Source organism: Panicum virgatum, chromosome 9N, assembly GCF_016808335.1.
Source record: "Panicum virgatum strain AP13 chromosome 9N, P.virgatum_v5, whole genome shotgun sequence".
Taxonomy (NCBI): Eukaryota; Viridiplantae; Streptophyta; class Magnoliopsida; order Poales; family Poaceae; genus Panicum; species Panicum virgatum.
In genome coordinates, this window is record NC_053153.1 from 67,293,794 (window position 1) to 67,433,905 (window position 140,112).

At 49.2% G+C, this 140,112-nt stretch overlaps 10 protein-coding genes, 1 long non-coding RNA gene, 1 other non-coding gene and 1 pseudogene across 16 annotated transcripts; 10 read left to right on the forward strand and 3 right to left on the reverse strand.

Moving 5' to 3' along the window:
• Nucleotides 1-7,427: 7,427 nt before the first annotated feature.
• On the forward strand, nt 7,428-10,629 carry LOC120690701 (calmodulin-binding protein 60 D-like). 2 transcript variants are annotated; one of them, XM_039973463.1, is made up of 7 exons: nt 7,428-7,676; nt 7,775-7,853; nt 7,961-8,013; nt 8,462-8,949; nt 9,072-9,232; nt 9,350-9,547; nt 9,648-10,629. In XM_039973463.1, the coding sequence occupies exons 1-7, from the start codon at nt 7,570-7,572 to the stop codon at nt 10,092-10,094; spliced, it is 1,533 nt and encodes a 510-aa protein (XP_039829397.1). In that variant the 5' UTR covers nt 7,428-7,569; the 3' UTR covers nt 10,095-10,629. The 2 variants fall into 2 exon arrangements, with proteins under 2 accessions (XP_039829397.1, XP_039829398.1); XM_039973464.1 differs by having other exon boundaries at nt 7,778-7,853.
• Nucleotides 10,630-11,036: 407 nt separating this feature from the next.
• LOC120690702 (probable protein phosphatase 2C 33) lies at nt 11,037-14,693 on the reverse strand. Its single transcript, XM_039973465.1, has 7 exons — nt 14,139-14,693; nt 13,866-14,037; nt 13,559-13,776; nt 13,330-13,437; nt 13,115-13,240; nt 12,780-13,015; nt 11,037-11,676 (listed from the first exon to the last, which is right to left on the reverse strand). The coding sequence occupies exons 1-7, from the start codon at nt 14,346-14,348 to the stop codon at nt 11,454-11,456; spliced, it is 1,293 nt and encodes a 430-aa protein (XP_039829399.1). The 5' UTR covers nt 14,349-14,693; the 3' UTR covers nt 11,037-11,453.
• A 1,301-nt stretch (nt 14,694-15,994) lies between these two features.
• Nucleotides 15,995-22,539, reverse strand: LOC120690925 (kinesin-like protein KIN-14F). 2 transcript variants are annotated; one of them, XM_039973843.1, is made up of 20 exons: nt 22,272-22,539; nt 21,979-22,145; nt 21,734-21,880; nt 21,347-21,589; nt 21,179-21,250; nt 20,984-21,052; nt 20,763-20,858; nt 20,530-20,640; nt 20,368-20,449; nt 20,174-20,269; nt 19,876-20,049; nt 19,698-19,804; nt 19,396-19,574; nt 19,136-19,297; nt 18,792-19,045; nt 18,532-18,695; nt 18,242-18,430; nt 17,557-18,053; nt 16,853-16,984; nt 15,995-16,269 (listed from the first exon to the last, which is right to left on the reverse strand). In XM_039973843.1, exons 1-20 carry the CDS (start codon nt 22,390-22,392, stop codon nt 16,149-16,151), a joined length of 3,183 nt encoding a protein of 1,060 aa, XP_039829777.1. In that variant the 5' UTR covers nt 22,393-22,539; the 3' UTR covers nt 15,995-16,148. The 2 variants fall into 2 exon arrangements, with proteins under 2 accessions (XP_039829777.1, XP_039829776.1); XM_039973842.1 differs by having other exon boundaries at nt 16,045-16,296.
• Nucleotides 22,540-43,156: 20,617 nt separating this feature from the next.
• LOC120692515 (peroxisomal membrane protein 11-3-like) lies at nt 43,157-46,181 on the forward strand. 2 transcript variants are annotated; one of them, XR_005682656.1, is made up of 3 exons: nt 43,157-43,980; nt 44,716-44,785; nt 45,335-46,181. XR_005682656.1 is itself a non-coding variant. In XM_039975847.1 (2 exons), exon 1 carries the CDS (start codon nt 43,255-43,257, stop codon nt 43,969-43,971), a length of 717 nt encoding a protein of 238 aa, XP_039831781.1. In that variant the 5' UTR covers nt 43,157-43,254; the 3' UTR covers nt 43,972-43,980; nt 44,716-46,168. The 2 variants fall into 2 exon arrangements, 1 of the variants encoding a protein (XP_039831781.1); XM_039975847.1 differs by having other exon boundaries at nt 44,716-46,168.
• A 2,265-nt stretch (nt 46,182-48,446) lies between these two features.
• LOC120687899 (ABC transporter F family member 4-like) lies at nt 48,447-52,270 on the forward strand. Its single transcript, XM_039969986.1, has 4 exons — nt 48,447-48,788; nt 48,899-50,406; nt 50,977-51,769; nt 51,880-52,270. The coding sequence occupies exons 2-3, from the start codon at nt 48,901-48,903 to the stop codon at nt 51,751-51,753; spliced, it is 2,283 nt and encodes a 760-aa protein (XP_039825920.1). The 5' UTR covers nt 48,447-48,788; nt 48,899-48,900; the 3' UTR covers nt 51,754-51,769; nt 51,880-52,270.
• A 4,515-nt stretch (nt 52,271-56,785) lies between these two features.
• On the forward strand, nt 56,786-57,998 carry LOC120693198. Its single transcript, XM_039976619.1, has 2 exons — nt 56,786-57,249; nt 57,711-57,998. Coding segments are annotated over exons 1-2 (354 nt in total). The 5' UTR covers nt 56,786-56,896; the 3' UTR covers nt 57,712-57,998.
• Nucleotides 57,999-59,262: 1,264 nt separating this feature from the next.
• Nucleotides 59,263-62,666, forward strand: LOC120691835 (anaphase-promoting complex subunit 11-like). Of its 2 annotated transcripts, XM_039975031.1 has the most exons (3): nt 59,264-59,637; nt 59,816-59,975; nt 62,072-62,666. In XM_039975031.1, the coding sequence occupies exon 3, from the start codon at nt 62,080-62,082 to the stop codon at nt 62,332-62,334; it is 255 nt and encodes an 84-aa protein (XP_039830965.1). In that variant the 5' UTR covers nt 59,264-59,637; nt 59,816-59,975; nt 62,072-62,079; the 3' UTR covers nt 62,335-62,666. The 2 variants fall into 2 exon arrangements, with proteins under 2 accessions (XP_039830966.1, XP_039830965.1); XM_039975032.1 differs by having other exon boundaries at nt 59,263-59,637; nt 59,816-62,666.
• Nucleotides 62,667-65,417: 2,751 nt separating this feature from the next.
• LOC120687341 lies at nt 65,418-66,441 on the forward strand. Its single transcript, XM_039969310.1, has one exon. The coding sequence runs from the start codon at nt 65,642-65,644 to the stop codon at nt 66,272-66,274; it is 633 nt and encodes a 210-aa protein (XP_039825244.1). The 5' UTR covers nt 65,418-65,641; the 3' UTR covers nt 66,275-66,441.
• Nucleotides 66,442-88,193: 21,752 nt separating this feature from the next.
• LOC120690202 lies at nt 88,194-92,433 on the forward strand (annotated as a pseudogene).
• A 2,021-nt stretch (nt 92,434-94,454) lies between these two features.
• LOC120692725 (skin secretory protein xP2-like) lies at nt 94,455-96,019 on the forward strand. Its single transcript, XM_039976109.1, has one exon. The coding sequence runs from the start codon at nt 94,562-94,564 to the stop codon at nt 95,606-95,608; it is 1,047 nt and encodes a 348-aa protein (XP_039832043.1). The 5' UTR covers nt 94,455-94,561; the 3' UTR covers nt 95,609-96,019.
• A 5,617-nt stretch (nt 96,020-101,636) lies between these two features.
• Nucleotides 101,637-101,775, forward strand: LOC120693668. Its single transcript, XR_005683124.1, has one exon. It is a non-coding gene; the product is annotated as a small nucleolar RNA Z247 (small nucleolar RNA).
• A 10,317-nt stretch (nt 101,776-112,092) lies between these two features.
• On the forward strand, nt 112,093-112,518 carry LOC120692525. Its single transcript, XR_005682660.1, has 2 exons — nt 112,093-112,207; nt 112,331-112,518. It is a non-coding gene; the product is annotated as an uncharacterized LOC120692525 (long non-coding RNA).
• A 19,836-nt stretch (nt 112,519-132,354) lies between these two features.
• On the reverse strand, nt 132,355-136,425 carry LOC120687491 (myb-related protein P-like). The gene is made up of 3 exons (XM_039969506.1): nt 135,990-136,425; nt 135,608-135,737; nt 132,355-133,414 (listed from the first exon to the last, which is right to left on the reverse strand). Exons 1-3 carry the CDS (start codon nt 136,120-136,122, stop codon nt 132,604-132,606), a joined length of 1,074 nt encoding a protein of 357 aa, XP_039825440.1. The 5' UTR covers nt 136,123-136,425; the 3' UTR covers nt 132,355-132,603.
• Nucleotides 136,426-140,112: the final 3,687 nt, after the last annotated feature.

The following is a 140,112-nucleotide window of genomic DNA, read 5'->3' on the forward strand; positions in this document are numbered from 1 at the left end:
TGACCCTCCTCTTGTCTTTCCACAACGATCACCGCGCTGACCACTTGGGTCGTCGCGGCCACGTATAGATAGAGGGGCTCGCCGTCCATAGGTGGTGTAAGAATGGGAGCACGGGTGAGCGATGCCTTCAGCCTTTCGAGGGCCTCTTGAGCTTCGGGGGTCCACGTGAAGCGCTCGGTTTTCCTCAAGAGTCGATACAGGGGCAAGCCTTTCTCGCCGAGACGCGAGATAAAACGGCTAAGGGACGCTAGGCATCCCATGACCCTCTGTACCCCCTTTAGGTCTCGGATCGGTCCCATCCGAGTGATGGCCGAGACTTTGTCAGGGTTGGGTTCGATGCCCCGCTGGGAGACAATGAAGCCCAAGAGCATGCCTCGAGGGACCCCGAACACGCACTTCTCGGGGTTAAGTTTTACCCCTTTGGCTCGTAGGCAATCGAATGCGATCCTGAGATCAGCAACTAGGTCGTCCGCCTTCCTGGTTTTGACAACGATGTCGTCGACATATGCCTCTACGCTCCGCCCGAGCTGGTCTTCGAAAACGTGGAGCATACACCGTTGATAGGTGGCTCCGACGTTTCTGAGGCCAAAGGGCATCGTAACGTAGCAGTACATGCCGAAAGGTGTGATAAAAGAAGTCGCGAGCTGGTCGGACTCTTTCATCTTGATTTGATGGTAACCGGAGTAAGCATCAAGAAAGGATAAGAGCTCACATCCCGCAGTAGTATCTACAATCTGATCGATTCGTGGCAAAGGAAAGGGAACCTTCGGACATGCCTTATTTAGACTAGTGTAGTCTACGCACATCCTCCAATTTCCACTCTTTTTCTTTACTAATACTGGATTAGCGAGCCACTCGGGATGGAATACCTCTTTGATGAAGCCGGCCGCCAGAAGTTTCTGCAACTCCTCGCCGATCGCCCGGCGCTTGAGCTCGTCGAAGCGTCGCAGGCGTTGCTTCACCGGCTTGGAGTTGGGTCGGACATCAAGAGAGTGCTCGGCGACCTCCCTCGGTATGCCAGGCATGTCCGAGGGGCTCCATGCAAAGATATCAGCGTTGGCGCGGAGGAAATCGACGAGCACCACTTCCTATTTGTCGTCGAGGGTGGCGCTGATCTGCAACGTATTGTTGTCGGAGTGGCTCGGGTCGAGGGGCACCTTCTTGATGCCCTCGGTGGGTTCGAAGCTCCCGGCATGTCGGTGTGTGGAATCCAAGGCCTCGCTTGCCATTTTGTCGAGGGTGGCTGCGAGGGCCTCGTCTTCCGCTTGAGCTTCCGCGCGCTCAACGCACTCGACGTCGCACTCGTAGGCGTGCTCGAACGAAGAGCCGATGGTGATGACGCCCTTTGGTCCCGGCATTTTGAGCTTGAGGTAGGTGTAGTTGGGGACGGCCATGAACTTGGCGTAGCAAGGACGACCGAGGATGGCATGGTAGGATCCTCGAAACCCCACCACCTCAAAGGTGAGTACCTCCTTGCGGAAGTTGGCTGCCGTGCCGAAGCAGACCGGCAGATCGATCTGGCCGAGGGGTTGGACCCGCTTCCCCGGCGCGACGCCGTGGAATGGCGACTTGCTGGGCGTAGCTTGTCCAATCCGATCCCCATGAGCTCCAAGGTGGGGGCGTACATGATGTTGAGGCTGCTGCCTCCGTCCATGAGCACCTTGGAGAAGCGAGTGTTGCCGATGATGGGGTCGACAACGAGCGGGTAACGTCCCGGATGCGGGACGTAGTCGGGGTGGTCCTCGCGGCCAAAGGCAATGGTGTCCTTCGACCAGTCGAGGTAGGATGGCGTGGCCTTGGTGACGGAAAAGACTTCGCGGCGCTCACGCTTGCGCTGCCGAGAAGTCATATTCGTCATCGTTCCTCCAAAGATGAAGAAGGCGTTCTCCACTGGGGGGAACTCGTCATCTCCACCTTTGTCGCCAGCATCCTTCTTCTTGTCCTCATCGCGATGCGCGACGCGGTTGTAGTATTTCTTGAGCATCTCGCACTGCTCGAGAGTATGGTTGACCGGGCCCTTGTGGTAAGGGCACGGTTTCTTAAGCATGTCGTCGAACTGGCCACCACCGCCTCGAGGGGGGCCTCGAGGCCCTTTGCGGTCCGGGGCGGCTACGAAGGCCTCCTCGGAGTCTTCTGCCTGCCCCGTCCCGCGCTGGTCCGGCGGGACCGGCTTCCTTCCCTTCCTCCCCCGCTTTTGTTTCTTGGCGGGGGCGTTGGGCTTGACGTTGCTGCCCTCCGCGGGCGCATCGTCCTTGCGCTTGCTTGATTTGTCGTCGAAGATGGCACCAACAGCCTCCTCGCCGGCGGCGAAGTTGGTGGCAGCGTCGAACAACTCGTTGGTATTAACGGGTCGGCTTCTCGCGAGCTCATGCACCAGATTCCTGCACGTCGTACCCTCGAGGGAAGCGTTAATGACCTCGACGTGGGTGACGCTGGGGAGCTCGGTGCACTGCTTGGAGAAGCGCCGCACGTAGTCACGCAGGGATTCGCGGGGCTTCTGGCGACACCCTTTGAGGTCCCAGGAGTTCCCAGGGCGCACGTACGTGCCCTGGAAATTGCCTACGAAGACATGGACCAAGTCGGCCCAGCTGTAGATCTGATCCGCAGGCAAGTGCTCGAGCCACGTTCGTGTGGCGTCAGCAAGATGAAGGGGGAGGTTGCGGATGATGACCGCGTCTTCCGTTGCGCCGCCTAGCTGGCACGCTAGGCGGTAGTCGTTCAGCCAGACTGCAGGATCAGTCTCGCCCGAGTATTTGACGAGGGTGTTGGGTTGTCGGAAGCGCGGGGGAAAAGGCGCGGTCCGGATCTCCCGACTGAACACCCGGGTGCTCGGAGGCTCCGGTGACTCACCCCTGTCGTGCTCAGGGTCGAAGCGTCCACCCCGTCGAGGGGTGTACCTCCTGCCGTTGATGACGTTGCGGGCATCGCCGTCGCCAGCGTGCCCGCGAGTGTCGCGGATTCGCTCCCTTACGGGAACTCTTCCGATGCGCTCGTGTACCGGGGGTGCCCTCGCACCGGGTGCTACGGCTGCCTTGCCCTTCCCTGCTGGGGGTGTGTGCACAGAAACCTCACGGTCCTGGTGCGCAGTCCCAGCGCACTGCTCCGGGGCCTTCGAGCGCATGCGAGACGCAGAACTCTCGGCCTGCTGCACGGCAGCTTGCTCGATGAGTTCATGTGCCTCGCGGCGCAGGTTGCGGCCCGAAGGTGTCGATGGCTCAGGCATAGCTTGAAGTAGATAAGCCGCAGCGACGAGTTTCTCGCCGGCCGTTTGCAGTTCCGGAGATTTGTCGACGTTGTCGTCAGCCAGGATGCGCTCCCGGGCCACACGTCCCGCCGTCCGGGCGTGCGCACCAGGCACGGTACGCTGCTGCTCGAGTGCGGCGCGTAGCTCCTGGGTTTGCCGACGCTGCTCGTCGAGCTTGGCTTGAAGCTCGTTGAGCTGCGCCAGCTGGGCTTGACGCGCCGCTGAACTTGACGAGGAAGGGGCTGCGGGCGGGACCACCGGTTGCTTTGCCCGTACGTCCGCCCCGCCGTCCTCGTCGTTGGCTGGAGTATTGTCGTCTTGCTCGTTCGCGAGGTCCGCCATGAAGCATTCCCTGGAAGGATCGAAATCCCCCTCGCTGGAGTCTTCGGAGCAGGTGAGGCAGTAGGCCGTCGCCAGCTGGAACGCGCGGAGAGCGTCGGGGTCGCGGACCCCGGAGTAGTCCTCGGCCTCCTCGGCCGTGAAGTTGTTCATGAAGAAGTCGACGTCGTCGGCGATCGAGCTCGCCGTCTCGGGGTAGGGTTCGTCAGGGGACGACGCGCTGAGGCTGCGGATCGGCAGAAGATGATGACCCGGCGTATCCTCATGCTCGATGAGGTCAGCGACGGTTGACAAGGCGCGGGTGGCGGCGTTGCGCATCCCGAAGGGGAAAGAAGACACCGAAGTCGGGTCCCCCCTGGGAGGCACTAGTGCTGCCGCAGGCGATGGTGCCGGCGCGTATGACGCCGAGGCACGCGATGATGAGACGGTTGCCCCACTGGCCGCGATGTTGAGTTGCGACACGCCAGCCTCGACCCACGTGGGGGAGCTGTGGCGGGCCGCACGACGCCGCTCCGTGCGTGCTTGTCGTGAACGCTGACCCGAGCGCCTGTTGCGTCGGGCTGGCGGAGTCGGAGCGATGAGGTTGCGTTCGGAGGAGAGGAGCTGCATGAGGTAACCGTTGCCGGTTGCTCTGAACTCAAGACTCCCGAACGAGACCGCGCGTCCCGCTGGAAACGGATCCGAAATGCCCATAGGGTATGGGTTGGATCTGCTCGCCATTCCGGGAGATCAAATGGGAGAAAGAGAGAAAATGTCACGCAGCGCCCCTACCTGGCGCGCCAACTGTCGGTGTCCCGACCCGGGGGCCTGGATCCCAACTAGTAAATGCTGCGTGTTTCCTCGTCCCAGATGATGGTGCAAGAGGCAATCACAATAATACACAGTTTATCCTGGTTCCGGCCGTGGGGCCGTACGTCCAGCAGAGGGGGTGTGCGAGGGCACTGTATTATCTTGCACCCGGGGTGCTTGCCGTAGGGGATACAAGCGAAGCGAGAGAGGGAGAGAAGCTCCCAAGTCTCTGCTAGAGGTGGAGTTGGTTGAGATGAGTGCTCAGTCGAACTTACTTCCAACCTTTGATTGGAGGTCGTCGATCCGCCTCAGCAAAAGGAAGCCCACCCCCTCCTTTTATAGTTGTAAGGAGGGGCGGTGTACATGAGTGTAGGGGCGTGGAATTCGTCGTTTTCCCTTGAATCGCGGGGTACAGTGGTCGAACACTGTAGAAAGTGTACTGTGGGAAGGCGGCGCGTGTCGCTGTCGTCCTGGATTTTCGTCCTTGGTCCCGTGGAGATGGCGGCGGCCGTCCTGCAGTGTACCAGTGGTAGTAATGGCGTGGGACGGTCCCGGACCCCCTGGCCGGAGTGCGGGTGTGCACATTAGAAGGTCCGGGAGCGCGTAGAAGTCCCGGACCCCACGAGGGGGAGGTCCGGGGTCGCGCCCGTGCGTGCTGAGTGCCCCTCTTGGCAGGACACGTGACATCGTCGGACCCCTTCCCCAGCGGGAGATGGGTCCGGCGATGGATGTTGGCAGAACAGTAACGGGGGCGGCGCCAACTTGCCTCGTGCCGCATTGAATGCCCACAGTACTGCTACAGCGACTGGGGTGGCAGAGCGGTGACCGGGGTCGGTGGACGGGACGCCGGTCACATCCACTGCGGGAGTGGCAGTCTGACGCCGCCTGCCCTTTGAGCCGTGGTGGAGTGGCTGGCTTTTAATGCCTTCGTACGGCGGTCGGTTGGGCGGCGGGGCCATTTGTCTCTTGTGCCGAGAGATGGCCTCGAGCGAGGCGGAGATTGGCCACCCGCTCGAGGGCAGGTCCGCTGCCCTCGAGCGAGGCGGAAATGCGATTGCGCGGTCGAGGGTCTCGAGGGGTGCCCTCGAGCGAGGCGGAGATGAGTGACCCGCCCGAGGGTATAGATCCGCTACCCTCGAGCGGGGCGGAGTTTGTTCGGTGGGCCTGAGAGGGGCCCTCGAGCGAGGCGGAGATTGGCCACCTGCCCGAGGGGGATGTGGCTGGGCCACATGCTGGACTTCTTTGAGTCCTTTCCTTTCTTCTGAGGGAGAAATAGGCCGTGGGCCTTCGTGGGCCCAGTTGCCTTAACATGTGTTTGTGTTTTTTGAAAGTGGTTTTAGTACCTCAATTAGGGTGTCCCTAATTGTGGCACCCGACACTGAGTATTAGTATACTCAGGGTTTGTTGCCACAATATTTTCAGGGCACGCAGACGTAGACTTCTGTCCCTGCTGCGCCAAGTTCATCCGCCGGGATGCAGAGGGATGGGTGGTCGTGGAGCCGGACGTTTAGTTAGGGATCTCTCTAGGGCTCACTTTTGGTAGCTGTAGGCCCCGTTCCTCTAGACGAACCAGGATTTCAGTATTATAAAGTTTGTGAATTATGTGTTTATTCAAACTCGGTTTGTAAAACTTAAGGTCAAGTTCTATGTATATTTGTTGTATATTCAAATATGTGTCGTGCTTGTACCATCTGCGCCCACCTTCGCGTGGGACTATCGGTGATGTTTCGATCGGGACGTGGGTTGAGAAAGGATCGCCAAATTAAGCCGTTAAGCTAATGAGCCCGATGTGTTCAAATGACGGTCATTACGCTTAATTAGAGTTTTAATTTGGCGGTTCCGTCACAATCAGCGCCTCTGCTACTGCTAGACTGCTAACGCCATCTGCTGCTTATCCTGGAGGGAAGGAGCAGTGCCCCTGATCTGGCACTTTCTAGGATTCCTTTTCGGGAATTAGGGGGCAATTGGAAATCCGGTTCTCTACTCACCTGTCGTATTTGCAGGCTTGTCTGGCATCTCTGCAGGTCAAGGGAATAGGTTCGATTTTCTAAGTTCAGTACTACTCCGAACCTGATTTTCTAAGATCAGGAGAAATGGTCCGATCATTTCGAGAACTCCGCACCTTTTCTCCTGCATGATGAACGGCTGGACGGACATTGGTTGACGTGCGTGCATGGGCGCTGGGCAGCTCATTCACAGCCGAATTATTCGATCAGGGAAAGATGGAAAAGGAAATGGAAAAGCACTATCATTATTTCATCTCCGCCTCTCCATGATCCAGAGGCACACAAGCTCATCATGAACTCGACGCAATGCTAGGGGGGGAGAAAGAGCGCGAGAGGGAGGAGAATCCCTTCCCCGCTTTGTTCCGCGCCGCTTTGCGCGCCCCCTTTCTTCCCCGGCTCCGAGCGCCTCCCGCGGGCGGAAAGCTCTCCTTTGTACCCATCTTTGAGCCCCCAAAAGCCTACCCGGCGAGGGAATCCGCCCACGGCGGCCCGGCCCAGCCATGGCCACGGAACCGCCGCTCCAACTCTGCTTCCTGGAAGCTTCTCCAATCCAGCCACGCACACGGCACACCCCCACGCCCGGCCCGGCGGCCCGCCTCCCGATGCGCCCCGCCGCTGCCCATTCCATCCCCATCCCCGATCGCCTCCCCCCCGGCGCACGGCCATGCATGCGCTCGCTCGCAGGTCACAGCTAGCCGGTGCATGCAGCTCCGCCCCGCCCGCCCCCCGCCTTTGCCGCTTTCCGGCCTGACAAAATCCCGCGCCCTTTCTGCAGGCGTACGTCGGCACTGAAAGAGAGGAGGAGCCGAGGAGGAGGACGGAAAAGCCGAAAGCCATCCATCCCCTCCCTCCCTCCGAATCTTGGCATTTCTAGGGATTCTGTCATCCCGGTGTGGCGAGCGGGTGGCGGCGCTTTACGGTCTTTTTGCCCGGCCGGGGAGCGTGTCCGTGACGAGACCGACCCCCACACCCGTGGAAGAAGCTTCCACGCTGCTTCCTCTGCTTTCCTGCGCCCCGGGCTATTTATAGCCGCCGGGGTCACTGCCAGGGGGTTTAAGCTAACGGTGCAGGCCGCCCCAGCCCCCAGCCCCCCAGGTGAATCCGAGTGAGCCTGCCAGGCGATACCGACCGCTCGAGGGTGCGTGTCGTTGGCCTTCGCACGTGCTTGGCCGCGGGGACGGAGCGTCCGCCATGGACCTGAAGAGGGCGCTGGACGTGGAGGAGGAGGTGGTGGACGGCGACGAGGAGGAGCTCGCCGCCGGCTGCCCCGACGCCAAGCGCCGCCGGACGTTCCTCAAGTGAGTTTTATCCGTGTTGCTGCATTGCCGCGCGGAGCGATGCTCGAGTGCTTGGGCTCTGACGCTTGTGTTCGCCTCTGTCCCTGTCCCATTTGCAGCAGCTCGATGCAGGAGGCCATTGGCGCGCAGTACATGCAGAGGCATCTGCCCAAGCTGGAGCCCTTCCTGCGCAGAGTCGTAAGCACTTCTCCTCGCAGCCATCCGAGTGCCATTGCATTTCGTTGCATTCTTTTAAAAAAAAATCTCTGGCACAATTCTGATGGTCATTTTCGTTCTGAAATCAGGTGCAGGAAGAGGTGCATAATGTTCTTATCCGACACATCGATTCCGCACAGAGGTTAGCCTCTAGACACCTGATTATTGAACTGCTGCATTAGTATTTATAAGCTCAGACTGCCTAGTTCTTCTGGAGTACTAGTACACACCATGCTAGTAGCAGCTAGTTTCTCGATATTGACGTGCTACAAACATGATGAACAACAGTACTGACAATGGCTGGAGCAGTATAAGTCTGTCTATTTTCAACCCATGCGTTTGCATTTTGTGCACTTCGAATATTTGTCGAGGGGACATCCTGCTCTAATTTGCTACTTGTGATGCTGTTAGCAGGATTCATCTGAATAATTACTTTTAGTTGTTTCAGAAATTATGCTGTCAGTGCCGTGTTAGGCTTTAACTCCTTTTACTTTTACTGTCAAATCTACTTTACCCCCAACTGCCAATACACCTCTTTTCGTTTTCAGTTGGTGCATGCCATGACTGAACTTGTGTTCTGCATTGTTCAGGCTCCCACTGCAACTAAAAACAAGCAGCAAACGGTACAAGCTGCAGTTCCAGGGAAATCTGCCGCAGACCCTTTTCACGGGCAACAGAGTGGAGGCGGAGAGCAAGCAGCCGCTCCGGATCGTCCTGACCGACGCCGCCACCAACCAGACGGTCACCTCCGGCCCCTTGTCCTCGATGAAGGTCGAGCTCCTCGTCCTCGACGGCGACTTCAACGCCGACGAGCAGCTGGAGCACACCGAGAAGGAGTTCAGCGAGAGCGTGGTGTTCGAGAGGGAAGGCAAGAGGCCGCTCCTGTCCGGCGAGGTGATCATCGTGCTCGAGAAGGGCGTCGCCTCCATCCGCGACATATCCTTCACGGATAACTCGAGCTGGATAAGGAGCCGGAAGTTCAGGCTCGGCGCGAGGATGTCCCGGGCCAGCTCCATCGAAGAACGGGTGCAGGAAGCTGTCAGCAATCCCTTCCTGGTCAAGGATCACCGTGGAGAAGGTACTCATACGTTGCCAGTATTACCCTTTCGACTTGCCATGATTTTGTTCATAAAACATATTCATCCTTTTATTTTTTTAAAAACTAGCTAGTACTTATCAAAATCGTCTTGATGAATTCAGTGTACAAGAAGCACCATCCTCCTGCATTAGCCGACGACGTGTGGCGCCTGGAGAAGATCGGCAAAGACGGCGTTTTCCACAAGAAGCTTGCCGACTTCGGAATCCACACAGTTCAGGACTTCCTCAGGAACCTGGTGATGGATCAGTACGGACTGCGCAGTGTAAGAAACTTGCCTTATCACGTACACTGATGCAGTAGAGCTAATCCTGTTCCAGATTTACATGCTCAACGTTCTCTTCTTCAGTTCTCACCCTGTACCGTGTGTTTCTGTTCTCAGCTGCTCGGCAGCGGGATGTCGAACAAGATGTGGGAGTCGACGGTGGAGCACGCCCGGGAGTGCGTGCTGGACGACAAGCTCTACTCCTACTGCAGCGGGCACGGCATCGTCCTCCTCTTCAACTGCGTCTACGAAGTCGTCGGCGTCATCGTCGGCACCAACTGCTTCACCTTGAACTCCCTCACCCCGACGCAGAAGGTAAGCAGCAGCTGAGCGGACCAAGAGGCAGGAGGCACGACGATCATGTCACGAGCGGCACCTGACTGTACCTGTCTTGCTGGTCCTTCTCCTTCTGCAGGCGCTGGTGGTGAAGCTGCAGCAGGACGCGTACAAGTTCCCGGACCGCATCGCCGAGTTCAAGGTGCAGACGCAGGGCGCCGCGGAGCAGCCACCTGGCGCGGTGCAGGCCCCGCCGGGGCCCGTGCCGCCCGCGGCGAGCGCGCGGGTGCTCGGCCTCCCGCAGGGCGTCGTACACCTTCCTGGCGGCGCGCCGAGCCCGCACGACGGCGGCGGCCTGCTGCTGAACCCGCTTGCCCTCCAGCAGCAGAGCGAGGCCCTGGAAGACGTGCTGCAGTCGGCCGGCGCGGCGCACCACCAGCTCGGCGCCGGCGAGGCGTGGCCGTTCCCCTCGTTCGGGGTGGGGGCCGGGGCCGGCGGGTTCGACGCACGGGACCCGTTCGACGTGCAGTTCAGCGGGTCGCAGCCGTGCGGGCTGCTGCTCTCCAGCACCGGCGCCAGGTTGTGAGGGCACGACGCGAGCCGACGCGAGCGTTGGTTTTCGCTTGGGCATGGCACCGCCGCGCGGCGCGGGCTTCCGTGCGGTGTAGTGGAGGATGGCGTCACGCGGAAGGACCGGGGCAATTGGCGCCGCCCCTGCTGCCGCGGCAGCCGGCAGGGCACGGGTTGGGGTCGGGGTCGGGGTCGGGTCCGTCCGTCAAACCGTCTGCTGACGTCGACCGGCCGGTGTCGCTGTTTGCGCGAGGACGCCTGGGAGGCTGGGAGAAAGGCACAGTTGCTGCATGCAGAGAAGATAAAATAACTGGTAGTGCAATTGGTAGGATCAGATGTGATCTTTTTCCAATCTTTTGTCATTTTGGGATGTAACATGAGTCGTGAGGGGGGGGGGGGGGAATGAAAGCAGCGCTCTGGGGTGTTTTGACTTTTGACTGTTCACCAGAGTTCCTCCCCATGTGTGCAAAAGCATAAAAAAAGGTGCTCTGTTTTCTTTTTGGTAACACTGTAGTCGTAAAACTACAGTGAGATGAATGGCGGACTTTGCGGTAGATCATACATGCCGTACACATGGACATGGGTCCAGGGCATCAACACCACGCAAAATAATTCAGCATTTCAGTTCAGGCCAAGGTAGGTGGCACGAATGATGAGTTCCCAACCTTGCAGCACTACGCGGACATGCTGTACGTCTCTCGCCCTCAGACTACTGTTGTGGGGAAGAAATATATTTGTCAGTTGTACGACCGTTAGCGCAAGGACAGTTGCACACGAAAGAAACAAGGAAAATAAAACAAAAGGAGGCCAGCTTATGAGCATTCATGCCAAATGCCAAGCAACTTCATGGAACAAGTTCTTTCTTCCTGGCATGGTATGTACTCAACTAGCAGCAATATCTCGCAGAGGAATAGAGGATCACAAACAGAAATCAGAAGACAAATACAATCAAATCCACTTCAGCCACACACCAAATACTGTCCGAGATTCATTGAGATTGGATAAAACATTTGAGCGACCAGCTCCATACAAAATGCATTTGCATTCCAAATCAGCAACGAGAAGCCGTGCAATTGTTGTGAAAATCATTGTTAGGCTACTCATTTCTCTTTACATGCTAAGGTTCAATACTAAAGGCTTCAAATTTGTCAGCTATCTTCTCAGAGCAAACGGAAATGTCATCTGCACTGTTGATAGAAACCAGGCTTGTTACTACCCCCAATTTGTTCAGTTGAGGCTGGAGTGCAGTTAGTTTCACCACACAATACTTGGACCAAACAACAAACGGTTTATTCATCTCTTTTTACAAGGAGTAGAAAACCAAAACCGAAGACTAGTTGGCATGGACTCAACCAGTGATTTCCTATCAGTACTTTCACCTGCACGTTGTCGAGCGGCTCGATCTTTTACCTTCCATTGCATCCTTCTTTTTCCTACAGTCCGAACAAAGATAAGGACCACCCCATGGTGTTGATGGGGCTGAGCAGCAGCCACCTACATTGTCCATCATTAAACCTTCGAATGGCTCTTGGTCCACTTGGCAGACAGCACAGCGAAATGGGGGCAGATTTGCTTTTGACGGGAAATTTCTACCCAACCTGCAAAAGGTATAGATTACAAGTTAGCGCACAGCTGAACAGGCTCAAATGAGCAGACAGAGAAGTAACACCAGGGTGTCCTTCCTCTTCAAAGAGAGCACCTATAGGCGATAGATCTCCAACAGCCAAACAGGCAAAGTTAATCATAAGGCAGCCATGTGATCAGTATATATATTAGTTTATCCGCCTAAAGGAAATGCACTTGGTAGTTAAAAGGTTCTTCCAACTAGCACTAACTGCTCCTGGTAACCTCGACCTTCTACTGGTAAGATCAGACAACAAATTTTGTAGGAATGACAACATGCACTCAAGGATTCTAGCGAGGTTAAACAAAAGGGACTCTTGTGGCATATAACCAACTATCTGAGATTACACATTACAAAAAGATAAATGTAGTCTAGCAAAACAAGTATTCTTTTTATATTGCAGAAGTTTTGGAACTGTAAGAAGAAAAAAGGCATGCATGGTTCATCCAAATATAAGTCTACCGTAAAATCTTCGGTAACCACATCCAGGAAGTAGCAAGAAATCAGTTGGCAGAATATTACTTAAATCTTCTCTCTTCGGTCTACATTTTTAATCCTCAACAAGAAAGGTATCTATTCAAGTGATGCAACATGTCACCAAAAAATGTTCAAAAGTTTGATTCTTATCCAGTGCCAAAAAAACTAGAAAGAGTCATATAAAGTGAACAATGACATCATGAAAGAATAGGGTTGCAGCGAAAGAAAAGACTATGGAATTCCAGGGGCACCAGAACCAATGGAACATCCAAACATACCTAACCAGGAGAGAATGTACACTAGGTTTCTAGTTTCTGCTACACAGACTCTTAAATCCTGATGAAAACCATCATCCGCCAATGAATTTTTTATTTCGATAACACCAAGAGACACCAAAACATGCAACAGAATTTGTCAAGCATTTCTGTACTGTTTCTCTTACTCTACTTAACCAGAGACACTCAGCAAGCAGAGGATCGGGAACAAACCAACCACAACAGAGAATCCACATATGCTAAAAGGCTGTATGACCAAGAATGTGCATAGAAATGCAAAAAGGGTGTAGAAATACATGAACTGCAAGAGAAAACAAGAACATGCCTTTCTTCCAACATTGCAGATCCCTCCTCAAATATTTCTTCCACAGCGCCCAGTGAAACAGATTTGCTGAGCTTTCCAACAGAACTATGAGACCTCCTACCAAAAATAAGAGACTTCAACTTGTTCTGATTTTTCTTTGGCGACAATGCTGGTGGTGTTGAACAATGATCAGATGGGATGATGTCAACAACCACACATGTGGTGTCATCTTTCAACCCGCTTGTCTTCAGAGCTTGCTGAACAAGCAAGATGGATACTGATTAGATGATTGAGACAATTTAAGCATAACATAGAAAGTACAGGAGATGCAATAGCCCAGCCACATGCATACTCACCTTAACAACAAGCTTTGCAGCCAGTTCTGCAGGCAATCCCCGACAAGCTTGTGCGGCAGTCTCTGAGGACAGAGCGTCCCATATTCCATCTGAAGCAATTATTAGTCTTCCACCAGTATTTGGGAGCTACAATTACCGAAAGTAAACCACGTGTTAACAAACACATGTTAGGAAGAGTTAAATTCCTTCCGTTTGACCCAAAGTGATGATTTCACCTTCACTTTTTTGACATGTGGAATCGGCACGATGAACTCGCCGACATCAGTATCCCCAATTGACCTTGAAAGGCACAACCCACCAGGCCAGCATCGGAGAGGACCAACCTGAAAAAAGGGAACAACAATTAATAACAAAATTCACATCCAAAGTAATTCCAAAGCATGCGGATGCAATGCTGTATCCTAGAATTATTCATCGCAATCACTGATGACCAGTGACCATTACCTCTTGCCCACCACAGAGATTAAGCCGGCTGACCTCCCCTCCACTTGCTGTGACCCGCTCCCTCTCCTCTGCATTCTCCTCTAGCCGGTGATCCACAGTCAGCAACGAGACCTCGCCACCCTGTGTATCCAGAATGCACCTGGAGTCTCCCACTGAAGCCACGGTGACCGTGAACCCATCAACCACAACCAGGGTCGCCGTTGTCCCTGACGTCTCCCCTGCACCAATTCCCGAAGTTAAGCATATTTCAAACGAGGTTTGCCCAGACTCCCAATGGCATTGCAAGGATCACTCAGCGTCATTTCACCCTTGCGCTGGAAGTCAATGTCTGTCTTGACGAATCCTGCGACGAGCGCACGCGGCAGCGCCTGTAGCCAGTCCTCGCGGCTGATGCCCTGCGGCACGGCGCTCATCACGTGCTCCAGCAACTTCTCCTTGCTGAACACCGCCGCCGACACGCCATTGTGGCCGTCGAATACCTGCGAACCGTAGCTCCAAGGAACCAAAAAACAGGCAATCACATCACCGTACGCAAACGAGAGCGAGAAGGCAAGACAGCGAAGGGGAGAGCGGGCCGTACAGCGAAGACGGAGAAAGCGGAGGAAGGGTCGCCGGGGACGCGGAGGCAGTCGGGCTTGACGAGGAAGTAGTCCTCGCCGCGCTTGGCGAAGCCAGAGTGACCGTACCGCACAATCGGGCGCTCGGAGCCGTCGCCGCGGAGCTCGCGGCCGATCAGCGTGGCCAGGGGCAGCGCCGGGGAAAGCTTCCCCTCCGTGGCGGCGCCCGCCATAGAAGCCTCTCGCCGCGGTCCTACAGAAGCAGCACCCTCCCAACAAACCGCCGGAAGGGCACCATGCCTTGCGCGGAAAATGTCGAGTCCGAAGAGACGGCGGGTGAAGACGAAGAGATGGATCCGGGATCACGCGACGCGCCCTCGGATTCGGGGGCAATGGCGACGCAATGCCGCCGGCGACGAGCTGGGATTTGGGGGAATTTTGGCGAGGGGGGTGAACAGGGAAGGAAGGGACTGGAAATGGGACGGCTTCACGCGACGCGGACGACGGTGTTGTGATTTTTGTGTAAACCAAGGGGTTTCGAGTGAAACCTCCCGGCCGATGTGGTCACTGGTCAGCCCCAGCAGGCAGGGCTGCGTGTGCAACCGTGCTGGAAATAGGTGGTGGTCAATGGTGGCTTAAAGCTTTGGGATTAAGAAAACCGTGTCGACACTGGATTTTGTTGCTGTCGTCTCGTGGTCATCGTGTCTGTATCTATACTTTGAACACCAAACTGCCAGCTAAAATGGATAACTTGGACCATACATGTCGTGGTGTCAGGTGTCTATGGACCCATGTGGGCGTCCCGTGAGTCAGCATGTCCACATGCCATCCACTCAGACTCAGGAAAAAACGATATAAAATGTACAAAATATAAAAAAGGCCTATTTGGAAATTAAAAATGTACTTAAGCTTTAAGCCTATGCATGTAAAATAAACAAAAATATTTTTTTTGACTCGATCAACTGGGACACCTGTCATAGAATAACACATTACGAATTAATCCCTCCATCAATGAAAAAGAGTGTCGTTTTGGACATTAAATTGATCATAAATTACTAATGAAAAAATAGCAAAACGAAAAGGTGTTGTTAGAGGCTGATATAGCTAAAACATAGCCAAAACTCCAATCGAAATATTGAAAGGTATTCATAGTTAACCGCTACAATTGGATATGAACCTTTTTTCGGAATGGAATAAATTCCAGGCATCGGGATAAATTTTGGGTAATATAGAACTTTGGAGTCCGGGTCAAAGGACACTAGCTGCCCTAACTTTCTTAGTCTCTCCTGATTCTAGGGCGCACATGCATCCACAATTTGCCCACTATGCATTTGTCAATAATACTACACGTAGCATGTCTGTCGCAATGATTACTTGGTTAAGCTAAAAAAAAGAAAAGAATCGCTGGCAAGATCCTTTCCTTCATGGTGGAGGGCTTCAGTGAGCTTAACCGGCCCAAGTGATTGTACTGCCATTTTCCATGGGCCAAAGTTCATGGTGGCTTGGCCCATCTGTAATCGCAACTCGCAAATCCTCTTTTGGTGTTTCCTCAGTACGATTTCAGAGTGAGGTCTCTCCGTTACAAATGTTTTGCCTTCTGTTCTTCAAGTAGAGCATCACCAATTTGAGATGTTTTCATCTTATGCATACCATGCTTGTTCTTCTTTCCAGTACTGTAAATAGGTTGTGGTTCTATAATTCCTCTGTCTATGGCCTCAAAAAAAATGTAATTCCTCCGTTTCAAATTATATGTCGTTTTGACACTTCTATGTGCATAGTTTTTGTTATGCACCTAGATATACACTATATCTAAATACATAGCAAAAATTATGCATTTAGAAATGCCAAAATGATCTATAGTTTGAAATGGAGGATGTATTTGCCAATTCGCTATGCTTCAACCAAACCAAATGGAAAACGAGCACGAAGTTGCAGTTACCAAGTTACAAATTCATCACTGCACATTATATGAAAGCTCATCAATACACGAATTTCTGACCAGTTCCACTCAGAAATGGCTGAGACAACCAAGTTTACAGTGTTGCTCGAAAACAACCGGACTCCACAGTTGTAGAGCATCCATCCAGGCTCCAGCAAATGAACAGAAAATTTGCATGTCCAGGTTCATTACATCTTTTAGCAGGCACCTCAACTCTGCAGCAAAGCCATATTTCAGGTCGCCTGCATCGCCGGGCAAAATTTGATTGCAAGTAAGATTGTTGGCTGTATGTCACATTAGCTGAAAACAGACCAATGCCACCCAAACATTGCTATTGTAAACTTTATTTGTTCATTCGTGGTAGGGTAGGGTGGACCCATGGAAATCATATGTTGATTGCAAAGAACCACAACAAAAGCAAAAGCCACTCCTTAGGATGCTCAATAGCAAGAATTGAGGCACATTGCAAAGAGCCTTTATCAAAAGATAAAAAGCATTCGAGTATAGAAATTAGGCACCAGCTTTTGATCAATCAATTTCCTTTCTTTTCATTATATATTATATTATGAACAACATACAAAGAATTAGCAAGAACTCAACATAGCCTGATAGGCCAATAAGAAAAAAAAGGTTAATGGCCTCACTCACCGGTTGTGATCACAACTCACCACACTGACACAATCAATTGGGTTTATTGTCACTCATTGCTGTACTCGAGAACCACCTCGCAATCTCTCATGACAAACGCTGAGAAAAAAAAAGGCAAAAACTGCACACGATCATGGTAAGAGTCCCTACTTTGTACCAGCTTGTCTTCCATTTGATGAAAGCCTTCTGCTGTCGCTTCTGCTTAAAGGTTGCCTAACAGATCTGTTTGAACCATTTGTGGCTTTTCTCGACGCTGATGGTACTTGAGAATGAACTGGAGTCCTAATGTTCATGGAAATGCATGGAACAAAAGAATTAGTCTTCAAGCCAAATAAGCAATTAATATAATTGAAATGGTCTCGCTTAGTCTGTTTCTTGATTTTTTTTCTCTCTTTTCTGGAATATCACAAAATTAAGGGATTGTATAAGAGCAGAAGACTTTTTAGGCAAATAAAAGGTACATGCCAGTAAATGTTTTCACACTAATAGATTTTCAGACGACCATTACACTTGTGATTAATTAACCTTAGCAAACAACAATCTTGAAAGTTGAAATTACAGTGATCCGCATGTATGAATGGAATATTTCACTGCTTTCGATCCAAATTAAGCAACAGTCTAACTGTATGTTCCAATATCTCAACTTAGGATACTGTGCTATCACAGCGAAAGATTGAAGTCGTAACTAACAATGCACTGTAAACTTTCCAGAAATAGCTCAATGGTGATTTATTTTGTAGAGTAATAGTGTTTTCGTTTAATAAATTGTGTTTTTATTTTCCATGGTGACAATCAAGGTAATACACAATTTTATTTGCCGCAATATAGATGTTTTATTTATCAAAGATAGTTACCTGGAATCTGAGCCATCTCTTAGCCTTGCTTGTGGTTTCTTAACCTTTGATCCGCTCTCACTAATAGAGTTATTCATGCTTTGGACATTGAGCTGCCATAGCGCATCTGATTCTGAGGAATCACTTGTTGCCATGTCAATGTCATCAGAATCATCTGTATTTGTAGAGTAAAATCGAGGCCTTTGCTGTTCATACTCATGGTCCTCCTTTTGTCTTATGTTATTTCTCTGGTACTGCTTCTCCCTCATACCTGAATGATATCTCTGGTAAAAGAAGTCAGGTAAAGCTGCACTGTCCCCCTCCCAATCACCAATTGAGTTATTGTTGTTCACAACAACCTTATCTATCCAGTCCCCACCAACTGCTTCCCTTTCATCTCCCATCTGAAAATTCGTCCTCAAATTGCTGTCTGGCCATGAAGGAGAATCATTTGATGTTAATAAATCCTGGAGGTCAAAGCTTGGTTTCTTATGCCTCAATGTAGGATTGGCTCTAACCTAAAACATAAGAAAATAAATAATACACGATTCAGGATAAGACTAAAAGAATTGAAGAATCGTATGACAGTTGAAATAACAAGAGTTTATGGTCATAATTCCTTATGCCACGGATCTTCAATCACCTAAAAATTTGGGTTGTAAAAGGTACATGGAAGACATAAGTGAGAAGTCAAGAACATTGTTACCTCTATGTTTCCGACATCCTCCATTGGTTGTCTGAAGTTCGTTTGGCTAGACAGTAAATCACAACTACCCTGTCGCTTATTTGAAAAACCAGGCGAAGGCATCTTCATGTTAAATGCCTCAGAGTCACGACTCATTATTTGCTCTGATCCTGAGTCTTTCACAGCTAAAGCTGATTTAAGTCGAGCGATCTGAGCATGAATAGTGAACATAAAAATATTGAATAGAGCAAAGTCAGTATGAAAGATGAATAGATGATAGAGCAACATAGCAACTAGCAACAGAAACAAACCTGCTCTTTCAGCTCTCTAACTTCTCCAGATTCTTTATTTAATCGAGCAGCACCGAGTTCAACAGTTGAGACACGCTCGGCAAACTTCAAGGTGCTGATGGTTTCTCCTACAGCATCACTCTCTGGGCTTATATGAACAAACATCAAGGTTTTGGCCTGACCTCCTGTTGATACAATCAATATAGTTCGATTGAAAAATAATATTCAGTATACTCCACCGCCAGCACCAGTGTACGAAGAAATTGAAAGAGTTATCTTACCAAGTGAATCTTGAAGAAGTTGCGTTAATTTACTGTTCCTGTATGGTACATGTGCATTCTTTTGGGCAAGGGAAGCAATTACATCCCCTAAGGCCGACAATGATTTGTTTATATGCTGTGCTTCTTTTAACCTTTCTCCAGTGACCTCTGATTTGTCAACCCGTTCACTGCCCGCAAGATCAACTAAATGCATGCAACCACGAAGAGTGGTCCCTGATGTAAGATCCCTTCCCTGAACATGAACAGTTAAACAACTGCACGATTACAAGAATATTGTGTTAATTTCCATTGTAATGTTAAAATAACTTATGTGATTTCATTACACATAGAGGTTGCAAACTTACCTGTGGGAACGACTACTCCTGTCATTTAGAGCAGTGGCACCGACGGCACGATTCTTCTGCCCAACATTCATCAACTCCATGACATCCATTGTTGACGCCACACGGACAAGGCTTGCATCCGGCACATTAAGCCCATTCTGAGAGTTATTCCGAATCTCTAATGTATATATTTGTTAAGGAAATAAATTTCCTTCAGCAGCACAACATAACATAAAGAAACTGAAACTATTTGACAGAAATATGATTTGCACCAAGGATATCTTTTGTTCAGACCATCAGTGACAAGGAGATCCCTGACTTGTTCGTTGTAAATCTCGATCATTTGCACAGCAATATCATATATGAAGGTACCCCTCCTTTGCTCAGCAAGCTTAAATAGATCACCTAGTGCCCGATAGTTGACACCTTGGGTTTGCTCAGTCATGTTCTTGGGCCCACTCTACATAAAACCATTACAAATAAATATTAAGATAAACAGAGCCTCAGTACTAGTATTGTTTAGGACCTCTCTTGATTGCAACAGTTCACTCTTACTTGGCAAATATTGGTGTGTATTACTCACCATTGTGTATGTCTTCCCTGATCCTGTTTGTCCATATGCGAAGATACAAACATTGTATCCATCAAGAACTGAACGAATAAGGGGTTGGGTATCTAAGAACACCTCATCTGCACAAAAAACGATTATGTGGATCTTCTATTTCAGATAGAGAAAAGCTTAATAGAGAAAGGTAGAATACCTTGTGTTGCTGATGGGCCAAAAACCTTATTGAAGCTAAAAGTTTTCCGGCCTTCCTTTCCAGACTTTGAAGGGGTGACAATGGTTATGTTGCCCTCATCGATGGAACCCACAGTGGAAGGACTTCCTTGTCCAGGTAAAAAGGGCCGTACCCTACAGTATACTCTGATACTTCCTGTATGCACGAAACATAAAAAAAAAATAGGACTGCATATTTTTTATTTTTCTTTCAAAGCACCAAACCTTTGCCTATCCAGGTCAGAATATCCATGCTTAAATATTTAATGTAACAAGCGCACCTTTAAGATCCTGCACCTGGTTGTATAGCTTTCGATTTTCTTCAAGAACTTTGTGATAACCTGAAGCAGCATGAGCCAGGCTATACAGGTGCCTTCCTGAAATAAATTGCAAATGTGTAGTTTTGTTAGTATTTTTATGTTAAAGTAGTTAATGAATCACAATCACCAAAACTTCGAAAGCATACTCATATTACCAAGGAGGTTGATGTCCTCAGAGTATTTCATTTGCATATACTCCATACCCGCCTTAGTAGTTATCAGATCAGCCTTGAGTTCCTGGAGGCAACAAGAACCATCGACATTTAGGTAAACCATTATTAAGATGTTGAGGAAGACAAAAAAAACTGAGAAGGTACCTCAACATTCTTTGACTGTTGTTGGAGAATTGAATGTTGCTTCAGTGTCACTTCTCTTGATGTTTCTTTTTTTGTTTGTTTATTGTTACAGTAAATATCTGTTGTATCCATCTATACAAAAGAAAATTTTAGAAGTTATCCTAACACTACTTGAGATAGCAGGAGGAGTTACTTGATGAGTAAAACAAGAAACGCAATTTGAGCACATTAAATAAGAGTGATTTACAACTTGCCTTTCTCCCACTAGTATTCGGAGTAGTCTCAACCAGAACCTTTGATTTCGAAAAGGATTTTGTGCTGTCAGTACCATTTTTTAGAGCCGCTTTAACCTGCCCCAGTGTATTGAAACTTCAATTATTATATTACCAACTGCTTGCTAGCATGTTGCCATATGTCGAATGCAGAAAGATTAAAAAACAACATATAATGAATGGGCAAATAATACCAAGCATACCAATTCATTTTGGTTGTTTAGACGATTTTCGAATTCTTCAACAAGTTTACACAACATGGACTCCAAGAGCTGCATACAAACAACAGCATAAGAACTTCATGGAACTGGCAAACTCATAAGAGAAAAATATTGAACCAAATTAGCTATCTCCATTGACTGGTACGCAGCTTACAAAAGATGGGGAAATTGGCATACCTGTGGAACTTCATCCGGCCTCTTGTCGGACAAAACTGCACTAACCAACATTTTCAGCGGGCGCGACGTCGACTGCTTGGAAATACATACAAAGTGATCAACGATTCAGCCAGATTGCAACTAAATAGAGAAGCCAATGCAGCTGCAAGGTTAAAGCGTGGAGCTAACCATGTCACTGGAATCAAGATGAGAGTCGGCATTGAATCCAGCCTCCTCATAGAGCACTTCACCTTCATTCATCGACTGACTCCTACGGAACGGCTCAGAGTTCTTCCTCCCGAAGGACTTGCCGGAGGCCGTCACCTTCAGATTCCCCCCATACTTCCACGGACCGGTGCCACCGCATTGCTTCCAATCACCGTACGACTTGAGTGCGAGCACGCAGTTCACCACCCTGGCGCTCTTCCCTCCCTGCGCTCAGAAAGGAAAAAGGCACATCAAGGTCACAGCCTCCTCGAGAGAGTGTGCGCAGAAAGCAACGGTGTGGTGACAAGTTGCTGCAGCTGCAAGCAAAGCCAGGTGGTGGTGCCCCACCACCCTTGCTCCGAAACAAACCTGCTCCAAATCGGAGGCCTCGAAGCACGGCAGGCCGATCTCCTGCGCCGCCACCAGGAAGTTGCGCACGTTCTCGAAGTACTGGAACGCCGACAGCGCCGCGCCGTCGGCCTGCAGCACGGAGTCCGCCGCCGTGTTCACGACCACCTGCAGGCGCGCGCATGGCACAACGGGCACCGTCAAGACACGATGGCAGCGGCCGCGGGAACGAACGGGGCAAATTAACGAACACAAGGAGCGCTTGCCTTGGAGACGGCGCCCGGGTGGACCCGGTTGAGCGCGCCGCAGAGGATCTGGCCGTTGCGGAGGCCGAGGCGGAACTCCTCCTCGGACGGCTCCTCCGGCAGGTCGCGCGCGGCGACCGCCCCCACCGTGCGGCGCAGCCACCCCGCCGCCTCGTTCCGCCGCGCCGCTGCAGCCACCAATTAACCGAAGCAAACGAAATTCAGAACAACCCCGCTGGAGCGAACCCGCCAAAGCGGCGGCGGCGAGAAAAACGGAAACAAACACAAGCGAGACGGGGGGGCGCGAACTGCACCGGCTTCCTCGGCCCTGCGTGACGCGAGATCGCGGTCGCTGAGGCGGCACCCGTGCTGCCGCAGCACGTCCTCCACCACGGCGGCCGCGGAGAGCGAGAGGATCGCCGGCGCCTCCGCCATTCCCTCCAGCCCCAGAGGGCGCGCGCGTGCCCGCTGCGCTGTCGCGGCTCGGCTCTGCTGGTTCCGTTTGAAATGCGCGGCGGAGTTTAGGCTGTTGCGCAGTCCATTAATGGGAGCTGCTGGGTTCTGGTGCCTCGGCGTGGTGGTTTTGTGGCCTTGTGGGAAGGGGGTGGTTATAATGGAGGGGTAGCGGAGGTGGGTACTTTGTGGCCTGCTTGCTCCTCCTCTCCCTTGCTTGCTTTTCTTTCGGCTGTTTCGGGTTTTAAAATTGTCGTTAGTGAAGTGGAAATATTGCCCCCCTTTCTTCTCCATCCCTTTCTTTGTTTTCGCCGGTCGGCTCTTTTGTTTGAGTAAAGCGCACTGTGATCATGACTCCGGAGCTCCGACCTCAGGTTTTCTGGAGCTGGTTAATTACTGCTAATCACGCCAGTATGCACAACTGCTGATGATCGGCCTTGTAGATTAATAACTGCTGATCATCCACATAGTTTAGTTCTATTTATTTTCTGTTTTTATAACGTCCGTTGCTTCTTATAGTTCATCCATCGTGTATTCTTTGTGTTTGTTTTAAGGAACACGAGATATTTTGCATTTTGGAAAGTACACGAGATTTTGGCATTTATCACTGTGATCAATCCTTGAGAGAGAAAAAAAAGTTAGAGGTCTGGTAAGGAAACTGAGGCATCAATGGAGGTGCTTGCTGCAATGGCGGACAAGGGACCTATGAGGTGGTGTAGAATGGTGGTGATCAACAAGTTGCTCGCATTACCATGGTATATTGACTTAGTCAAATCCTTACTACCTCCGTCCTTAAGTATCTGTCATTTTCGTTTCTTAAGAAACAACTTTGAATAATATATATTAAAAATATATATCTATTATATTAATAAGGGAGTGTTAGAAGAAGCTAAAAGAAGCCACCACGTTCGCCGACAGGATCTAGAAATTCCCACGCTAATCTAAAAAAGAGAAGAATTTGTACAATCGGATTTTATGAAGATCTAACGGTGTTAAAAAACTCAAGAGTCCATATCAAATACGATTAATAAGTAGCTTTTGGAATTAAAAAATAAAGAAAATTAGTATATGACCGAAGAGTCCGCACCAAATATAACACATATGCAATATGGCTATGCAGACGCGGCTTGGCTTGTCACCGATATGTAGAAGCCGCAGAAGCGAGCATGCCGTCCCCTTATCTCCTGGCTCCTGCTTTGACGCGCATGCATCTCCCGTCGCTCGACAACCAACACATCAGGCCGCCAGCCGTTACGCCGCAGCCGTGGCACATATCACCACCCATGCAGCAGCAGCACCCGCCTCATGCTAGATTCATCCTCCTTCCGATTAACATCTTACAAAACTAGGATCGTTGGATCGGGTCGGATCTGCGGGAGTACTAGCTGTTACCTCAAGCTCGATCAGTGCAGGTTAGGATTGCTTGTGGTATGTGATTTTCTGTGCAATGTAGTAGTGAACAACTTGCAACACCAAACAATTACTTTATTATTTTTCTGCCGATTGTATGTATTAAAAAAAGAAATATGAACTCTATAAGAAAAATTAGGACGTGATCAAAGAGTCCATACTGAATACGATAAGTAGATAACTAAATTTAGATTTAGAAAACTAAAAAAATTAGAACTTAACCCGTTCAAAATTAAAAAAATAAGAAGCTACCATGTTCACTGAGTGGATCCAGAAATTACCAGAAAGAAGAGAAGAGTTACACTATTGGATTTTATGAAAATCCAACAGGTCTATACTTACTCAAATAGCCTATATCAAATACAACTAATAAATACACATACAAAATTGAAATTTAAATAATATTCTTTCTTTTCTTAACTTAATAGTCAACCTGGATTTCCAGGTTCCCACGTTAACTAAAAATATGACCTATACGTAGAATCTTTTTAATCATGTGATCAAGATTGAATAGTTTAATTCAGTCGCCTCATCTAGTGCACCAAAACAACAAAATAGTAAGCACATACAATATGGATGGAAAGTTGTAAGAAAAGAGGAGAGTCAGGTCGAGTTGTGATTTTAACCGATCCTTATAGCACATGTACGTGCTTCCTACAATAAAAAGGATTTAAGTACAATTGTCCTGTAGACACATCTAAGGGTATATGGTTTTTGGAATTGAATCTTAAACATTGTTAAAATTTATTGATTGCCTTAGCTTGATTTATAGATTTACCCTGCACATTAGCATGCTCACTGCATTATGGATGTGTAATGGAGAAAATAATTGCCAAGTTGGACAATGTGCACTATGAAAAAAAAATTGGAGGCATGACTACATTAGTAAGGCGGCCATAGAGAAGCACAACTTAATAACAGCAGCTTATATGGAACTATGATTAAAAGAAAATACAGAAAAAATTCATCATGGTCAGATTACAAGATGGCCGGGTAATTACTAACATGGAGAAAACTAGTATTTTGTTAGAAAAATAAATTTAGCTGCAGCATATATATAGAGAGTAATTGTACAATCGGAATATAGAAAAAAAAAATTACACTATTAAGAATCAATTTCAATCCAGAAAGCAGTGAGCTAATAAGAGTCTATAGAGAATTGAAAATCACAGTAGTAATAACAAGGGTATGAAAAAAAATAGAGCATGGCAATAATAGCACATTGGTGCAGCCACAACATAATCTCAACCCATTCACCAGGTTGAGCATTACCTTACGCAGACATTACCTTACACAGACTACATATTGTTGCTATTACAAAAGTATAGTGTCACCACTAGCGACTACGAGAAGCATTGTGATTAATTGATAACTGAGATTAAAACATTTAGGAGAGAGAAAATATGATGCAATCACGGTAGAGTGCCGATGCAAGCTAGAATAAAGCATCTAAAACATTTGATGTTTCACATGCATACAGTCTATAGCAAGCCACATGTAGGGTTCGACTAGAGGAAAAGATGTGTACCATCGGGGGTGGTGAAGCGTCCCCTCATAAGAGAAGACTTAAATGTGATACAAAACATCAGTCACAGGAGGCTGATGCCACATTTATTACATCAGATGGTTCAAAACCTTACAAACCTTGGCGGACACTCGATACAGATGATAATAATAATTAACCAGGCTACGACATAACACCAGACCGCGAACCACATAGGGTCTACTACGGGCTCAGAGTACTGCGACAGCGGAGGCATCTCAACAGGGCCGGTTCCACAGGCAAGGTTGGGTGTAGAACGATGACCCTATTCGGCGTCGTCTGGAACGAAGTCCGGGTCTTCTTCTGTAAAAAGTGAGAATGGGGTGAGTACGAACGTACTCAGCAAGTCCAACCACACCCACGGAGGGGTTAAATCAGAATAATATGCATAGGTAAATCAAGGATAAGGTTACGGTTTAATTTGCAGAAAAACAGTACTTTAAGCAGGGGTTGATTTTAAAGAAAGTCCCTTTCAGAAATCAGTTTTTGTAGCAACACGGAGTTCACGTCTTAAAACTGCTACCGGACTCCCCGTCCGTCGTAGCACAAGGCACAACTGCCGGACACAAATCCAAAACAACTCACACCAGCCCATCCCATAGAAACACTAGTTATGTGACCACACCATAACTCGCCCAATACCGTGGGCACGGACTATTCGAATAGATTCTTAACTCTGCAGAGGTGTGCAACTTTACCCACAAGTAGGATACCACAACTCGAACACCGTCGTGTCGGTGTAGATCCCAACATAGCCATTACCCACCATAGCTAAGCCTGACTAGCCATCACGGGATGTACCAAGGGGTCATCGACCGTTCACTCAGGTATAACCGGGCATAAGTCGCTCAGGGCTTATCCCTTTTCCTTAGTCACCCGTTGCTCTCAGCTCTCCTGATGGCTACCACACCAACTAGTGGGATTTATGCTACGCCGTTGCCCATACAACGGTCGAGTGGTTTGCACGATAGTGGAGTTAGGTGAGATGACACACCAACTCGGTCCTTAGACGCGACAAGATGGATATCTCCCTTCTTTGCCCTGCCACACAGGCATAAGCACACCAATCGGCACATCGCACAGAAATGCCGTCCATCTCGCCCATACTCATCTTTCGAAAATCCACGTTTTATCCCTTCCCACACGCACACATTTTCTTTATAAATCAGATAGTATTATGAGTAAAGTCCTAAGCATTCTAATATCGATTAACGTCCAAACAAAATCAGACATTAATCTAGGTGGTCAAAGAATGGTCATCACAAATCAAGGGGTGGCTATCCAACCGTGTTTTCATGCAAGTAAGACATATGCAATTTATAAAACAGGCCATTGGGTTGTGTTCATAAAAACTAGGACAGAAACATGCATCAAAGGATGGGATTGAACTTGCCGTCTTCAAAGCCTTCGGGGAAGTCCTGTCCTTCGGGCTCGGGGTCGCGGATCGGGTCATCATTCACCTGCTCACAGCTCTGCTCGTCAACGGGTTCTCCTTCGTTCACTCCGTGGTCTACAGCGCACACAAACAAACATTCAATCAAAACAAAGATTTGTCGTCGAGCTCGAAACGGGAACACATGAAATATAGAGCATAGATTGTTATTTTCGAATGGTTTCTGAATGGTATGGCCAAAACTGAGTTAGGAGAGACGGGGTAAAATTTTAGGTTAAACCGGGGTCGTTAGGCACATAAAATGATAGGTCAGGGGAGCGTTTAGGCCCTAAACAGGGGTCTAGGGACCTAGTTGTAATTAGGATTAAGTGGGCAGGGGCTTGGTTTATATTTTAGAAGTTTCTTGGGTTAATTAAAAGGGTCAGGGTTTTATTTGTAATTAGGTTTATAAGGTGGGGGTTTGTTTTGGAAATATAACAAAGGGTAAGGGTTTAATTGCAAAAGGGCTTAAAAGGGCGGGGTCTCTTTACTGATTAAAGGAAAGTTGAGGGGGTTATGGGCAAAAACGCCCTTTCTTCCTCCTCCCTCCACGCTGGAAAACAGGGGAGGGAGGCCGGTGCTCGACGGAGCTCGCGGGCCCGCGGCCTGGGGGCACGGCGGCAGCCCGGAGTAGGGGGAAAAGGGGGCGGGTGCCGTGGGAGGTCGATTCCTCCCGCTGATTCGGAAGATGGTGGCTCGTAGGAGGTGGTTCGACGGCGGCGGGCGGCGACCAACCCTGGCCGGTGTGGCGGCGGCGCCGCAAAGCGTGACGGCGGTTCGGACCCGGGGAAAAAGAAGATGGGGAGCTCGGGAATCCTAGTGCCTACCTTGGCCCGAGCTGCAGCGCTGCGGGAAGGGGGCTCCGCGGTGGCCTGCGCTAGGGGGCGGCGGCAATGGCGGGGGTGGTGCTAGGAGGTCAGAGAGGTGGCTGTGGAGCTCGGGGCTGGGGATGTGGGGCGGAGGAGCGGCGTCGGGGTCTTTTATAGGCGCGAGAGGCGGTGGGATTCGGCGGGACGCGGACAGAGGCCGGCGAGACTTGTGATGCGACTCCTCGACGGCGTTAATGGCGTGGGGGGGGGGCGGCTCAGAGCTGGGCGTCAACGGCGGCAGCGGCGAGGCGGCTACAGGTGACAAGATCATTCGGGCAGGCGCGCGTGGGCAAGGGCCGACCACTGTGTGAGCGTCAACGGCGACGGTGGCGTGCTTGCGCAGCGAATGGTGCGGCGTGCGCGGCGTGCGCGCGCGGGCGTGGCGAGGAGCCGGGCCTGGTAGGAGGGGCGTGCGGAGCTGGGCTGCGCGGGGAGGAGGACCGGCCGGGCCGGGTGTGCTGTGCGGCCGGAGCGGGGTCCAAGGTGGCGTGTCCCGGTGGAGGGCGCGGCCGGGTGGAGCAGGGGGCAGAAGGGGCCGGGCGGCGCTCGGGAGCAGAGAGGGAGGAGGGGGGCCGAGCGCGCGGGGTAGGGAGGAAGGAGAGAGGAAGGGAGAGGGAAGGAGAGAGAAAAGAAAGGAAAAGAGAAAGAAAATGGGAAAAAGAAAAGAAAAGAAAAAGGAGGGGAGAGAAAAGGGAAAAAGGAGAGAGGGAGAGATTTGCGGTGATCCCGCCGGTGGCGACAGCGACGCCGGTCGGGCACGCGCGGCTGTCGCGGCCGCGGGCCGCTGCCAGGCGTGAAGCACGGTGGAGGGGAAAAACAGGGTTCTGGATACGGGTGTCGGGTCTTTGGGGAAATCGGAAGATCTGGCGGAACAGGGAAGTTCCCGAAAAGCTGGGGTTAGGGTTTTAAGGATGGATCGAGCTCAACGACGAGAAACAAATTTTAACGCATGATTTATTTTGATCAATTTTTTTGGGATGTTACAGGTGGTGACCATGTTATAGCTATACCAAAGCTAATATGGGGGCATGCATATATGGGGTTATATCAATGGGTGATTGAAGGACAAAGAAAATAAAGTATATTGTTACTTTTAGCGGTATATATTGAACAACATACCTGAATCTTTTTTCTAAAAATTTAGGGATAAGTTATCAATGCGGATACGTGAAAGACTCGCCTCGGCCTCTGCTATATCAATGCGGACGTTCACCTACCACAATGAATGTAGTGGTAGGTGAACCTTAGTATGGAGACCAAGCGGCCTTACATTCGTGTCTGTGCTTGCAGACACGTGGCAGCTCCGGACCTCCCCGAGGCGGGGTGTCAATCCCCTCCCTTAGTGGGGGGTCCGGTTACTATACAGGGGGTCCGAGACCCTATGGGGGGTCCGGGACACCACGGGAGGTCTGCAGCCCCGGCCGTTTGGGCTGAGCGTCTGCTTCTTCCGGAACACGTGGTGCTCCCAGACCTTCCCCAGCCGGGGGACGGGTCCGGAACCGTTGTCAGGTGAACAGGGCTCCGGATCGCAGGGGTCCGGCTGTTTGGGTGTAGTTAAGGATAACCACAAGGCTCTTGTCTAGACACTGCAAGAGGGGGTACCACAGTTCTTGGGTACCGACAGCACGGTTTGTACGTTAGTCTGAAGAGAACAAAATACTAAAATATGATATATTTCCTCAAATCTCAGCCTTGAAAAGCCCAATCATAATCTATATCTTCTAAGATATACCCCCTCCGTCCCTAAGTAACTGTCGCCGTTGGTGTGCGTGCTATAAGTTTAATTTGATTTGTAGAAAATACGTGCAATATTTATATACCTAAATAAATTTATTAAAAAAACTAGATTCCAAGATCTTTCTAATGATACTAATTCTGTACCATAAGTATTAACTAGCAAGGTGGCCCGTGCAAATAGCGCGGGTACCTAGTTCTTTTTTTCCAATATTTAGAATTTTTTACTCCAAAGTAATAGATGCAAATAGTTTTGTTTAGACATGTAATTATAATAATTGACACATGTGCTATCTATGTTTTTTCTACTATCATATTCTATGATGTTTTTTACATGACTTAACAGAGAAATGAGTACCTTATATAGAATCATATCTTTTGGCTATTTACTGAAACTAACTAATTATTTTAAATATTTACTTTTTGACATGAGTATTTTCTTTCTAATTTTTACTGGAAATACACAATTTTTGTAAGTGTTTTAGTTACAATGCGTGATAACTTATCCCTAAATTTTTAGAAAAAAGATTCAGGTATGTTGTTCAATATATACCGCTAAAAGTAACAATATACTTTATTTTCTTTGTCCTTCAATCACCCATTGATATAACCCCATATATGCATGCCCCCATATTAGCTTTGGTATAGCTATAACATGGTCACCACCCCCGATGGTACACATCTTTTCCTCTAGTCGAACCTTACATGTGGCTTGCTATAGACTGTATGCATGTGAAACATCAAATGTTTTAGATGCTTTATTCTAGCTTGCATCGGCACTCTACCGTGATTGCATCATATTTTCTCTCTCCTAAATGTTTTAATCTCAGTTATCAATTAATCACAATGCTTCTCGTAGTCGCTAGTGGTGACACTATACTTTTGTAATAGCAACAATATGTAGTATGTGTAAGGTAATGTCTGCGTAAGGTAATGCTCAACCTGGTGAATGGGTTGAGATTATGTTGTGGCTGCACCAATGTGCTATCATTGCCATGCTCTATTTTTTTTCATACCCTTGTTATTACTATTGTGATTTTCAATTCTCTATAGACTCTTATTAGCTCACTGCTTTCTGGATTGAAATTGATTCTTAATAGTGTAATTCTTTTTTCTATATTCCGATTGTACAATTACTCTATATATATATATGCTGCAGCTAAATTTATTTTTCTAACAAAATACTATTTTTCTCCATGTTAGTAATTACCTGGCCATCTTGTAATCTGACCATGATGAATTTTTCTGTATTTTCTTTTAATCATAGTTCCATATAAGCTGCTGCTATTAAGTTGTGCTTCTCTATGGCCGCCTTACTAATGTAGTCATGCCTCCAATTTTTTTTTCACAGTGCACATTGTCCAACTTGGCAATTATTTTCTCCATTACACATCCATAATGCAGTGAGCATGCTAATGTGCAGGGTAAATCTATAAATCAAGCTAAGGCAATCAATAATTTTTGACAATGTTAAGATTCAATTCCAAAAACCATATACCCTTAGATGTGTCTACAGGACAATTGTACTTAAATCCTTTTTATTGTAGGAAGCACGTACGTGTGCTATAAGGATCGGTTAAAATCACAACTCGACCTGACTCTCCTCTTTTCTTACAACTTTCCAACCATATTGTATGTGCTTACTATTTTGTTGTTTTGGTGCACCAGATGAGGCGACTGAATTAAACTATTCAATCATGATAATTGAATCTTGATCACATGATTAAAAAGATTCTACGTATAGGTCATATTTTTAGTTAACGTGGGAACCTGGAAATCCAGGTTGACTATTAAGTTAAGAAAAGAAAGAATATTATTTAAATTTCAATTTTGTATGTGTATTTATTAGTTGTATTTGATATAGGCTATTTGAGTAAGTATAGACCTCTTGGATTTTCATAAAATCCAATAGTGTAACTCTTCTCTTCTTTCTGGTAATTTCTGGATCCACTCAGTGAACATGGTAGCTTCTTATTTTTTTTAATTTTGAACGGGTTAAGTTCTAATTTTTTTAGTTTTCTAAATCTAAATTTAGTTATCTACTTATCGTATTCAGTATGGACTCTTTGATCACGTCCTAATTTTCTTACTTTTTTAAATTTAGAATTATCTATTTACTAATGGTTGGATCAAGTCCTAATTTTTTTTATTTTTCATATTCTAAACTTAGCTATCTACTAATTGTATTCGTTAAATACAATTTTGTATTTTCTTAATTTTTTAAATTTAATTCTCTTATTTTTCTAATTTCAAATTTAGCTATCTACTAATTGTATACAATGCAGAATCTTTATTTTCTTCTTTAATTTTTTATTTTTTCAAATTAGCTATTTACTAATTATGTTTGATATAGACTCTTGAGTTAGTTTAGATCGTTACATCTTCATTCCTCTCTTTTTTAGATTAACATTAAAAATTTTAGACACTCTCGACGAACGCGGTGCATTATTTTAACACTCTTTTAATAATATAATAGATAGATAGATTATACTATTTCTTGAGCCATTTCCTTCCTAATTTCTTTCTTAATCGCTATACAAATTAACTACTAATTTTTTATTTTATCTAGTTGTTAGTCATACTTGATATGTACTCTTTGGCCAACTATTAAAATCTTTATATTGTTATAGGTTTACATCATGTAAATAAAAAACTAATAGAGTTCATATTTCTTTTTTTAATACATACAATTGGCAGAAAAATAATAAAGTAATTGTTTGGTGTTGCAATTGTTCACTACTACATTGCACAGAAAATCACATACCACAAGCAATCCTAACCTGCACTGATCGAGCTTGAGGTAACAGCTAGTACTCCCGCAGATCCGACCCGATCCAACGATCCTAGTTTGATCCGACCCGATCCAACGATCCTAGTTTTGTAAGATGTTAATCGGAAGGAGGATGAATCTAGCATGAGGCGGGTGCTGCTGCTGCATGGGTGGTGATATGTGCCACGGCCGCGGCGTAACGACTGGTGGCCTGATGTGTTGGTTGTCGAGCGACGGGAGATGCATGCGCGTCAAAGCAGGAGCTAGGAGAGAAGGGGACGACACGCTCGTTTCTCCGGCTTCTACATATCGGTGCCAAGCCAAGCCGCGTCTGCATAGTATCATATTGCATATGTGTTATATTTGGGGCGGACTCTTCAGTCATATACTAATTTTCTTTATTTTTTATTTCCAAAAGCTACTTATTAATCGTATTTGATATGGACTCTTGAGTTTTTAACACCGTTAGTTCTTCATAAAATCTGATGGTGTAAATTTTTCTCTTTTTTTAGATTAACATGAGAATTTTTAGATCCTGTCGGCGAAGGTTGTGGTTTTTTTAGTTTTTTCTAACACTCCCTTATTAATATTAATATAATAGATCCCCTGCTGCGACCGCGGCTCTTGATCGCCTCCCCTGCCACGGCTACGGCCCCACACGTGCTCGGGCCTGGCTAGTTAGCGCGCGCCCGCTAGGAAGGAAACTAACAAACGATTTCCGACAGCCAAAAAACTTTCCATTTTGGGAACCGTATCCGTTCTCTTTTCAGGTTCTGTGGTCGGCAGGCGTCTAACATTAAAAATTTACTGGCTCAACTAATCAGCGCGTAGGGGTCCGAGCACTCGATCTCACACCGGGAGTGATTTTATTTTCTAAGTTTCTCTCTCCACGATTCTCTTTCTAGAAAGTTGCTAATAATAGTACATATGTATAAACTATGCATGATATTTTTTCAGTTATAACTATTAGATAATAATTTTTTAGCACAACTTTTACTATACTTATAATTTATATGCATAATTTTTTCAACCAACTTTTATATAGGATACTTTTTTAACACAATGTGTACAAATTTTACGTATAACTTTTTTCAGCCTCCTTACTAAATGATAATTTTGAACATAACTAAAATTTTCACACAATTTTGATGCATAAGTTCGTCATACAACTTGTGAAAAATATAATTTGTCGAGATAACTTTTCAACACAACTCACTGGATAACTTTTTATATACAAATTCATCATACAAATTCTAAGGACAATGCTTGATATAATTTTTAGTAGATTTTTTTAAAGTCTTTTTTAAGAGAATTTCTCTAGAGAAATACATAGTAGAAAGTAAAAAGTTAAAACCTGAAAAAAGGAATAATAAATAGTAGAAAGTAAAAAGTTAAAATCTGAAAAAGAAAATAATAATAAATGCTGCCATTACATTACGGAACACAGGGAAGAAAATAGAAAAGAAAAAAAAAAGAAAATCGATACCTGCCTCCCGCCTGGCTGTCACGTGGCCACGTGGGTGGGCACTCGCTGGCTGTTCCGTCGTGCGCCACAAAGCGTTATGGCGCGCGATTGTTGTTTCGGATTTGCGGCTCTGCTCCCGTAACGGTCGCCGAAGTTTTGAACGGCTGCTCGTGTGCTCCGACCCTCCAGCCACGAGCCACCGCTGCCCGCCACAACCAGGCTCGGCTCGGGCGATCGGCTCCGATCGGCGGCGGCGGGCCGGCGGTGGAGCTTCTTCGGTGTGACGAAAGCGAGCTGGCCCACTGCGCGCCGTGCGGGGTCCGGTCTTTGGGAGGCCTGCTCCGCGGTGCCGCCACGAGGAAAAGAGAGAGGCAAAGTTGGTTGCCTTGCCGCCGGCCCATGAAAGCTACGGGGAGCGCGGGGCACGCGGGCCCAGGGCGTCAGCGGCGCGGTGGATTTTTCGTTGTCTCTGTGTAGCGACGTGTGGCGGTGGGTGGTAGCGTGCTGAGGGGGCCCGAGCAAACGCAGGAATCAAACGCCTGATAAAAGCAAAACAAATGGCAGATTCCAATTCCATTGCCTGGAAATGATTATTTCAAAAAAATGTGCCTGGAAATGGGTTTCACGACATTCTCCCAAGCTGGGTTTGGAGGATAATGCTATCGTGATTAGGATGCCAAAAACCAGGTGAATTTGGCGAGCTAGTGTTGCAGGTGTACTCCATTTTTTAAATACGCGGCGCCTCGGTTATGAAGTTATGGATTTTTTTTAACCTAGACTAGATCAAGTTCTCCTGAATGCGTCTGATATCACAATCAAAGCTAAACGGAGTATTGGAAATAGCAAAAAATTGGTATTGTGAACATTGTCTACCGCAAAAACTATGGCACATTACAAGTATAGAAATGCTGCAAACCAGGACGGTAATCATATCGGAATAGAGCCAAGCATTACAATTTTAAACTAAAAATATATAAGAATCAAGTTTATTGTCAAGAAACCACTAGAAATCATGATCCTTTACCACAACTAAGTGGTATGGTCACATTACGGTGAAAAGGCCAAGCAGTCTTAACTACACTATCCTTGAATCTTCTTCACTTACTGGTTCCCGTGATTAATTTTCTCTCTCGCCCACAAATTAAAAGTTTTTTTTTTCTGAAACACCGCCACAAATTGAAAGTAGCAGTGCGCTGCAAGCCTATGGCCATAATGTTGCTTGCTACGAATCATCCTTTTTAGCGTAGCATGATGCCTAAAAGCGCACCTGTCGCCATCCATTTTTGTTCTCAATTTCCGGCGTTAGGTGCGAATCAAGGGGTCCATTCCGTCCGGAACTCGGAGCATGTCATACGGCAGTGTACTCACCACGTCCCAAATTGCCGCCACAAAACGAATTAATGAGTGCCACGGCCAAATAATTAAATTTCGCGATTTGTACTACTTGCCCATTAATTTTTGGTTTGTTGCGGCCACTCCAAAAAAGATGAAGATCCTCCGTCACCTTCAGAAACGAAGATATGTTTTCTGTTTACAACAAAAAAAGGAAGGAGAAGGGGGACGGCCTGATCCTACTCTTCAGATTTTTTTTTAAAAAAAACTTTTTTGTGGACATATTAGTTTTTTTTTAAATGAGTGAACATATTTGTATGGGATTGGCAAATCTGCCTGTCCAAAATTAGAGTACTCCCTCCGTTCTTTTTTATATGACACCGTTGACTTTTTTCTTCAACTTTGACCAACATTATTTAATTAATTAGTTAGTTAAATGAAGTGAAATGAGTAACTTTATGTCTATTATCAAGAGTCTTTTGAATCTAACTTGAAGATTTGACTATTTGCATAAATATTTGTTGAAAAGACAAATAGTCAAACGAAGAAAAAAAGTCAATAGTGTCATATATTTAAATATTTAAGAACGGAGGGAGTAGCACGTAGGCTCCTAATTTCTACCAATGACGTAGCTTCCACTGTAATGCACTGTTGCAGCATTTCTGAGCAAGCAATATGATGGCCGTTGGTTAGCACACACAAAAACTTGCCTTCATCTGATGAGAGCGATCAATGGCATATGTGGTAAACATTTATACGTGTCCTCTCTGCATGTATGCCTGACGAATGCGACGTCAAACTACTCAACGTACAAGTATCCCCGTATCCACACGGCATGGCGATCGAGCCCTTTCGCCTTCTGAATTTCGCCGGTTTGCTTCACCTCGGCAAAGGGTGGTCCAACGGTCGCCAGGCACTGCGAGGGCACCGTATCGGCGTCGCTCCAGAAAAAGCCAAGCCGCACCGGGCCGGAGACCGGCGCGGAACCTGGCCGGCCGGGGCGCGCCGTTCCCCGCAACCGCAGAGCCGTTGCCCGCCGCCGCCGCCACGGGCCCGGCCGGTTGCGTACTTGCGTGCGTCGGGGAAAAAGGCTTCGCGTTCGCGCATCCGGTGTCGCCGCGACGACGCGGGGACGGTGGTTCAAGTGCTAAGCGCTCGCGCGACCAACCACCACCGTAGTTAAAGCAAAGACAAGCCCCATCTTTTCTCCCCTCGGCGACGCGCGGCTCTAAGGGCAGTAACAATCAGACTCTACCATGGAGTCAGTCTAAACCTTCTATTTATTGTGTTTTACTGATGTGGTAGTATATTTATGGAAGAGAGAGGGAGAAAAATTAAGATTCCAAGTCTTATTTAGATTAAGTCTTCACACAAATCAAAAATGAATGTGAGAGAGACAAGTGGTCATATAAACCAAAGTAATACACTTTGCATTGGAAACTATAACTTCTTATAATAGAGTCTTTGAGACTTATACTCTATGAGTGGAGTCGTACTAGAACTGCCCCAATGCACGGTGGAGACGGGTCGATCGACCAAAGCTTGCCGAGCAAGTGATCCCTATTGGGAAGTTCGCTCGCTGGCCGGCCGGCCGGCCGGAGCGGCGGTCGAGCTCGCTGTCCGTCGTGGTCGACGACGAGACTTGAGCGGGGCGTTTCAGTTGTTACGGCTCATGCAGCGCAACAGATGATGATTGTTGCCGATAAGCAACGGTGCTGTCACTGTCGCACACCACCAAACTGAAGGGGGGCTCGTAGTCGCAAATGGATAGGGAGGTTGGTGGGTCGCGGGCGAAGCGATCGGTGGTAGCTCGTGCGCCCTCCCTCTCGCTCGCATCGCATCGCATCGATCTTACTTGCCAACAAAAACAAGCACGCCCGACATGTCCATTGCCTATGGTCCTAGGCTTTACTGCCGCATGCGATGGCTTTACATAGGAGTATGCAACTGCTAGCTATCTCAACGGCTGCAACATCGCTCAGAGAAAGTATGAAGTCCGACACAGCACACGGCCGATCCAAGAACATTATAGTTTTCTTCCGAGTCACTTCATCACCCCCAGGTGCTACAGACACATCTTCAGAGCAAAAGAGGTTTCTGACAGGACATGGCTTTACAGTTTACACTGATGCGATGACCTAGAGGCACAGCTCTCCAGAGTTCAGATGATCGGTACGAGACACACAAAGCGGACCCAATGCCTCACTGGAACCGTCGAAAGCCTACGCCAATGCTCGCAGCGCGGCTAGCTCTAGTAGTTGCAATCCAGCGTCAGGCCGAGGGGGCGAATCATGCGGTGGCCGGAGACGCAATCATCGGCTTTGGTCCGCGCGCAACAGTGCAGAATAAAATTTCTACTGCTCAGTGGATCCGTTCGCCTCTGTTGATTGGTGATCAGGCGCTCTTCTTCCTCCCCTTGTGCGGGCCGGTACGGCCCTGCTCCTTTTTCCCTGCAGGCCAACTTGCAAATTTGATGCTGTGATCTGCCTCGCTAAAGAAAGACGTGGTCCTGCGGATTTGTGGTTGCTCTGCGCCTGCAATGGCGATCGCACTGGCCTCTCTGCATTGCATTTCCTACTGACAGAACCGGCTGTGCTGTATCCATTCCGAGCTCGTTGCTTCAACTCTTGGGGGATTTTCAGCAAGCCGGAGGAAGATCAGGTCTCGTTCTGTGCCCAAGTTTGTTGGTGTGGGGTGATTGGGTGCACAATGCCTGGTTGGCATTGTAACTAACTCCGACACTCGTTGATTTCTCCCCATGTTTTTCAGAGTGAAAAAAAGAAACATAAAAACCATGAAATCGAAAGGGAAAAAAAAGAGATGGTCCAAAGGTGCCTCCTTTTTGCTGTTAGTGGAGCTGGCTTCGTCTCAGAAGCACATGACGCAGGGCTCAAACAACACTGGGTGTGTTTAGATCCGCGAAAATCTGGTACAAAAGGTCACATCAGACATTGTAGCATACTGTAGCACTTTTCATTTGTTTGTAGTAAATATTGTCATATTATAGGCTAACTAGGCTTAAAAGATTCGTCTCGCAACATACATCAAAATTATGCAATTAATTTTTTTATTTACCTATATTTAGTACTCCATGCATGAGTCATTTACTATATTTAATATTTCGATGTGATGGAAAGTTTGGAAGAGTTTGGGGAGTGAACACAGCCAATAAAAACGAACGAATGCCAATATCTTTGATCGCTTTCCCCTCCCCTCCCCTCCCCAGTCTGACAGACTGACACGATGAGCGGCCGGGGGTCGGCCTCTCTAGCTGCCTTGTGCCCTGACCCATGGAACATTTCTGCCGTGCAATCAAGAGAGCCAGGTAGGTGCTGAGCCTTTGGGGGCACCATGCATGCCTGCCTCGCACCGTAAAGGAGGAGACTGTGACATTATTTAGATTCCAAAATGTAAAATTTTTGTAAATCGCTTGTATGGTATATTAAATGTAGTAAAAAATAAATCGCATTATACAAATGGACTGCAAATCGCGAGACGAATCTAATGAGCCTAATTATGACGTGATTAGATACTAAATTGATACAGTAATGCTACAGTAACATGCTGTAATGATGGATTAATTAGGCTTATTAGATTCGTCTCGTAGTCTACAGACGAGATCTGTAATTAATTTTATAATTAGTCTATATTTAATATTTCAAATATTAAAGATTCTCTTCCAAAAATACAAAGTGATCTAAACACACCCTGTGGCGGCTCGGCATGTGATTATCCAATTGCATCGCAAAGACGGACAACTCACGCACAGTTCACTGCAAAAGCGGCTTCAAAGACGCAGCAGCGATGCGCTGTCGCCGAGCGAGAATTTTACTAGTAATTCAGGGGGACTCTCTCGTGCCACGACTTCAGAAATGGCTTTGGAGCATCAGCATGTTTTCGCCGACACTGCAATCTTGCGTGCCTAGAGGTTTGCCATTGTTTCAGCATCCCAAACCTTCCTCATGCGATACCAGCCGTCCTTTTTTATAGTTTGTTTTGTAGTATAGACCATAACATCAATACATTATGTTCTCATGGAGATTTTTATTTATTTTTTATTTTTACTCGCGTAATAATTCATTGAGGAATCAGCCTCTGCTTCTTGCAACTGCATGTGTTCTTCGATAAGTTAGAGATTCAAAATCTAGCTGAGTTCGTGTATTCGGAAGAAAGGGCAAATGATTGACAGCTAAAGTCGCTCCCTTTTCATTTCTTTATGGATACAAAAAGAAAGATCTTTTCATTCAAGTATAAACATTTCGGGATAAACTATGATCATGCATGAATGCTGTAACCTGTAATACTACTAACTGATGCTAAGAGCATCTTTCCCTAAGACAAGTAACACAATGGAATCATTGCGGGAGCTGCCTGCGTCGCCTTTCCCGGTCTGCTGATATGGTATATGCATCCCAAAAGCAGGGGAAACTAAATGAAAAATGCAGCGCAAAGTGTTCTCCGATAGATTACTTCACTGATTGCTCCATGCTATGATGAACAGTGTTGTCTTAGCCACTAATGCAAAATTAAACATGACCATGCTACCTAATCCTCCATCGAGAGCTTCATTGCTCGATGCAAGAATCAGTGGACGACGCCATCATTGCGCAGGGTGGCGGAAATGACGTCCAGCTCACTCTCGAAGCCTGGAAGCCTGAAGGCGAGGCTTTTTCCGATTCAGCAATGAGTCGCTCGAGAAATGCATGATTTTATTTTTCACATGGTTTTTGGCGATATGATGGCCGTTCGATATTTGACTTTCCGAGGCGTGCTGTGCTTCTTGACATGGTAGTGGAGGAGGAGACATGATTGCGGCCGATGGATCAGATGCACGAATACGCTGGTGCTGAAGATTCTGAAAAAAAAAATCGGGGTGACACTGAAGCATGTTCAGCAATTTGGGCTGAAAGATGAGGTGGGCTGAAGAATTGTCAGAATCAGGCAAAAGAGCCCACCTTGATCACGGGCGGGTCTGCCACGAACATGCACAATATATTGAATTTTTTAAATTTTTATATTTTTTCCGATTTATCAAAAATATATGCCGAGATTTTTTTTTTGCAAAAATGTCATCCTGCCGCCATTTCATCCGGCGGAAGGCAGGTACCGCCGGATGAACCGGCGGTATGGTTACTGCAGCGACTTCCAGCGGCACTGTAGCGTCCTACCGCCAAATCAACCGGCGGTACTGTATCAAAACACTGTAGCACGTTTTCAAAAAATTATAACAAATCCATATGGATTCGGATGGAGATAAAATTTATACGAAAATTATAGACCTCGATGAGATCTACAACTTTGTAATTCAAACTTTTTTCATTTAGAATCATTCTGGTGTTTAAATAATCGACACAACATTTAGATCTAAACAAGTCGTGCTGCTCATCGGGAGTGCACCGGAAATCGCCGATCTAAACAACTTTGTAATTACAACAAGTCTAGCGTTGTTTAGATGAAAATTTTCCGGTGCACTCCCGATGAGCAGCACGACTTGTTTAGATCTAAATGTTGTGTCGATTATTTAAACACCAGAATGATTCTAAATGAAAAAAGTTTGAATTACAAAGTTGTAGATCTCGTCGAGGTCTATAATTTTCGTATAAATTTTATCTCCATCTGAATCCATATGGATTTGTTATAATTTTTTGAAAATGTGCTACAGTGTTTTGATACAGTACCGCCGGTTGATTTGGCGGTAGGCCGCTACAGTGCCGCTGGAAGTCGCTACAGTAACCATACCGCCGGTCCATCCGGCGGTACCTGCATTCCGCCGGATGAACTGGCGGCAGGATGACATTTTTGAAAAAAAAATCTCGGCATATATTTTTGATAAATCGGAAAAAATAATTTAAAAATTTAAAAAACTCCAATATATTCAGGTAGAAAAGTTTTGGCCCAAATAACAGACTACCTTTTCTGCACAATACATGCACAAAGAGCCCAAAGTGTTTCTCATTTGATGTGCGCACAGGAAGTGAAAAAATCCACAGGTAGACGAGTAGAATCTCACAAAAAAAGTAGTACACGAGTAGTCCGGGGCACACATAGAGAAGCGTGAACACACGACCATACGTTCCGTCATGCGTCTCTCTCTCTACCTCACCTGGTTAAGTTGATTTACGTTCGTGTGAGTCGTCTCGAAGCGAAGGAAATCTTGAACTTTCGAGCGCGAGTGTGGCAGTTCGGTGCAATGGAACCACGTTTTGTCCTCTTGTTCTTCGATATGCCTGCCTCGTGTTTGTGCCCGATGCTTGGGAAAAGATCGGAGGCCCTAGCTCCGTCGAACTCCAGCAAGCTTCTGCCTGAATGAACTCGCATGTTCCGCCACGTCCCAGAGTGGGTTCGGATCTGTGGATTTCTTCGTGCCGCCAACCGCCACGCAAAGCAGCTCTCGTGCATCGACCTGGGAAGTGGGACCCCGAGCTCCGCCCCACGCTTGCGGTATTCCTTCGATGGGGCAGTTGGGAGCTTTGCCCGGTATATGTCGCCGTCGGGACTCCAGTTTACTACTTGTGCATGTATCTTTTTTTTTAAAAAAAAGAAGAAGAAACTACTCGCGTTGGGAAATTGGGATAATCATAAGACCACAGATCGATTAGAACTAGGTACTTGTGATAGATGGATGAAACTCTCGTCACATCTCACGAAATTCTATTTTTCTCTCTTCTCATCATGTTAGCAAAATTAATAATATTTAATATCATAAAACTTAGCATAAAACCCATTAACACTGACCTAAGATTTTCTCTCGTTTTTTCTCCTCACTCATCAAAGGTTCAAGCTCTTCCGCTGACATGTGGTCCTGCTCCGTCATCCACTGATTCGTCGTCGTCCTCCCCTGGTCAATCGATTCGAACCGGGACGAGATCCCCAATCCCCTCCACGACTCCCTCCCGTCCCGCGGGTTTTTTTTACATATTTACCATAGTTACGAGAGGCACTCACTCGTTTATCACTCTTATAATGGCTCCTACATATTTAGCACTACTGTAACTGTAGCTCCTACATTTTTACCATTTTTGCCTACGTGGCAGGACACGACGGCAGGACACGCTGGCGCGCAGTCAGTATGGGCATGCGAAATGTCCTTCCTACCCCTGACCAGTTTCTCTCTTCTCCCTCTCCGACGGCTTGGTCCCGCGGCTCCTCTCACTGCCAAGGGGCCAGCCGTTAGCTTCGTCTTCCACCCCCGTACCTATCCGTCCACTTCCCTCCGCGGCTCCTATCTCTGGTTCCTAGCGCCACCGCCCCACCCCCGTATTGCAGGCCAACCCGCGCCGCCACCCCGCGTTGCCGACCGAAGCTCCTGGCGCCGCCGCCCCGTGCTGCAGGCTGCTGCTCCTCGCGCCGCCGCTCCGGGTTGCGGGCGCTCCAATCCCTGCTCCTTTTCCACGTCCTCCCCGCCCCGTGTCCACCTCGCCCCCTCCTCCCTCCTCTCCCACCAGACGCTCGCCGGCGAGCCGCTCGAGCTTACCATTGCGGGGTCCAGTCGCCTGGCCATGGCAGCTGGGCTGGGCGCGCGAATCTTGTGGGTGTTCTTGGTGGTGGTGGGAAGCAATTGCTCCCTGCTCCTCCCTTCGATTTGCTACATGCCGCACAAAATCCACCGGAGCCACCACGGTGCTGCTTGATTCAATCTCTTTCGAGTACACACATAAAAGCAGCAGTAGCACATCAACTTCATTCACAAATTCGTTGCCACATTATCCAATTGGAAATCCCACCCCTCCCCGCCGCGCCTCCCCTGCACGGTTCTACTCGAAGACGGCGGCGTGGGGGACGTGGTGGCTGCGGCCGTTGCCGAGGCCTAGCGGCTCGCGGCGAGGGGCTGGGACGGCGAGGGGCTCGTAGTCTGGGCTGAGCGCGTCAAAGGCGAGCCATACCGCTCGAGGAAGAACGGCACGTCGCGGGCCAGCAGGAGGAAGACGAAGCTGACGACTGGCCCCCTTGGCAGTGAGAGGAGCCGCGGGACCTAGTCGTCGGAGAGGGAGAAGAGAGAAACTGGTCAGGGGTAGGAAGGACATTTCGCATGCCCCTACTGACTGCGCGCCAGCGTGTCCTACCAGGCAAAAATGGTAAAAATGTAGGAGCTGCAGTTACAGTAGTGCTAAATATATAAGAGACATTATAAAAGTGATAAACGAGCTAGTGTCTCTCGTAACAATCGTAAATATGTAAAAAAAAACCCGTCCCGCACGCATCAAACACGCGATCCCGCCGCCAACTCTGTTGATGACCCCGCGCCGGCGTCGCCCCGCACTCACACGCCACCGCTAACGGCCGGCCGCCATGGCCTCATCCTCCGAGTCCGAGTCCAGCAAGCCCGCGCGCCCTCCGTCCCGCGACTTCCTCGCCCACCTCGAGGCCTACCTCGCCCGCCGCGACGGCGTCGACAAGCTCCTCAAGATCTCCCGCTACTCCGCGCGCCTCGCGCTCGCCGCGGGCCCGCCGCTACCGCCCGCCGCCGCCGCCCGCCTCAAGTCCTTCGAGTCCAGCGTCGGGCTCAGCCGCAAGGCCTTCCGCCTCGGCAAGTTCGTGCAGTCCCTCAACGCCCTCCGCGCCCACCCGCACCCGCCCCCGGTCCTCGCCATCCTCGCGTGCGGCGGCGAGGGCGTCTCCTACTTCCTCGAGCAGTTCGTCTGGCTCGCTAAGGCGGGGCTCCTGCCAGCGCACCTCCTCCCGCGCCTCCAGCGCCTCAGCGCCTGGGCCGAGCTGCTGGGCTCCGTCGGCTCCATCGCGATTAAGCTGGAAGAGGTGGCGAGGATCGAATCGTCCATCAAGAAGTGCCTTGCGGAGGGCAGCGGGGAGGAGAGCGAGGCCGTGAGGACGATGCGTGGTAAGCTGCTGCTGAAGCGGATGTCGGTGGTGCAGGACGTGGCGGACGCGGTCATGGCGCTCGGAGACGTCACTAACGGGAAGGGTTTGCTCGGGAGCTCCACGCTGATGGCATCCGCAGGCCTGCTCTCGGCGTTGATCAGCACGCACAAGAACTGGAATTCTTGTTGAATCCGGAAGGTATTTGTTATAGATGGCTCATTATATGATGATGAAATAAAGTTCTGATGAGGAGCGACCACTAAGGGCTGCTTTCCAGAAGTCTGGGTGCTCCCAAAACTGATACTGGTGCTCTGTCCTTTGATGAATGAATGAAGTCCATGCCGGTTCATTTGGTTGGACCTCAGACTTTCAGTTTTTAAAGCCATCGTGATCATTCAATTTCAGGCTTGTGCTTATTATATGTGTGTCTGCTGCACATGAGTTATTTCAGATAAGATGAGCTTGCTTTTCCCAATCTCCAGATTAATAGCTTACAAGTTAGCTTCATAGTTCCCAATCAGAAGCATTGAGGTTGAGGCGCAGCCGCGCTGCTGAAACCTTGAGCTGTCTGTCAGGGAAGAGATCTCAATAAGATTTATGTTTGTTCCCAACATATCGAGTTAGCCATTGCATTATGCCTTTCATGCACAAAAGGAGAAAAATGCATATATGAAAGCCATGCATAGACTTTCCCAGTTTTTTCTCGGTGTACCATTGCGTTACTAATACCAAAGCCCAAAGCAACAGTGGCCAAATTGGATGCCAACACTCTGGAGATAGTGTGATAAGGCCTAACACTGTAGTAACACACCGTGATTCTGAAACTGAATGCTCATGTTCCAAACTTAAGCTATGATGTAAACTTGACAAGACCAAGAGGTCCAAACTTGATTACATTGAGATGTCATTCAGTTATTGGCTCTTATTTTGCAGGCAGATACAAATTATATTTCATTTATAATGCCCTACACGTTGGCCTAACTCAATCAACCTGGGAAGAAAGGTGAGTATCTGCATTTCTATGTCTCAGAGCAAAATAGAACTTCCGGAGCAGTCTAATTGTAAGGATTCAATTACTGTAGAAAATTTTCATTACCTCCAAATTGCAACCTGACTTTGTCTTTCATATTGATAAAGGCAAATGTGCAAGTGACAGATGCAAATAGCATCGTAATATCTCTCTTCTTAGGCCCTGTTTGTTTGCCCATGAGATTATATAATCCAGCATAAAATCTGAAAAAATAATCTCACAAGGAAACAAACACTCCAGCTGATTCATCAGATTATATAATCTACACCCGTAGTAGATTATAATAATCCATAAGCTGCTGAAAACGTGCTTATTTCAGATTATAGTAATCTAGACCTCAAATAATCTATGTTGCCAAACAGCTCATAGATTATTTCAATCAAGTTTATAATAATCCAGATTATATAATCCATCACATATAAGCTAGATTATATAATCTTGCTTAACAGGGCCTTATTCATTAGCTGTTGATTCATGCAATGCCATAAATTATGTCAATCTATGTTTCATGCATTCATGCAGCTGTGGTTGCCTGGCTGGCAATAGCATGACATGAGAATCTAATATTGTGGTGCGCCCTGAAATTCGCTCAATTTTGACTCTTCTGTTAAGATGATCAGCTGAGAGGGACTTAAACAATGTTGCTGTGGTAGCGATTAGGGAGCCTTAATTGCTTCAAGGTTCTGCAGTATGGTAACAAGGTTTACCATGTTTAGTAAGGCAATGATGCAGCCACGTTTGATATGAAAATCTGTATCCTTTATTCATGGGAGCAAGATCAGATAAAGATGTTTCCCTTCGAGCAAGCTGACTAAGTTCAACTTAAGGCTGTCCTTGGTTACGCTGTTAGATTTTGGGTGTGATTTGTATTAACATATTGCTTAAGCTTTAATGCAAACCAAATTATCCTCTTTTTATTACAGCATCAAGACAATTAATTAATAAATGAGACAATAAAGAGGATTACAGCAATTAAAGGATTTAATTAGCAATGAACATATTACTATTCTTGTTGAATTTGATTTGTGTTTACTATTTTCCAAATAAGTTTAGGATTTTTTTTGTATATCTGCTTATATTGATGAGACTGTAGGGGACTCTCATTATGGCTTCACTGTTCTGACAATTTAAACATGCCCATTACTCCAGCTGCATAGTTTGGAAACTTAATAGTACTCTGTATTTGCATTTTATTGTTTACCATGTAACACATGAATTATTCATGTGCTGCTTATATAGATGAGCTATAGGAGGATTAATTTGCCTTTGCTGTTGTACCTATTGAAAGATATTTGGATGCATACATTTGACAAATCATGGCTGCAGTTATATGTCAGGGTCACAAGTTGGATTACAGTTGAGATTGAGATTATGAGCTGCTGTATCTGTTTTAACTAGAAAAGGGAACTTGTTTACTCGTCATAAATACCATGTTTAAATATTAAAGGAACTTATTTGTTCCTCTTAAAGCACAGTTAATTGCTACAAAAGATATCAATTAGAGGTCCTTTTTTTTTTGGAGAAAACTGCTGCTTGCCTGGGATAAGGTGTTGACATGTGCTATTCTATGACCAAACGTGCCCATTTTTGTGGTACTGATAATCAAACGCTTCCATCTTTGTACAATTCCTTTTTCCTTGGACCGTTTCACAATCTTGGATTCTTGGAGCCCCTCAAACTAGTTGTTGACCTTTTAAGCTGAGATATCTGTCCCAACAAGTCGATCTGAGCATCACATGCTCTATTGAACTGTCATAACTACTCATGGAAGACGCATGATATCATAAACATGTCATCTGCTGCTCACATGGCAGTGACAAGCCTATCATCCTTTTGTTTTTCAGTCCTGGATCTGGTTGAGAGATCGAGCGAGAATTATACTGAAACAGAAGGCTATGCTATGCTTGCTTGCTATCTGAACTTAAGTGTTGCTCAACCTGCTTTACGTTGGGTTAAAGCACGGAGAACACAGGAAAGCTGCTCGGGGGCCAGGCCGGTGTGTGGTGTCCATTTCCGGCACGAGCGGCCGACTGGCCGACCCCCTGAAAAGAGCAAAACCCGGGTGCCGTCAATCAGCCGCGGGCCACCGGCAAATTCCCCTTTCCCTTCCCTCCACATCAAACCTCCCTCGAGTCACGGACACGTAAGGCACACCACCATGGCACGCCACTGGGCGTCCGGGCCGACTGGTTCCGCCCGACTGGTTCCGCCGCGCGGCGACGCTCACGGACGAACCCACCCACCCCACCCAGCGGGCAGCGGCGCGCATCGGAATCGCCCGGTTGCCAAAAGCAAAAACAAGAGTAAAATACACTGTGGATACATGAACTTGCAGTGCTGTGTCAAATAGGTCCATAAACTTAGAAACCGGACATCTAGCCCCTCGAACTTGCGAATCCGTTCACCCCAGGTCCAGTCCGGTTTTGCATGGCTCGCATGGCACTGTGCACCTACGGTTTGCTACAGTAAACCCGGATTTGCCGCGGTTTTGTTTTTTCTTTTCTAATTTATTTCGGCTGAATTTTTGAAAAATCATAACTCATCGATACAACATCGGATGAAGATGATTTTTATATGAAAATTGTAGCCCTCGACGAGATCTACAACTTTCTAGTTTTGAGTTTTTTCATTTGATGAAGTTAAGTTGCCCAAAAAAATTATACAAAAGTACAACACCATAATAATCACGTACTTCTGCTTGTCGCACTAGAAAATTAATATATTTTTCTGTTTGTTGTCATATGAAGACACTTGTATACTAAAATTTTAGTACTCTAAAAGATCTATATTCTTAGAGTTTTAAGTTTTTATATTTGAAGTTGTTAAAATGTCGATAAAACAGTATAAAACAGCATATTAAGTACGCAAAAGACGTTGAGGCTTTATACTATTTTATCAACATCTTAACAACTTTAAATGTAAAAACTCAAAACTACAAGAATCTAGATCGTTAAAAGTGTTAAAATTTTAGTATACAAAGTGTCTTCATTTGACAACAAATAAAAAATATATTAATTTTCTAATGCGACAAGCAAAAGTACGCGATTATTATGGTGCTGTAATTTATATAATTTTTTTGAGCACCTTAACATCATCAAATGAAAAAATTCAAAACTAGAAAGTTGTAGATCTCATCGAGGGCTATAATTTTCATATAAAAATCATCTTCATCCGATGTTGTATCGAAGAGTTATGAATTTTCAAAGATTCAGCCGAAATAAATTAAAAAAGAAAAAACAAAACAGCGGTAACTGTAGCAAATCCGGGTTTACTGTAGCAAACCGCGGGTGCACAGTGCCATGCAAGTCATGCAAAACCGGACTGGACCTGGGGTGAACGGGTTCGCAAGTTCGAGGAGCTAGATATCCGGTTTCTAAATTTATGGAACTATTTGACACAACACTATAAATTCGTGTACTACAGTGCATTTTACTCCAAAAACAATATGCGAGAAACGGCTGGGAAGTGGGAATACCGCGGCGAGGCGCCGAGGCGGGCCAAGAGTCCGAGTCCAACTCCAAACGGTCCAACCCAACGGCCAGCCACCCCCACCCCCACCGCGGTGACCGCACCGCACCCACCACCCCCCACGCGAGAGTACGCGCTTCGTCTCGTGAGGGAGGAGAGAGAGGGCGAGGCGATAAAACCACCGCGTCCGCACCGCACCCCCGCCCGTACGCGACGCGACGATGCTTCCCCTCTCCCCCAACCCCTCGTAGCCTCCACCCGGCCCCCATCCGCGGCCTTCCCTCCCTCCCCCGTTCCCCCCTTCCGTTTCCCTTCCTCGCTCACTTCCCGATTCAGCTCGCTGCGCCGCCGCCTTCGCTGACCTCGCGCGGGCACGAGCCGATTCAAGCCCGCCGCTACAGAGATTTCGGGAGAATTTTGGGGGCTACCGGGGTGTGAACAGCGCCTGGTGCCCCCGCGGCTCCGCCTTTTGTCGCCCACTGTTTCGCGTCAATTCTCGCGCGAAAAGGCAAGTTCCTGCTGATTTGGGCAAAATTCGACGAGTCTCGGGTCGGGATCCGTCGATTTGGGTTTGGCTTGGGGGCAATTGAGTTCTGATTTACTGGATTTGGTGTGCAGGCATGGGGACGGGGGAGGGGCCGCCGCCGGCGAGGCGAGAGAACGGCGTTAGCCGGCGGCGCTGGCTGGACGGGGAGGGCGACGACGACGAGGAGTATATGTTGGAGGAGGAAGAGGAAGAGGATTATCCGGAAGAGCTCCCCGCCTCAAGCGCAGGCGAGGAGGGGGAGGGTTCTGACGCGGAATACCAGGAGGAGGAAGATGATGATGATGATGAGGAGATCGAGACGCCGCGGCCGAAGCGACCTGTAAAGGCCAGCGACCGCGGGCGGAAGGGGAAGGTGGATCTGGCTGCTGCGCGATCTCGTCGCCGGAAGTACGAGGAGGATGATGACTACGAGGAGGAGATTGAGGAAGAAGAGGATGTGGAGGAGTACCACGATGAGCTCGATGAGGATGAAGAGGCGCCTCCGCAGCCAAAGAGCCTTGCGAAATGTGGCGACCGTAACCGAAATGTGAAGCCGTCTACTGCAGCGAAGCGATCTCATCAGCAGAGGCACTTGGACGATGAGGATATGGACTTTGACCCTGAGTTGGATGAGGAGGAGGATGAGTTAGATGAGGACATCGATTTCGATCCTGAAGTGGATGACGATGATGAGGATGAATACCAAGATGAGGAGGAAGAGGAACTGGCTGCTATCCGTGCCAGAAAGGTAACTGTTAAGAAGCCGGCGAAGCGAAAGTCTGCTTCAAAGCGGCGAACGCTGAAGAAGAAGAAGAAGAAGAAAACTAAGGGATCTAAGGTTTCTGGGAGGAAATCGGCTTCGGCTAAAGCGAAGAAGTCCGCGCCCATTAGACGGCGGAGAAAGCGTTCCGTAGTTGATGAATACGAGGACGATGAAGATGATGATGATGATGATGATGATGATGACGACTTCATTGTAGAGGATGAACACCCCAGGAAGAAGGCCAGGACAAGGAATGGGAGGGAGGCACAAGTGGACCCTGAAGTATCCCCGGTTGAGGAAGAGACATGGCCAAACGTTGAGTCAGACACATCAGACTTTGAATTTGCAACATCTGATGAGGAACATAACAATGTTGAGACACAGGTGGTTGAGCAGATTTCAGTCAGAAAGGGAAGGAAGAAGAGGATATCTGGGTCTGAGTCATCCTCTGATTCTGAATTTGTTGTATCAGATAAAGAATTGGAGGATTTGAAGGAGCCTGAGCTTCCAAAGCCTGTGCCAATGCTCCCTTCTTCAATCAGAAGGATTTGTATTACAAGGCATGGAGAAGGCAAGGGAAAGGAGAAACAGGAACCAGAGGAGGCTGGGAATCCAATATGCGGGATCTGCCTCTCAGAGGAGCAGAGAGCTACTGTGCAGGGCGTCCTCAATTGTTGTTCGCACTACTTTTGTTTTGCGTGCATCATGGAATGGTCTAGAGTTGAGTCAAGGTGCCCGTTGTGTAAGCAGCGATTCACTACAATCACCAAGTCATCAAAGGTAGATCTTGGTCTTGGAGTGAGAAAGTCTGTAATCAAGGTTGAAGAGCGTGACCAGGTACGGTTTTGTTTTGCTGTGGTCTTTACTTAATTTCAGATATGATAACTGTTCTTACTTAATATTCTTACCCTTTTAGATTAATGATCAATTCAAAATAAAATTCATGAATATGTTTACTGCCTTTTTGGGTCAGTTATTTTTATTTAATAGTGTAACCAATTTATACTGCTTATTTCATTGGCAACGTACATATGCATGTTGTATCTGTTCACCAGTAGCCCAGCACAATGTAAAGGAGATAAGTGTAACAAACAAAAGTCATTATTAAGAGTAGGCAATGTGTTCTACCCTGTATAATTCTATACAATGCCAACAAAAGGATTTCACAACTGTTGTGCTTATAATAAAGTATTTTTTTTAAAAAAGAGAAAAACTCCAATCTAGAAGGAACTAAGGTTGAATATACATAAGGTACATTTTTATAAGAAGTAGTGCTGTAATTTTCTGTATTTCTATTTTCTATTGTAATTTTCTACTGTAATTGTCAGTTGGTCCTCTGACTATCAAGTCTCAAACTCTGTAGCTTTTTTGGGTCGTTATATATTCATCATCTTGCTTATCACACAGGTTTATCAGCCCACTGAAGAAGAAATAAGGCGCTGGTTAGACCCATATGAGAATGTGGTGTGTATAGAGTGCAATCGAGGTGGCGATGATAGTCTCATGCTACTATGTGATATTTGTGATTCCTCAGCACATACTTATTGTGTTGGCTTGGGAAGGGAAGTGCCGGAAGGAAATTGGTACTGTGGAGGATGTAGACTTGGTGATGAAGGACCATCCTATACTGGAATTCAGCGCACCGTGGCTAATGAAAGACAAAATTACAGAACTCAGGTTGATAATAGTTCTGTAAGTTTTGGACCGGCTGCACCAAGTGGCACATTCGAGAGATCGCCGTCAATCAACCCTCGTGGTTCTTTTCAAGGGATTGATCTAAATCTATCCCCAAGAGATTTTCCTGGGGACACCCATCCTGCTGAATCACAAGTTTCAACTGATAGCGTATCAACTCCAACTGGAAGGCGTGCAACCCTTTCAGGAAGGCGTCAAATACATCGCTATATTCGGATTTTGCTAAATAGACCAAGACAACCTAGCAGACAAGACACATACCATAATGTTGCACAGCACAGTGGTGTTGTACCAAGAACTGAACCAAATTGGCTTAACTTTCCTTCATCAGAACCAAACACATCGCACAGTCTGCCTGATGGCATTCAGAACCATCACAATGGACTTCCATTTGTTCAAGCTCACAGCAGTTTTGCTCCATGCATGTCCCTCGATGGGGATGATTTCCAGCAAATTGAAGGTGTCAAAAGCAACCTTAGGAATGTGTAGTAGAATCCCTTGTTAGGTAAAGTATTTTTTTTCCCAAGAAAATTGTGCTAGTTATACAAGTGATATCTTTAGTTTAGTCTTCGTAAAAAGTCTTACTGGAACTGACATATACTCTATTTTTTACAGAAGCGTTTCCGAGTGAAGCTTACTAAGGGAGCAACATGTGCCATTTTAATGGCTTGTGGAATTGAACATAGCAAGCACCTACCTGGTGCCTCACATTAACACCCTTCCTGGATTTTCATTCATGCTCTCATTTGTGACAGGCATTTCCTCATTGAAAATGGCTGGTGAATGTGGTTGGGCTCATTTGTGGGAGATGTGGTCAATGACATAACATACATGCTTTTTCTCAAATCCTTTGTTTAAATTTAGGTATTTTTTATTGTTATTGCCATTCTCATTCATTCGGTCATTAAACACAACATTGAAAGATCACACAGAAACAAAGGCATTTCTGAATGTCTGGATAACTTCATATTTATACACTGTAACATTGTGGGGGCCCCAATTTTCATTAGGCTGATCATTCTTTCTCTGAGGAGGCGTTCTTTTGTCCATCAAAAAGGCTGCTAGCTGTGTTGCACAAAAAAAAAAAAAGGCTGCTAGCTGTGCCTCCCAGCCTCCCATCTTCGGTAGTAATCGTGTGCGACGTGTTGGTTCAGAAATCTTTGCCTCTCTCAGACACTAGATTTGTGTTTTGTCAATGCTGGTTTATTTTGGCTATATTATTTTCTCTGGAGGGCATGGTGGATCAACCAAGAAAAGCCGTTAACAATCTTAATCCATATACGAGCTCTTGGCTTTTCTTTGCAGTATCTTGGTGTCAAGCGATAGTGACTGTACTGTGCACTTTCCGTAGGTGAGTGGTTGTTTCATATTGGCTCCAGTTTACGGTGACCCTTCATTTGGCATTCCAGCACCAGCATTCGCTGATGCTTCACCTTCAGCATCTCCATTCGGTCGTGTTTCTTTCTCACCTTCAGCATTTCCATTCGGTCGTGTTTCTTTCTTCTATGGGGCTGTTTGGCAGGGCATCCCTGAGGGGCTTCACTGTTTTACATTAGAAAAATAACTCCTCAAGCTGTTTGGAGCCGGAGCTGTTTGGCACAGTTCCTTCAAGCTAATGGAGCCGTGCCAAACACCCCCATATGTTTTTATTTCTGATCCCTCGTGCACGCCTGCCATTTATTTTGCTTGCCTGAAAGTAGTATGCTTCTATGGTGCTATGTATGCATGCGTATATGCTTTGTGGAGCTGTGGGTAGATTGTCTGGATGTATGAATAGCTTCGTGGTCCAAATATTGTTGGAGCATAAGCAACGGGAAGAGCCGAAGAGATCAGCTGGAACTGGAAGATTAGAGGGAAGAGACCTATTAGCCCCAGCAGGCTACTAGACTGTCCTCAGTTAAGATGGTCCTTGGCTATGCTTGTTCATGCTACAATGTCTGGTCCCAACTCCCAATAGCAAGTGTTTGAGGGCATGGCGATATGTCTCGTGGATCTGCAGAGCCCTTCACGGCTACTGCCAAATTAGGCGCATGCCGAAATGCGCGTCTATACCCAAGTTAAAGGTCCGCTCGATTGTTCTTCGTCTGGGCTGCGATCTCTGCTCCCCATTCTTGCCGGTTCGACCATGACCTGTCGCACCTCCAGTCTTTTTGCTCCCGGCTGGCGAACCGGATGACCTGGACTTCGGTCCTGCCTGAAAGGTAGCGCTGAAATTTCACGTAGGCTGCAGCGACTGCTTTTTAATTGACCTTGCGCCATGTGCTAGGCCAGAGAAGTACTGTAGTCATTTCTTGCCAGTATTGCCTATCGGATTGGGCGATTAGCACAGATAATGCGCTTTAGAGCATCTCCAACAGATTACTCATCCCACTCTCTAATATAAAAAAATTAATGTTTTGGTGATGGAGGTGCTCCAGCAGATTACCAATCCAATCCACATTATCTATAAGTTTTTGGTAATCATTAAAACACATCTCTCTCACCTAAATGAAGGAGATTTTCCCTCTACCCTATTCTTGATGATTGAATTTTGGTAATCTACTGCAACAATCATTACCTAAACAACAAAAGTAGCTATTGGTAATGGAGAGAGAATATTTAGGGTATGAGTAATCTGTTGTAATGCGTAATGCAGCTGATAAACACAGAGTTGCTTGGCGAGTAGCACATACCAGACCAGTAGTTACTATATTAGCTAGTGAACCCTTTTTTTTATCAAAAGATGGAGGGATTCTTACGACGAACAAGTTTAAAACCCGAATGGTGGTTGTGTCAAACAGCGGGTAAGCCAGAACGGGTCCCGGATGGGCGCGGTTACAACTGTGGGAGTCCTCGTCCAGTCATCCTCGTGCCACAATTTGCCGGGGGAATTCAGATCCCACATGCTCTGTCATCTCATCGCCATGTTTATCAGAAGTTCGCACGGCGGCCGGCGGGGACGCACATGTAAACACCAGGACAACGTGTGAACTCCGCGAGGACGGAGGGGTCGGCCAGCCGGCCAGGTCACCCTCCAGTCCTCCACAGCCACAAGGGCCGCACATGGAAGGAGGAACGAGGAAGGATCCCACCCTGCCCCTGCCCGATCCCTCATTAACTGGTGATCGAGTCTCTCGAGGACCCGAGCCGGTGGATTTGGTGGCGATCGCCGATCTGGCTCTCCTGATGGTCAAAGTGGGGAGACCTGGTCCGACAAACCAGCCACCCAGATTCCAGGGCCTGACCTGAAGTAGTTTCTATCCTTTTGTCACTCTATGCATACCAGTTAATCAGCTGCTTTCCTTTAACATGTAGGAGTACTATGTATGGTATGGCCCTTGAGCATCACCTTCTTGCATCGTGGCATCGCCAACTAAGAAAACTGTCCGGCTGCGGGCTGCCGGCGACTATTCACCATTGTTGACCGCTGAAGTAGATAGCTGCACCCGTCCCGTACTTCGCTCGCCTCGCCTCTGGTGCCAGACGTACGCAAAGCTGCGGAAAGCGGCACGCCGGGGCCATGGACAGGTCCCGTCCACTGCCGGGAAAAGAAAAGAATACGATGCGCGTGCGCTGCTCTGCGAGGACAGAGAGCGCTTTCTCGTTCGTCAAAGCGATCCGGCTAATTCCGCCACCGTAATGCACCGTCACCGTGCGAAATGAGGAGCTGGATTTTGTCCTGGTGAAGCACTGATGCGTGATTGCCTGCCTGTCGATGCTTGATGTTGGTGCTGAGGCGGCGATCATAAATCAATGGCCGCCGCCGATGCCGCTTTCCATCACCCGCCCCCTAACCACGCCGTTGCTGTGGACCGGAGCTCGTGGAGCTAGGGGTGAGGTGGTAAAGCGTTTCAAAATTAGTCTAGATAATCTAAGTGCTAGTTTAAAAAGGATGGAGTTTTTATCTTATTTAACTTTGAACTAAAAAAATATAAAATTGGCCTTGTTTGGTTCTCTAGCCCTACCTAGCGCTAGAAGAGAATCTTGCATGCATAGAGTATTAAACGAAGTTTATTTGCAAAATCTTTTCACAGATGGGTGTAACTTTTTGTGACGAATCTAATGAGCCTAATTAATTCATTATTGGTTACAGTATTGCTATAGTAACCATTATCTAATAGTGCGGTCAGAGGTCTCATTAGATTCGTCTTGCCAAGTAGCAAAGTTAGTTTTGTAAACTGTCTTTATTTAATATTCGTAACTAATGGTCAAAGTTAGCTACAGTACCTAGCGCTACTAAACCAAACATAGCCATTAGGCTGGATCGTGAAGAGATCGCTAGAATTATCATCCGTTTATCACCGCTCCGGAGTGGAGTCCGGAAAATGCTTTCGTCTTGGTGCTCCCTCGGCGGCGTTGAACGTTGAGTTTCAGGGCGATCCGTGGTGGGCAGGAGCAGGGTCTCTGCTCCCGCTTTGCTGTAGCCTGGTAGGCTTTATAGAGCGGGACAATGCTTTTTCCCGGGGCTACGGTGGGTGGAGGCCGAGTTGTTAACCTCGGGCTTTCTTTTTCTAGCCACATCTTTGCTCGGTTAGCTGGTGGTCACTGCGCTCGGAAAGAGGAGTCGTCATTTCGACTCCTGGGGATACAGGGTAGGTGCACTCGTTCGGCGCTCGTTCGTTCCGATGAGGACACGATGACACGTGCCAAGCCGTTGCAAGTTGCAAGTCTCGGACTCTTGCATGTTTGTGGCTTGCAGGCTTGGTGCATGCATTTACCTCCTGAGTTGGGCGAAAGACCTAAAGGGCCTCGCTTAAGTTGTCTCGACGAAGTGTTTTTTCACGTGCCTTTTGGCTCTGCTTCCATGTTCTGTCCTCACTAATTCACGTTATCTACTAGTTGGAATGGGAATGAAAGGAGCAAACCCACCTTGCAGTCTTACGCTAGTATGTCACAGACATGTTTTGATTTGTTTCGTATAGTAATTATTCTTTGTGCCTCCGTTGCCCATAACAAAACTCGGCCGGCAAAGTTATTTTCTCTACGATTTTCCTAGAATCCCCAAAAAGTGTTGAAATTACATCCCTGAAAGTGTCTACCTTGGTAAGAAAATGTCGGCGACTCTAACCTACTAAAACAGTGTTAGTCAATTAAGTACACTAGTATCTTTTTTGCACCACAATCCGTAAGGCACAACAACCGCACAAGCACGACACTCGCAACAAAATGGCTTACAAGGGACTCTTAAATCCTTGAAAAACGTTTAGGATGGTTTTTGTAATCCCCCCTATGCCAGTCTAACAAAATCGTTAATTCTAAGATGGGTTAATCTTACGCTTTATCGCAGGTCCGGTTCACCATTACTCACCTGTGAAAACTCCACCATTCATTTAAGAGTAGCATTGTTTCGCACAACCTCGCCATTACCTCGATCGAAACGTGGCAGACGATTCGGAACCCCAGTTCAGACATCATTAGCGTGTAAAAACACCGCAGCCCATTGAATTGATCAATCAAAGCTTAATAAAACACAAACCAAAAAATAAAAAGGGAACTCGCTCGCAACTCACCAGCCGTCCAGCCAGCCGCTGCTACATCAGCAGCGCCGGTGGAGAAAAAACAAAACGGGAAACGGGCAGCGCCGTTTCTCTGCCCCTCTTTCTCTCCACCCCGCGACGAGACTCCCACGCGGTCCGCCCCGCGTCGCCCCGCGATGGCCGCCGCCGACTACGACCGCGCGTACCGCCCCGACGCGGCCCCGGCCCCGGCCCCCGCCAACGCCGGGGAGTTCGACCGCCCCTACCGCAACGAGGTGGTGCCCTACGGCGACCGCCGCCTCGACATCGTCGTCAAGCCGCCCGCCAGGTCGCCGCCGCCGCCGCTGCCGGCGTCCGCCAGGAGCGGCGGCGGGGCGGGGTCGGCGTGGTGCTTCAGCGACCCGGAGATGAAGAGGCGGCGGCGGGTGGCGAGCTACAAGGCCTACTCGGTGGAGGGCAAGGTCAAGGCATCGCTCCGCAGGGGGTTCCGCTGGATCAAGGCCAAGTGCTCCGAGCTCATCCATGGCTGGTACGGATCGCGCCTTCTTCTTCCTTCTCTCTTTCCCCCGCTTCTCCTCCCGTCCGCTCTTCTCCCCAGTATTTTTCAGACATGAAACGGCCTTTCGTTGGTTGGGTCCGAATCACGGGACCTGCCTTTCCGCTGGGCAATGGATTCTGCTAAACGAGTTCAGTTCTTGCAGAAAGTTTTAATCCTTTTTTTTTCACTGTCTGTATGGACTATTGGTACGATTGATTGCCATTGTCCTTGCGCCTCTCCTTGTTTCCTAAAGTGGTTGGCGAACTCACTGGTACACAGGACAGATCTCTGGCAAATTTAGAAACTCACAAGCACAATATGGCCATCCTTTCCCAGTTTCCCGTCTCTTTTACGCAACCATATATAGTACCAGATCATTCATCTGACGAAGTGATGGTCTGTGATGTTCTGCCCTCTCCTCTAATTCCATTTTTTTATTCTTCTTTTTCCAGAGCTCGGGATCTCGGTGGAATTCTATTGGGATGGTGGAAGATGCTGCAACCAAGTGCGAGGCATGGGGTGTTGGGTGTATTTTGCTAATTCTCTCCCAAATGTCGAAGAAGATTTGTTCATGAGATTGCGTAGGGAACTTTTATGCTGCCCCTGGTTATATAGGAAGAAGAATCCATATGAGCTCTCCTGAATTGCTTGTTACCGCCCTGCTAATTATCCCCTAATCTGTTCAAGAATGTTTGAAGAGGAACTGAATCTTGAATAGGGAAACCCTCGGCATGATACTAGTGCTACTCTCTAATAATTCTCTCCCTCATGCTCATGTGCAATTCGGTCGCTGGTCAGGAAAATACAGATCAGCAGCAAGCTGCAGCTGTTGCTTCCTTTTCTTCGTGATAGGCAAATCCCAGAGACCTGCACTAGCAAGTTGCGCAGCCGGGCCTTTTCAAGCATTTATCTGGATGAGGAAAGGCCCAGCTTTCTTCAGCACCCTATGATAGAGACATGGACGCCAGGATCGTTGGAGGAAAAGAAACATTTCGCCAGCCCCAGGGTGGCTCTCTTTTACGTGTTCTGAATGGCGATGAGTACCTACTGACTGGTGGCTGCCGGTGTTCGATTCCAGCCATACGCTGGATAATCATACGGTCTCCAGCACAAGTGGAGTGGCCATGTTGCGGATTCGTCGGTGAACTCGTTTGCTAATTTCTTCTGCGAACTCCAGAGGTGACGCTCGATCATGTATTCATGTTACCCCCTGCGTGTCACTGTCGTGTTTGAAGCTTTCAAAGCTCTCCAGCTAAATCTCGCTAATCCATGTGTTTAAGTTTAATCCGGTGTACCCACCGAGACAACCGTGTGAACGAAGGACCCCTGATCGAGATCACCTCCATCTGAAGTCAGGTGGGGTGAGTACACACGCAAGGAACCCCTGCCGCACCACACCACGGCCTCCCCACATGGTTTCTAGCAGCAGGTGTTCGGGGTCGGCGCATGATGAGGCGGCGCGAATTCAGCGTCCGGGCAGTCCTGAAACTCGCGTCCGGGCACGTCTGGAGTGAGCTGTCCGCGCTCTGCAGGGACCTGGAGGCTGGAGTTTCTTCCGGCCATTTTCCCGCGGTCGTGCCGTGATGCTGCCTGCTGATGCTGGAAACCAGGACTTTTTTCTTTTCTTTTTGGTCTTTTCCGGATTCCGGATGAACTCAGAACTGTTGCGCGTTTGTCCATGTAAAGCTCACCATTGTAGTTCTAGACCAGGCAGGCAAAAAGGAATATGACCCAACATCACATATTATTTTTTTCAAAAGGTTTTGTAGGTATAGTATATACTAGCGTGTACAAAAAATCGAAAAAAAAACCCACACAACATAACAGGCCTGACAATCTCTCCTTCAGCCCAAACAACATACTAGCCCACTTTCCCCTCCTTACACGACGGCCCACACATGACATAGGGAGCCTCCAAGCCAGGAGCTCCGGCCCGACGTGCCCGCGCTGCTGATCCTCCCCGACGGCCCCCACATGAGATACTCCTCCGCTTCCCCAAATCAGCCACTCCCCGACGCCCGGGCCCGACTCCCACTCCCTCTACATCGTCGTTCCTCGTTCCGAAGTCCGAACCCTAGGTGGCCGCCGCCGGCAAGCACGGCGCCGGAGCTTGCGGGACAACATAGGAAGGCCCAGCAGCGCTCCACGGGGACAGCGTGTGCGCCCACAGCTACTTAGGGCGGGGTTGCAGGGGGGTCCCAGCGGCCGGCGGCGGCCGAACGCCAGCGCCGGAGCCCGGAGGTGCTCCGCGGCGGCCAGCAGGCATTGCGGCCTACGGCATCGATTCCACCCCTCTCCTCACTGCGCATTCGCCCGTTCTCCCTTCTCTGCTCCGGCCTCAGCACAGGCGCGCGGCGAGTCAGCAACTGAGTTACTGACGTGAGCAATTTGTCAATGTTTTTGTAAATTTGCGATTGCAATTTGCGAATGCTTGTGTATTTGTGACAGTGTTGTAGTGACAGTGATGCAAATTAGGATCGATTTTATGAATCTATAATTTAGGCTGTCAAATTTATCATTTCAATACCCATGCTCCAAATCCGGGCCCGCTCTGCAGGCTCCTTTGAAGCCGAAACTCCTGCCGGCCCCGTCCCACAGGAGCCCCTGAAGCCTGCGCTCTCACTTGCCGCCTTCCACGACCTGCGTTCAGCAGCCCTAGAACAACCGCCTCCCTTTTCATCTCCGACGAGGCGCCTCACTCCCAGCTGACACCCAAGGTGAGGAATCTTACCGCATCTCCTTCCTCATCTGTCGATCTATTGACATGCTTGTGATTTTTGCAATGGATGTGCTCTGTTGATCTGTTGCCTTGCTTGCATTATGGTCATTTGTTGCCTTACTTGTGGTCTCTAATCATATGATTTGGGTGTGTTTGTTACTGTATAAAGTTGCTACAGATTGTTGTCTTGTACGTACTTGTTTGCTGAACTTGTGTTCAAAGTGTCAGGCAGTGCTTTCTTGATTCAGTTGAAATATATAAATGGGATTTAGTGTCGTGATTGTACTGACAGCCAATGATTATCATTATTTTAAATAGAGAAAGTTCACGTCTTACAGTAAAATTGTTGACGCATTGTAAGGTAGATTAGCAGAAAGTAATTATATCAGAAAGTGTTAATGTCTTCAGTCCATTTTGCTGATTATTATCTCTTTTTTTGCTGATTATTATCTATTTTACTCATTGGACTAATTGCTGGTAATAATTAGGTTTACCTCATTGTTTGTGAGACAATAGATGAATGATGGTCTGGGCTATAAAGGCAATCGGGATGCATTTCATAATAGGGTGTTCTGCGAGTTATGCTCGCCTTATTTGGTATGTGGCCACCATGTAAACAGTGATGAAGCCATATTAAGTCAAGTTATAAACAGTGTTTTAAAGGCGTCGCCTAGGCGTCCAGGCAGACCCAGCTCGCCTTGGGTTACAATGCCGCCTTGTTGCCTAGGCGTCGCCTAGGTGCCACCCAGGCGTACCCAGCTCGCCTCACCTCACCTTACCGCCTTTAAAACACTGGTTATAAACCATCCAGGCACTATGAGATATGCGTAGTATTCATTTTGAAGTTGAACCAATATGTTTAAGATATATAATTTATTAGAAAAAATGACGAACATGCGGCCATGTTTAAATGTTTGACATTTGAAATAAAATTAAATGAGCACTAGAGCAGTTAGGGATACTAAAGATATTGTGCTGCAAAAGAACAATCAACCCTCCCACAATCTAGTATTCCTAACACCCTCAGCATCTGCAAGGTGCTTTTTAAATCACAAGCTTAAACAAAAATGGCCTTAGTTGCCTCATCCTTCCCCTCCCTCTTAGCATTTGATCAGTGTGGACAGTGGCAATCCATCCAGACCTGGGATTTGCGCACTCCTCTTTTATTTGTATGGAATCCTAGCTTTCTCAGGTGGATTTTCCCTCCATTTAAGAGTTGTTCATGGAGACCTCTTACCTGCTATGAGAAATGAAATCCCAGTTTCTGTCCCTTGCCATTTACTTGCTCATTTATGGATGCATGGTTCTGGTTTGGTCGTGTTGACAAGATCGACCGATCTCAGGTCATGCCGTACGACTTGGGTCTCTAGGTGGGGATATAGTTCAATTGAACACCCATAGCCAGCGCTAAGTGCCGGTGGCTCCCACATGAGTGGGTTCTGGGGAAGGGATAAACCGAGGTTGGCCTTTCCCCTACAGTAACTGCAGGGAGGCTTCGTCGAACCCGTGGCCTGGTTCTCAGTGGGTTGGCTTCGCACCATAGATATCAAAGCATAAAAAACAATGTTTCGCTATCTATTATGCATTGGGTTGTATTTAGGACGTTGTGGCCTTGCTTGATCCCTTTTCCATTCCTTTTTTTTTGACATTTGAAAGGATTACTTTGATCCCTAGATGACGTGGATATTTAGCTCCTTCTGTCCTTCCCTTTATACGAAAATGGAAATATAAAAGCTCGTCTCTATTTTATCCCCAGTCCTTCACTTGATAACATTTTGTAGTGTTCTTGCAAGAAGATAAATATTATAGAATGTCACAGATGTATAGAATTTCTTTTGCACTTCAGTCCTCAGGTAGATCAAGACTTTGAAAGGTGCGAGTAGCTTGTTTCACAAATGTTAAATCTTTGGCACCTAGAATTTAAAGATGACGGTGGAAGGTTTTCTAGAACATCTCTTGTACGTTGGGCTCCGCTTTAGTAGAAATTGTATACTAGCGTATCACTAGTTGCGTTGAGTATTGTGGCCTTTTCTTTTTATATATCTTTTGAGGTGATAGGCACTACAGTCTTTTGCCTTGCTTGTTGCACACCAGGCAGTGCAATGAAGGTTAAGATTCTTCAGTGGCATGCGATAGCTTCTTGGACGTGGGACACACAAGATGAGACATGTGGCATATGCAGGATGGCATTTGACGGTTGCTGCCCTGACTGTAAGTTCCCTGGTGATGATTGCCCGCTGATCTGGGGCGCCTGCAACCATGCTTATCATCTTCACTGCATACTGAAGTGGGTCAATTCTCAAACATCTACACCCCTTTGCCCCATGTGCCGTAGAGAGTGGCAGTTTAAGGGCTAAGGCACAATGACACATCTGGAGATGTATTATCACCAAGCGGCTTTCATTTCTCACTGGAGAATGCTGTATTGTTTGCTGAAAAAGTACAAATCCTGATTGTCAGCACCTGCTTAAGTGACCCTGTGTATGCTTCTGACTTTGTAAGGAAGCAACCAAACCACAGCTAGGCACCTGCTTAAGTGACAGTGTAATAGTGTATGCTCCCTGATTTTATCGCAAGTTTGTTTGTTCCTATTGTTTAACTTCTGAAGGATTCCAATTGTTAGCCATAGATATGCAGTTGATTGAATTCTTGTTAGCTGAAAGTAAATTTATGATATTAAGTTGTCCCTTTTCAATATAGCCCAAAGTACTCAATAGTTGTGGTATCAGCAAGCCTTGTGTTTGTGTCCCGATGATCTGGGACATCCAGACTGGATCTTGACCTTTTCAAGGTCCTTCGAACTGAATCTATTTCGTGTAGCTGCACTGCATCTTGCTGTGCTGTGCTGTCCCAGTTTGTTCGGTCTGGGCAGGGCAACCCCCCCCCCCCCCCGCCATTTCGTGGCCGCTACTTCGCCTTAGCACAAAAGCAACCTGGTGTTTCTGAATGTGCCCATTTTGGTTTGGCAACAAAACTAGCGCGCACGTTTCCTGAGAAGAGAATCTCGAATGCATGAAGTATTAAATGAAGTCTATTTGCAAAAAAAATTTTAGAGATGGGTGTAACTTTTCGCGACGAATCTAATGATGGTAATTAATCGATGATTAGCTACAGTGATGCTACAACAACTATTTTCTAATCGCGCGGTTAAAGATCTCATTAGATTCTTCAGGGTCACTAGCGCGGGGGTTTTGAAGTCGGTTTTGTAAACTGATTTTGTTTGACACTGTAATTAGTGGTCAAAATTGTTACTATTCCTAGCGCGCCAAGACCGTGTGGGGAGCAGTTTGGTAGTCCGTGAATGACAGCACTCTTCGGGTTTCCAGCTTGTGACTACTGTTTCTGGCTGTCTCAGCGGATACCATGTGAGTGTGTGGCCCCAGGGATCAGAGGCGTATAAGATATCTGTTCCTGCCTGGTGTTTATTGCTTGCATGAAATTTCTAGAGAAGCTTCCTGCTACACCTCCTTTTGTCATTATTTGCTAAGCATAGTAATGTTGGTGATTTTATGCCACGCTGTCGACCATAGTTTATCTCTGTACTTCTTATGCAGTGTTGTCTCCATTAGTCCATTTCCATGTGTCGCAATATTTTTTTTTTGAATATCATGTGTCGCAATATTATGCATCCTATAGCAGAATAAACTTCTTGTGCACATGAGCGCTCATTGGGATGCTTTTCGTTTTTCGGAAAAAAAAACACACATTGGAGTACATATATTTCGAATGTACGTACTGGTACGGTTTCAATGAAACTTCAAGTTTCTTATTTTTGCCATTAGATGTTGAGATGTTGAATCTTGAATCATTGAAGCGTTGCACATGCACAACGCTGTTTACGTTCTGCCCGGCGCCTCTTTCATTTTTTTTCCGTTCTGCTCGGCACAGGGGTTTGGTGGAGGCTGCAGCTGGTGTGTTGCCCTCGTGGTCCTGGTACAGCTCTTCACCGCGGAAATTACGCTGATAGTTGACACCGCAGCTCGCAGGTCTTCATACGCGGTTCACGTCTTAATAAAGAAACCACGTAGGCACGTAGTACTTGTGTTCCCCCCTCCACCCCTCGTCTGTACATGGTCCGGTTACAACCCAGCAAACCAGTGTAACTGGCCTTCAAATTTCTTTACAGAAAAATAACCGGCCTTCAAACTTCTTTACAGAAAAATAACCGGTCTTCAAATGAGCAGCTAGCCACCAGGATGGGGTTGCAAAATAACTTGAGAATTTGGAGCAAGGGAAATTAAGTCAAAGATTAATATAGATTTTATTGTCCTCCAAATATGGAATACCGTGCCGTTGTCGATGAGACCACGCATTCATCCGTGGGATCTCCCTCCATACTGCAGCTCAGGAAAACAGCGAGATGGATCATCTGATCACGCAAGCCGTAACGCGCCGGTCGTCTCCCGCAGCGCAGCTCAGAACCAGCTGTTCGACGAATTTACAGTGAAGCAGGCCGGAAGTAGCCTGGCAGAAATTGGGTCGGAGGCTCGGAGCATGCACTGGAGCATGGGCGCCGCCCGGTTGTACGGCGCGGGGCGAATCGAGACAAAACGAAGGATGAGATGCCGGCGGTCACACCCCGGGCGAAAAACCGTGTGTGGGGAAAACGAAAACGACTGCGAGCTCAGAAAAACCCAGGATCAGGAATCCGCTCGCCGGATCCAGCGCGCGGAGGGCGGCCGACCGCGCGGCCACGACGGGGACGCGCGTCCCCCCACGTTCGCAGTTGGCACGAGCCGCGACGCGCTGCCGCGGCCACTCCCCAATCACGCACGCCATCTCGTTCCGGTCCCGGGTCCCCGGGGGTGTCTATTCATCGCTTTGTGCGATTTACCGTTGATGCATCGCAGAAACTCCCGGCGCCGCGCCCCCGCCTTCCCCCGCCTCCCCCGGCTCCGGCGCCGCCGCCGGCGCCTCCGCCGCTGCCCTCCGCCGCCGCCGACACTAATCAGCTCGGACCCGTGCTCCCCCGCCCGGTGCCTGGCCCACCGCATGTCTCCCCGCCGCCCCCGGCCGGCGGCGTCCCCGCCGCCGACCGCCGCCGCCCACAACCCGCCTCCGCCGCCGGGCTTCCCTACCCCCTCCCCCCTCTTCTAAGGCCGCCGGAGGCCACAGGACCCGGCAACCCGGAACCCCGAAGGGCCCGAACCCTAGCCGGAGCTCGCCGGGGAAGATGAACAGGCGTTGCTCGCTTCTGCGACAGCTCCGCTGCCACCCACGCGCGCGATGAATAGCTTTCCCCGGTCCCCGGTTCCGGCTTTCCGGCTGCCGCATCCCGAAAGTGTGAACCCGCGGGTCCCATGTCCGCCTCTGCCTCCCCCGTACCGGCGCCCGGGACCCACACGCCACTCCGGGCCCAATCATGCTCACTGCCTCCAGCTTACGCCAACTGCCAAGTAGGCGGGCAGGCAGGGCAGCTGCTTGACGCGTTCGCTTCCTCCTCCCGCGCCGCGGGGACGGCAACGCAAGCAACGCACCCGAGCTCCTGCCTCCCTCCCTCCTATTTAAGCTCGCCCCGTCTCTGCCCCACTCATCTCATTTCGCCATTTCGGCATCTCGCCAACTTTCAAAACCAGCCAAAATCACCTGAGCAAGAGCAACGCAGCAGCAGGCAACATTTTTCCGACCCGGCTGGCCTCTGAGCTTTCCGGCAGCGAGCGCGCAATGGCGGCGGGGAAGGCGGCCGCGGTGAAGAGGCCGTCGTTCGGGACGCGGGCGTGGCGGCTGCTGCGCCTGGCGGTGCTCTGGGCGCGCCGGGGCGGCGCGGCGCACAGCCTGCGGCTGCTCCGCACGCTCCGGCGCCACGGGCACGGCCTCGGCGGCGGGGCGCGCGGCGACCGCCTCCGGTACGGCGAGCGCGAGTTCTCCATCGACGAGACGCCGGCGTTCCGGTTCCGCACCCCGTCCGCGCGCGTGCTCCGCCTCATCCCCTGCATCGCGCCCGCGGTGCCGGACACCCCGGGCCTCTACAGGGATGACCGCTACTTCTTCCGCGACGCCGCGTCGCGCGCGCTGGAGGAGGACGCCGCCGCGTACGGCTACGGCGGCCCGGAGAGCGAGCGGGGAATCGACGATGAGGAGGAGGAGCTGAGCTGCTACTGCGGCGGCGGTGACGAGGAGGAGCTGCTGGAGCGCGCGGTCGCGGAGTCGTGCCGCGCGAGCACGGCCGCGGAGGGCGACGCCGGGGTGGACGTGAAGGCGGACGAGTTCATCGCCAGGTTCTACGCGCAGATGAAGCTGCAGCGCCAGATCTCGTGGCTCCAGTACAACGAGATGATGCAGAGGAGCGTCAGCTAGATCCATCCCTCTGTTCATCCTGGATCACTAGTAGCAGCAGCAGCGGCAGAGTTTGAGCTTTTGTTCATCGAAAACAAACATAATATACATGCACAGCACCTGTATACAGAATCAGAGATTTTTTTTTACTACATACTATACAAAATACAAAATTTCCCCCCATTGAATCCGTGTCTGAGTTGGTTTATTTCGTTGTTACCGGCACGTTTGTTTTGCATTTTTTTAGGCAATGTGATTAGCCGCCACTAGATTGCTTGCTTGCTTGATTCCATTCCAGGGTGTTGGACTCTGGTTGTGCAGGTGTTCATGATTTGCATAGCTGATGAATGACGCGTCCTCGGATCGTACTCTCAGTTTTGTTCGTTAGTGTAGGCATACTTACTCTCCAAACGTACACCTGAACCATGATTAGTTGCAATAATGATGGGACTGTATTGTATGGCAGTCCGTGTTGATGCAAAGCTTTTTTTTAAAGTTTTTTTTTTTGCAAATAACCAAAGCCAGGCCCCGTGCCTGCTTCCAGCATCTGTATGACAATACTTTTTTTTGAGAGAGAGAAATAGGAGGGGTGCTCCCTGCGGTGCTGTTGGGTTCTCGGCTTCCTTACAACCCAATCAATCAGCATGCAAGAAGGTTAGACAAGACAAAACAATAGAGTGTCGACTTCGTATTAGCACGTGTTCAGTACAGATTGGTTGGGGGTATTTATATCCCTAACCTTTGTTACATAATGACTATAATGCCCTCACTAACCCGGAATATTCGTGGAATATTTCGGGCCAAAGGTCATTTCATACAGGTTGGAGTGTTCAAATTGTCTACCCTATCCGATTCGTATGCGGGACGCTACCCCGAAGGTATCTCAGAACCTTCGGGCTTGCAGATCACCTTCGGGTGCTTTTGGAGACCTTCGGGTGCTTCTGGGGACCTTCGGCCGATTCCGGGGACCTTCGGATGCTTCTTGATACCTTCGGGTGTCTTCAAGTTACCTTCGGCTTGCTTGGTTCTTCTGCCTCGTAGCTTTGGGCAACCTCCGACCTGCGAGACGGTGATCCCCAACAGTAGCCCCTCGCGGGCGAGGGCCGACTCCGATGGGCCGAACCCTCGAAGCATCTATCACCTACAACCAAAAAATGTCTCCTTCCGTCGGAGGTTGGGACGAGCCGAAGGTGAATTCTTTACACGTGTCGACTCTTAGTTGGGTGACTCTTGAAATTCTTCTCGATTTCACCGTTGGCATTACTGTTCACTTTTACCCCCCTATACAAGAGGGGGGTGAGGCATCACTTTCACGCCTTCTGCCTGTAGCGAAGCTCTGCCAGTTTTTTTAGCTTGCCACGTGGAGTGCTGTGATTCGCTAGGAGCCTCGAGCTTTTTGCGTCTGTGGGTTGTTGCGGAGCTTATTGGTTCGCAGTCCAGCCCGTTTTACATTTTGCTAGATATAGTACTTCTTGAGGCTGTCCGCATTCCATGAATGCGGCAGCTCATTGCCTTCGAAGTCGGCTAGATGGTACAACCCGGGCCTTTTACTGGAGACGACAAGGTATGGGCTGTCCCATTTTGGCTCTATTTTCCTACATTTTCTGTGTTTGGCCTTCGCTTGAGGACCCAGTCCCCAACGGAGATATTTTTTCTGACTACTTTCTTGTCCCTCCACTTTCTGGTTTCATTCTGGTATTTGGTCAAGTTGGAGGCTGCTTGTAAGATGTCCAGCTCTATCAGATCTAACTCATCCGAAGGTTCATTTCCTTCGGGCGCGGAGGTTACCCTTAGACTTTGGTTCGTTAGCTCTTCTGGACTCATAGCTTCGCCACCGTAAAACAGTCTGAATGGAGTGAATTTGGTGGTCCTAGTTTCGGACGTGTTGTGTGACCAGACAACCTTCTGAGTTCATCAACCCACTTTCCCTTTTTCTAATCGAAGAGGCACTTTTTAATGCTTGTGAAGATAATGCCATTGGTGCGCTCTACGGCCCCGTTGGATTAGGGGTGGTAGACTGAGGCGAACATGAGTTTGGTCCCTATGCTTCGATAGAATTCTCTGAATGGCTGTGAGTCGAACTGTTTGCCGTTGTCGACTGTCAGTTCCTTCGGTACCCGAACCTGCATATGATGTTTTGTCAAAAGAATTTTCGGACTGCTTCGGAGGTGATGTTTATAAGGGGTTTGGCTTCGACCCACTTGGTGAAGTACTCTACAGCAACCACTGCATATTTGTAATTTCCTTGGGCAGGAGGCAGGGGGCCTACCAGGTCCACTCCCCCACCGTTGAAGGGGCCAGGCGGGGGCAATCAGCTGCGAGGGTTCCGAAGTGAAAGGACCGGTAGCGCGCTCTAGCCTAAGAGGGGGGATTGAATTAGGCAAACTAAAACCTTAGACCTATGGCTCCAACTATTTGCACAAAATTAAACTAAGCATGCTATCTAGATGTGCAACTATGATTGTTCTAGTGTGAAACCCCTATTCCAAAAGAGTTTAGCAACCTATAGCCTTTCCTATCAAGAAACTACTCTATGAAAGTAAAGGCACATAAATTCCTAGTATGAAATGCGGAAGCTTAAAGAGAGGGATAGGAGAAAGCAAACTCTTGACGCGGGTATTTATCCCGTGGTTCGGTTAGCCACAAAGGCACACTTACATCCACGTTGTTGTAGCACTCAGTAAGAGTATTGCTACTCGGCCACCAAGTCTCTTTCGTGAACACAATCACGGTCACCTTGCCCCCGGGTTCCACTAAGGAGCTTCTCCACAAAGGATGGGGGTCTCCACATCCCTCGCACAAAGTTGTCGTCGCCGCTCCACACCAAGTCGGAGGGTCGATGACGTGCCGGCGAGCCTTCAAAGATCCAAGGTGCCGGTGCACCAAAATCTTCTTTTGGTTCACTCAAGAACCACAGCACAAAGGCTCAAAGCCTTGCAATCTCACTCACTAAGAGGTAATCCTTTATACAACACTCTCAAAGTGTGCTAAGGGCTAAGGATATGAGTGTTGAGCTCTTGGATGGCTTGAAGATGTTCTTGGGTGTGTTTGCGACTTCCTTGAACTCCAGCAATCTTCAAATGGCCGGAGGATGGCATATATATAGGCCTCCAAGTCAAAGTAGCAGTTTAGAGCCGTTACCCAACTTTCTGCGCACGTACCGGTGTATCCGAAGGTATAGCACCGGTGCATCTGGTCACTCTGCGCCATGGGGTAACCGTTGGGTCTCTGACAGCTGACGTGGTGTCACCGGTTAGACCGGTGCCTAGTCACCGGAGCATCCGGTGCTGCTATTCTCCTTTGCAACTGTCACGGCATTGCACTGGTGCTTCCTCTGGTGCACCACCGGTTCAACCGGTGCTGAAGAAAATCTTCTCGCCTACTTGACATGCTCTCTGGTGCATGACAATGTGCTTGCGCCGACGCCTCAAAATAGTATCACCGGTGTAACCGGTGCTACTTGGACTTCTCCCCTTTGGCTGGGCATTGCCTGGCCCATTACACCGGTGGTATAGCACCGGTGTATCCGATGCCAACCGGTTAGACCGGTGCAGTGTCACCGGTGCATCCGGTGCCACTGTTTTCTGCTGAACTCGTCCAATTCATTCTTTCTTTGAGTTCTTTCTTCGTGTTTGGTTTTGCTTGGTCTTTTTGCTTCATCCTTGGGATCTATTAATGTTCACTTGACACACTCATTAGTCTCATTGATTGCGTTATTACTCAATCACCAAAATCACAAAACAATGGCCCAATGGGGTCATTTTCCTTACAATCTCCCCCTTTTTGGTGATTGATGACAACACAATCAAAGCAAGCATAAATTTTGCAAAAATTTAAAAAATGATACCAATTAAAATCTAATTTAAACCACTTACACTTGCTTGGATGCTTACCATCATTCAATGATGACTTGGCCTCCCCCTAAATCCATCATCCCCCTTTGTTTCTCCCCATTTTTGCTACTTCTTCTTCTTTTCTCCTCCTTTTGAATCAAAGTTGCCCCCCCTTAGGAAGAGACTCATTTTCACCTTGCTTTGATCCAAATTCTCCCTTGGCTACTAACTTTTCCCTTTGAGCTATTTTGGTTTGCCAATTGAAAGGACCGGTAGCGCGCTCTAGCCTAAGAGGGGGAGGGGGTGAATTAGGCAAACTAAAACCTTAGACCTATGGCTCCAACTATTTGCACAAAATTAAACTAAGCATGCTATCTAGATGTGCAACTATGATTGTTCTAGTGTGAAACCCCTATTCCAAAAGAGTTTAGCAACCTATAGCCTTTCCTATCAAGAAACTACTCTATGAAAGTAAAGGCACATAAATTCCTAGTATGAAATACGGAAGCTTAAAGAGAGGGATAGGAGAAAGCAAAACTCTTGACGCGGGTGTTTATCTCATGGTTCGATTAACCACAAAGGCACACCTACATCCACATTGTCGTAGCACTCATTAAGAGTATTGCTACTCGGCCACCAAGTCTCTTCCGTGAACACAATCACAGTCACCTTGGCCCCGGGTTCCACTAAGGAGCTTCTCCACAAAGGATGGGGGTCTCCATGTCCCCCGCACAAAGTTGTCGTCGCCGCTCCACACCAAGTCGGAGGGTCGATGATGTGCCGGCGAGCCTTCAAAGCTCTAAGGTGCCGACGCACCAAAATCTTCTTTTGGTTCACTCAAAAACCACAGCACAAAGGCTCAAAGCCTTGTAATCTCACTCACTAAGAGCTAATCCTTTATACAACACTCTCAAAGTGTGCTAAGGGCTAAGGATATGAGTGCTGAGCTCTTGGATGGCTTGGAGATGTTCTTGGTTGTGTTTGTGACTTCTTTGAACTCCAGCGATCTTCAAATGGCCGGGGGATGGCATATATATAGGCCTTCAAATTGAAGTAGTCGTTTAGAGCCGTTACCCAACTTTCTGCGCACGCACCGGTGTATCCGAAGGTATAACACCGGTGCATCCGGTCACTCTGCGCCATGGGGTAGCCGTTGGGTCTCTGACAGCTCACGTGGTGTCACCGGTTAGAACGGTGCCTAGTCACCGGTGCATCCGGTGCTGCTATTCTCCTTTGCAACTGTCACGGCATTGCACCAGTGCTTCCTCTGGTGCACCACCGGTTCAACCGGTGCTGAAGAAAATCTTCTCGCCTACTTGACATGCTCTCTGGTGCATGACAATGTGCTTGCACCGACGCCTCAAAATAGTATCACCGGTGTAACCGGTGCTACTTGGACTTTTCCCCTTTGGCTGGGCATTGCCTGGCCCATTACACCAGTGGTATAGCACCGGTGTATCCGATGCCAACCGGTTAGACCGGTGCAGTGTCACCGGTGCATCCGGTGCCACTGTTTTCTGCTGAACTCATCCAATTCATTCTTTCTTTGAGTTCTTTCTTCGTGTTTTGTTTTGCTTGGCCTTTTTGCTTCATCCCTGGGATCTATTAACGTTCACTTGACACACTCATTAGTCTCATTGATTGTGTTGTTACTCAATCACCAAAATCACAAAACAATGGCCTAATGGGGCCATTTTCCTTACACGAAGGTTTGTTGGATTTTGGATCCAACTTTTGGCAAGCCTCGCACGTCTTGACAACTCTTTCTGCGTCTTTTAGTGCTGATGGCTAGAAAAATCCCTGCCTAAATGCTTTCGCTGCGAGAGGCCTGATTCTGATGTGAGATCCACAGATGCCGGAGTGAATCTCGTTAAGGAGTTCGACGCCTTGAGCTACTGGAATGCACTTGAGCCAAGGGGGCACTACCCTTGATTTGTATAGCTCACCTTGCGAGATGGCATAGCCTCTTTTTGACACCCTAGGTGTCTGCACAATAAAACTACATTTATTTTATGTGCTTCATGTGTGAAATTGTTTGAGTAAGGGCCTATTTTAAAATTTTAAGGACCTTTGTGTAATTATGATTTTATGCAAGGTCCACTTTATAGTTTTATTTGAATAGGTTGTGTGATTATAGCTTTTGTGGAGGGTTTATTTGAAAATTGTAGTGTAATCATTGCTTGGCAGGAAATCTTTCAATTCAGCCTAGATTTAAAGTGAATTTGCTTTGAAAAAGACAAAAGTCCTTTGAATTCAAATTCTCCTTATGTTTTCAAAAATAACTCTTTAACCTTTTATCAAATAAATTTTTGCACAACATCAAAATTGTAGATCTTGAAAAATTGAACAACTTTCATGTTGGGCACTTTTTCATTTGAGCCCTAGATTAAAAGTTATTGCTGGTTTACAGTTAGGTCCCTGGAATTTTCAGAAATTGCAAACTAGTCCTTTCTTCCACCTCCAGCCTGCCTGTCTGCTCTGCTCCTCTGGCCGCCGCCGTTGTGCAGTGCCGCCCGCCGCCGTGGAGGGCCAGCCCGGCCACCTCCTGCTTGCTGGGTAGTCCCACGCGTCGTGCTGAACCTCTCCACCGCTCGCTGCCCCTCGCGCTGGCGTTCTCCTCGCTCCGCCACGCGCCCAGTGGACCGCCGTCGGCTGCCACCTCGCCGCCGCCGTGGCCCGCGCAGCACATAGCCCCGGAGCTCTATCTCGCGCGCGCAACAGCACTACAAGAAGCCCCGCGACCCGTTCCCCTCACTCTTTCACTCTTTCCCCACTCCGACGCCCCAGAACGCCGCCGCCGCCGCACAGAGCTCCGCCGCCGCCTGTCCGCAGTGGAACTCATAGCTCCGCTCCTCCTCCGCCCGCGCTGACCCCGCCACTAGCTCCGCCTCGCCCTCGCGCAGCTAGTCGACCTCTTCTCGTCTCCTAATCCCCACCGGAGTGCCGTTCCCGTCGATCCAGTTCATCGGCGACCGCCGTGCTCTGCCGACCCGCCTCTTCCAGCCATCTCTTCGCGACCCAAGAGCACCCAAGGGTTCGCCTCGGTCCCCTTTAGCTCCTCCACCCCTATTCCTCGCCGCCGCCGACCCCTCTCGCCGGATTTGGCCGGTCAAACCACCCGCCCCTCTCTGACCACGGCTGAGGACCCCTCGGTTAGAATTCAAGAAAACCCAGGGGGTTATTTGAATAGCAGTAGACTCAAGTGAATAGTGCATTTAGGGACCCCTTTGTGATTTTTGCTGTAAACTTTGAAATTCCATAGAAATTTGTAGAAAAATCAGAAAAAGACAAATCTTGATGTTTTGGAATCCTCATGAAGAGATCTTTGCAGTAGAATCATAATATGTTTGGTGTTAGTTGAGAGTTTTTGCTGTAAAAATATATTTGTGTTACTAGTGTTTAAATGCTAGTTGTTTTTATCTTTTTCTTAACTGATGATTGAAACCATATATTACTGTGAAATTTTTATGGTGAGATGCTCATGTGACTCTAATATTATTATGAAAATTTTTGAGCTTCATAAGTATTGTGCTTTGTTCTGTAGAAGTCAATCTTCATCTAGGTGCTATCTGAATAATTGTTTTATTCTGTTTAATTGGCTGGATGTTTTGGAATGAAATTTGCAGGATAGCTCGCTCTATTTACCTTCAGTTTAATGTAATTTTTTCTGAATTTACTACTGAATGTGTGCTGAGTTAGGTAATTTTTAGCAAACCATGAATTGCAAGCTATAGGATTTCAACTACCACTTGTTTATGAAGTTAGTAAGCTTCTTTTGTGCCGTTGATCATGATGCCTTGTGTAGTTAGATATGTTAGTGATCTACTCTATAAATGATTGCTCATGTAATATGATTGTTTGCTATTTGTAGACTACAACTTTATCGTGAAATAAGTGTGATTGTAATTTCATCTATTGCATTAAATTTAGATACGACTGCTCTGTCGGACGGAACGTACGAGCTGATCCTGGATTCCGAAGGAGGTGATCTTGAAGCTCAAGTGAACACTGCTGTACTAACTGAAGCCCCGGACCAAAGTTCGGAAGAGCCCAGGGCTGAAATAGTTAGTGACTACCGAGAAGGCAAGCCCCGGACATAACCTATATTTCAAATTATTACCATTTATGTTTATTATTTACTTGTGCATTTACAGTTTTTAGGATTTGAATTGAAACCCTAGATGCATGATCCTAGGAACCTATGTACTGAACACTAGACCTGAGTTTGAATAATTGCTAAGCTTATAGGATCGGTAAAAGTCGAGTGATTGCCTGTCACTCACGAGCTCTATAGGAATTGCTTGTTTACTTTCTGTTATCAATATAAGGACGACGGACGGGGTTGTGTTCGATATCACGACCTTATATGAGACCTCGTCTGTGTTGATGAATTTGCTAAGGTCGCGGTGTGAGGTAGTGCTGGTTAAGTTTTTGAACGTACTAGCCACATGCCGTAAATATGGTACGGGGTAAGCCTAGTAGCCGATTGGACCGGGGAGTGGATATACCTCTCATTCTCTCTTAGGGATAGGTTTGATTTTTATGTTGCGCAACACTGCGGCTAGGAGGGACAAGGTTGGACCTTGGAGCCCTGTAGTCGGGGAGAGTGACTCTATCCACAAGCCGGAAAGAAAGGTAAACAGTTGTTTGGGAACGACCCGACGCTGTTCCAAACGTGTGTGTTAGGTTTGCCTGGCCAGGTTAACAAATTCGATTTGAATCGTCTACTTCCCACAGTTTGGGACTGCTTGATCTCTTTGCCACACAGAGTAATAAGAGCAACATTATTGTGATCAATCTTGATGTTTGCTTAAAGATCTACCATGGATGAATAGTAGTTGCTTACATAGAATGGTTAATCAACTAGAATCCTGAAAGCTAAAATTTGAAAGTAAGGACCTAATCTTTATTGCTTTTCAGCAAAAGGAAAACCAGAGCCTCACAGAACCCTGCATAGTCTAGTTAGGTGGGCTATGTATACCCGTTGACGGTTAAGTCTTGCTGAGTATTAGAATACTCAGCCTTGCTGTTGAAACCCTTTTTCAGGTATGAGTTTTGAGGACCAGATCGCTAGTTTGTCTTGGCCCTGCTCCTTGCCTCCTGGCTGGTCTGTAGAGTGGGATACGTCTTCGGCCGGCAATGACCCTAACGAGTGATACCATGCTTGGGCTAGCCTGGTATACTTTTGCGACGTGTTGTAGCCATCGTGTTCTTTTTCCGCTGCTTTTCAAACTCTGAACTTACAATTGTGGTTTGTATAATCTATTTTACAAGGTTTGGTTATGTAATAATGGTTTGAACTGGTTTGTAATCACTACTGAGCTTGTGTTGTAAAATATGTGGTTGTAATATCTCTGGACTCGCCTTCGTGCGGGGTATGCTTGTTCGATCCGAGAACCGGTGATTGTATCGGGACATTACCCGACAGACCAAGAATTGTTCCGGTTGAAGTGCGTTTGAACCGGTGTTGCCTTTATGGTGATGTCCTGCACACTTGAGCCGGGATAATTCAGGTGGTTCTGCCACACTCTTGCTCTTTGGGAGAGTCTTTTCTCTTCTGCTTGATCAGAAGGTTCGTAGTGGCCCTGAAGGTGCCATTATTGGCGCCCTCCAATCTTCGCTAAAGATTGCATTGATTCTGCTTTACTTTTGTGCCCTGGTTGAAGGTGTGGAGATTTCCTCAAAGAAAACATCTGGTGGGAGTTGTTGTTTCCTAGCAGCAGCTTTTGCGAGCCTGTCGGCTTCGTCGTTCTGGGCACGCGGGATGTGAGTGATGGTGAAGCCTTTGAAGTGTTTTTCGATTGCTCTTACCGTTTCCAAGTATTCGATGAGCTCGGGCTTCTTGGCCTTGGACTCTTTCTCTATGTGGTCGGTTATAACCTTAGAGTCTGTTTTGATGACGCAGTTTTGGTGTCCAAGTGCTTTCATTTTGCGAAGCCCAAGTAGGAGATCTTCATATTCAGTTGTGTTGTTTGTGGATGGTGCTGTCTGATCAAAGTTTAGACAAGCAGCGTATCTTACCTTGGCTCCCGAAGGTGACTCGAGGATTGCTGTGATGCCAACACCTTCGTTCTGCCAAGCTCTGTCACAGTGGATTGTCCATGTTTCTAAGGGCTCTTCCTCCTGAACTTCGGGGGATGTCCAATCTACTATGAAATCAGCAAGGACCTGGGATTTAATTACTATTCATTTTTCAAAATCAACTACCAGCTCTGAAAGCTCTGAAGCCCATTTGGCTATCCTTGGGGAAGCCTCTCTATTGTGAAACACGTTGTGCAGAGGTTGATTGGAGATGGCTATAATTTTGTGAGTTTTGAAATAGTGACAAAGCTTGCGGGAGGCCATGATAACTGCATAGGCTATTTTTTCAAGTTCTGAGTAATGCAACTTGGATCCTGCTAGAGCTTCGGATGCAAAGTAAACTGGTATTTGCTTGCGAGTGCCAACCATTTCTCTTTCAACAACTAATACAACACTGACGACTTTTTGAGAGGCTGATGTGTATAGCAGGAGTGTCTCCTTCGGGTCTGGAGAGGTTAGGTTAGCCATGAGCTGGAGGTATTCTTTGAGGGAGTTGAAAGCTTCTCTCTATTGATCGCCCCATTCAAATTTTTGTGAGCTTCGGAGCACCTTGAAGAAAGGCAAGCTTCGGTCTGCCAAGCGTGGGATGAATCTGTTCAGAGCAGCAATTCTTCCTGTGAGCCTTTGTACATCCCTGATTGATTGTGGCTCTTCCATGTTGCATAGAGCTGCAATTTTGTCTGGGTTTGCTTCAATGCCTTTGGTTGAGACCAAGCATCCTAAGATTTTTCCCCTATGTACCCCGAAGACACACTTTTCGGGATTAAGGCTTAGGTTCGCCTTCCATATGTTGGCGAAGGTTTCTGCCAGGTCTGCGATGTGATCTCAGCGTGCTGCACTGATGACGACAATGTCGTCAATGTAAGCTAGGATGTTTCTTTTTAACTGTGATTCCAAAACTTTTGGGGAAAATTGGATCCATACCATTGAAAGGAAAGTGGGTCATTTCAGATACCACAGTTTGGAGAATAATAAGAATTAAAACTACTACCTGCGCTAGGGGAAACGCGAAAGAAAAACCAGTTTAGATACAGATTTTAGAAAAATACCATCAAAAGATTCAGCTTTAGAAAAATAGCATTGAAAGGTTGCTCCGTTATTGATTTCTACCATTTCCGTGAGTTCAACGTTAACACCAGTTATCTGCCACCTCTCTCTCCCTATGACACCTTGGGTCCCACTCGTCATCCCTAACCTCTAGCAAGCATGGAAGGAGGGGGTTGTTTGCACTGATGGAGGCATGAACTTGACGCCTCCTAACAGGAGCAAGCAGGGAGGAGCAGAGATTCTTGGCTTGGTAGTTTAGGTGCTTCGTATGAAGAGAAGGAAGCAGGAGGTGGCGTATATAACTGCTTCCTGCTAATTTGTGTTCACGGAAAGAGAGAAATCAGTAGCTATAGACTTGGATTTTGTGAGGTATTTGCTGATTTTCTCTACTTGCTTTCGATTGAAGATGGGGTTACGGTGGACTGAATAGGGAGGAAGGGAAAAAAGGCTTGCAGCTTTTGCATCTCGGTGGGAAAAATAGAAAGGGATTGGAGGAGAGAGGAAAAGAGATTGGTGCTTGTAGGGGGATAAGCAGAGAGGAGTTTTGGTGTTGCTTGATGCTTGCTTGCTCGCCGAGAGGAGGGAGCCACCTTGGCGGACGTGCTTGGCAGGGCGACGATGCGTGGAGTTAGCCATGGTGGCTATGCTGCAAGGGAGAGAGAATTGGGCCGTGCTGCAGCCGAGTGCTCTCAGCATTTTTTTTCTTATCAACAGTTAACGACAAGTTCACGGAGATGGTACAAATCAGTAACGGAGCAACTTTCAATGCTAGTTTTCTAAAGTTGGATCTTTTGATGGTATTTTCCTAAACTCCGAATCTTTTAGTGGTATGAATCTAAATTTCCCAAACTTTTGAGGTCATCCTCGAAAATGACTGGCCTATATTTTTCAGACCTTCGGGCATTCTTACAAAACAGTATGTGCTGAAGGGAGTTAAAAAACTTGTTTTCTCTTCATCTTCCTTCCTCATCCAGATCTGGTGGTATCCTGAGAAGCAATCTAGGAGTGACATTAACTGGCTATTTGCAGCGTCGTCAACAATTTTGTCAATTCGTGGGAGAGGAAAATCATCCTTTGGACATGCTTTATTTAGATCTGTGAAATTTATACACATTCTTCACTTGCCGCTTTTCTTTTTTACAGGCACTGTGTTGGCAAGCCAAGTTGGATACTTGACTTCATGAATGACCTTCGCGTCCAGCAGGCGCTGGACCTCCGCTTTGACAGCGGCTGCCTTTTCATCGGACATTTTGCGCGGCCTTTGTTTTTTAGGTTTGGCACCGGGTCTATATCGAGGCGATGCTCAACTATATCCCTGCTAACTCCCTGAAGGTCGACTGCTGACCAAGAGAAGACATCTTTGTTCTTGTTAAAAAAATCAAGAAGTTCTTTTTCTTCTTCATTGGAAAGTGTTGCACTGATGGTCACAACTTTGTCAGGAAGGTGCTTGTCCAAGGGTACTCTCTTGACTTTGCAACCTTCTTCGAAGGCTATTATTTCTTTGTCACACTTTTCCGTGACTATGCTCCTCTCTGCTTCGAGGGCATGTACATTTCTTTGCCCTGGAGCTAAACCTCGTTCAATGTCTCGGGCAAGTTGCTGGTTGCCACATATAGTGATAATGCCCCTTGAAGCTGGCATTTTCATGCACAGATACAGTTGGTGTACTACAGCTTCGAACTTGTTGATGAGGCCTCGACCGAAGATGGTGAGGTAAGGGTAGTTCATTTCAACAACATCGAAGGTTATATGTTCTGTTCTTGGGTTGGTTGTGTCGCCAAAGGATACTGGCAATGAGATTTTTCTGAGAGCTTCGACCCTTTTTCCGCCGAATCCAATTAGAGGGATTTCAGCTGGCCGAAGAAGGTTTCTATCAATGTTCATTCTGTCGAAAGTGCTTGAGAAGATGATGTCTGCGGAGCCGCCAGTATCGACTAGTATTTTTCCCCAAACATTCTGTCGAAATGTCGTGGGCTTTTGGGGGGACCCACAGCCGGTTGGCGGAACGCACCCGCCTATTCCCCAAGGGGGAGTACTCGGGGAAGTGCTACGCTATTAGGCCGATCTAGCTTTGGGGTAAGAACGCTAGAACACACGGATTTAGAGTGGTTCGGGCCACCGGAGCGTAATACCATACATCCACTGTGTGGTGTATTGCACTAGGAATGAAATGAGTCTATCCTCTGCCCCCCAAGTCTCCCTTTGGACCTGAGAGCTTCTCTAACGGGCGTTCCCCTTTTATAGAGCAAGGAGGGCGCGTACATGGCCGTTGGACCCCGACAGGTGGGCCCAACAAGGATGTATACTATACTAAATAGACACTAATGGTGCTACAGTGATGGAGCATCTTTTGCCAGATACGCTTCATCGTCTTGTAGACTTCCTGACCGAGGGAGGTTTTCTCCTGTCCCATCGGCGAGGCGCCCGTTGAGGCAGTGTAGGTTGTGGCGTAGACTGTTGGGTCTACCGCATAGGCGTTATGATACTCCGTCGCCGAGTTGTCGTGTCTAACTGGCGTAGCAGGCTAACGCGCGTAGCGTGAGTGGTGCCAGCGGCTGTACTGTGCACCTTGGTAACACGCGACTAACAGCACAGCCTGGCAAAAGTCTCCTCGGGCTCTGCTGTGGCAGAGCGCACTTAACGCCTCCCGCATTGAATGCGGTAGCTGGGCAAGTCTTTCTGAGGGAGCTTGGTGGCCACACGCGTACCTACGCCTGCGGACACGTGGCGGCTTCGGACCCCCCAGGCGGGGTGTCTGTTCCCTCCCGGAGAGGGGTCCAGATAGTATATGGGGGTCCGGGACCCCGTGGGGGGTCCGGGGCCCCCGGTCGTTTTGGCCCTGAGCGCTTTCTTCTCCAGGACACGTGGTGACACCGGATCTATCCCGAGCGGGAAGCGGGTCCGGGGCTGTTGGTCCGGTGAGATGGAGCCGGACCCCAGAGATCCGGCTGCTCAGCTCCTTAGGGCGCAGTTACGGATAACTACACGAGTCTTGACATAGCAAGAGGGGGTACCCCAGTCCTGAGGTACCGACAGTCCAGCCTTGGATGTTGGCTTCGATCACCATTGCATCAGTGTGAGGGTAGCTGTTGAGGCTCATGTCCTCCTCTGAGAAGGTTATCGGCATGTGAGACCAAGGTGTTTTCTTTGCCGGGCCGTCAACTAGGATGCTGCTGACTTGCCTGAAGTAGTCTATGTGTTGTCTCTTGTTTTGGAACTCGAGGGTAGAGCCGCCCGTAATGGGCATGATCATGCCGAAGGATGGCAAAGCAACTGTCTGAGGAGGTTGGGAGCTTAGGGGCTCTTGCTTTGGGGGTTGCCCTGGGGGAGGTGGAGGTAATGCTTCCTGAGCCTGCTGCTGGCTCGAAGGTAGGGGAAGTGGTTTGAGATAAATTGGTGGTTGAGAGGGCCAGTTGTTTGGGTACGGGTTATAGGAAAAAGCAGGTGTGGGTTGAAAGGTTAGATTGCATAGCAGTGGTGCTGGTGGGAAGGGTGGTGCCAAAGGTCCTGACCACGCAGTGTGGCTGACCATTTTTTCCTTTTCTTCTTCTTCTATTCGTTCTAGTGTTTTCTTTTTTCAGGGCAGAAATCGGTTGTATGATCCGACTCATTTCCATGGAAATGACAAAAACTTTTTCGGACCGTGAGAAGGTCCGCGACCTTTTCCGCGACCACGTCCGCGGCCCCAGCCTCTGTGTCCTAAATGATTGTGGCCTTGGCTGTTTCGTTGATTTCCGGGGGACTTGTTTGGGGGAGTCATGAATGGGTCCTGATTGTGACACCCTAGGTGTCTGCACAGTAGTTGTGTATCTATTTTATGCATCATGTGCTTGATTTGCTTGAAAAAGGATCTTTTTGTAAATATAAAGGTTATATGTGTAATTATGATTTTATGCAAGGTCCTCTTTATAGTTTTATTTGAATAGGATGGGTGATTATAGCTTTTGTGGAGGGTGTTTTTGCAAAATATAGTGTAATCATTACTTGGCAGGAAATCTTTTATTTCAGCCTAGATTTGATGTGAAATTTCCTTGAAAAAGACAAAAGTCCATTAAATTCAAAATCTTTCCTATGTGTTCAAAATAACTCTTCAATCTTTTGTCAAATAATTTTTTGCACAATATCAAAGTTGTAGATCTTGAAAAATTGAACAACTTTCATGTTGGGCACTTTTTCATTTGAGCCCTAGATTAAAAGTTATTACTTGTTTACAGTCAGGTCCCTTGAATTTTCAGAAATTACAAACCAGCCCTTGTCTTCCACCTCATGCCTGCCTTCCTGCTTGCTCTGCCGCCGGCGCACTGCCGCGCCGCCCGCCGCTCTGGGCCGCCCCCGAGCCACCTCCTGCTTCGCGCTGGCTTCCACGCGTCAAACTCCTCTCCCCACCGCCATTTTTTCCACCCTTGCTGGCTGCTTGCGCTCGCGACACGCCGCCCGCGCAGAGCCACCTCGCTGGCCACCCACGGGAGCACGCCGTCGTCCCCGATTTTGCCTTCTCCCCGACCGAGCTCATCCCCGAGCCCTCTTCCTTGCTTATCCTTCCACTCTCGGCCTACAAATAGCTCAACAGAGCCTTGCTTCGGCATCCCACCGCCCCTTCCCTCCATTAGCGCCACCGCTCGCCAGCCGCAGTGGAGCCACCACCTCGAACCTCCACTTCCCCAGTTAGACCCTTGAATTGAACCCCTTGGTCCCCTGAGTCTCCTCGGCCCCACCCCTTCCACTCCCCCTCACCGGACCACCGCCAACGGCCACCACTCGCCGCCGGCGTGCTCTGGCCGCCGCGGACAGCCCGCTACGGGCTACCCCTACCCCCGACTTCGGGCACCTACTGGTGCGCCATGAGCTGTTCGACCCTCCGTCTGTGGTCTGCATCTGACCTGGCGTATTTTTCTGCTTCTGCATAAATGTCACTCAGTGTTCTGGTGGCTCTCTGGACAGGTGCAAAGCTAGCTGCCCGAGTAGTAAGACGGTGATGCACTTGGCGATCGCATCTCTCTCTGAGAAGTTCGGAATCAAGGCCTTTTTTTGGACGAACTTTCAAAAGTAGTCATAGAGTGGCTCTTTGTCTCCTTGCAGACATTGGAAATTTTCGATGGCGTTCGGGTCGAGTCGCCCGAAGCCTTGGAAGTCTTGCCTGAGCTTTGCCTTTAGCTGAGGCCAGCTTGAAATGGAGCCCGAGGGTAAGTAAGAGTACCAGTTAGCTACTGGATCTTCGCAGGCCATGATGAAGGATTTTGCCATGATGGGGCCATCGCCGCGTGCCGAAGCTATGGTGGCTTCGTAGGCCATGATGAACTGAGTGGGGTCCATAGAACCGTTGTACCTGGAAAGCTGTGTTGGTTTGTATCCCAGCGGCCATGGTGTGTGTTGCAAAGCTGCGGAGAGTGGCGAGCTTGGGTCGTATATGCCTGCCGAAGGTATAGTGCAGTGCTCTTGGAAGGTGTGATTGGTGTGAATGTTTTGGACCTCATTCTGATGAGAGGCCCCTATCGTAGGGTGCTGTGGGGGTTGTTCGTGATTGGTCTGAGTGCTTGCGCATTCTTGCTGCATTTTGTTAATTTCTGCTTGCATGGCTGCTACCTTGCGCTTGGCCTCGGCCAGTTGATTTGCTCGCTGCAGCGCGTTTTGTTGCGTGGCCAGCTTCTTGGCGTGGATGTCTTTTTGCTTTTCCAAGGCCAGGAGTTGGAGGCTCACGATGGTAAGCTCATCTTGGTTGGACCCCGAAGGTCCTGTGGCTTTGAGTGTGGTATTCAGTGGCTGGGTGCCCTGAGGTGGGAGCTTTGTAGATTGGCGTCCCTGGGAGCTTCACGAATCATTTTGGTTTTCCTCCGCAGGCGGATCTGTGGGCTTCCTATTTTGCAGTGCCATCGAGGGTTGATTTTCGAGCTGGGAACACGGTAGGCGCTCTTGTTGGGTTCTTGGCTTCCTTACAACCCAATCAATGAGCATACACGAAGGTTAGACAAGACAAAGTGGCAGAGTGTCGCCTTCGTATTAGCACGTGTCCAGTACAGATTGGTTGGGGGTATTTATACCCCTAACCTTTGTTACATAATGACTATAATGCCCTCACTAATCCGGAATATTCGTGGAATATTTCGGGCCAAAAGTCATTTCATACAGGTTGGAGTGTACAAATTGTCTACCCTATCCGATTCGTATGCGGGACGCTACTCCGAAGGTATCTCAGAACCTTCGGGCTTGCAGATCACCTTCGGGTCCTTTTGGAGACCTTCGGGTGCTTCTGGGACCTTCGGCCGATTCCGGGGACCTTCGGGTGCTCCTTGATACCTTCGGGTGTCTTCAAGTTACCTTCGGCTTGCTTGGTTCTTTCGCCTCGTAGTTTTGGGCAACTTCTGACTTGCGAGATGGTGATCCCGAACATGTGCTAAAATATATTGAAAAAAGAGCAAAAAGTAGAATACAGGTTAGGTTACAGAAATGCTCAAGAGGTCTGTATGACTATACTACTGCAGGGAGCTGCGTTTGCTATCTGCATTCGTAAAAGAATTAACGGGGAGAAGGAGAAATAACAGACACGGAGTCCTTGCTGTCCGATACTTACGGCTGCTGCTGATTCAGTTCAGGTGTTCCCCGGTTACCCCGTGGCTCCCGTGCGGCCGTGCCTACCGCTGTCCATGTATCATGTCCGCCGCATGAGTCGTGGCAGAGTGGATGCTTGCAAGTAGCAGCGCCCCACGCCCGACGTGCTGGCATGGCAGGAGCAGGGCGAAACAACACGTGCAGGGTTCTGGTGCGCGGTGTGGTGGATTGTGGAATGAGCGGCATAACCTACACGGGCCTCTTGATCTGCACGGTGGATGGAACCTGGGCTTTATGGGATCGCAGATCGACATGGGCTGCCCTCTCGTGTCTGCACAGTGTATCTTGTCCGATGCTACTCGTTTGATGGAGGGTGGTGGTGGCGAGGAGCTCAGGCTGATCTTCGTCATCCCTCTTTTTTTATAATACCAATCTGTATTTCTAGATAAAGAAAACATACAAGCAAACATACAAATACAGAGTCGTACGACAAGGATACAAGAACAGCTATCCCAGCCAAACTACGCTAAGGACCCGAAAGAAAATAAAAATTACACTAAAGTCCCTGGATCCAGAGCGAGCCGAAGACACTCGTCGTCCTCATCGCCGGCCGCCGCCACCGAAGAAGACGTCGGGCATCACCATGAGTAGGAAGAGTCCCATCGCCCACAGGCTTTGAAAGGAGCCGAAAAAGACACCCGTCGCGAAAGACGGGATGAAGCCATCAGCGGTCGCCCATCGACCGGGGCCGCGCCCCGACCCGTCCCACTCCTAGATCTGAACTCGCCATCGACGGAGCCCCCGCTGAGGGAAGACCGAGACAGATCCAGCCGGCCACCATCCACAACACCCGCAGCACAACCTGCATCCTTGAACCAAAAGGGCAGGAGCAACATCACCAGTAAGACGACGAAGATCCAAGCCCGGACTCCCGTACAGCAGTTCCCGACCTCGTCGGTGGCACCGGAGTGGAGCACCATCGGGACGAGGAGGAGGTGGAGCATTATTCCTCGCGACGCCGCCGTCTTCGCCTCGTCGACGCCGCCCTGGAACGCAAGCCGCAGAGGAACATCCCCCCGGCTAAACCTAGCTCTGCCGACGAGCAAACTCTAGACTTAGCTACTCTATGTCGGCGCTTCCCCCGGCCTCCACCCTCTCCGACTCCTCCCCGGCCGCGAGAGAAAAAGGAGGCCGGCGAAACCGCCGCTGGAAACGGCGGTCGTCCCCTTTTCGCGTCTCTAACTGTAGCAGAGGAAAAAGTGGAAGGGTCGAGAGACTACCCCCATCTTCGTCATCCTTCTGGTGCAAAGTCGCAAAAGTTTTCACTTCTTTCGAAACCGATACGGTGGGTGGTTGGCTTTTCATGGGAAATGGGCTACCTCCCTCTTCCACTTTTCCAGCCTATATTCTGTCCATGGCCTTGTTGCGGTGCGCACGGACCGTACCTGACATCCTTGATTCTTCGGCTTCAAAACCCAAGCTGCTAATGCTCAGGCTTACCATCGTCATCACGATTCACGCCCGACCGAATCCAAGAAACTAGAAAAGTGCCCAGATCCAATGGTACGTTAATAAGGATGGGGGTGGTGCGGTTCGATCCATTGGATCATCGAACTTATCCATGAAAATAATCCAAACGGGCTCCTAATGTAATATAGGAATTAGCTAACGGTTAGTGGATCGTGACCCATAGAACCAATGGGTCGACAGGTTCGATCCATCACGGCACCACCCCAAAGGCCACGACGCCTAGCGTGAGGCAGGCAGGTAGCGGCTGCGCCTTGCTGCGGGCTAGTCGTCGCACCCGTCTACATCTTGTCAAATGATTGAGCAGCCGGCAAGGGAGTAAGCGGCTACGAAGAGGAGTGAAGAGTGGCCACCTGCCGGAGGAGACATGAGCTCCGGAGTACATGGGACAGCCTATAGTCCATTAAGCACCAGTGCACTACGCTGTCGTAGACTCGCGATCTTCTTCGGCAAGTGAACGACCCACGTGAAGGGGCGCCGGTCGTTGCATGACATATAGTTAAGGATCGACCCACGCGATCCAATGAAGCACCGGGTCATAGCAGAAGAATATAATGGATCAGCCGGTGCTCCATGATGTCATTTGGATCGATGGATCGATTATGGTTCGCTCCACGGAGCAACCATCCCCATCTATATATGTTAAAATTGAAAAAAAAACAAGCATCTCGCATAAACAAATTTAAACGGTGCAAACACTTGAGTTATCCAACAAACATCGAGACCCTCGAGGATCCGGTGGCCTTCGAAAATCATTTACACTCAATTCAAATCTCTCTACTAGATTCAAATCTCCCTGGTGGCAATGGCTGGTGCGGATGCAATGCGACGAGCGTGGCGCGGGTCCCACTCGGCAGCCGGCACATCACATGCCTAGCAATTGAGCAAGCCAACCGGTTCTCTCCACTCCAACGGCTCAGCGCAGGCAGGCCCCACCTGTCATGGATCCACCCCCGTACGCAACGTACACCCAGCACAATCATTTTCAAACTCCTGGGGCCGGCCACCCCAGATGTCTTTGACCTGGGATCTCATCATCTCATCTCGCTCCCGCACAGGCGCACAGCACAGCGCCCCGTCGACTCCCTGGCCAAATGCCCAACCACAGGACGCCACGTCAGCGACCACAGTGTTTGCTGTTACGCGCCGTGCAGCGACAGCCTTTCTCGTACCGAGACAGCCCAACCACCGCCCCCGGCAGGACTCATCTCCTCCATCCATCTCGCGCGCAGCGGCGAAGCTAGAGCTGAATCGAGGGGGTGCCCCGTTTATAGTTGTACTACTAGCTCTATAATTTATGAAGTGAAAATTTGATGATTAACACTGAGTTTTTGTTTTGGCGTGGGTGCCCAGGCACCCCGCACACACAACCTAGCTCCGCCCCTGCTCGCGCGTCAAGATCCACGCAGCCTGTGCCCCCCTCGTGATGGATCGATCCTCCCCGGCACCCCCGCCTCGGACCGAATTTGAAATGCAGCGCTTAGACTGACTCCAATAAGCGATTGCAAAATAGGATAGTCATTCGTAGATATGCATTGTGCACGGAGGCCGACTCGGGCAGGCAAAAAGCTTCGTCTCCAATAGCAGGAAGGAAAAAGAGGCCGTCCTCGCTCTCCTCCGGTCCGCGCCGCCCCTCCCCTTCATCTCCGGCCGGAGCCTCTGCCGCTCCGCCCTACTCCTCCGCCGCCTCGACGCCGTGCTCAGAATCGCGGCGAGTGAGCTCGGATGGCCGGTAAAAAGAGGCCCAGACTGACCTCGCGGTGCCCGAGGCTGTTTCTTCCTCGGACGCCTCCCATGATGATGCTGCCGTCGCGGAGGCGCCGGCGAAGAAGAAGAAGATGGCCATGGAGAGGAAGAAGAAGATGGCCATGGAGAGAAAGAAGCAGAGGAAGGAGTCCGACGCCGCCAAGCCGCCGCGGGCGGCGCGCGGCGGCCGGTCTGCGGCGAGCTTGCACGGCGGCAGCCAAGGCGTGGAGCCAGCGAATCGGGCCGAGCGCTCACCGGAGCAACAGCACCCGCCGCAGCGTGCCGAGGAGGCGCGGCGTGCCCAGCGCTCGCCGCCGCTCCGCGCTCTCTCTTTCTCTCTCCGCGGATCCATGGCGGCCAGGCCATCCCTCTCCATGGAGGCCAGGCCGGCGGCGCCTCCCTCGCAACCACCAAGCGGCGGAGGGCGCGACCTTCTTCCCTCCCCAGCCTCCTCCACGACGAGCGGCGCGGCTACGGTGCGGCGGCGGCGGCAGCCCCCGCGGCGGGCACCTGTCTCCGCGAGCTCCAGCGGCCCGATGGCTTCCGCCCTGCTCCTTGCCCCTGGATCTGGCTGTCGAGGCGAGCCGGGGCAGTCGGCGTGCGGTGGCGAGGCCCGCGCGTGGCATTGCAGTCCGCGCCCGGCGGAGCTGCGACGAGGTGAAGCGGCGGCGGTGCGGAGCTGCAGCGAGGCGAAGCGGCGGCGCGCGCATGAGAGCAGCGACAGTGAAGGGGCGGGGGTGGCGCGGTGGAACGGCAGCAGCACGGCGCCGCCGTCGGAGCTCCGCTCCCCTCCCCTCCCGCGGCTCAAATGTCTTTGAGGAGAGAGGCGATGCAATTTGAGCAATTTGTCTCCCACGATGCTCCGTCTGTTAGAGGAGAAACCGAATATGCACAGTGACGAGTGCGAGGTAAAAAAAAGCTCGCGCTGTAAGCCTCGGTCTTAAAAAGAGCCGTTGCCTTTCCCCTCTTTCATCGTTTTCCCCACCCACCCTGCATCCACTCAGGGTTGCGCTCCGCCCACCGCCAGGCGGGCCCCGCGCCCGCTCCTGCCCCACGCGCCAGCCTCCTCTCCTGGTTGGACCGGACGGGCTCGGCGGGGCCCACCGCCGCCCCGAATTCGAAATCCACCATTTCTGGCGTGCGTTTTTAATACCACTCTCGGATCGACTCGCCCAGTAGCATAAATGCCCGGCCTTTAGTGGCCTCCCCGATCTGATGCTCCCGGTCGCCGCCGCCGCCTCTCTCTCCTCGCCGCCGCCGTCGCTGGTAGCCTCCGCGTCGTCCGCCCTGCGCGACCGCCTCGAGCTCGAGGCCACTTTGGTAAACCCGAAAGCGCCCGCTGTTCTCTCCCCCTCTCGATTAGCTTCGCGAGTAGACAAATGGTTTCGATAGGTGATGCCGTGATTTATCATAAGATTCGTGAGTTGATAGTCTGTTCCGCTCAAGCAGATTTGTTGTTTGATGCGTACCAGGCTGTATCGGTGATTTCTGTTTCTCGCGGGGATTGCCGCGGATCGAATGCTGAGGAGAGGAGCGGAGTTTTGATTGGGCGTAGAGAGTTTTAGGCCCGATGGGGTCGGAGAAGGGTGGAGCGAAGGTTATTGGCGGCGGCGGAGGTGCTGGTGGGATCTTCAACCTCTTCGATTGGAAGCGCAAGTCACGCAAGAAGCTGTTCTCCAACTCGCCAGGTAGGTGTTTGTAAGAAGGCCTCTCTCACTGAACCTTCCAGGCAGAGCTGCTGTCCCTCTGATTTATGCTTTCTTATCTTGTTCGTGTCATCTGTTCGCAGAGGGCGCCAAGCTGGTCAGGAGGAGTGAAGAAGCCTTGCCCTCCGGGCGTCTCCATTTGGTGAGTGTTATTTCTAGGTCTCGCTCGTTGCGAACGTTTCGATGATGTTGCGCTGGTGCAGGGGCTTATATTAACCTACGTTTGCTGGATATTTTAGGTTGATGACGACGAGGGGATTGGTGTCACAAGCTTCAAGGGGAGCAGCGACTACAGTTGTGCTTCTTCAGTGACAGATGAGGAAGGGCGTGAGATGAAGGCGCCTGGTGTGGTGGCCAGGCTCATGGGCTTGGACGCCCTGCCCACCTCAGGTATTCCAGAACCGTACTGCACACCATTCCGTGACACGAGATCGTTCAGGGACAGCCAAAGCCTCAAGAGGAGTCCTGAGTACTCCATGAATGACCAGTTCAGTCATGTTCCTCGAAGAGTTGATGGTTTTATGAGGAAGCCATTAGATCTCAGAGCACAGAAGATGCCAAGCAGCCCGATTGAAAGGTTCCAGATAGAAGCATTGCCACCAAGGTCCGCAAAGCCCCTACCAATGTCTCATCATAGACTGTTGTCCCCCATCAAGAATCCAGGTTTCAGTTCAGCGAGGAATGCTGCTCAGATCATGGAGGAAGCAGCCAAGATCCTTCAGCCAAGGGCTCAATCCAGTTCTAGGGAGAAAATCTGTTCATTCAGCCCAGCACGAATTCCTTTGAGGGTTTCGGAGCCAAGAGAAAGCATATCTGCTTCTCAAAGGACTGTATCGCAGAGAGCACAGTCATCTAGGAACACTCCTGAGCTGCCAGATGTCAGGTTCTCCAGAGGGCAGCAGATGAACCGGAGCTGGAACAGTGAAGAAGATATTGTCATATTCAGACCATCGATTGATTCATATGAGATTAACAATCCTAGTTGTTCAAAGATCAACAAGGGAAAGTCTATTTCTTTGGCAGTCCAAGCAAAGAACAATGTGCAGAAGAGGGAAGGTGTAAGTTCTGGGAGGAATTCAGGAGTACAGAAAGAGCATGATGACCATAGAACAAATCAACCTTTTAGGAGTCAGTCTAATCATCAGAGAAACAAGCAGCAAAAGAAGGCATCATCATCATCTGGCACTTCTTCCCCTGTCCTTCGGCAAAATAATCAGAAACAGAATTCTCTAGTGACCAGAGGCAAGGTAGCACCGAACAAATCTGTCTCAACGCAGCAAGGCAGAAAGGTGATGGCAGGAGATTCGTCTTCTGGGAAGATGAAGAATGGAAGCAAGGTATCTAAAGTAGGTGGCAGAAAAGACATCGTGGAAAGCATAAATGGCGATCGGGAAGGATCATCGTCAAACAACAAGGACTTCCCACAAAAGAAACGTTTGATTGAGAGGAACTCCACCAATGAGAAGGGTACATTTGTGCCTGAAAAACCAGTGGGTAAACTTCAGAAGCAGGTTCAACCTAATGTTGTTATGGATGGGCACATTAAGTGGGACAAGGAAAGTAAAGACACTACGGATGTTGTGTCATTTACCTTCACCTCACCCTTGGTCAAATCATCAGCAGGACCCTCCAGGTTGGCTGGTAAATGGGACTCAAGAAGCAATTTCAATCTGGATGCCGGATGTGATAAAGATGATTCAGATAGTAAGACAGAAGGGCCATCATCTGTGGGTCTGAACTTTGTAAATGGTGATGCATTGAGCCTTCTCCTAGAAAAGAAACTGAAGGAGCTAACATCAAAAATTGATCCATCCATCACCTTCACAAGGGGTGACACATTTGTGCCTGCTACTTTTACCTTGGCAGAACCACCAACCTCTTCCTGCAGCAATTGGGGCTCAGAAAGCGGAGTATTCGACTGTAGCCCTTCTGAAGTTAAACCTTCTCAATATGATTATTGCCCATCAGCCCAGTCATCAACTAAAGGCCAAATTTTTCGTGGCAGTAAATTAAAGGTAAATATCTGTTTGAGTTACCAATTATCTTTTGTAAATAACATGATTGCACAACTATAGTCCACACATATTATTTATTTCTGTAGTGGAGCTCGAAAAGTATTTTATGTCGTAATAGAATAGTATACCTCACGTACTTGCTCACTGCACATTATTTTTTTTGCAAAATGTTATTACTAAAACCTTGTAATGTCAACCTCAATTAGCTGGAATTAGATTTCATCAACATGTTGTGTTTGACATAATCATGACATGGCACCAAGCTTCATGAATTTTAAGTTCCTGTTATGTTGCACTTTCTGATGGTTGGGATAGTATAATCTTTTTTTTTTTGTGACTCTTATGTTTTAGCTTCTGTGAACAATGTTTATAAGAAATATGCATGAGATGCCCTCTGTTGATTCCAGCAACGAGGAAAGAATAATATGTGAAATGATAAAAATGGCAGGGAGCCCTCAGTTTACTTTCTTTTATGGTTGGACATGCTAAAGGTTTCTTGGTAACATTGGACTTGTACTGTGGCAAGTAATCAGTTTTAGCGTTCTCTTAGTAGCATGACTCCTCATGTGCCACATTCCAGCGTAGTTGCTGTTCTAATGCAGATTTCCCTTCGATTTAGGTGGAGGAAGCAGAAGGATACAGCAGCATAAGTGATGCAAGGAAGGAACAGGAGCATGAAGATCTGAGTCCCCTCTCCGTGCTTGAGCCTACCTTTCTAAGCGAGAGTTGCTGGTCTTCCGAGTGTTCAGGCAGCAGCGATGGTAATACTTTACCCCAGCATGAAATTCTGCAATTTCTAATTGAACTGTTGACATTTATTTACCCCTGAGTATTCATATTTTCGCTACAGGGAGTAAGGTGGCGTATTCATCTTCTTCTGAAGTTAAGACTATCCCAGGAAATTTCTTGATGAATCCACCATCAGTTGACATTGAGGCAAAGACTACAGACTCAGCCTCTTCCGCATCGGTTGATACTTCAGATATCTCAGATGTCACCCAATGTTCGAAGCAATCAAGACAAACAGAGCTGGAATATGTTGAAGATGTGCTAAGCAATGTCAACTTGACAACAGATGAACTAGGGTCACTCTTTATCAATCAGGACAGAGCAGCTTTGGACCCACTCCTCTTTGAGAAATTGGAGAATATGCATGTATATACACAAGGGAAAGAGCATTTGGGCCGTCGAGGCTACCGGCGGCTGTTGTTCGACTGCGTAAATGAGTGCCTGGAGGCAAGACGCAGCACCTTCTTCCGGGCAGGATATGCAGCATGGAGCAAAGGGGTTGCAGCGCTGAGCAAGGGCGTAGAGACCGAAGTCTGCAAGGAGATCACCAGCTGGAAGAGCATGGGGGAATGGGTGGAGGATGAGCTTGTCGACAAGGACATGAGCAGCGGGCTGGGCACGTGGGTCGATTTCCGCGTGGAGGCGTTTGAGGCCGGCGAGGAGGTGGAGAGCGAGATACTGAGCTCCCTGCTTGACGAGGTGATCGGCGGCATGGTGGTGAGACAACGGCAGGAGTGTAAATTTGTAATTTGAGATGGTGTAGCTTTTACCCTGTAATTTTGTTTCGTTCAGTTGTTACATATCCCCTCCCCCCATTTATTCTGTCAACCCAGACCCTGTTGTTCAAATCAGTGATAAATGTTATTATTTACCCTGTTGCATAGGCAGTTCGTGGATTGCATTCAGCTCGATTACTGAATGTGCTTGCCCTGCTTGGCATGGCTTCTGAAGATTTTTACTCTGTCATCCGTAACTCCGTGACCATTTCGCCGGCGTATGCTGCAACCATTGCGCCTCCCACGGTGTGGCGCATTGCGGTGGAGGTGTAGGTGTCAGAATAATGTGGCCTGCATAACTTGGGCGTTGCATTATAGCGAGATGAGATCTTTCATGGGTTCGCCGACAGTTCGGGCTGGAGGCGTCCGAGTGAGGCCGGGGTCTACGGGGTCTAGTAGCCGCTGGAAGCCATCATGTATCGCCCTGCATTATTTTTGCTCGGACTCCCAGGATCCGTGCATTATTTGATGATACGAGTGTTCTTGACAAGTGATACACTATTACATGCGTGGCCTCTTACCTTGTTTCAGACGTCTTAAACAGTTGGCACCTGTGGAGCTGCGTATACGGTCGACGTGTACCGTCCCAGGCCATGAGGACGTGCTTCTTACAGGCACCAGAGTAACTAACTGTTCGCGAGTCAGAGTAGCGCGATGGAAACACGTTGGCTTCTCCGGTGAGCTGGCGTCGTAGTGCATGTACAAAGGCCGGCCGGCACCGGCATGATTGTTCAGCATAACCAGGATCCCGGTTCTACGAGGGCGACACAATGATTGGTCTCGCATACGATCGACCCAACTTCTCGGTGCATTGCAACTCAATGTCTGAATGCCATCAGCGCCAGTCCCCCAGCCACACTGTGCTATCCCTGTCGTAATTGGTCTAAGACCGTCCACAGCGATAGGAGGAAATGGAGGAGTAAATCTACTGTTTGACACTGTAGATGTACTGTTTGGCACTGTAGACAGAGAGGGCGTGGGAAACGAGGCAAGAGCAAATTTGCTCTTGCTCTTGCCATTGTGGACAGCCTAATGGATGATCCTCCCAGCTTCTGAGTTCTGACGCATCGCCACTCAATCCGGCCAAGCATTTGCGCACCGTTCCAAAATTACCGGATGAGTGGTGCTGGGGAGATTTCAGACACCTCTTGAGGCATTTCAGACTCTTCCTAAATGCCGAGCCCTGATGAGCAAATTTCGACTGAGGCCGTGTTTGGATCCTAACTTTTTTCAGAAGTCCCTATCACATCAAAAGGAATCTTACTATTTTATAGTATTAAATAAAATCTGTTTATAAATGTTTTTTGACAACTGAGTGTTTTTTTGCGAGACGAATCTAATGAGCCTAATTAATTCATAATTTGCTACAGTGATGCTACAGTAACCATTCGCTAATCATGGATTAAGATACCTCATTAGATTCGTCTCGCAGTTTAGCCCCAAGGTTCTGCAGTTAGTTTTATAATTAACATTTATTTAATACTTCTAAATACTAAAAAATCTCTGGGACTTTTTTGAAGTCCCTGTTCCAAAACACCCCCTGACGCGCTAGCGCTCCTATTTCCATTGCAACAGTAGCTCCCCCTATTGCAAGGCACGCCGCCCAAGCAGACGTAACTCCTTGCAGTAACAAACCCAATCCGGGCTTAGTTAACTGGCGTGTAAACGCGAAATTTTTTTCGATGAAATCTTGCTAATTTAAAGTACTAAATGAAGTTTATTTACAAAATTTTTTATACAGATGTGTTGTAAATCGCGAGACGAATCTAATGATGCTAATTAATCTATGATTAATCAATAATTAGCGAATGGTTACTGTAGCATCACTGTTGCAAATTATGGATTAAGTAGACTCATTAGATTCGTCTCGCGATTTACAGCCCATCTATAAAAAAAAATTTGTAAATAAACTTCATTTCGCAAAATTTTGCGTTTTTTATTTACCGGGTGGAAACTAAACATGGCCAAACCGCTTGGCCGAGTCGCTGCTGACCCCCGCGTCCCCATCCCATCGCCAACCATCGGTGTGCCGTGCGCCGGACAGTTACCGCCTCTGCCCCGCCGGGCCCACTCCATTCTGCCCTGCCCTCCATTTATAACCTCTCCTCTCCCCTCCCCGCCTCTCTCTCCAGCACTCCTTCCCCTTCCCACCACCTCCAGGCCGCCACTTCACTGAAACCAGGTCAACCCGGCGCGAGGAGCACGCTGCACGCGCCACGCAGCGTCCGCAGGCGCAGACGCCATGGACGACGACGTCGACAGCTCCTGCTCCACCCCGTTCGCCAGCGCGCCGTCCAGCCCAGGGCGTTCCCCTGCCTTCGGCGGCGGCGGATACTTCTTCAGCGCGCCGGCCAGCCCCATCCACCACCTCCTCTTCTCGACGTCGTCCTCGGCCTCCGCGGCCGCCGGCGCGGGCGGGCGCGGGTGCGCGGGCGACGCGGAGTTCGAGTTCGGCGGGCCCGGCGGGCCCATGATCTCCGCCGACGAGCTGTTCCACAACGGCCAGATCCGGCCGCTCACCCTGCCCCCGCTCCCGGATCTCGACCCCGGCAGCGACGAAGACGAGGACGGCGGCGGGCGCGCCCCGGCGCGGGGCCGCGACCTCACGCCGCGGAGCGCGTCCGTGCACCGCCGCGCGCGGTCCATGTCCCCGCTCCGCGGCGCGTCCCCGCGGCTCAAGCTGATCAATGGGCTCGTCCCCGCGCCGGATCTCGGGCCCGCCCCAGGCGGCGAGGCGCGGGGGGAGGCTGCGCCGCCGGTCACCGCCTCGTCGCGCTCCTCCTCGTCGTCCTCCACATCCTCCTCCTCGTCGGCCGCGTCGTCGGCGCGCGGGTCCCGGCGGTGGGTGGTCATCAAGGACATGCTCCTCCACCGCAGCAGGAGCGAGCCCGGCAGCAGCAGCGCCCACGCCCACGACGCCCCCGCTGGCGCGTCGGCCGGTGCCAGCAAGCCCGAGCGAGCGTGGGCGTTCTCGCCCTCCTGGGCGGCCCGGGAAAAGCTCGCCGCCAGGCTCCGCCCCTCTCGCCCGCCGCCCGCGACAGAGGCGGCTGGCGGCGAGGAGGCCCGCCCGCGGGGCCAGGGCAGGGGGCGCAGGCGGCGATCCACGACGGTGGCGGCGGCACACGAGCGGCTGTACGCGGCGCCGAACCGGGCGCAGGCGGAGGAGATGCGGCGGCGCACGTTCCTCCCGTACCGGCAGGGCCTCCTGGGCTGCCTGGGCTTCAGCTCCCGCGGGTACGGCGCGCTCCACGGGCTCACCAAAACCCTCAACCCCGTCTTCTCCCGGTGAAATGGTTGCCGTCAGAAAGCAAGACTGCCCGAGAAGGCCTAGGCGAAATGAAAAGAAAGGGGGAATCTCCAGACCGCGAGAAAAGTTCTTGGCCGACTTGATTTGATTAGCCCCTGTTGGTCATGTACGCGAGCAGATTCATTTGCCCTCTTTCTTCTTTGTTTCTTCTGCGTGCGCTCTGTATAGGCGAGTTCTCCCTCGTTCGGAGAGGAAGGTAGTTTGCCCATGGTCACATCGAACAGGGCACGAGAGAGAAGGAGGGGGAAAGAGATTGTGGTCGAGAATTATGGCGCGAAAATAGAATAGTCGATGGCGCCTTGTGTGGGCAACGGAGTGTACCAAAGTATAAAGCGTGTACTGCCGCGACATCGTGAAAGCAACCTCACTCGCTGCCGAAAATTCGTACTACTATACGTACGTGTCACGTCTTCAGCTCGGAGTCGGAGTTGCTTTTTCTGCATGGAGCACGTACGTAGAGTGCATCCAGCTGGCACTGCTGGTGCGATACTTCCGCCGTACAGTACGCGTATTCCTATGGGGATGTATCTGTATACATGGTATGGTGCCGTGGCAGTGGGCACTGTCTACTCTTTAAGCTCGGGTACGCGCTGCGCAGGGCTTTTTACTGCTGGGCGCAGAGATTTCATTTGCTACCCCGAGCCGAGAGAGCCGAGAGGCGTACGAGGCCTGCAACCGCCTTTGCACCACCTTTACGCCGCCCCCGCTTTTCAGCTGCGGTACGAAACAGAAGAGGAGATCGGCACACGTAGGCGTACGTCCTCCTTCCTCCCTCCACAATAATCGCACCCCACCACGGCGGCACGCCCGCCCATCGGCATCCACGGGGAGATCAGGCATGGCCGGTCCAGGGTTAAATTTTCCGACCGGTCTCCCCTAACCGCCGGGGTCCGGTTCCGACTAACCGGACCGGTTAGTCCGGTTACCGGTCGGAACCGGACAAACGCAAATTTGAATTCAAATTCTCCCGTTGAAACGGTTCTAACCGGTATACCGGCCGGATAGACTGGTTTACCGACCGGTTTGACTGGTAACCGGGCAAATTTAAATTTTTTTTTCTTTTTTTGTTTAAATTCAAATGCCCGCAAAGTATACTAAATAAATATTTGTATAACATATTTTAGTCTAAATGAACCCTCCAATTCTCTTTTGTACTACTTTTACATTGTATTGGTATACTTTTTATATGCATGTTTTTTTGTTTAACTTCAAATCCCCGCAAACTATACTAAATGAACGAATTTTTGAGAAAATTTGACACCATTAAATTCGTCGCACCTTGAAGTATTTTTAGAAATTTTTAAAAAAAAATTCATTTTTTTGAATTTAAATTTAAATTTTGAATTTGGACCAGTTTGGTACCGGCCCAAACCGGAATCGGACCGGACCGGTTTGACTGGTTACCGGTCAAACCGGACCGGTTGCCACCGGTTAGGTAAACCCTGGGCCGGTCTCGTTCACTCCCGTCGCACCATGTCCTTTCGCATCCATCCATGAAGAAGGAGAAGGCGATCTGGCTGCCGTCGCCGTCGCCGTCGCCGACGCTTACCACCCATGCGCGGCGGTTATCGGCGCAGCCCCGCCGCCGGCCGGTGCGGCGAGCGGGGGCGGGGCAGGGATGGTCCGTGCGTGAATAAATGCGGAGGCAGCACATGGGCGGAGGCCGAAGGTGGGGGTTGCCTCGCGCGCGCACGTGCCGTGTCGGGGTCGTGGGCCGGGTGGCCGCGCCTCGCCCTCCGCCCGCTGCCGCCGCGCATCATTAGGGGGCGTTTCGAGATCCGGGACGCGCGTGCGGACAAAACGAGCACGGCCCCACCTGAGTCCTGCGGAGGCTCGGCACGTCGCTGACGTGTGGGGGCACGCACGCCCCCAGCAGACGTTGTTTCTCGTCTCTCTCCCAGTCGCGGCGTGTGTGTGGAGTGTGGACGTAGTAGGCTAGTAGCGGTACGGCATCGGCGAGGCACCGCACCGATCGAGATCCAAGCTCTGAGCATGATTGCAGATGTGCACACTGGGCCCGTGTTTAGTTTGTGCTAGTCTATGAGTAGCACAAACTTTGATAGTTAATTATGAATATTAAATAAAGATAGTTTTTAAAATTAACTTCACAATCCCATCCCTACGCTACTTTACGAGACGAATCTAATGAAGCCTTTGACTGCACGATTAGAGGTCGGTTACTGTAGTATCACTGTATCCAATCATCGATTAATTACTGTTATTAGATTCGTCGTGAAAAATTACACTCATTCCGAAAAAGATTTTATAAATAAACTTTATTTAGTACTTCATGCATTAAAGATTCTCTCGTTGCGCTACTCGTGTTGCGCTACTCGTGCTACTGGTAACCAAACAAAAACAGGGCCTGAGGCTAATACCGAATCATTTCCGCCTTCCTTCTACAGTACGGAACACCTTTTTAGCATCGTCAGCATTATATATTTTTTTGAATATCTCGAACTCAGGAAATAGTTTTGGACATAACACATAGAATAATGTCACTGAAATATGAAATCACCCTAGTTTTGGGAATATTGAGATACTGTGGTGCCTAATACATCTCCGTCTCAAATTATTAGTTATTTTGACTTTTCTACATATATTAATTTTACTATACATAATGCACCTAAACATGATATATATATATATATATATATATATATATATATATATATATATATATATATATATATATATATATATATTAAAAATTATGCATATAGAAAAGTCAAAGCGACTAATAATTTAGACAGAGGGAGTAATAGCAAAGTAAATGGAGTATTTACGGCTAGAATACTATGGAAAATATATAAGAAAAAAAGGAAAACTGCAAACAAAATCAGAGTCACCGTATGCATGATATATCTTACGATGACACTTGTCAGGTGCCATTGGTAGTGTGACGATGGAGGTCCTCTTGATAGTTTTGGGGGACGATGGTTGGCGAGGAGCCGAGGAGAATAGCTGTTGTGCAAAAACAAGTTGAATATATACTATGTTGGATCATCGAAGGCACTATGGCCGGGGGCTCTTACTAGCGCCTAGATCTCCATAGTCTTTCCAGTTGTCAAGAGTAATACGATGCTAATGGGAGGAAGGTTGACATATTTAACAAAAAATAATCTTGTCACGCACGTCTTTCCATCATTCTTACTTCCGTACATTAATACGTCATCTTAGAACTTGAGTTTCTGTTTGTCTTCTTATCTTTTACTCTTTTTCTTTAGGAAGTATACACACATACACGTGTCCCCTCCAACACACACAGAAGTAGTACGTAGTATCATTCATTCGACGGCCTGCATGTCAGTCTCTAGCTAGCTAACAGCAGCTCGGTTTTTGTCTGCGCTACGGCCGCGTACATTGCACCGGCCAGGCGAGTAGCAGACACCAAACCAAGCCGAAGCGCTAGTCCCCTGGAACAGCATCTTGATGAGTTCGCCGCTATTCGCGTTGCGATCGGTGGCAGCAGCTGACAAATTTTCATCATGACATCCCACAGTCCCGGCCGGTGAGCTATCCAATTCGATCGTCCGTCCGTATCATCAGATGGAAGCCCATAATTCCCACGAACAAACCTCCATTAGCATCTAGCAAGCGACGTAACGACGAGAAGCCGCTGGTACATCACACCGATCAATCATGGCCGTCCATGAAAGCACGCAAACAGCAAGCTCTTGGTCGAGCGAGAGTGGTGAGACGTCATGGGTTTAGGGGGTGTCATGTGGAGGCATGTGATCGTTGGCCGCAAGCTGACAAGCGCGTGGTGGCACTGGCACTGGCGCTGCAGCAGCAGCGGCGATCGGTCCCGGCTCTCGTACGCGCGCCCAATTATTTCGCCATCTATCGGAGGGGAAGATGCAATGCAACAGCCAACAGGCAGCAGCAGCCAGTACTTTCGTGCATCTTGGCTAGATGGATCGATCGATGGCAGAATAATTGCAGGAGGGGGGGGGGGGGGGTGCGGACACATGGACGGCGAGGAAAAAACAGCGGCAGGCAGCGAACCTTAGCCCGAGCGATCGAAGCCGATCTTTTCCCTTTCCGCACTTCAACTTTTGATCGAGTCGGTTCAGATTCAGACGCAGCTTCTGCTTTCTGGGCTAGGCAAGATTGAGAATGCACTGCGGCAAATGGACTGACAGACGCTGATCATGGCAAGTGTTCCGTGAAGCATGTCACTCATAGGTCGACGATGAGGACGTGTGACGATGATGCATCCATCTGCTGATACAACAGCTACAGATTGCCACCACTTTATGACCTGAATCTGAGGAATCTGACGCCGGGAACACCCTGACCAAGACGCTCCGATCGAGATCAGGAACCCGGAGGCCAATGCAAGCAAGCCCACACAAGCCTCAATCGCGCGATCGACCTGCCCCCGGCCGTGCCGGGCACGCAGCCACTGTTGCCCTGCATGCCGCGGGCGCGTTCGCTGCCGATGCCACAGCCGCCGCGGACACTGACGGGCCACCGAACGCCGGCGGACAAGCAACCAGCCGGACTGGATCGGCACAGGGCGCGGGCACTACGGTGTGCAGTGCCGAGCGCGAGACCTGACGGGACGGGCCAACGTGCTCGGGCGGAGCCGTCATGGTTTCGGGGATACCCCGTATCCCTGCTATCAGGGACGCCTGGTTGGCCTGCCCTTTGTGTGTTCCGTGCTGCTGGTGCTGGTGCAGTGGTGCTTCATGTTCAGGGCAGCGATTGGTGTGTGACTCTGCTGGATCCGGGGTGGTTGACTGTTTGCATGTGCTTGGTTAATGGTCACCCACGTCGACAACCACGAGCAGCGTTGTCGCCTGTGTGTGTGTGACGATGCAGTGGAAGACCGGGCGTGTTAATCTGTAGGAACAGAAGGATTTGATGCCAGAGGGGCAATGCGATGTGAGGAAGACATCGGATACTGGCATTACAGGGCTGGTAATGCTTGTTTCCAACATCCGATATATCCGACAGCGAGATCTTACAGCGCTAAGGTTGTTTTATTTCAGAGCAGGAAAATCTGACGACGAGGGTACGAGATGGGTTGTAAATTGGCGACATTAGGTGCACCTCCGATCATTTTTAGTTTAAATATTTTTACTATTTCTTTAAAATAAAACTTTATTTTAGAGAAATAGTATACTTTATTTTAGAGAAATAATATAAATATTTAAACTAAAAAAGATTGGAGGTGCACCTAGGGTCACCAATTTGCACCCCTAGATACGAGATCACGGATCAGCGAGCTGCTTGTTGGAGTAGAGTTTAATTAGAGCAGTGAGAGTTGGGTTCATTCCGCAGCTGATTCGGCTTCAGACTGTTAAATATATTGTAACATGTCAACAATCCCAACAACTTTGTGCTGTAGATAAATCTTGTATAGGTCTAGCCGGTTGTTGGGATATGTCTTGTACTACAAGGCAATGGTTGTTACCTTGCCTATATTAACAAAGATACGCGGCCCCTAGGGGTTCAACGCTTCCATAATCTTTACATGGTACCAAGAGCCAACCTCAAACACATCTAGATGGCGTCCTCCTCGAGCACGCCGGCGGCGATCCTCTCCTCGCCGCTAGGGCTTCCTATCTCTGAGAAGCTCTCCAAAAACAATCTCCAGCTATGGAAGCTCCAAGTCCTCCCAGCCATCCGAGGTGCCCAATTGTTAGGGTATCTTGATGGATCGGAGGTTGCTCCGGACAAGGAGATTGCAGTCATTGATGAGAACAAGAAGGAAGGCAAAGCCCCCAATCCTGAGTACGCCAGATGGGTGGCGACAGATCAGCAGGTTCTGAGCTACCTGTTGAGCTCGATGACGAAAGAAGTCATGCTCCAAGTTGGAGCAGCAGCAACAACATCGGCCGGCCTATGGGCTGCGGTCGACGAGATCTTCTCCTCACAGACCCGTGCTAGGGCTGTCAATACTCGCATCGCGATGGCAAATCTCAAGAAGAACAATCTGTCCGCAGATGAATATGTGGGCAAGATGAAGGCGCTAGCAGATGAGCTAGCTGCGGCTGGGAAACCTCTAGGTGAAGATGAACTTGTGTCCTATGTTCTCACCGGCCTTGATGCAGACTACACGCCCATCGTCGCCTCCCTCACTTCTCGACGTGAGCCGGTAACCTACAATGAACTCTTGTCTCAGATTCAGAGTTTTGAGAGTCGTCTTGATCTGGTGCATGGCATCAATGGAGGAAGTGGATCTCAGTCCTCCGTAAATTCGGCTACCCGTAGTGGTGGGGGGCGTGGCAATTCTGGCCCCTCTGGTGGTGGCCAGCGTGGACGTGGCCGCAACTCACAGGGAGGTCGTGGCCGTAATCAGGGAGGACGTGGTCGTGGCAATGGTGGAGGTTAGAGACCTCGCTTCAATGGAAGGTGTCAAGTCTGCTTCAAGGAAGGGCACAGCGCACAGCAATGCTGGCATCACTTCGATCCTGATTATGTTCCAGATGAAAGAAACGTCAATGCAGCCATATACTCTTATGGTGTTGACACAAACTAGTACACGGATACTGGTGCTACAGATCACGTGACCAGCGAGCTCGACCGGTTGACTGTCCAAGAGAAGTACACCGGCAATGACAAGATACGCACAGCAAATGGTGCAGGTATGAACATTAATCATATTGGTAATGCTATTGTTCGTACCCCTCATCGAGATTTGCATCTTAATAATGTTCTTCATGTCCCTCAAGCTAAGAAAAACCTTGTCTCTGTTCATCACCTTACAAAAGATAATAAGGCTTTCCTTGAGTTTCACCCAAATTTCTTCTTGATTAAGGATCAGGTCACGAGGAAAACTCTCTTGGAAGGTAGATGTAGAGATGGTCTTTATCCTCTTCACCAACCGAGTCGAAGTATCCTGAGTGCTACAAGGCCGAGCCCCACCATATGGCATAGTAGACTCGGCCATGCTTCTTTTCCAATTGTGGATCGTGTCATCCGTGATAATAATTTAGCTTGTGATAGGAAAGATAGTATCAACTTTGTGTGTGACGCCTGTCAGCAGGGTAAAAGTCACCAACTTCCCTATCCCAAGTCGTCTAGTGTTTCAAAGTTCCCTTTAGGTTTGGTGTTCTCTGATGTATGGGGTCCTGCAATCGACTCGGTTGGGCGTAATAAATACTATGTTAGCTTCATCGATGATTATAGCAAATTTGTCTGGATTTATCTCATTCGGTATAAATCTGATGTTTTTAAGTGCTTTCATGAATTTCAACAACTCGTTGAGCGCTTATTCAACCGTAAAATTGTTGCCATGCAAACCGATTGGGGGGGCGAGTACAAGAAGCTCAACTCCTTTTTTAATCAGGTTGGGATCTCTCATCTAGTGTCATGTCCTCATGCGCATCAGCAAAATGGAGCTGCTGAGCGTAAACACAGGCACATAGTTGAAGTTGGTTTGTCTCTCCTAGCTCATGCCTCTATACCCTTAAAATTTTGGGATGAGGCTTTCCTTGCCGCAACTTACTTGATCAATCGTACTCCCACCAAAGTTCTTAATTTTTCTACTCCTTTTAAAACTCTGCTTCATGCGAAACCTGACTATTCCATGCTTCGAGTGTTTGGTTGTGCGTGCTGGCCGAACCTTCGACCTTATAACTCACACAAACTCTCTTTTCGTTCCAAAAGGTGTGTGTTTTTGGGTACAGTAATATGCACAAAGGCTTCAAATGTCTTGATGTATCCACTGGCCGTATCTACATCTCACGAGATGTCATATTTGATGAGCATGTTTTTCCTTTTTCTGAACTCCATGCTAATGCTGGTGCCAAACTTCGTGAAGAAATCAATCTTATCCCGACACATTTGATGCATCCATCCTACTTTCCTATGGGTACAACAATGCATACTGATGTGATTAATAGTTCTAATAATTTACCTGTTGCTACTGATGAAAATTTCACTGAGAACAATGGCCAGGTAGATGTGTTTGCTGCAGAGGGGTCAGGCGCTGAACACGAGGTGGATCCGGCACCTGCTGTCTCTCTACCGACCGGTGCATCAGAAACTGCACATTCGCCGTCGTTGCCAGTGGATGACGCGGTCCTAGTGCTCGGATCCTCATCGGATCACGGGCCTGTCCTGTCGGGGGGAGCAGGATCTTCTGCGGATGCTGCACCTGCTACGGCTCCGATGGCTGAGTTTGCTCCAACTCGGCCGCATACTCGCTCACAGAGTGGGATTCAGAAGCCAAAAGTGTACACAGATGGTACTATACGGTATGGTCTCTCTGCTATTGCTGAGTCTGAACCACAGTCCCTTGAGGATGCTTTACGAGATTCTAATTGGCAACAAGCAATGCATGATGAGTATATGGCCCTACTGCGTAACAAGACATGGCACCTTGTTCCCCCTAGTGCAGGGAGGAATATTATTGATTGCAAGTGGGTTTACAAGATTAAAAGAAAATCAGATGGATCCATTGATAGGTATAAAGCACGACTTGTTGCTAAAGGTTTCAAGCAGAGATATGGTATTGATTATGAGGATACATTTAGTCCAGTTGTGAAGGTAGCAACCATTCGCTTGGTATTGTCTCTTGCAGTTTCAAACAATTGGTCACTTCGCCAACTAGATGTTAAGAATGCGTTTCTTCATGATGTACTTGAAGAAGAAGTGTTCATGAGGCAGCCACCTGGGTATGAAAGCAAGGATAAACCAGATTACATCTGCAAGTTAGACAAAGCATTATATGGGTTGAAACAGGCGCCTAGAGCTTGGTATTCTCGACTCAGTGCAAAGCTGCAACAGCATGGCTTCAAGCCGTCCAAAGCAGATGTGTCTTTATTCTATCTTAATAAAGGAGGAGTTACAATGTTTCTTCTAATATATGTAGATGATATAATAGTGGCAAGTTCTTCTTCTGAAGCTACTGCAACATTGCTTACAGATCTTCAAGGGGAGTTTGCACTAACAGATCTTGGCAATCTGCATTATTTTCTTGGTATTGAGGTGAAAAAGCTGCGTGATGGCTTACTTTTAACACAAGAAAAATATACAAAGGATTTGTTGCATCGTGTCAATATGAGCAATTGCAAACCCATGAATACTCCTATGGCAGTTTCAGAGAAATTGTCAATATTTGAAGGAGATCCACTTGGACCGCAAGATACATCTCGTTACAGGAGTATTGTTGGTGCACTTCAATATTTGACATTGACTCGACCGGATATATCTTTTGCAGTTAATAAAGTGTGTCAATTCTTGCATAAACCGACCACTGTTCACTGGAGTGCAGTTAAGAGAATTCTTCGGTATCTGAAGTTCACATCTGGGATAGGACTTCGTATCCATAGATCCTTGTCTACACTCGTGAGTGCCTTTTCAGATGCTGATTGGGCAGGCTATTCTGATGACAGGAGGTCTACAGGAGGTTTTGGAGTATTCTTGGGATCTAATCTCATATCTTGGAGTGCTAGAAAACAGGCTACTGTGTCAAGATCAAGCACTGAAGCTGAGTACAAGTCCATGGCCAATGCTACTGCAGAATTAATGTGGGTTCAGACCTTGTTAAGTGAACTCGGTGTTCAGGCGCCAAAGCATGCTCGCTTATGGTGTGATAATATAGGAGCAACTTATCTCTCGGCTAATCCTGTGTTTCACGCAAGGACCAAACATATTGAGGTGGATTTTCACTTTGTTAGAGAAAGAGTAAGTCAAGGACTTCTACTGATTCGATTGGTGTCTACTGGAGATCAAATTGCAGATGGTTTTACCAAACCTCTTCCTATTCGGCAACTTGAAAGTTTTAGGCGCAATCTCAACTTAGATAAGGTGTGATTGAGGGGGAGTGTTAAATATATTGTAACATGTCAACAATCCCAACAACCTTGTGCTGTAGATAAATCTTGTATAGGTCTAGCCGGTTGTTGGGATATGTCTTGTACTACAAGGCAATGGTTGTTACCTTGCCTATATTAACAAAGATACGCGGCCCCTAGGGGTTCAACGCTTCCATAATCTTTAAACAGACAGTTCAGAGATGCACAGCTTCCATACCGGATGGATCGTTTTTGTCCCTCTTCACAAAGCAAGAGGGCTACCCGACTACTGCTGGTCTCTTACCGGTCTTCAATGGGAGATGGAGAGCTGAACAGCACTGCCCTTAATAACACGCCATGTCGGCTGTTGCCATGCAGATGCAATCCGGTGCAAAACCCTCTAGGCTACAGTCTACAGGGTGACCTGAAGCAAGTTCATTCCATGCACGAAACAGCACTTAGATACAGCTACAAGCTAAACTTCACAAGAGACTGTACCAAGGAGCACCTATCTAGCTGCCTGCTTGCCTTGGTCACATGAACACATGCTTGACCTGATCAGTTTGACGATGGGACGAACTCTCACAACGAGTCCGACAGGAGTCCTGGTTGTGGTTGTTGTTACAGCCAACAGCGGCGACCAGTGGCTCAGCGGGCTGGAGCAGCATCCACACCGTGCTTCGGTTGTCGTCGTTCTGCTGCTGCTGGTGGGCGCGGCGGGAGGCTTTGCCCCAGGGATGATGGGCTGCGAAGCCACTGTGCTAATGGGCTGAGAACTGGACCATAACTGCACCAAACCATTTTACTGATATATATTATCCCACACCACACCATTCCAAACCATCATCTTTCAAAACCAAACTAAACCAGACCAAATGCATCATGCAACGAGCTAACTCCACCAACTAGCTCCATTTGTGCACGATGCAAGCCTGCAGCCAATGTTCAGATTTGCCTATGCGCGCTGCAAGTCTGTCCAGCTACACTAATTGGCTAGAACGATCACTCTGAGCCAACAAATGAACTTGAAAGCAAAATCTCAAACCATACCAAACCAACCCATTGTGTAAGAAAAACCAAACCTAACCAAACCAATAGATGCCTCAGCCCATTTAACACTAAACCAAATGAGCCCAAATAACAAAACCAAACCATTTAAACTAGGTGCAACCCGAACACTGCGAAGCCGTCGTCCCAGTCCATATCAAGGATCGTGACCAGGCCCGACATCCCCGAGCCGAGCCTTCAGTCTAATCCCCGATCGATGGCAGAATAATTACCGACTATGCCAGAAACGATTTGGCGTGGCGGCCAAATTGTATCTGTGCTGGCGGGTGATCAGCCCGCCAGCACTCGTCTGCTAGCACAAATGGCAATTTGTGCTGGCGGTCAATATAAGACAATCGGCAACACAGATTTGGACACATAACAACTGAATCTGTGCTGGCAGATGTCTTATGTTGACCGCCATCACAATTTTTTTAACAAACAAAGATTTTATGCATGATTATAATTATAATTTTAAGTTTATTTTTCTTTAATTTAAAGTTAATGTTTCCCACCATTTATCATTGTACGTTGCATCAATACTTTAACATGATGCATCAATTAAAATGACTAATATTTCCAAGCAAATAATATTTACTAATAAGAATCCAACAAGTTTTTTTATGAACACTAAGCATATATATATCCAACATGTTCAGAATAGTATTTACACTTATTCAAAGACAAACAACCATTAATTATCCTTTCTCCGGTTGCTAATATTCTGGTGCTCGTCCATAGCCAACACCCCACCATGGTCAAAGTATTCGCCTGCCACATGACAAATCTCGTGTTGAATGAACCTTGTCATGTCAGCGCAAATATTGTTGATGTCTCTATCATCCAGTCTACTGCTGGTCGTAGGGATGATAGACATCATGTAGTTTGTGTCATGTGTCGTGATAAATTATGTGGTTAGTATATAGTAGAATATATATGACTTACATCTTCAAGTTTGTCCGGTACCTCCCACTGTTTCTGTTTACGCAAAACGATCACACACCAAGCCCGAGAGCCCCGTACGCCAAGCTCGGACTGCACTTGATTCAAACCAAGGCGTGCCAGTCAATTTGACCTGTAAATTGACAAGAAAACAGCAAACCGTCAAATTCAAGAGTGTATCGGCTGGATTTCCGAATCACTCTTACGCGGCGTATTGGCAAGGCTCTGCCAATACAGAGAACGACAACAGATCGTATATGAAGAGCGTGTAATAAAGGCGATCTATAGAGAATCGCCAATGAGTTGCCGATACCGATATGCAAATAGACGGCTAGATCTAGAGCCGACACGTGCCAGATAACAGTGTACAAACCCATGAATGTGTGGATCAGGATAAAGCTAAGCTTACAATCGATCTAATCAGCTTTACAAGGTTTATCGTGATAAAAAGGAGCTTACAGTCGATTAGACAGATCGCTAAGCTGGGTAAGTTGTGAATAGATTTAAACGAGAAAACAGCGATACGCCCGAAATCAAAATTTAGATAAATTCGGTAAATTTTGAATAGATCTGAACGACCGTACTTTTTGCATTTTGGCCCTTTTTTAAAAAAATTACACATTCAAATTCTTTTAAAAACTATTTGCATTTTTGAACCCTGAGGATCGACGCTACGAATCGTGGCGCCAAAGTAATTACTACCAGATTGACATAGAGTCCATGTAGTAGATACCTCGTCGCCATAACCTATGGCGCCGAGCTCAGCGCCCCCAAACTATGGCGCCGAGGCACCGGCAGCAACGCAAACGCGAGGCCGCGAGCGGGGGCTGCCCGCTGCTCCGTCACATCGACGGCCGCTGCCGCGCGTACAACGTCCGGGCAGGCCTGCAGCTGCACGTCGGAGATGGTGAAAAGAGGGGGCACGGAAACCGATGCTGGTAATGCACGTTGATTTCTACCATACTGGTTGCTCCAAGCCTGTGGACACAGGTATTTGATTTTTTTTAAACTTTTGTTCCATGGCCAAGATGCACGGCATATAAAGCCCTGTTTAGTTCTAAAAAAATTCAAAATTTTCCATTACATTAAATTTTTAGATACATGCATAGAACATTAAATATAGTTTAAAAAATAATCAATTGCACAGTTTAGTTGTAAATGATGAGATGAATCTTTCGAACATATTTAATTCATAATTATACACTAATTATCAAATAAAAAAAAGTGCTATAGTAGCCAAATTCAAAAAAAATCGCAAACTAAACACGCCCTAAATTCATAGTGATGCACAAACACCTATATTTTCTGTTCCAGAAACACATGATGAATTTATATACATAGGTAATAAAATCTCAAATTATTTGCCTAACACGTAACATTTTTATAGTGTAATATACTAGATGCACTATTTTCTGTTCCAGAAACACATGATGAATTTATATACGTAGGTAATAAAATCTCAAATTATTTGCCTAACACGTAACATTTTTATAGTGTAATATACTAGATGCACTGTTTTGCATTGGGTATGCAGCAAGAGACCTCCTACCAGCTTGCACGTTTTGGTACTGTACATCTTATTCTTTTACTGGTGCTAAAAAGATTTGCTTCATGGTTTGTACTGGTCCATGTTTTATTTTGTTATGCTACTGAGGTCATGTTTAGTTTTTTAAATCAAAATTTCCTGTCACATCGAATTTTTAGACATATATATGGAGCACTAAATATAGTTTAAAAAATAACTAATTGCGCAGTTTAAAATCAAATGCAGCATTGCCCGTTGGTGTTGGTCGCAGCAGTAGATGAGATTATTTCCTCTGTTGCTGCCCGTGCGGAACTCACGTGCATCTATTAAACAATTTTGAGAGCTTTATGTGCAATTGTAAGTGCATTACAGTAAATTTAACTTTTTATGTGATTATGTTATTATGTTCATCCGATCTTTGACAAAAATTTCAAAAATAAAATATAGAAGCATGCATACAATACAGCTACTAGCTACCAGTGTTTTCCTTACCGATCGGTAACCGCCGGTTACCGCCGATTTTTACCGATACCGCTACTAGGCGGCAACCCATACCGGCGGTAAATTTCGAAAAATTTCGCCCGAATTTAAAATTTTCAAAAATATTTGAAATAAAAAAGAAAAAAATATGGTAAGAAAGTAGAGATGACATACATCATTCTAATATAGAACATGTTCAAATATTTGACTATTTGGGCACTCAAAAAAATAAAAAAACTTTCGGACCGGTAATCCCGAGCGGTATCCTCTAATCCCGAGCGGTATTCGGCGTTTTCCGAGCGGAAATCGGCGCGTTTGGACCGGAAACCACCGCATTGTGAGTATTTCTTGATTTTACATTGATTTTTAGATGTTTGTTGTGTAGCTATATTCAAAAACATGTGTTCATATTAGCTATATGGATCTATTTGTTCATGGTAGTTGGATGTTAATTTGTTCATTTTAGCTATATGTATATATGTGTGTTCATATTTCAAATATGTACATATATTTTCATTTGTTCATTTGGACCGGAAACCACTACTATGTATTATATATATTGACAATGATGGTTTGTGAGGACTATGGTTGTGATGATTTGCATGGACTATTGTTGTGATGATCTATATGGACTTTGGATGTGAATTTCTATTTTTATGGATATGAACTTCTATTCTATGTATGTGTAAATGTTATATAATTGTTTGATATATACCATCAGTAATGATATTTACAAAATTACGGTGAAATGCTGCCAAAATTTTTAATTTTCCAAAGTCATACGGTGTTTACCGGTTAAAAACGACGGTTACCGGTCGGTAAACATCGATTACCGGTCGGTAAACAACGGTTACCGGTTTTTTGAATTTGAATTGTCATTTCAAGCGGTTTCTAACGGTTTTCGGCAATTTACCGCCAATTTACCGATACCGCTAATTGGCGAAAATCGCTTTACCGTCGGTAAGGTGAACCCAGCTAGCTACTACTAAGCACATCTATACACACACCTTGATTTCCGTGTATCCATATTCTCCCTCCACGCCACGTCTCTTCCCAGTTGGCCAGTTCCCACCGTCTCTCCCCACCTTGATTTCCGCATTGCTCCTGCTGCTGTGCGCCTGCACCATTGCACGCTTCCCTTCCGGAACGGAAAATCAAAGCAGCCGCCCGCGGCCGATGCGCCGGATACATGGACGGCAGAGATGTTGTGCCTGACGTCGGGATATGTGAACCGACAGTTTTTTCTTTCTTTTCGTAATGCCATATACAGTTTTATAAAATAAGAAATATTATCACATACGGTTTACACTCATCACCTGGTCCTCCACGGCTCCACCAAAAGAGAGTTCTCGCTGGGGCCGAACTCCAAGGTAACACGACGGGCGACCCCTGCGCCGCCATCCACCTCCGCCCCCAGGCGCCGCGCCTCCGGTGGCTGCTGCCGCGGCGAAGGTCCGGGCAGCGGCAGCGGCCTGCTCTACTCAGCTCGCCCCTCCCTCGCCCACCCACCTATCTCTTCCCCTCCGCCTCCCACCTCCTCTCGGCCACAAATCTCGTCGCGCCCTTCACCGCCGCCGGCCACCGGGGCTGGATCCGGTCTTCTCCTCGCCGGATCTGAGGTACCCAGCCCGGATCCAATCACGTGGGTCCGCGTCGTCGCCGCCGCCGCTTGCCCCGGGGTGACATGCCTCGCTCGTCCCTCGGCCCGAGATTTCAGGTGCGGCGACCTCCCCCACCTCAGCGTCCTTGTCGCGCTGCTCGGCCCGGCGCCCCCCGCGCACCGGCGGGCCTTCTGCGCTCCCCGAGCAGCCAAACAAAGCAGTCTCCAGAGCACTCCCTATGGCGACGGGAGATGCGGCGGCCCCTGTGGCCCTGTCGTTCTGGTGAGCACCACGACCGTGCCTTTCTCCTCTCCCCCAAGAACCACGACGGTTCAACTGAAATGCTCTGAGTTGCCGATTTGTTTGCTAGCTGAATGCTAACCTCTTGATTCGTGCTTCATCCTTTGCAGACTGTAGTGCCGAGGGTGGTCATCCCCTGCCATGGCTGCAAGAATAAGGTCCGGAAGGTGCTCAGGAGCCTCGAAGGTGCGGTGCCTAGCTAGCTAGCTCGATGATGTCCTGGTTTGCTTGCATTCCGGGGCGTTTTGGCTGAATCGTGGTGGTTTTGGTTTGTGTTGGTTTCAGGTGTGCAGAGCGTGATGGTGGAAGCCGCGCAGCTCAAGGTGACGGTGACGGGCACCATGGACGTCGCCACGCTCGTCCAGAGGCTGCACAAGTCCGGCAAGAACGGGGTGCATCTATTAATTGATCAGTGATGCAAAAACATAGGTGCATCTATTACTCGATTATTAGTGGATGCTGTGCCATTTTTGCTCAGATTGAGGGCCTGTTTGGCTCCAGGACTTTTTTCAAAAGTCTCTATCACGTCAAAAGGAATCTTACTATTTTATATTATTAAATAAAATCTGTTTATAAATGTTTTTTGACAGCTGAGTGCTTTTTCGCGAGACGAATCTAATGAGCCTAATTAATTCATAATTTGCTACAGTGATGCTACAGTACCATTCGCTAATCATAAATTAAGATACATCATTAGATTCGTCTCTCAGTTTAGCCCCAGGGTTCTGCAATTAGTTTTATAATTAATATTTATTTAATATTTCTAAATACTAAAAAGTCCCTGGGACTTTTTTGAAGTCCCTGTTTCTAAACACCCCCTGAATCGATGGGAGCATTGAGGCATCAAATTATGGAGCACCGTGCTTCTACAACCAGTCAACCTGAGTTCAGCGCTGGGAATCGACGGATCGCTGATGCTGCTGCACAAGAACAGGTAGGTCAAGATCCCCTTTCTATGGGTTCCAAGTTCTAGGTATTTAATCTAGGATTTACTATGATTTTTTTTCTCTGTCCATGGAATTCCCATGCTTCTGAGGACTACGACGGCTCTCCCTAGGCATCGATTTGAACAAGGATGCATCGCTCGTGCTTATTGGGGATAGGATGCGATGCAGGCTTCTCTGTGATTTCTTTTTCGTGGTGGATGCATCTTTCATTCGATTGGAAAGTTGTGATTAGATCCTCTTTTCCACTGTGCGTGACTATGCTTTTGTGAATCGAATTGATTTCATTTTGCATGATTCACATTTTCTTGTTCTGATGATTTAAATCTGATATTAGGTAGATCATTAATTTTTTTATATTTTTTGATATATGAAAATGATATGTGTATATCCATGTTACTATAATAAAGTTGCATCAAGTCAGGTGCACTGGATCTCTAAGATTCCACGCTTCCCATTATGCCCAAAAACATGTGCGTCTTGTTTTTTTGGAATTTCTCAACCATATAAACTTGGGCACCCTTATTTATTGAATAATTCACATAGTTTCTATATATAGAAAATTATTCAACAAGCAAATGGTATGAAGCATGGATATTCATTCATGCACACTCTAGCAAAACAATATGGACATTATTTAATAATTTATTTGTTAAACAACAAATGTGCATATGTTCTACCAATATTTTTATTTAGTTTGTGCGAAACAAATATGTGCATCTATCATGCAAATATTTTTGAGATTCTTTTTGGATAAAAAATGCGCATGGATGGTTTATCCATGCACAAAAGTGTGTGCATTTTCGTTGCATGAAAATTTGTGCATATGTATTTATTTTGGGTGTGTTTAGATCCGTGAAAACTTGGTAGAAAAGGTCGCATCGGATACTGTAGCATACTGTACCATTTTTCGTTTATTTGTGCATATGTATTTATTTTGCATGAAAATGCTGATGTTGCTGCTGGCAGAAAACGCAAGATAACCAGCACTAAGAGAACATCCCAGAAGACTCAAAGCTCTTCTGGCCATACCTTGACCATTGTATCGGCAACAAGTGCCGATGTCCCAACAGACGACGTCCCCTCTCCACCGGAAGGTAACATACGCCTTTGTCCTCCTTTCAATCAACAATGCACAACTCACCAACCATATCATTCGGCATTTTAAAATACAGATGCCGAAGACACAGATGAAGAGGACGTCCAAGAAATTGTTCCCCAAACATCTATAATAATTCAGGTATTTCACTTGTCTATTTACCTTTTTTCCGGTATTTATTTGATACTTTGTATTTTGAACCAGATCCAACTCTTACCCTCCAAAAAGGCCAGAACAACTGCTTCGCCAGTTCAAGTAACATAACCATCTTTTCCTTTTGATCCGACCTTGCATTTGACATCAATTTCATCATTCAGCAAACACCAATCGTCGTACAAGAACCACCAATCATCTCACAAGATGCTCTCCCTGATTCTGGTATTCTGGCATCGTTACCTGCATCTTCTTCTGCAGTAGTTACTGATGAAGTCCCTCTGATACAAGTAAGATATTTCATCTTTCTAAAAATCCAGAAGGGCAACACTCAATTAACATTCCCTTCTTCTTAATCGGGTACAGGATAGTCCAGACAACAGTTTGTTCTCTTTTCAACTTGGGACAATCAGTGCAGAAGATGAAGCTATGTCATCAGCAGAATCGGCTCCACTATCTGAAGAGACCATGGCCAAACTCCAAAAAATTCTGCAGCTGTTGAACCAAGATATTGGCCAACTGGTTCGAGATGCTGAGCCGATTCGCACCATCTTGAAGTCTCTGAAGGGCATTCTTCCCGAACCTCTTGAGGAAGCACTGCATCCTGCTGCTTACATTGAGAGCCACCAGATCTCAGTCCTCAAAGCTCAGAAACGTCTTTTTGATCGGCTCCACCAAGAGCAAGCGATCAAACAGAGAGATGATCTGAAGAATCTTGTGGAAATAACTCGCGGGAAGATTGTCTCCTTAACTCAGTCTAAAGCAGACATGGAACAGTCCAAAAGAGAATTGGAAATCAAGCGAGAGCGCCTCATCAAAGAACTGGAGCAAGTAAACCAAGAAATTGCCGATGTGGACAACAGACTATCCCAGCTTCCATTGGCTCTTCAGCAAGTTGAGGCAGAAAAATAAGAACAAGCTCGCCAGACCTACCAACTCCCTAAAAGCATTGAAACAGTACTAGGTTCTGCCGAGGCTGACATCAAGGAGATTCAAGATGCTGATGATATTCGCCTGCGTGCAATCTCTGTGATCCAGAATGTTCTTGGATCTTTGTAAACTGTTACTTATCCTTGGTGGAAAAACTTCAACCGATATGTTGCAAACAATGTTTAATTCATAACTTCTGGCTTCAATCGATACATCCTTTTCCTTTTGGATTTTATTGCCCTAAGGTCGATACAAAATTATATCGGCCATTAGTAGTCAATGTCATCAAAACATCATTGGCTCTCTTTTATATTTTTTACCCTAACGGCGACATATATCATGTCGGCTATACAAAACTCAGCCGATGCTCAAATCATCAGCTTTTACAATCCCACTCAAAATTCATCTGCAGATCCTTTCAAGAACAAGTTTGCGTAGATCTTCACTACTCTTCCCAAGTTTGCGTAGCATGGTATATTTCATTATATTCACTGCTGCTCCTCCATCCACTAGCAACTTTGTAATAGGTTTACCATCAACAATTCCTTTCAAGAACAAAACTTTGAGATGTTTACGTTTTTCATCCTCTGCTTTCTCAAAATTAGCTGGTATAAGTTCCAAATTCAGTTGAGCCATGGCTTCTTCCAAATCTTGCTTCTCATCATCATCTGGAGCCATGAACTCACTAGGCAGCATGAAAATCATGTTAATAGGTGCAGCCGATGATCCTGATTGCTGTACAACATCGGCCTTTGGATTGACACACCAAAACTCTGACCTAACTCCTTTCCTGGAAGCCTCCTTTCTCACCTCTTCCAGCGCCTCTGTCTGACGCAGCCTCTGAACTCGCCTCTTCTACGATCTGGTCAAACCAGCTGGACACCATTGAGACCAATCAACAGTATAATGAACATGCTCTCTTTCTGGATCCCAGCGATGTGGGTATTCATCTGAAACTTGAGTAGCAGCAACTCATTCAATCCGCTCATCGGCAGAAATTCTTCCTCCTGCAGGATCACGCAGCATGGTCCTACCCCCCCTAGCCGATCATGCACCGAAAACCTGCCCACCAGCCGTTCATGCACAGAGATGCGTCTATCATCATTTCTTTCTCTGATGATCGGCCCTCGAGACCTCTGGTCGAAACGTGGCTTCTTGTGTGATCAGTCTTCACGGTAGAAACCGTTGCACTCTGGACAGTTATCTACTGTCGGCGGAGTCAAGTCTTCCTCCCAACAGTACACAAAGAAAGGACATCTCTAGTGCCCTTCATGCCGTCATACAGACTCTTATCTGTACTGTCTTCTTTCTTGATCACGTTGAAACTTGTTCAGCAACATCTGAGACATGACCTTCTTCCTTGGCGCCGCTGATTCTTCTTTCTGTTGCGGCTCTTTATCCTTGGCTTCGTCGGCCATTATCTGTGCTTTGGGATCAACAGAGCCAGATTTCTTGGCCGATTGTGACGGGAGCACCTTTGTTTGTAGTGCATTCCCCTTCTTTCCAACATCTACCATGTTTGCTGGAAACGGATGCCGATCAATCTTCATCGGCTTTTTGGGTGTCTCAAACTTGAGCCTACCCTATTCTATAGACGATTGTATCTGCTGACGAAACACCTTGCACTCATTTGTATCATGAGATGTTGCATTGTGCCACTTGCAGTATTTGATATTCTTCAACTCTTGATCTATTGGAATCTTATGATATGGCTTCAGCTTAATCTGCCCCGCTGACAGCAACAGGTCGAAGATCTTGTCAGCTTTAGTAATATCAAACCTATACTTTTCGGGTTCTTTGTTACCGAAAGGACATGAAATCGGCTTTTTGTTATTCTGGACCCATTCCGCCGATGCCACCATCCGGTCATCATCCGAATCAGAACTGTCTGAGCAGTCAACAAAATTGACTTTTTTCTGGAAGTTGCTTCTCTTCTGCTCATATGGTCTAGCTTCCCCTGTCATCCTATGCGCCATCTGATTGATCGTGAAGAACTCTTGGGAAGCATACTTCTCCCTGATGTGTGGCAGGAGTCCTTGGTAGGCAACCTCTGTAAGCTGCTGATCAGATAAAACCAGACTAAAGCACCGGTTCTTAACATCTCTGAACCTCTGAATGAAGGCAGTGACCGATTCATCATTCCTTTGCCTCAAGTTGGTTAAATCAGCCAGTTTCATCTATTCTACACCAGAGTAGAAGAACTGGTGGAACTGTTTCTCCAGATCGGCCCAGAATATAATGGAGTTGGCTGGCAACGTTGTGAACCACGTAAAGGTCAATCTAGACAAAGACATGGAGAACAATCGCTCATTCAATGCATCATTATGAGCTGCTTCTCCACACTGTATGATGAATCTGTTGATGTGTTCCAATGTAAAGACCTCCCCTTGTCCAGAAAACTTGGTGAAATCTGAAAGCTTGTACTTGTGGGACAATGGTAGTTGATCATAAGCAGCTGGATACGGAGTTCTGTACATCATATTCTGCTGCTTTGGTTTCAAACCAAACTGATCTCTCATCACCTCAGCAATCTTAGATGCCCAGTCAATCTGCTGACCATCAGCTGGTGCTGCATGTGGCGCTGGCGGAGTTATCGGCAGGGTTGCCGATGCTTGCTGAACATTCGGTGTGGCCATCGGCTTAGCAGCCAACGCGGACTGTGTGACTTGTTGAGGGGATTGACTAGACGATGGTTGGTAAAGCACCATCTCATTACCATGACTGCTCTGCGCTGTCCTGTGACCAGGTTGTTGTTGTGCCATAGGAGGTATGTTGGGCACGTTCACATGACGCACAAAAGCAGTCGCAAGATCATGGAAAACCCAAGTGACTCCATTGGCATGGGGAATTCTATTTGCCAGGACTTTTGTAGGAGACTTGGGCTGCAGTATCTTTGTTAGACTCTGTTGTTGAGGCGTCGGCCATGGGGCCGACACATTGCTTGGGCTTGCTGGTGAAGGTACTGATGCAGGCATAACCGACGGCTGCGAAGTCAGTGCGACATCTTGAGGCTGGATCGGCTGAGGAGCCGACGCATTGACTTACTGATTCATCTGCTGAGAAGCCGATGTGCTTGGTTGACCTGTTGGAGATGGAATCATGTATTCTGGGGGCATACCGAATCCAGTGGTAGGATCCCAACCAGTTGGGTATCATGACACGAAGCTTCCCTATGCATATGTAGCCATTGGCGTGGAACTGGTGTACACAAGAGGAAATTGGTTGACGCCACAATACTAATCGGCTGTGCATCTATGACATTCCCATCTGCTTGAGCTTGAGGGTCAATCTGTGATGTTCTAGTAGCCGATCCAGTAGGAGAAAATACCATCTGACTGCCCAGTTGATAGGCCGGTCCCACAAAACCAGGTGTTCCCTTATCTTGTAGCATCTTGAGCACAACATTGTGAACATAGTTGTCCATGATCGGAGCATGATTTACAAAAGCTTGTCTGATCGTTTGAATCATCAGATGTATCATCCTATCCTCCTTCTGTGATTCATTATGGGGTGGAAGAGTAGGAAAATCATACTTTTTGATTATCTCTCGACTCCTGTTGATGCTGTTTGACAAAAGGCACTGCTACTCAAAAGTTTCCATGACTGCCTTGAGTTCTGCCTTTTTCTCTTTCTTCAGCTTATCCTTGTCAATCGGGATCTGGTTCTGCGGAACCTTTCCCTTCTCTTTAGTTGACATCTTGATGTTTCTGGTCCCACTAGGCGTGCCAAAAGACGTGTTGACGTGAAATGATCACACACCAAGCCCGAGAGCCCCATACGCCAAGCTCGAACTGCACTTGATTCAAACCAAGGCATGGCAGTCAATTTGACCTGTAAATTGACAAGGAAACAGCAAACCATCAAATTCAAGAGTGTATCGACTGGATTTTCGAATCACTCTTACGCGGCGTATCGGCAAGACTCTGCCGATACAGAGAACGACAGCAGATCGTATATGAAGAGCGTGTAATACAGGCGATCTACAGAGAATCGGCAATGAGCTGCCGATACCGATATGTAACTAGACGGCTAGATCTAGAGCCGACACGTGCCAGGTAATAGTATACAAACCCACTGTCGGTACCCTGTAGCAGGGATAGCCACTCCTACTGCAGCAAGGCAAGACTCACGTAGTCATCCGTAACTACGCGATAAGGGGTGAAGCAGCCGGGCCCCACGGGTCAGGCTCTTACCTCACCGGGCCAACGTCCCCGGACCCGCTCCCCGCTCTGGGACGGGTCCGGTGACGCCACGTGTCCCTGAGGAGGGGAAGCTCCGAGCCAACAGCCAAGGGCTCGGACCCCCCATAGGGGTCCGGGACCTCCCCGCGTCCGTCCAGACCTCCCACGCGCGTAGAACCAACATACCGCCGGGGCGGGGTCCGGGGGCGCCACGTGTCCCGCGGGCGCGGGCGCTAGTCTTCCGCTGGAAGACTCGCCCACCCACCGCATTCAATGCGGCTGGTTGAGGCGTGCTCTGCTGCCGCGGCACTCGGGGCAGCCTTTGTCAGGCCTCACTGTAGACCGCATATTACCGAGGTACACAGTGCAGCCGCATGCGCCGCATCCGTGCAGAGCCCGTCTGCCGCATTAAATGGATACGACGGCACTGCACATTTTCATCATACCGCCTACGCCGCAAGCTACACGGCCCGTTCAGCTACGCTGCAGGCAACGCCGCAAGCTACACCCTGGCGCCGTTTCGACAAGACACGGCATGGATATGCTGGATGGAGGATTCCTACGGGCAGAGCAAGGAAATCTTGGAATGAGATCTCCGTCTCCTGCAATGCCGTAATATCTGAACAGTATGTTATTTTATACTACATCGTTGGGCCCACTTGTCGGGGACCCAACGGCCATGTACGCGCCTCCCTTGAGATATAAAAGGGAGGCGCTCGCTGCACACTACAGAATCAGACAGACTCAGTTGGAGACACGCCAAGACTCTCACCACACAAGCTTGGTTCTCACTCCGAGCAACCCTGCTCTCAACCTCTTGAGAGCGCAAACAATACAACACACAGTGGACGTAGGGTATTACGCTCCGGCGGCCCGAACCACTCTAAATCTGTTGTGTTCATCGTGTTCTTCCATCGAGATTGGACTAATCCCAGCTAACCCCCGAGTACTCACCATCTGGGTTTAGGCGGGTGCACTACGCCACTCGGCTGTGGGCTTGCACACCACGACATTTGGGGCGCCAGGTAGGGGGTAGGCTGGTCTTAGTTCATCTCTTGCTCATCTCCATGGTTCGGGTGGCTAAGCACTCCCACCACGACGACGACGTAGAGATGACGGAGGACGTGGCGTCATCCGCGCCACACGCCTCTCGCCTTCCTGCGCCAGGAGTAACTGTGCCCGTGGAGCAGCCACCAACGGCAGCGGCGCGCGCTGCACGCCGGCAAGAGTCAGGGCGCTCGTCAAAGGTCCCCTCACAAGCTGCGAGCGGCGGAGCACTGGCAGCAGCTAGGGATTTGCTACGTAACCCTCCGGCTGCTGCAGCCTCGCCAGGCGCCCTAAGGCAATGGCGGGACGACGTTGACCGTCTCCTCCATCTGGCTCAGGCCTCCCCTAGATCTGCAAGGACTGGGCAACGACCTCCGCCTGGCAATGCGGTGGTACCCTACCACCGGTGCCAGGGCAGTGCGTCGGCATCAGTGCGCTCCGCCATGGTGAGGGGTGCACGAACAGAAGACCTGCGGGTGGAGCTCAACCGCAGGCGTGCGAGTGAGGACGCCCGCATCTCCGTGGAAAGGGCGCGAGAACGCCGCCTCAACATTGAGGGCCGAAACCTCAATGCCGACTTGGATGCAGCAGCACCCAAGCCTTCGGTAAACGCCCGGATACAGGCGGGCACCCCGGTGGCTGGGGTGGGTTGCGCTGCGCTGGTGGATCACCTCCGCGCGGTGGCATGACCGTCCAAGTTCCGCCCGCACCTGCCGGAGAAATACAACGGTACCACTAATCCGTCGGAATTCCTGCAGGTGTACGTTACCGCCATCACAACAGCTGGTGGTAACGACGCTGTCATGGCGAGCTACTTTCATGTAGCCTTGACTGGGCCCGCCCGGACTTGGCTCATGAACCTCACTCCTGGGACGATTCAGTCCTGGGAGGAGCTCTGTGCGAGGTTCACTACGAACTTCGCCAGTGCGTACCAGCAGCATGGTGTGGAGGCTCACCTCCACGCCGTGAGGCAGAAACCCGGAGAGACGCTCCGGGCATTCATCTCGCGCTTCACCAAGGTACGGGGTACCATTCATCTCTGACGCATCTATCATTACTGCTTTCCGTCAGGGGGTACGTGATGAGAAGATGCTCGAGAAACTGGCGACGCACGAGGTGGAAAGAGTTACCACGCTTTTCTCCCTAGCTAAAAAGTGTGCCAGGGCCGCTGAGGGCCGCGCATGGCACTTGGCCCCCCCCAAGACGGAGATGCCAAAGCTGCTGGTTCCGGGGCTACCGCCCAGGGCTGTGGCAAGAAAAAGAAGAACAAAAACCGGGGTCGCGGGGAGCCACATCCCGGCGGTCCAGTCGCTACAGCAACGGCACCAGCTGCTGCGGCAGCGGCTGGGGGCCAGAATGCGCATGGCAAGCACCCGCGCCCGCAAGGTGGCAACGGAGGTTCATGCCCAGTTCATCCCTTCGCTCGCCACAGTGCTGCTGACTGCTGCGAGATCCAGAAACTCGCGAAGCGGGTCGGTGGGCGGCGTGAGCAGGCCTCCAAGGATGGCTCACCTCCTCCTCGCCAGCGGTCTGGCAAGGAGAAAGCTTCCGACAGCGAGATCGCTGTCGGGGAAAAGGAGTTGGGGTACCAATCCCCCGCTCGGGAGCTGAAGGGCGTTTACAGCCACGACAACTCCGACTCTGACAACGAGGAGCGCCGCAAGAAGCTGTACGTAATGTACGGTGGAAGTTGGGAGCTTGTCTCCCGGCGGGACGTGAAGACCCTTCGCCGAGAGGTCCTTTCGTTGAAGCCGGGGGTCCCGAAGGCGGCGCCGCACCACAAATGGAGGAACACCACCATCTCTTTCGGGCCATCAGACTGCCTGGTCAACATGGCCGGGGCTGGTGTACTACCTCTAGTCACCGCCCCTGTCATAGCCAACATCAGGCTCTATCACGTGCTGATTGACGGTGGGGCTAGCCTCAACGTCATCAGCTATGCAGCGTTCAAGCAGCTGCAGATCACGGAGTCCAAGCTGACTCCCACTCGCCCATTCTCCGGAGTGGGCCCACATCCGGTGTTCCCTTTGGGGAGCATCACTCTGCCGGTCACGTTCGGGACCGAGGAGAACTTCCGCACAGAGAGCGTCCAGTTCGATGTTGCAGAGGTGAACCTCCCATTCAATGCCATCATTGGCAGGCCGGCTCTCTACCGCTTCATGGCCATTGCCCATTACGGGTATTTGGTCCTGAAGATGCCTTCCCCTGCCGGTGTCCTCACCGTACGGGGTGACCGCACCGCTGCCGTCGCTGCAGTTGAGAAACTGCATGCTCTGGTGGCAGAGGCGGCACATTCCGAGGAGGACCCATCCACCTCGCGAGCCGGGGCGCCTGCAAAGCCACCTAAGGTTCAGCCGTCCGATCCGGACAATGTTCCCGTGAAGACCGTGCAGATCGGAGCGGACTCCTCCAGGACCACCCGCATCGCGGGAAACCTGGAGGAGAAAAAGGAAGACACGCTCATCACTTTTCTCCGGACAAATGTGGACGTGTTCGCCTGGGAACCGTCACAGATGCCCGGGATCTCCAGGGAAGTGATCGAGCACCATCTGAGGATGCCCGATGCCACGCCTGTACGCCAGAAACCTTGGAAGCAGTCCATGGAGCGGCAGAACTTCATCCATGAAGAAGTCCGCAAGCTGCTACACGCTGGCTTCATTGAGGAGGTCCACCACCCTGAGTGGTTGGCCAACCTGGTCGTCGTCCCAAAGGCCAACGGGAAGCTTTGGATTTGCATCGACTACACCAGCCTCAGCAAAGCATGTCCTAGAGACCCCTATCCTCTTCCACATATCGATCAGATTGTGGACTCTACCTCCGGGTGTGATCTTTTATCTTTCCTAGATGCATACTCTGGTTTCCACCAGATTCAGATGTCTAGAGAGGATAGGAAACATACTACTTTTGTAACAATGAATGGACTTTATTGCTATATTGTCATGCCATATGGTCTGCGGAATGCCTTACCCACATTTGTGCAAGCTATGAACAAAACTTTCTATAATCTAATTAGAGATGTAGTTGAGGTGTATGTCGATGACATTGTAGTCAAGACTAAAGTAGGGTCAACACTAGTTGAGGACCTGTCCCTCGTCTTCGACCGACTGCGCGCCACGCGCACGAAGCTGAATCCCGAGAAGTGCATTTTCGGCGTCTCGGCGGGGAAGCTGCTGGGTTTCCTGGTCTTGCATCGAGGCATCAAGGCAAACCCAGCCAAGATCAAGGCAATCGAGGCAATGAGGCCTCCTGGCCGCATCAAGGACGTACATAAGCTTACTGGATGTCTGGCCGCTCTTAGCCGCTTCATTTCGAGGCTTGCTGAGAGGGCCCTCCCCTTTTTCAAGCTATTGAGGAGGTCCGGTCCATTCTCTTGGACTGAAGAGGCTGAACAAGCCTTCCAGGAGCTGAATCATCACCTCACCTCACTGCCAGTATTGGTGGCTCCAGAGCCAGGTGAGACGTTTTTGTATCTTGCTGCGTCTGCAGAAGCGGTCAGCATGGTGCTGGTCGCCGAGAGAGCGGAGCAAGCTCGCTAGGGGACACCAGGGTCTCCCCGGCCAAGGATGGTGAGCCGGACCACGGACATGGAGGTCAGGCAGCCACTCCTTTGTTTGAAGGTCCAAACCCCGGACAAGGGGGTCCGGAGGAGCCTCGTCCCAATGGGAACCCAGAACCCCTTGGGGCCCAAGGACCTGACGTGGTGGACAAGGGCGAGTCGGACCCGGTGGCCAGGGTCTGGACCATCTAGAAGCCAGTCTACTACATCAGCGAAGTCCTCCACGAGGCAAAGGGCAGGTATCTTGAGACGCATAAGCTTATCTATGCCATACTTATTGCGTCCAGGAAACTGCGCCACTATTTTCAGGCACACAGAGTTGTCGTAGTGACCTCTTACCCGCTAAGAGCGATCCTGCACGACTCCAATGCCACGGGCAACATCGCCAAGTGGGCAGCAGAGTTGGCTGAGTTCCAGCTGGACTTCCAGCCCCGCCATGCAGTCAAAAGCCAAATCCTGGATGATTTCATAGCAGAATGGACTCCTTCCCCAATCAATTCTGGGGGTCCGGACCTCAACGCCAGACCCCCGGAGCCGGAAGTCAGAACACCAGTCTTCACCGAGCCCCACTGGACACTCTTCTTCGACGAGTCTGTCCGCAAACAGTGGGCTGGAGCTGGTGTGGTCCTCATCGACCCAAACGGAGATCAGCTGAAGTACATGGTGCACCTTGAGTTCAAGGCCACCAACAACATGGCAGAGTACGAAGCTTTGATCTTTGGCCTGACACAAGCCTGTCTCTGGGGATCCGGAAGCTCCTGGTGAAGGGAGATTCTCAGCTAATCATCAAGCAGGTCCGGTGGGATTGCAGCTGCAACAACCCCCAGCTCGCGGCATACCTCATTCACGTGAGGAAGCTCGAGAAGGACTTCGACGCCTTGGAACTGCAACATGTTCCCCGCGAATTCAACTCGGCAGCAGATGATCTCTCCGCGAGAGCATCTGCCTGGGCATCCGTGCCCGAGGGCGTCTTTGAAAGACGGCTGCTGAGACCTACCGCCCAGGCTGTCGAACTAGGTGAAGGGGATAAAGCTAGCACCCCGAAGCTAGCGGTCCCGGCGGCATTCCACCTGTGGAGCCCGCCCTGGGTTGTGTGCTCTGTTGAGGACCCTGGAGACCTCATAGAGACACTTCCACCTGCTCAGGGAGGTCCCGATGCATGGATCTCCGAGATCCGAGACTACCTGAAAGACAATATCCTTCCTGATGACGATGTGTCCGCTGAGCGCATAGTACGATTGGCTAAACGCTATGCGGTGGTAGAAGGGGATCTCTACCGTCGTGGCGCCAATGGTATCCTCATGCGGTGCATTTCCCAAGAAGAGGGCCGTGAGTTGCTCGCGGAGATCCATAGAGGCGAGTGTGGAAGTCATTCCTCATCTCGCACACTTGTTGGTAAGGCCTTTCGGCATGGCTTCTACTGGCTGGCAGCACTCTAGGATGCGGCTGAGCTGGTAAGGTCTTGCAAAGCAAGCCAGTTCCATGCAAACCAAATACACACACCGGCTCAAGCTCTGCAAATGATACCGCCCTCATGGCCATTCGCCGTATGGGGCGTGGATATCCTGGGGCCGTTCCCCCGGGCCGTCGGCGGGTACCGGTTCCTCTACGTCGCCATTGACAAATTCACAAAATGGCCGGAGGTTACCCCTGTGGTGAACATCACTAAAAAAATCAGCAGTCTCATTCCTCAAGTCCATTGTGTGCAGATTTGGCGTCCCAAACCGCATCATCGCGGACAACGGGACCCAATTCAAAAGCAGACTTTTCCAAGAGTACTGCGAGGACATCGGCATCCAGCTATGCTTCGCGTCCATGGCACATCCCCGCAGCAATGGACAGGTCGAGAGAGCGAATGTAGAAATCCTCTGGGGACTCAAGACCCGCACCTATAACTGTTTGAAGAAGCATGGTGCCAAATGAGTTGATGAGCTTCCGTGCGTACTATGGGGCAACCGGACCACACCTAGCCGAGCCACCGGGGAGACTCCATTCTTACTGGTCTACGGGGCTGAAGCATGCCTTCCCCCAGAAATTCACTTGGGCTCACCACGGGTCCAGGCTTTTGATGAATCCATGCAGGAACAACTGCGGCGTGATGATGTGGACTTCGTTGACGAACGAATGTGGCGAGCAGCAATCCGAAATGCACGCTACAACCAGGCGCTCAGGCGCTATCATCAACGGTTCGTGCATAGTAGGGAGCTCCGGGCGGGCGACCTCGTCCTAAGGCGGATTCTGAACCGAGCAGGGCTCCACAAACTCTCCCCCAGCTGGGAGGGTCCCTTCAAGGTTATAGAAGTATGCCGGCCCGGATGCGTTCGCCTTGCCACAGAAGAAGGGGTTCCGCTGCCCAACCCATGGAACATAGAGCATCTGCGTATGTTTTACACTTACACAGAGCAGGAAAATGAATTTTTCCTTTGTAATAAGATAGAATTAGCGTGCGGCCCAGAGCGGTGGGGGTCCGTCCTCGTAAACCCGGCCTCTGGCATCCATCGCACCATCGGCTAGCATTAACGCGCGGCCCAGAGCGGTAGAGGTCCGCCCTCATAAGCCCGGCCTCTGGCATCCATCGCGCAAGCCATGTATATCAAGTTGCAAAGGAAAGATTCGCCCCCAGTTCTGCCTTTGTGTCAAAATCTTATTTCACATTTCGATTCTCAAGCTTTTGCCTTTCTAACTCCCGTGCGAACTTTCACTCTTGTCGCTACAGCTAAGATCTGTATTAAGCTGCCGGACTGCCGTATAGGTCCGGACCCCCTTGCTGCTGGGAGAGGGGTCTGGACCCCTAGGGACCTGCTCTGGAGAGGGGGTGCTTGTTTTCTGGGGTGGTCCGGAGTCCTGTGTAGCCGCTTAGCCGGTTCCGTACCCAAAGCCTACACACTCCACCACCCTGTAACGAGTGCTCTAGTACCCGGAGCTGGGTAATTAGGGGCCCGGACCTCGTTCTAGCTCAAGAGTTGGCTTTCTAAGTCCTACACGGCAGGTCCAGCTCCATATCTCAATGGATCAAGTACGACAGAATGGCCTCACCCACTGCTAGGGAGGGGTCCGGAACGCCGGAGCCAGGTCCGGTAAAGTCGTGTTTGTTTCCTGGAGTGGTCCGGAGCCCTGTGTAGCGCCTTAGCATGGTTCCGTACCCTAAGCCTACACACTCCACCACTCTGTAACAAGCATTGAACTGCCTGGACCTGCGTATCCGGAGCCCCGGACCTCGAACTAGCTAGGGGGCCGGTCCAGAATAAGTCCCGCGAGCCTACTACTAAGCTTTGACTTTGAGTAGTATGCAGGTTAGGCCTTGGCTGGTGGTAGCTAGTCTCAAACCATTGAGCCTACCTACTAGGGGGACCCGGCATCCGCCTTAAGGCTTCATGCAGATCGATATCCAGTCTCAGTGATAGACAGACTCAAAACAACTGAGCCTATCTCCCAGGGGGGCTGGAGCGTTCGCATTGAGCAATACACCAAGGATCGATTCTGCATGCGTCAAACAGCTAAGTTGCAGTATCATTACTACCATACAAACGAGTTTGATTTTTCTCTATGTAGTTTTTTCTGCTATACAGGGAATAAGTCGCTCGTTTGACTTGCAATCTATGCTACACCTATGCCCAAGGGCACTTGCTCAACCTCATACGGGGGTCCGGAGCGTCTGCTCGGCTCGGATGGTAGATAGGTTCTAACAACTGAACCTATCTACAAGGGGCGAGGGCGCCGGGGTGCTACACACCGCAAACTAGAGCAACTGACGAACAGCTAAGTTGAAATTTTCTTCTATTAAAATTTCAACAAGTACAAAGTTTCTACATAAGACAAAACAAAAGTTCACCTACTGTGATGGTCCAGCTCAGGAATCTGCAGGCTCCCACTTGAAATAAGCAGCTACGAAGTCGACGACATCCCGCACGCTTTCCCGAGCGGAGGCCTCCGTCTCCGCCACTGGACCATCGATGTCGGGGGCTAGCGAGATGGCAGGGTCGTTGCTCCGGAGGCAGGTCAAAATGTACTCCGCCACCATCCAGCACAGCTCGCGGCCCTCGGCTTCAAGGTGGCCGGCAAGGATCGGCTCCAGGTGCCGGAGTCTATCGGAAACGGAGTTCAGCACTGGGAGGGCGTCAGCAATTGAAGCTGGCAGCTCCGCCACTTGGATTGGACTCATTCCAAGTGGCACCAGTGCTGAGCTTGCTTCGCTCGCCCAGTCGATGATTCGCTGGGCCCCCATGCACTGGTCCTCCTGTAGCTTCCGGACTGCCTCCTGGACCGCCTCCTGCACCTGGGCATCCAGTGCCGCCTGAGCCGCCTCCAGCTGGCAGGCCTTCTCCTGTAGCGAGGCCTCCTTCTGCGCCGCTGACTCCTTCAGGGTCTTAAGACTCTCGCGCTAGCGCGCAAGGGCCTGCTCCATACTGGTGGTGAGGGATTCCCGCCGGGCAAGGGACTTCCTTTCCCCCTCGAGCTCTATCTCGGCGACAGCCTGCTGGCTGGCGGTGTCCTGCAGCTCCTGGCGCCATTGATGCAGGGACTCAGAGAGTTTGTTGAGCTCCAGCTTGCGGACCTCGAGTCACTGGCTGCGAGACTCGAACTCGGATCGCTGGGCCGTGAGGCTGGCCTCCTCCCGCAGCGCCAGGGCTTTTTCCCGTCTCGACGCCGCGAACTCCCGGTCGAACACCTTTCGGAGCCCTTTCCTGTAGGACTCAAGGTCGGCCTCAAGCTCGCACCCGGCGGCGGCGGCACGGGAGGCTTCGACCTTCGTGCGCTCCTCTAGGCGGATATGCCAGTCGCCAAGGCGCTGACGCTCGCTCTCTAGAGCTGTCCACTCCCGCCGGATGGCCGCCTTGGCGGTAGATGTCGCCTCTTCTATCGTCCGCCGGACCTGGACCAGCACCCGGGGGAGGGGGAACCGCATCCTCCTCTAAGGGACCCTGCAAGAGCCGCCTACCAGAGACCACCTCCAGCTCTTCCTCTGCTGTAGGTTCAGAGCTGGGGGTGGGGACATCCGGCACAGACATCGGGACCTCGGGCACCGAGGTGCTCGCCGTTGCTGCGCCTGCTGCCGCTGTGCTCGCCGTCGCCAAGCCCGGTGTCGGCGCGACTGCCGCCGTAGCCGGGGCCTCGGGGGCCACCGTGTCGGGCGTTGCTGCGCATGGCGCTGGCGCATCCGCCGCCACCACATTCGGCGCCATCGGGTTAGCAGAAGTCACCGCACCTGAGCTCCCCACATCCGCCGTCGCTTCCGCCGTTGCCAACGGCGGTGGAAGAGCTGCCTGGGCGAGAGGCCCTGGCAAACAAAGAGAAGAAGCCCTTCAGCAGAAAGCGACGCACCGAGAATAAGGGGAGTGAACGGAAGAACACTTACCCCGAAGCGCCAGGTCTCCAGCGTCCACGGAGGCTGGGCGACTGCTTCTGCTGCTGCTGCCCTGGTAGTGGCGGTGGTGGTGGAGGCTGCTGCTGCTGCTCCCGAGGCGGCGGCGGAGGCGCACCTCATGGCTGCTGTTGCTGCCCTGGTGGTGGCTGACGTGGCGGCGGCAGAGGCGCATCTCGTGGCTGCTGTTGCTGCCGGGTGGAGGCACCTCCCGGCGGTGGTGGTGGCGGCGCGGCTACTCCAGGGGTCCCGCGAGAGCCGGGGGCCCGGGAGCTACCCTGGCCCGCGTCCTCAGCGGTCCTCTGACTCTTTGCGGCGGGCTCCATAACTGGGGTCCCGTCGCTGCGGTGCAACCTGCGCCGGCTCGCTTCCTCTGGCGATGCGCCGGAGCTGCTCCGGGCCTGGTTGGGACCGCTCGCAGCGGAGCTACCAGCTACGGCCTGCTTGCCCTTGGTAGAAGGGCCAGACCCCGCGGCGCTCGGAATGACCTGTTCACCGGACGCACCAGGGATCCGGATCCCACGGTCCGGGTCGCCCCCAGTTTGGCGTGCTGCTAGCCCACCGTCGTCGAGGGTCGGCAGGGTGGCCAGCACCGCTGTCCTCAGGCGTGAGTCCTCGCCGAGAGGAACGACACCCTGAGGAAGGATCAGGTGCTCCAGGATGAAGATCTCCCCCGTCACCGCCCGCACCAAGACCTCCAAGGCTTCCTGGGTCAGATCGCTGTCCTCCCCGCGGTGGGTCCTGCTGCAGTCTTGGGGCCCGGTGAAGCTCCAGGAAGGACCCGGCCGCTGCTTCAGAGGGGCGATCCAGCACTTCAGGAAGTCTCCGAGCACGTGCAGCGAGGTGAGGCCGCTCTCGGCCAGCACCCTGATCTTGCTTAGCACGGAGTCAAACTCCGAGGGCAGGGGCGGCTTGGATCTCCAGGACTGGCGGTCGGAGACGGGTCCCCCGGTCGGCATGAGGAGGCGCTCGTTGGCTTCGGTGGTGGCGATGACCCACTCCTTGCGCCAATCCTCCCACTTTCCGCAGTAAGCCCGGGCATGTAGGGCGTCCGCAAATCGCTCCTCATCTGGAAGTTGTACGCCCCCACTCCATCGTTGCCCTTCCCGGATTTCACTAGGACGAAGAAGTGGCGGAAGAGAATGACGTAGGGCCGCACCCCCACGAACATCTCGCATAAGTGGACGAAGATTGACATCAGGATGATGGAGTGGGGCGTGAGATGCTGGAGCTGGAGGCCGAAATCCTCCAGCAGCAGCAGGAAGAATGAAGAGATCGGCAGCTCCAAGCCGGTGGAAATGTGCGAAATAAACAGCACAAATTTCCCGGTGTGCAGATCGCCGAGGGGAACCGAGCCTGCTCGAATCCCCCAGGCAGTCTCCTGTGGACTCCACCCAAGTAGGCGGCGCACCGTGTTCAGTTCCTCCTCGGTTTGGAAACGACGGGGACAAACGAGGGACGCCATCTTGCTATGGAGGCGAGGAACAATCTACGCAGAAGTGCAAGGGGCGAGGAGGCTCAAAGGCAAAGGGGCGCAGAGGTTTGGAAGGAAGAAGGCGAATGCGGAAAAGTAACCGCGGTATGCGGTTCGGCCCTTTATGAAGTCTGACCCATCCGGCGCGCCCCGGAACCGTCGCTGGAAGCCAAGCGACACCCACGCCTGGTGTTAGCCGCCCAGTCCATGACAAGGGGGACCAGGTCCGCCTGTCAGGGAGGGCGGGTAACAAACAAAGGTGTGAAAAGACGGGATCTGAACCGTCATCTGCGCGCGAAGCGAGGCGGAAGCTGGGCTGACGTGCGCGCATAAAGCGCTGGCATGACCAGACTTTTTGGGAACTGCGCTGGTGGTAAAAATTCCATTTACCCCGGCTTAGATAAATTCGGTAAATTTTGAATAGATCTGAACGAAGACACAACGATGCGCCCGGTGGCTAAAGTTTAGATTTACTCGGTAAAACGAACACTTACCAGCAAACCAAGTCGCTCGAATGTGAGGCGTCTTTGATCAGCTTGAAAGAACTCGCGGAAAAGAAAAAGGGGTGGCGAAGTTGCCAACGAGAAAGTAAATTGCAAGTAGTAAAGTTTGTTTGTTTGGATGTGTATCAATCTTTACAATAGCCGAGGGCCTTATATTTATATCCCACGCTAACACAATTCTAGCCGATTACGGCAAAGCACGATTCTATCTTAAGAAACCTATTTTAATAAATAATAAACACCACCTTCCAAACTGAGACCGTCTCGTACCAAAACTTGCTTATAAATGCTGAGACGCCTGATCGGCACCAAATCATGACCGATCACTTTCCTCCGTGCACCATCGCCATTTTCAACTTGGCATTCCTTCCATTTATCATCCTTTTGATAAATAGGTTTCTACGGAACTCGCACATGATCCGCATAGCACGGAGCTAGGACGTCGAGCCGTCGCGACTACTCAGCTCGATTTGGAAGATGCGCGAGTGTAGCATACAAGATAGAGGACCCCGGTGCAGCTGAATTGTACTAGAGGGAGCGGTAGAAACTGCCTCCCAGTACCCGGTGTGGACAGACTAAAATTATGCAATGAAATCCTACACTAGAAATAGTCTAACATGGTTAACCGGATGGTGTTTGTGTCTTTGTTGTCTGCTCAATTTGAACTTATTTTTCGGCAGTTTTTCTGCTCGATTCGGTTAAAAAAATAGTTATAAAATCATCCATTTCGGACTTTTAGAGTGAGAGGATCTGATGACAAGGGACAAATCCGCTGAACTTATCCGATCTGTTATCCATTACATGCGCGCACTGTACCCAATTAGGGGTAGTAATAGGCCATGATTCTAATGCTCTTTTCAAAATTCAACTTTACCCTTAATATTTTTAGCTCAAAATTGAATAAGATTAGAACCCGATTTTATTGGGATCCAGCCCTTAAATTATCTAGACTAAAAATTAAAATGATTTACCACCCCTGTACCCAACCACCTTCTCTTCCCGTCCTTCGACCTTTTCTGTCAACACGGAACGGAACCCTGATTTTGCAGTCGACCACGCGCAGCGCTCGCGGCGGTCGACTGCATTGGCTCAATAACTATTCCCGGACGCAGATTCACATGCCGTCCTTCTTCCCCTTTCTCGTGTTCTCCTTCCTCCTTCCCCTCCTATTTTTCTTCCTCGGTTCCCCTTCCCTTTTCCATCGTGTTTTCTTTGAGTAGATGCACAGGAGCGTAGCAAGGGAGTCGCAGGCCGGCGCAGGTGTCATCTCCGACCAGGGAGCGGCGGAGACCCCCGCAGGGGGAACGGTTGCGGCAGCAGTGAGTAAGCGGCTGCTGACCTCCGCGCAGCACCAGTAAGGAACTTTTGCGAGCTCCGGGTGGCGGACCCCTTCGTGGGATAGTCCAGCAAGCTCCAGGTTCCAGTGAGCCCAGCCATATCGGCTCGGTGGCGGGCGGCGCTCAATTTTTTTATTTTCTTTTTCCTTTTTTTCTTGTTTCAGGCAAACAAATTTGTAACTTTTTTGTAGCTATAATTTGTCTACCATTTTTTCACATGTCGACTTTTTTCTACATTACTTTTTTCAGTAGCTCAGTATAATTCTAGAAAGTTTGTCACGTATTAAAGTTTGTAGTATAAATTTTTTTACGGACATTTTTTACTTTCTTTTTCTAGAAAGTTTGTTATGTATTAAAGTTTGTAGCATAAATTTTTTTACGGACATTTTTTAGTTTCTTTTTCAAATAGCGCTGTTAGCTATTTCCAAAAACAAATTGTGTGGGAACCGTTGATTAGCCAAAGTAGAAAGATGAGACTGTCTGAAAATCGACCGGAGCGACGGAAAAAAACGGACGACCGTAAATTAGAAAACCCCAAACCCTCGGCTACAGTCTACAGGTTGACCTGAAGAACGAAAGTCCATTCCAGTGACGACACAACACCTAGTAGCTACAACTACAAGCTAAAACTTCACAAGAGACTGTACACAGGAACACTTCGTTGCCTGCCAGCTTTGGTCACATGAACTAATGAGCACCTGCAGACCTGCTTGACCCTGATCCGTTTGATGGTGGAACGAGCTCTCAGAACGAGTCCGACAGGAGCCAGGTCGCGAACGACTCCAGCTCGTCGTCCTCCTGGTGGTTGTTGCAGCCCGCAGCGGCGGCCTGCGGCTCGTCGGGCTGGTTGTCGCCCTGCTGGTGGCAGGGGGCGGCAGGCTGGCCCCAGAGATGGGCCGCGAAGCCGTCCCAGTCCATGTCGAGGAGGTCGTCCACCTGGGCCTCGGCCACCGCGTCGAACCCCGTAAGCGGATCGTGGCCAGACCCGATATCGCCGCCGCTCGACAGCAGGGCCTCCATCTCGCTCTCGGCCTCCCAGAGGCCCCCAAACTCCATCGCCGCCGGGTCCAGCACCAGCGAGCCGGTCGCGTCCTCGCTCCAGGGCCCCTCGGGCGTGTTGGCGCCTCCGCCGCCGGCGACGCCGCTGCTGCTGCCGGGCTGGTTCTGGTCCGGGTCCACCACGGCGCTCCGCGCCCCGTCGCTGTGCCGCGGGCTCGACGCCGCGGCGGCGGCCACCGGGCCGGAGGCGCCTTTCGCCTCGGCGGACCCCGCCGGCTCAGGCTCCTTATCAGGGCCCGGCAGCTGCTGCTTGCTCCGGGCCTTGCTACCGCCGCTGGTGGCGGTGGCGGCGCTCTTTGGCGAGCGGCCCGGGGTCCGGCCGCCGCGGCGCTTCTCGGCGCTGTGCAGCTTGCTGATGTCGACGGTGATGGTGTCGTCCGGGCCGGCGGTGTAGGTCCGGCGGTACGTGTGGATCTGCCGGCTGAGGTGCGAGTTCCAGTAGTTCTTGATCTCATTGTCTGTTCGGCCGGGCAGGTGGCTCGCGATCAGGGACCACCTGCGGGGACGGGAGCAAAAACCAAATCATGTTCCGGAACGCAAAGACCAAAAAAAAAAAAGGGAGCCCAAGAAAACCATCGAAACGCACGGGAACGGAAAACGCGACGTCTCACTGACCCGGCCAAATCAGCCAAGTCATGGTCATGCATGTGTCATGTGTGCGTCTGGCTACGGAGCTGGCTGATGCGCATCGCTTCGAGCAGAAAGAGAGCGAGCGGGTGAAAGCGATCACTTCGAGCAGAAAGAGAGCTGAGCGGGTGAAAGCGATCAGGTGCTAGTCGAGGGAGAGTGGTGAATTAGATAATCTTAAAATCTTAATTTATGACTTCAACTAGTTTGCACAAAATTTAAACTAAAACAAACTACTTAGATATGCAATTACGATTCATCTTAATATAAAACCCTCATTCAAAAAAGTTTAGCAACCTATAGTCAATCCTATAAAAAAACTACTCTATAAAAGTAAAGGCACATAAGTTGCAAAATAAATTGCGGAAGTTTAAAAAGAGAGATGAGAGGAAGCGGACTCTCGACACGAGAATTTATCCCGTGGTTCGGATTGCCACAAAAACGCCCCTACATCTACGTTGTTGAAGCACTCACGAAGAGTATCGCTTCCCGACAATCAATTCTCTTCCGTGAACACAATCACGGTCACTTTGATCTCGATCTTCACTAAAGGAACAGAAGTAGAAATGATATAGAAACGGAAGTAGAAATGATGTTTTTCTGTCCGTTTTCATCACTAGTGCCATATGATATGACAGCAGCTCAGTTCCGTACTTGTTCGGGGACACCCGACCGATGAATTGAATATTCGTGTACTTGAATCTACCGCACTTGCGAGACAATAATCATGCGCAGGGTTGCCCGGCGCGGGGATTAATTCCTTTCCTGTAGCGTGATAGCTAACCTAGCTAGCCGGGCGCCATTTTGCTAGAGCTCGATCGTACTTTCCATTCCACAGCGTATTTTTTTAGTTTTGCTATAGTTTTTCCGTCCTCTTGCAGTTGCACGTCATATCTCGTGTGCATATATACAGTTAAACCTGCAGTTGCTTATTTGACGCCCTTCCCAAAAGATCCGCCGGTCTAATCCGTCGGAGGAGCTTATACGCGTGAGCGTGTAGTTTGTGATTCTAGTGTGCTTTATAATTAACAAATGATGCTATCAAATACTTGCCTTCTAATATCCTTTATCCTTTATTTGGACACGAGAAAGACCCCATAGATCGTGCTTTCCTCGTGCTGCTGCTTTTCTTTCGATAGCTTGATGGATATATGCAAGAGCAGGCGGCAGCCGATCGACCAGCATATACAAGTTAAAAGTTTGTGTGTGTCGACCCCTGTTTGACAATGCTACTTTATCTACGGATGAACGAGCTCTGCTCTGGCGCGCCGGCCGGGGCACGCCATGCATGCACGTACGTGGCCTCGGAAATTCACATGCATCTGTCTGGTAAGGCAAACCGCACACGCAGCACGCCCTCCTGCCACATGTACTGGTCTATACACATGCAGTGACAAACTGATGACAAGGACCGAACCGACACAGCCCGAACTAAATGCACTCGCTCGCGCGCGGTAGACCGAGCGTTCGTAGAGCCCGCGTACACGGTACACATGATGAACAGTGCTGTAAAACACATGAACAGAGGGGATGCATGGTTGGTCGATCGTGATGTTTTCGGCCACGCAGTCTTTAATTTCTCAGCCTGCTGCTATAGTAGTATACCCCCTCCCTACTCCAGCAGTGTCTGTCTGCTGCCTGCAGCAGTGTGCGTACATGTACGTGTAGTGTCTCAACTTTGAACCGATCAGAGCAGTCACCAAATGAACATTTTAAAGCACGCACGGACAATACGTTCGTTCTCCTTGTTGCTACACCTATATAGGGGAGTCGTAATAGCTAAGGCACTTAAAGAGGTTTCATTGGAGTAGCCGCCTGCTGTGTCGTTGACTCTTCTGCCAATGATTTCTTTTTCAGGGACTTCTTTTTAGACAATAAAATTTGCCGGGGACTATTTAACATATAGTACCGTGCTTTTTTGCTGGGTCGTCTGGCATACGTCATACGTGGCAGTGATTTTGCAAATGAAGGGGCCTACGCTGTAGTGAACTTTATAGTCGGGCCGGTCGGGTGTACACTCACTCTCAGCGGGTCGTCGTAGTAGTTTTGATTGGGGCGTTACCTGTTCCCAAGGGTGGCGTGGAGCTTGATGATGACATCCTCTTCCTCCTTGGAGATGTTCCCCCTCTTCACGTCCGCCCGGAGGTAGTTGATCCACCGCAGCCGGCAGCTCTTGCCGCACCGGAGCAGCCCTGCAGCAGAGACATATATAACACAAGAATACGAGACGAAATAATGAACAGGATGCTGTTTAACACTTAGTAGTGCGCTATAGCTAGCTCGTAGCTTTGGCTACTCTCATCTTATTAACGGACGACGACGACATGCGTATATCTCTCCCCATAGATATAAGGTACTCTTTGCAACCTTTATGCATCGATCGAGAACATGTGCAGGAAGAGTTAAAAAAAAAGGATAATATACGCCTAAGCTTGCTTGGTTACCTGCATTCTTGGGCAGCGACCTCCAGGATCCCTCTCCGTGCTTGGCAATGTAGCTGGCCAGTATCTCGTCCTCCTCCGCCGTCCACCTCCCCCGCTTCAGGCCCACCTTCTCGCAGCACGGCGCCCTCCCCATCGCCGCCGATCGGTCTCGCCGGCCGGCTACGTAGCTACTAGCTCCGGACCACCAGCAACGGCGCCCCGCGGTGCGTGGTGTCCGGCCGCTAGCTGATCGCACCCCGCCGCCGCGCCGGTGCTGCTGCTGCTTTCCACTCCTCCTCACACTGCGCTCAGTCTCCGCTCGCGTGCGTCCAAGGGAGTTGGTGCGCGTGCGGCCGGGTCACACCCGCGCGCTGGCCGCGGGGCTCTCAGCTCGCTCCTCTCGATCTTATGCGCAGTGTGTGTGCTGGGCTGCTGGCTAGCGAGGACGCGACAGCGCGCGGGCGGCGCCATAATATAGCAGCGGCGCTCCGCTCGGGGGTACATACACTACTACCGCTAGCACTTACGCTGGTGACCGCGGACCGCCCGGTTCGTTACGTGGGGAACGGTAAGCGGGCCGTGTGGCTGGGGACGCGGCACGTGGGCGTGCGGGCGCCGTGGCGCGAGGCCGCACCACCGTCCCCTCACGCGGCCGCGCGGGCGACCACGTTGTCGGCGGCGCCCGCCGTCGTATTTTCTAGCTACGGCCGGGGGGCCGGGAACGTACGCGCAGTAAGTATGCTACTGTTCTGCTATGCAGTAGCGACGTACTCGCTAGTCGCTATTAGTACTATACATGTCTAGCTAAAATCCCGATCCGGGGCCCTGCCGGCCACAGTGGCTAACTAACTAGCCCCTGCAGCCAGCAGTATACTAGATAGCAGCAGCTAGGATCGTATCATCATGCCGTGGCCCCCATTCGACACTGGAATACTGATCAACAGGCGAAGGTGCACGGGAGGTCGTGGTGATGCCGCTGTGATCGATAGCGACTAAAAAAACCAGACAAGTTCCGCTGGCGCGCGTGACCCGAGAGGGGGTGATTACGTTCAGCTTGTAAACGATCCGCCCCCCGGTACGGCAGCCTGCAGGACGGCTGCTCTGACCTCTAGTAACTAGCACGTTTTTTTTTTACCACGCACGTCCTGGCTTTGTGCTACGGCTCGATCCGATCCGGTAGTCAGGGCAGGGCATGCTTGATCAGCTCCTCTCCCTTCCGGCGGCGCAGGTACGGCCGGCGGCCGAGCTCCCGTAGCGCGCTCGACCCAAACGGGCAGATGCACGTCGCCCGAGTAGGCAAGTACACGTCCGTGATGGCCGCACAGTGATGCCGGCGCGCGGTGCTGTCCAGCTCCAGGGGGCAAGAGAACGAAGGCCAGGGACGGCGCGCTGGAGTGCGCGCGCACAGTGCGGTCGATCTCGACCGGTCACGTTGCAGAGCTAACCACCAATGCGGGTGCGTGATCATAGCTCAGCTGCGCGCGCGGTACACGTGCGGGTCTGAGACTCTGGGTGCTGGTGCACGACGGCGCCTATACACCCGCCAACCGTGCAGCAGTGGATGGACCTTGCTTTCTTGCTGCTGTCTTTTCCGTCCCCCCCGTAACAGCAGGGCAGGAGGGAGGGCACACGCGCGCATGCCAAAACGAGCATTTGTCCATGAAGCACACGTACGGACTCAAATCTTATACTCCCGTTCCAAAATATAGCTACTTCTAGCGTTTAAATTTTATCTTATAATACAGCTATTTTAAGTTTAATTTCTAGGTGACTTTTTTAGTATGCGCGGTCTAAAATTACCCCTGCTTACATGCAAATTAATTATGGCATCATGCAGATCTGCATGCAAGCTAAACAGGGAAGCCATAACTATTATCTTAACTAGTGCATCGTAATTCAGTAAAGAAGAAGGGTAATATAAACTTTTACTCTCCATCCTTAATCTGTCTACAAAAAACTCTAGAAGTAGCAATATCAGAGGGAGTATGTTTTTTTTTGGGTTAGCGATGATCATGAATGAATTGGTTGTGAAAAAGGTATGCATGCTCTCTCTATATTTATATATGCAAAAATTTATTTTTCGCACATTTATATTCCATACGTATCATTTCACTTCATATCTTAGTTTAGGAGCGCATAGTAACATGGGCAACTTATCATATTTTGTCAAGAAAAATGAGGGATCGATTTAGTACCTGTCATAGACCTTCCTTTTCCTTTTAAAATATGAATTCATACAAGATATTGGACTTAGGAAAAATCTTAAAGTAGTTATATTCTAGGGCAGAGCAAGTACTAGGTAGGATATGTTGTCTTCCGTCAAAAGTTAAGACCGTCAATAAAATCTATCAACTCCCAACACAATAAAGAGCGCCAAACGAGAGCGATGAAAGTGATACATAGCGCGTGTTCCATGATTAATTGTCGTTTGTTCGTAAATAACGGATTATGACGCTTTAGGTGTCTCTATTTATGTATCCTGCTTATTAACCAAAACAACACATCATGCGTGCAATTCTATTAGGTATTCTAGTTTAGTAGCCCGTTGCCCTAGGTCTGACAGTTATAGCCCACAAATATGGTCTGTTCTGTTTAAAAACCATGGGGGTAGATGGAACTCCATAGTTCTGACATGCATTGTGATGCTATTTCTAGATGCATAATGCTAGTCTATGGATGTAATAATACAAAATAGATATCTTAGTTTAATCACACATTTCATACGCAAAAGAAAATTAAAATAGGAAGAAAAATTTTCCTAGCTATTGGGAAACATGCTAGCTAGTCTTAGATTTATTTTTCATATATAGGTAAACTAGCTAGTACTTATTAATTATAGCCAGACTATATATATAGAGCCAGGAACTGTTTATTTTTTCTCTCTATAGAGCCAGGTATGAGAATGACTCAAGTCGGAAAGATATATATATATAGAGCCAGGAACTGTTTATTTTTTCTCTCTATAGAGCCAGGTATGAGAATGACTCAAGTCGGAAAGATATATATATAGAGAGATGTTTGGATGCAAGTTCTGCTCCTAATGTGGTGGCACTACTACAAAACAGGCATTTGTTCCAGGCCATTTGTCCCGGCAGCCTTTGGGCCCGGGACAATAGGTGGCTTTTGTCCCGGGTCCAACGGCTAGCCGGGCCAGCGGGGGGGGGGGGGGGGGGACAGGGGCCTTTTGTCCCGGTTGGAGACACCAACCAGGATAAAAGGGGGTCCTTTTGTCCCGGTTGGTGGTTCCAACCGGGACAAAAGGCCCGCGTAGCCATTTGTCCCGGTTGGAACCACCAACCGGGACAAAAGTCCCCCCTTTTGTCCCGGTTGGTGCCTCCAACCGGGACACAAGGCCTTGGGCCCCTTATCCCCTTCCCTCTCCCCCGCCCGAGCCATTCAGCTCACTTGTTTTCTTGCTGTTCTTGGCTCGGGATAAAGGAGTTCTTGCTCATTTCTTCACCACATTTGTGAAGATCTTTGATTCCCCGTCCATCCATCGGCGCTAAAGGTTTGGGGCTTGTTTTTCTCTTCTTCCTTGGCTTGTATAGCTCATTTCATGCTTTTGAAATAGAGAAAATGTGTAGCTAGCTCATTTCTTGGATATTTAGCTAGCTAGATTGCATATATAGGTGTGATTTTCTTTTAGATTTAGATGAGTATGTGGATAGTAGAAATTTTTAGAATGAGTGTAGACACTTCATGTGATGTACTTGTATATATGACCATATTGTGGATAGTTGATTTTTTTTATTCATGAATGAATTAATGAAATGAGTATATTAGAATTTTTTGTATTATGAATGGATTATTTTGACACTCTAGTAATGTATTTAATCAGGCTCACATTGAAACCATATAGAAGCTAAAAAAATCTTTATTTCGAAATAAGTATACATCGTTAATCTCCATCCAACGGTGATGGCACTACCTGTCGGGGATACACGATGCGCTATAAGGACGTCGCAAATCGGTTGGTCGCATCACCAGCACTTCCGATTGATAAGAAGACAGCATTTGACGCAGTCAGCATGCCCGTTGTTGTACTGAGAGCATATCAACGAGCATGCTGCCTGTGCCAAGTGCTGTGCCTATTAATCGTAAATGTTGGTGCTGCGACTGGCCGATTGGTGACATTCTTGTATCG

Bases quoted from the DNA above. Each gene is read 5' to 3' on its own strand.
- LOC120690701 (XM_039973463.1), top strand. From the start codon at position 7,570: ATGGACCTGAAGAGGGCGCTGGACGTGGAGGAGGAGGTGGTGGACGGC. The intron at 8,014-8,461 runs GTTAGCCTCTAG...TGCATTGTTCAG, and splicing joins CACATCGATTCCGCACAGAG to GCTCCCACTGCAACTAAAAA. The intron at 9,233-9,349 runs GTAAGAAACTTG...TTCTGTTCTCAG, and splicing joins ATCAGTACGGACTGCGCAGT to CTGCTCGGCAGCGGGATGTC.
- LOC120690702 (XM_039973465.1), bottom strand. From the start codon at position 14,348: ATGGCGGGCGCCGCCACGGAGGGGAAGCTTTCCCCGGCGCTGCCCCTG. The intron at 13,241-13,329 runs GTGAAATCATCA...CGGTAATTGTAG, and splicing joins CACATGTCAAAAAAGTGAAG to CTCCCAAATACTGGTGGAAG. The intron at 13,016-13,114 runs GTGAGTATGCAT...TTGCTTGTTCAG, and splicing joins CTGCAAAGCTTGTTGTTAAG to CAAGCTCTGAAGACAAGCGG.
- LOC120690925 (XM_039973842.1), bottom strand. From the start codon at position 22,392: ATGGCGGAGGCGCCGGCGATCCTCTCGCTCTCCGCGGCCGCCGTGGTG. The intron at 18,696-18,791 runs GTAAGATAACTC...TTGTATCAACAG, and splicing joins ACTTCTTCAAGATTCACTTG to GAGGTCAGGCCAAAACCTTG. The intron at 18,431-18,531 runs GTTTGTTTCTGT...ATTCATGCTCAG, and splicing joins TTAGAGAGCTGAAAGAGCAG to ATCGCTCGACTTAAATCAGC.
- LOC120692515 (XM_039975847.1), top strand. From the start codon at position 43,255: ATGGCCTCATCCTCCGAGTCCGAGTCCAGCAAGCCCGCGCGCCCTCCG.
- LOC120687899 (XM_039969986.1), top strand. From the start codon at position 48,901: ATGGGGACGGGGGAGGGGCCGCCGCCGGCGAGGCGAGAGAACGGCGTT. The intron at 50,407-50,976 runs GTACGGTTTTGT...CTTATCACACAG, and splicing joins AGGTTGAAGAGCGTGACCAG to GTTTATCAGCCCACTGAAGA.
- LOC120693198 (XM_039976619.1), top strand. From the start codon at position 56,897: ATGGCCGCCGCCGACTACGACCGCGCGTACCGCCCCGACGCGGCCCCG.
- LOC120691835 (XM_039975032.1), top strand. From the start codon at position 62,080: ATGAAGGTTAAGATTCTTCAGTGGCATGCGATAGCTTCTTGGACGTGG.
- LOC120687341 (XM_039969310.1), top strand. From the start codon at position 65,642: ATGGCGGCGGGGAAGGCGGCCGCGGTGAAGAGGCCGTCGTTCGGGACG.
- LOC120692725 (XM_039976109.1), top strand. From the start codon at position 94,562: ATGGACGACGACGTCGACAGCTCCTGCTCCACCCCGTTCGCCAGCGCG.
- LOC120687491 (XM_039969506.1), bottom strand. From the start codon at position 136,122: ATGGGGAGGGCGCCGTGCTGCGAGAAGGTGGGCCTGAAGCGGGGGAGG. The intron at 135,738-135,989 runs GTAACCAAGCAA...TCTCTGCTGCAG, and splicing joins GTCGCTGCCCAAGAATGCAG to GGCTGCTCCGGTGCGGCAAG. The intron at 133,415-135,607 runs GTAACGCCCCAA...CCGTCCCCGCAG, and splicing joins CACGCCACCCTTGGGAACAG to GTGGTCCCTGATCGCGAGCC.